The sequence below is a fragment of the Phyllobates terribilis genome, unplaced genomic scaffold (assembly GCF_046119375.1).
Source record: "Phyllobates terribilis strain yellow unplaced genomic scaffold, ASM4611937v1 Scaffold_11__3_contigs__length_659146591, whole genome shotgun sequence".
Classification (NCBI taxonomy): Eukaryota; Metazoa; Chordata; class Amphibia; order Anura; family Dendrobatidae; genus Phyllobates; species Phyllobates terribilis.
The window spans coordinates 327739123-327883301 of NW_027362771.1; the positions used below are offsets into that span (position 1 = coordinate 327739123).

The 144179-nt window shown below is 45.1% G+C and overlaps 1 protein-coding gene across 1 annotated transcript; it reads right to left on the reverse strand.

Moving 5' to 3' along the window:
• Positions 1-631: 631 nt before the first annotated feature.
• CHRNB4 (cholinergic receptor nicotinic beta 4 subunit) lies at positions 632-101043 on the reverse strand. The gene is made up of 6 exons (XM_073652652.1): positions 100192-101043; positions 52916-53061; positions 35059-35103; positions 29819-29928; positions 6437-7385; positions 632-953 (listed from the first exon to the last, which is right to left on the reverse strand). Exons 1-6 carry the CDS (start codon positions 100241-100243, stop codon positions 813-815), a joined length of 1443 nt encoding a protein of 480 aa, XP_073508753.1. The 5' UTR covers positions 100244-101043; the 3' UTR covers positions 632-812.
• Positions 101044-144179: the final 43136 nt, after the last annotated feature.

Genomic DNA, 144179 nt, shown 5'->3' on the forward strand with positions numbered 1-144179 from the left:
CCCTGGGTCACGGACCGGGTCACTGCCATCGTGACATCCCCCAGCACCGACCGGCTCGGCTACCGAGTACCCCACGGCACAGGGCGCACGTCATAAAGACTATCTGTCACTGGCTCAAAGGTGGTCTGTTTTGTTCTTATTTTATTCCCACTGTTCCCCTGAGTATTCAGATTTTTTTTCTTATTTAAAATCGACTATATGGTTCCAAAGATTTGGTCCTTTTGATTTAATGTGCTGAATATGGTATGGCTCGCAGGATTCTCTGGGGCTTGTCTTTAAGGTGCTCTGCATTATTACACTTTGAGCAATGCCCCCTTGGAAAAGACCCTAAAAATGAGGATATTGGATACACTAAATAAAAAAGCCCATATCTCTGAAACCGTATGGCAGATTTAAAAAAAAAAAAGAAAAAGGAATTTGCAAGAGAGCTGCTGGAATAAAATAAGAGCAAAAACTGCCCACTTTTCTCATGGTGACAGAACCTCTTTAAAAGGGAAGACTACTGCCTCCACCGTTACTGAAAGAGGGCTAGGACTCATCTTCATTGACAGAAGAAAATAGAAGAATCAAAAAAAATATTATTTAAAAAAATACTATCTCGTTATTTAAAAAAAAAAAAAGTTCTTTATTGGATATAAATGCAAAGCTGCAAAGCAAGTCTGACATTCCAAAGTGAGTTATATGAGAAATCAGCTTATTATCACCATTAATGTACTCATAGAAAAATCATCAGTTATCCTTTGGATTCCAGCAAGGATATAAATTAGGAAGCATTGTCATTATTGAAGTAATATTGGCCCGTGTTCTGTCCTCTAGTGGCTGCCAGTTGGTGCCTGGTTATGTAGAAGCGGCTGCATGAAAAGTCCAACTGTTCCTACAACGCAAACAATGATGAAAATCCATAGAAAGAGTCTGTCCACAACCATAGCTACGTACTTCCAATCTTCTATGATCTGTAAGCAAAATACACATATGAATTAATATCAGATCTTAGAATTGTACTGAATTCATTAGAGTAATCTGCATATTAATATAAATAGTAACGATAATGCAAAACAGCCTATAGATTGTTTAGCAGATAGCACATCCAGTTTATGGCCTTCATCACGATGACTATGATGTATTAATTAATTTTGCAATGGATTCTAAAAAAAAAGCAAGCTGTCAGGTTTCTGGGGTTTTTTTCTCATGGAAACCTCATTGAAAGGAACCAAAATGGTAGTGTGAACAGGTCCTAAACCAGTGAATATATAAGACTTAAAAGGGATTTCCATTTTTGGAAAACCCATCTTTCTCCGATGCAATTTGTTTTAAGAAAAAAAACTGTTCTATACTCACCCTCCCTGGGTCTAGTGTGGAGTCTACACTGCAGATCCAAGTGTCTGTTATTGTCTGCAGTGCTGATGTCATGTCGACCGCGCTGCAGCAAAACAGTGAGCTCATTGACTCTGAGCCGTCCATGCAGTCAACTACGGCAGAGCCATTGAGCTCAGTTATTGGCTGCAGTGCTGTTGACATGATGTCATCAGAACAGACAATAAGAGACACCAGGAGCAGCAGTGGAGACTCATTGTCGGACCTGGGGAGGGTGAGTATTGCATAGCTTTTTTTTTTTTTTTTTTAAACAAATTGCAGCTGAGAGAAAGTGGTTTTCTGAAAACTGTAAAACCCCTATAATGAGAAGATATCTAAACACATAAAAGCACAAGATAAACGAATATAATCTGTAACTACTTTTTGGATTGTAGCTATTGTAGTAAATCTAATTACAGGGGCTGTCTACGTTGTATTGGCTAGCAGTTCTGTACATCATCTACTAACATCTCTATGAAGCATTATTATTGTGCTGTACGCCATAGCCGTTGCTCAAATAAGAATATGTCCATGCAATGTCCATGTGTCGGTTATACCAGCAATAAAGTAAGTTGATCTCACAGGCACACTGATCAATTTTTATGATCCCACTGAAGAAATAAAAGGTCTTTTTTTTTGCTGATTTATCGCAAAAAAATCAATATATTAGAGTAAACAAATTTTTGGAACATAATTAAAATTCTGCATAAGAAATGAAAGGTAATAAAATTAAATGAACCCTTTTAAGATCTGGCGATTAGTAATTTTTGCACTTTTTATTTTTCCACCAGTATAGATGTATGACTGCTTGTTTTTTGGGGCGGGGTTTTTTGCGGGATAATTTGTAATTTTAATGCAATTCCAAGTAGAGTGAATTGGTGAAGAAAAAAATGCAGTTCTGCTATTGTTTTTACGTTTTGTATGTATTGCATTCATTTCGCTGTAAAAATGACCTGACCATATAATTCTTCAGGTCAGTATGACTACAGAGATACTAAACTTAAATGGTTTGTTTATATTTTAGTAGTTAAAAAAATTCAACACTTCATAAAAAAAATATGTTGATATTTTCTATTTATCCATTGATAGGCATTTACAAGGAATCGTTTTTTGTGCACCAAGCTGACATTTTTATTGATACCATTTTGGGCTAAATACAATGTCTTTATTGCTTTTTATTGCATTTTTTTTGGGGGGAGGGGGATAAAATACAATTGTGGTGCATCAATTTCTTTTTCTTTTTGGCATAGTTTACATTATTAAATATTCTGATACACTGGTCTTTTACAGGCAAGAAAATACCAAATATATTTATTTTTTCTAGATTTTCTTTATTGAGGAAAAGAGGAGTGATTTAAACTCTGTAGATTTAATGATGAGCAGATGATTGTATGGACCAAACTAAAGGAAGATTTTTTTTTCTCATTTGCCAATTATTTAAACAAGGCTAAAGAAAAAGTATGGCCACAAATATATTATTATTACATTATGATAGTCACCATCCATCTGATAATAAAAAAATTCTAATTTTTGAGATTGTGGTGAATTAATTCTATGGGAAATTCCTATTTCAGTCACAGGAGATAATCGTTATTGCTGAAGCCTTTGATATATCTTGATATTAGCAAATAGGAAAATGGATAAGAAGAAGCGGATTCATTTTTCATTTCAGTATAACCTGATGGTAGACTAGATACTAACTGATGATTTGGACCTAAGAGGACTTAGATTCTCCTAGTATTATTTTTCAGATGTTGCAGTAGTAAAGATGTTACTGGTTCTTGGTTAAATAACAGTCTACCCAAGGGCATAGAGTTTATACTGTGCCGTTCACGTTAAATCGTTTATGTGGTGTTCTATAAGCTGTATTACACTAGGAAGATATTATGTCTTCAAAAGATTTAGACATGCAAACAGTCTATTCGCAAAGGAAGAGAATAACGTCCACCATTTGGAAGTAGCAATCCAAAAGTCAATATCGGCCCTTTAGGCCACGTTCATACGTTGAGTATTTCAGCTTATTACTGAGGTAAAAAAAACTCACCAAATTCTCAACATGTGCACGTGGCTTTAAAGTAATGTGCATTTAAATTCCCAGGGGAGCATTGCATGGTCCATAAGTTTCACCATCTTGGCGACCTCGGCAAGGAGAAACTCTATCTGTGTCACCCTGGCCTGGATGCCACAAGTGTAATTAAAGCTGTGTCTGAGAGCAAGGGGGAGGTTCTCTAGTCAGGGGAACATTAGCATGCAATGCCTCCTGTCTCAGGCCAGTAGGGGGAGCTGGCTGCCCCTATAAAAGCTGGTACTGGGGGCAGGGTTAGGGAGAACTTGATGGCCTGTCTCAGCACTGAGACTTGTCCCAGAGCAGAGCAGGGACAGACAGTTGCACTGCACCTAAGAGGATGTGTGGCAGGAGGAGAGCCACAAGCCAGAGACAAGAGGCGAAGAGAGCCTGTCTTGGCAAAAAGAGGACTTAATTTACCAGACTTTGGTGTCTGAGGCTGAGAGGATTCTACATCCTCCAGCAGATAACCAGTCCGCAAGGGACTGTAAAGGACTTGGGGTAGGACAGGCCTCCACCTGGTTAAGGCTCCCCGTTGTATTGGTGATATGGACACCCGGTCACAGGCCACACTGTGACCTTAAGAACTCAATTTGTGCGTCGTCTGTCTATTAATGTTTTATTGTTATGCATATTGTCTTTGTTTATTGTTTAGTCCCGGAGTACTAAATTTCACTAGGGGGGAATGTGTCACCCTGGCGTGGATGCCACAAGTGTAATTAAAGCGGTGTCTGAGAGCAAGGGGGAGGTTCTCTAGTCAGGGGAACATTAGCATGCAATGCCTCCTGTCTCAAGCCAGTAGGGGGAGCTGGCTGCCCCTATAAAAGCTGGTACTGGAGGCAGGGTTAGGGAGAACTTGATGGCCTGTCTCAGCACTGAGACTTGTCTCAGAGCAGAGCAGGGACAGACAGTTGCACTGCACCTAAGAGGAAGTGTGGCAGGAGGAGAGCCACAAGCCAGAGACAAGAGGCGAAGAGAGCCTGTCTTGGCAAAAAGAGGACTTAATTTACCAGACTTTGGTGTCTGAGGCTGAGAGGATTCTACATCCTCCAGCAGATAACCAGTCTGCAAGGGACTGTATATTCCTTGGCCTAAGAAGCCTGGAGGCCCTGCCACAACCGAAGGGACCAGCAAAGCCGTACCAGGCTGGGAGCAGAAAGGAACCCACGTCGCAGGCCATACAGGCAAGAATACACGGAAAGCTCGGAAACGTGGGCTGTTACCCTATAACGAGGAGATAGCCAGAAGGAGCGCAGAAAGTACGGTAGGCCTACACCCTCACCCTGACCAGGGCCAATTTCCCCGTTGCTCTCAGACATCCAGGTCCCCTCCTAGCTGGGACTGTTTATGGGTCCGTTTACCTGTTTCAGTAAAGACCCTGGACTGCAACCTATTGTCTGTGTGCTCCTTCGCGCCTCCAGCACTACCGGTACTGGGTCTCTCATCACCATCACTCCCACCATCCACTACACTGCCCTGGGGCCGCACTCTTCCCGTGGGGAGTCACACCATCCCAGCTGCACACCTCATCAGCCCCAGTGGTCTGCCTTGCAGCGGCGGTACCTAATGACCGCAAATCCACGGGTGGCGTAGTCGGACATAATCAATAGCACATAACGGACTACCACTGGCCTGACCACCCTGAGCCACGGAACCGGGTTGCCACTACTACTCCCATCGTTCCCTATTGCCCGGATCCGAGTGCCCCACGGCCCAGGGGGCGAGTCATATCCATTAGACTCCAAAAAATGTAGCAATACTGTTGCTCAGTAGTAACAGTAAAACAGTAATGTGATGACCTTTGCTGGTCCAAACATTGCAGAACATTGTTACGATACAAAACCCTTTGAATTGTAACGCGTAAGTGCTTTTACATTGAATTATTTGCGGCACTAAACAACCACCTATCGGTAAAGATTTCCTGATCGGTGGTCGTTTAATGGCCTGTTTAGACATGCAGATCAGCTTTATGGTGCGCACTGAACAATTTGTAATAGATCAATCAATGTACACAGGCTGCCATTGTTCTCAGCAGTGTGACTCCTGTTTACACAGGAAGTTGTGCTGCTATGAACAATAATTTTTTGTGCAGCACAAAAGATCATTTCACCCGAGGAACGGGTTTACACGGCAAGATTATCGTGAGACGAATGTTCTTAGGAATGCTTGTTCACAATAATCTTTCAGTGTAAATGCACTTTAATGTGTTAAAAAAATATTTTGTTGCTTGCTTATAACGATTTGTAGTGAATATTGTATTGCCTGGTATTTTGCATTACATTTTTTGAGTGTGTTTTCCTATGTAGTCTTAAAAGAACCTGGCAGCACGATTTTGTAATGTAAAGAAAAGACATGCTGTAATGAAGCTGTAATAGTGATTAAATTGTTACCTTTGGTGAAGAAATCCGCTCTGTGGCTCTTCTGTAATCGGCATTTGAAGTTTTCTGCTTAGATTTTGGTGCACAGGGGTCGGACTGTGCTCTGGGTCTTCTCCTCCCTGTCTGTGATTCCCCAGACCCTATGCCTGCTTTCTGTCTTTGTATGGCCGGCTTTTTCGGCTTGAAATCTCAGCAGTAACCTGTCTTTCACAGACCAGGGCAGGCTGAGGGGCTGGGGAATCACAGATAGAGGGGAAGACCCAGTTCACAGTCCGGCCCCTGAGCACCAAAATCTAATTAGCAGAAAACTTCAAATGCTGATTACAGAAGAACCACAACATGGATTTCTTCATCAAAGGTATCAATTTAATCAGTATTACAGCGCCATTACAGTCATGACTTTACATTACAAAATTGTGCCGACAGGTTCTCTTTAAGAATGCATATCTGAACACAATATAGCCATAGAAGTAATACTCAATACTCAAAATGTACAGTATTTGCAAGGAACTACATGTAATTAGTTCCTTTCTATCCACCTAACTTGTGCTTTTATTTTCAATATATTTGCATTTGCTGACTACGGACTAGAAACAAGAATTGGCTATATGCATTTCACGTATAGTAGGATGGTTCTTACACTTTGGTCTTCATCATCACTTTTCATGTGATCTGCGATGAAGTTCACACCTTCCATTGCGTCGTGAACCTGTGGAGAGAACTTTCTAACGTTTCTGTATCGGAAATCTTGGTTTCTATGATGTTCAACCTGTTCATTAACCCTCTGTCCATGCGATCTTGATGTTGCAGCATTTACAAGACAAGCAGAGTTTTTGCATGAGTCCGTCTGTTTTGCCCAAAGTTGTCCCCGTGGTTTTTGACCAGATGAGTTTTGTTCCGGGCGTCTCATAAAGAGGAAGATTGGAAGTTTTTCCAAAAAACAGTTTTTTACCCAGAGTGGCATGGTGTGTGTGCTAGGAGATCTGTGGTGGACATTGAGGACACAGACACTAGTGACTATGGAAAATGTCACCAGCACCATTGTAAACATTAAGTATTTTCCAATGAGAGGAACATCAAGAGAAGTCGGTGGTACAATTTTAGAAATTAAAAGCAGGAATACAGTCAGTGCTAGGAGAACTGATATACACAGGGTCATCTTCTGCCCACAGTCAGATGGCAAGTAAAATACCAATATGGCTAAAGAGGTTATAAGGATGCAGGGTATAATCAAATTAATGGTATAAAAAAGAGGCTTTCTTTTGATGATAAAATCATACGTAACATCAACATAGGTTGGATCGAGAGGGTTGACAGTTCTCCTTCCAGGAAGTTTAATGATATCCCATTCTCCACTTGGTGTGAAATCATCCATACTAGCCGAATCCGTGCTAAGAACAAGATCAATTTCTGTGTAATCGTATGTCCAAGAACGGAATTTTAAAGTGCAGTTTTGTTGATCAAAGGGGAAGTGCTTGACTTCAATTTTACATGCACTCTTGTAAATGGCTGGAGGTAGCCAAGCAATGCTGCCATTATTCTGCACAATTGCATTGGTGAAGAGGGAGACTTCATATGTCCCGTCAGCACTGGTAAAATAAATAGCACATGTTATAAAATAAGGCAAGACAAAGCACTAAAATCAGGAATAAATTGCATAAAAAGTACATTTCATTACTATAAAGGTAATTCTCACACACCAATGTTACTTGACCAACAGTGGCGACCAAAAGTTTTGCATTTTTTTTAAAAGTGTGATTACTTCTGTCTGGTTGTTGTGATGCCATTTTCCTAGTGATTTTAGTAAACCGTAAGCAAATGGTTGTCAGTAGTGTTGAGCGAGCACTAAACTGCTCGGGTGCTCGAAGCTCGGGCCGAGCTCACCGTGATACTTGGGTGCTCGACCCGAGCAACGAGCCAAATGTTAGTCTATGGAAGACCCGAGCATTTTTGTGGCGGCACCCCCGGCAGTCTGTAGAAAGCCTAAAAAGTGCCCAAAACGATAGTGACAGTGCTCAAAAGACATGGGGACTGCATGAGCATCGCCCCAGGAAGCATTTCTGACCCCCAGGTCACTGCTGTGAACAACGTGGTCAGAGGTATTAAGCCACTTTTACGGGCTCACAATAAAACGTTCAAAAACGAAACTGAAACGGTTTTCCTGTTAAATATGTTAAGGAGCTTCCTTTCCAGGGTAAAGACTTGTGTATAAGGTAAAATAAATAACCAAAAACAAAAATACTCCTCCACACCTTGGGCTATGTTCACAAGTAGCATTTTTTATGCGTTTTTGCACTTTTGTATTGCTTTCAACCGTGACAAATGCATTCACCGGAAAATGTCATTTTAATATTTTACAATCTTATCTGGCCATGTGCTGTGTGACACATGCATACAGTGCTGAAAAGACATGGGAACAGCATGGGGAAGACCCCTGGAAGCATCTCTGACACCCAGGTCAATGCCTAAAAGTGTGCCCATCAGAAGGGATGCTTGCCGCATCAGAAGATGCAGACTTGCAACTATCCCCGTGCAAGTCCTTGTCCCAGGGCAGTGTTCAATTGTACCTCCCCCATTCCTTGCAATGCAAGCGCAAGTATGCAGCCTGCCACCCACCCATGCCCAGGCTGCAATACCATACTGCTAGCTTGCTTGCACTTGAAATTGGGCCTTTTAGGCATGTGGAGGCGGAATCTGGCCACCACGTTATGGCTGCGTCGGTGGCCTGGTATCCATCCTCAGTCCCCAGCCGCCCGGCGGCTGGGTGTCCACGCTCGGTCCCCAGCCGCCAGGGGGCGGCCGGGTGTCCATAAACAGTCCCCAGCCGCCCCTATTTCTCCTGTCAACTTCCCCCCATACACTTTTCTTAGCCCGGCCTGCTTTAGGGCAGCATTGGACGAGCCCACCAGAGAACCAGACTCCTCCGGTGGGCCCCGGCTTCTCCATCAGGGGAGTTGAGAGTGCCAAGGTGAGGAGCATGATGATGATAGAAGATAGCATCTGCTTTGTTTTCTTGGAATGCAAGAGTAAGTGTGCAGCCTGCCACCCACCCACCCCCAGGCTGCAATACCATACAGCTAGCTTGCTTGCACTTCAAATTGGGCCTTTTAGGCATGTGGAGGCGGAATCTGGCCACCACGTCATGGCTGCGTCGGCGGCCAGGTATCCATACTCAGTCACCAGCCGCCCGGCGGCCGGGTGTACACGCTCGGTCCCCAGCCGCCAGGGGGCGGCCGGGTGTCCATAAACGGTCCCCAGCCGCCCTGCGGCCGGGTGTCCACACACGGTCCCCAGCCGCCTGGGGGGCGGCCGGGTGTCCATAAACGGTCCTCAGCCGCCCCTATTTGAAGGACAGCCTAACACAAACACATGGACAAGTGAATGTGGCCAGGAATGGTCCATCTCACGCCTTCACACTGGGTTAATATTGTGGAAGCCGGGACACAGTTGGACACTGGGATGCAACACGTCCTCCAGACATAGAGGATTGCGGGTCCTGAGTCAATCAGGCTTCAACACAAAGTTCAAAAGGTAGACAGCAGCAGTGGTCGGCCTCCTACACAACGAGTAAATTATTCATGATCATGAGGCCATCCATCTCCTCAGCTTTCTGTTCCTTGGAATGCAAGTGCATGTATGTAGTAGCGGCTAGGCCTGAGGTGGTCAGCGTTTTGGCGCATATCCTACCTCCTCCGAGGATTGCTGGATGTTTTCCTGCTACTATCCCAGTTCTATGACTCCTGTTAAAACAAAGCTTCAGGTGATGAATAATGGATGAGGTGGTGGCAAAGGAGAAAGAGCAGGATGAACAGGGACCATTCACATCAATATCAGGCCAGTCAACCACACATGTCTTGTAGGATATGTTTCTGTACCAAAAGGAGCAGTTATAGGGCATACAGTGAGTGCAATGCCTACCAAAAATTTCGAGGCACTCCAATGCCCCTTGGAAGTGACATGGAGGTCAGAGGGCCTTAACTAAACCATTTTCTCCATTTATACAACTGGGTCTTCTGTGCACTGTTGGCCTAAGCAGTGAATGGAAGGCTTTCCAAAAATTATGAGGAACTGCAATGGTCCTTGAAACAGACGTGGATTACAGCGTACTAAAAACCTTCTACCCTTTATTGGGGATTGGGTCTCCCTTAGTGTTCGCCTATGCATTGAAAAGCCAAAGCTGACTAAAATTAGGAGGAAATCCAATGCCCGTTGGAAGAGCTGTGGAGTTCAGAATGGTTTAACAAGACGGTTTTAATGCCCCTTGGAAGAGACGTGGAGGTCACAGTAGCTTAACAAGACGGTTTTAATGCCCCTTGGAAGAGACGTGGAGGTCGCAGTAGCTTAACAAGAAGGTTTTAATGCCCCTTGGAAGAGACGTGGAGGTCGCAGTAGCTTAACAATACGGTTTTAATGCCCCTTGGAAGAGACGTGGAGGTTGCAGTAGCTTAACAAGACGGTTTTAATGCCCCTTGGAAGAGACATGGAGGTCGCAGTAGCTTAACAAGACGGTTTTAATGTCCCTTGGAAGAGACGTGGAGGTCGCAGTAGCTTAATAAGACGGTTTTAATGCCCCTTGGAAAAGAAGTGAAGGTTGCAGTAGCTTAACAAGACGATTTTAATGCCCCTTGGAAGAGACGTGGAGGTCGCAGTAGCTTAACAAGACGGTTTTAATGCCCCTTGGAGAAGTGGTGGAGGTTGCAGTAGCTTAACAAGATGGTTTTAATGCCCCTTGGAAGAATGGTGGAGGTCGCAGTAGCTTAACAAGACGGTTTTAATGCCCCTTGGAGAAGTGGTGGAGGTCGCAGTAGCTTAAAAAGACGGTTTAAATGCCCCTTGGAAGAGACGTGGAGGTCGCAGTAGCTTAAAAAGACGGTTTTAATGCCCCTTGGAAGAGACGTGGAGGTCACAGTGGAATAAAAAGACAATATCAATGCCCCTGGGAAAAGTGGTGGAGGTCGCAGTAGCTTAATAAGACGGTTTTAATGCCCCTTGTAAGAGCGGTGGAGGTCGCAGTAGCTTAAAAAGACGGTTTTAATGCCCCTTTGAAGAGACGTGGAGGTCACAGTGGAATAAAAAGACAATATCAATGCCCCTTGAAAATGTGGTGGAGGCCGCAGTAGCTTAACAAGATGGTTTTAATGCCCCTGGGAAAAGTGGTGGAGGTCGCAGTAGCTTAAAAAGACGGTTTAAATGCCCCTTGGAAGAGACGTGGAGGTCACAGTAGCTTAAAAAGACGGTTTTAATGCCCCTTGGAAGAGACGTGGAGGTTGCAGTAGCTTAACAAGACAGTTTTAATGCCCCTTGGAAGAGACGTGGAGGTCGCAGTAGCTTAACAAGACGGTTTTAATGCCCCTTGGAGAAGTGGTGGAGGTTGCAGTAGCTTAACAAGACAGTTTTAATGCCCCTTGGAAGAATGGTGGAGGTCGCAGTAGGTTAACAAGACGGTTTTAATGCCCCTTGGAGAAGTGGTGGAGGTCGCAGTAGCTTAAAAAGATGGTTTAAATGCCCCTTGGAAGAGACGTGGAGGTCGCAGTAGCTTAAAAAGACGGTTTTAATGCCCCTTGGAAGAGACGTGGAGGTCACAGTGGAATAAAAAGACAATATCAATGCCCCTAGGAAATGTGGTGGAGGCCGCAGTAGCTTAGCAAGACGGTTTTAATGCCCCTGGGAAAAGTGGTGGAGGTCGCAGTAGCTTAACAAGACGGTTTTAATGCCCCTTGGAAAAGTGGTGGAGGTCGCAGTAGCTTAAAAAGACGGTTTAAATGCCCCTTGGAAGAGACGTGGAGGTCACAGTAGCTTAAAAAGACGGTTTTAGTGCCCCTTGGAAGAGACGTGGAGGTTGCAGTAGCTTAACAACACAGTTTTAATGCCCCTTGGAAGAGATGTGGAGGTCGCAGTAGCTTAACAAGACGATTTTAAAGCCCCTTGGAAAAGTGGTGGAGGTCGCAGTAGCTTAACAAGACGGTTTTAATGCCCCTTGGAAGAGAAGTAGAGGTTGCAGTAGCTTAACAAGATGGTTTTAATGCCCCTTGGAAGAGACGTGGAGGTCGCAGTAGTTTTATAAGACGGTTTTAATGCCCCTTGGAAGAGACGTGGAGCAGTAGGGTTGAACGGACGAGTTCCAGTCAAGAAGTCTTTTATTTCTGCAAAGAACCGGAAGATCCGACTTGAGTTTGCCAAATAACACAGCCAATGGAAAGAGACAGATTGGTCTAAGGTGTTGTGGCCGGATGAATCCAAGTTCAATCTGTTTGGTAGTGATAGCAAGCACTATATATATCGTCCAATTGGAAAACGTAATGATGTAAGGTACCAGACACCTACAGTGAAACATGGTGGTGGCAATGTCATGGTTTGGGGCTGCTTTTCTGCATCTGCCATTGGCCCTCCATATAGAATTAATGGAAATATGAATGCTACAATGTACAAGAATATAATGGAGAATGTAATGCTGCCACATGGTAAAACCAAAGTAGGCATGGGATGAAAATTGCAGTAAGACAATGATCCTAAGTACACATCCAATTTAGTCAAAAATTGGTTAGCTGTAGCATCGGCATCTCTGCATCCTGCCGGGGAGAGATGCCGTTCCCCTTACCGCCGCGGTCCTGGCCCGGCGTCTTCCCGCTCCCCTGCTGCTGTGGCGCGCACCGCGATCAGCTTACCGGGCACTGTGCTTAGGGCGCGCTCCCTCCCTCTTAAAGGGGCCAACGGCCGGAGGACTTTCTCTATATTAGACACCTCCTCCAATATGGAGGTGCCTGTGCAAGGTTGTTGTTCAGTGTGCTAACATTTCCTCCAGCCCTCAGGTCCCGCTACCTGTCAGTCCTGCCTGCCAGTCTGTCTGTCAGTCCAGCCCGCCAGCCTGTCTAACAGTTCTGTCCTCCAGTCTGTCTACAGTTTTGCCCGCCAGCCTGCTTACCTGGAGCACCTGTCTGTAACCTGCCGTGCCCGCCAGTCTGCCTACCTGGAGCACCTGCCTGTAACCTGCCGTGCCCGCCAGTCTGCCTACCTGGAGCACCTGCCTGTTAACTGTCCTGTCCACCAGCCAGCCTATCTGGAGAACCTGCCTGTTACCTGTTGTGCCCACCAGCCAGTCTACCCGGAACACCGGCCAGTTACCTGCCATGCCCGCCTGCTCGCCTACCCGGAGCACCCGTCTGGCTATCTGCCGAACCAGCCTGCTTATCTACCCGGTCCACCCGTCAGCCTTCCTGCCATGCTCATCCGCTGTACCGGTCAGTTCCTGCCATCTGACCTGTGGGAGTCACCTCCTCTCACACAAGGTCGGTCCCAGAGTGGCACCTGGTCCACCTGCCTGGTTCCTCCCTGGTTCACGGAGTCGACTAAGCCGCCGTGTGACCTTGGTCGGGCCGAGTAGGCACTTAGTAACGCCACTCTGATCCCTCCTTGCTCCGAAGCATAGAGGTTCCAACAACCGGACTCGTAACATTAGCAAAGAAAAATGTTCGCCTGTTGCAATGGCCAAGACAATCACCTGATTTAAACTCTATAGAGCACCTTTGGGATGAGTTAGGGCGACAATTTGGGGCCCGTACACATAGCAATAAAGATGAATTGTTTGCAGATTTGCACATGGAATGGAGCAAGATCTCTCAAGATGTCCTGAAAACCCTAGTGGCTTCAATGCCCCGTCGGTGTAGTAAAGTAATTAAAGCTAGAGGTTATGCTACAAAATACTAAGTTATGGCACTGTAAACAATGAATTATTCTCTATGTTGTGATCAATAAATGGTATATGCAAAACTTTTGGCAGTCAGTTTTCTTTAATTAAATGACCATACCTATATTCAAAAGCATTGCGGTTAAAATTAAGGTCTAGCATGATGACAACTTCATGCACTTTCAATTCATCACCAGGGCATTGGAATCACAACAACCAGACAGAAGTAATCTTTTTTTTAAAAAATGCTAAACTTTTGGTTGCCACTGTATATTAATTTTAGTTCCCAAAGTAGTTTGTAAAGTAGTTCTGAAAGTCAAAATAATTAATGTATTTTCTAGATATATAATTGGCTCCAATCCTTAGGAGAAGGAAGAGGAATAGGGATGTAGTGCATATATTGACGGGAGATGCAATTAATGGAAATTGGACCCTTTTACATATATCTAGTATGGTGACCATTAGCCTAGACCACTATCCAAAGCCCAGTATAAAATCTTTTACGGTTAGCTGGCTTTTGTAATATTTTTGTCCATAGCAAACACTGCCTAATATCTAAAGAAGAATAGTGAATAAGGAGTGCCTGTGTACAAACCCCTCTGAGCAATATATGGTATATTGACTATGAACATCTTGGAGGAACCTGCAATGTAACCTACAGTCATTCTATTACTAGTTGAATTTCCTACACTGAGTAAAGGTAAAACATTTAGCCTTAAAATATAAATCAAGTGTTTGGAGCAATTTCAAAATATGAATATTCATTTTGGAAACAAAAGTCCGTTGGCTACCCATCATGTGTCAACTACAGACTGCCAACTGTGTATTACGTAAGCCAATACTCGACCAAATAGGCTAAAGAATAGTGATGAGCGAGCATGCTCGCTACTGCTCGGTGCTCGCCTGAGCATTTCACTGCTCGAGATGCTCGGCGCTCGCTGAGTATTTCTGGGGTTGCTCGGCGGGAGCTCGGGTCCCCTCCCTGCATGTTTGGCGCTCTTCAGAGCACCAATCAACATGCAGGGATTGTCTGCCACACACTGTAATGCCGCAGCCATGGTGGTTGTGGCATTACAGTGATTGGATAGCCGCACAGCGTCATCAGGTCTATATATCAGACCTGGCGCCGCCATGCTCGTCACAGTCACTCCGGAATTAGACAGTGTAGGGAGAGCAACTGCTGAGTCAGGGAGAGATTTGCTTGTGTATTAGGTAGTGTAGGGAGAAAAACCGTACATTGCACATATCCATCTTAACAAACAGTCCTTTTGAGGACTAACTAATCCATATGCAGAGATATCAAGCAGGCAGTGTATACAGGCAGGCAGGGTATACAGCAGACTGCAGTGCATATAGCACAAGAGGCTCCATTCCAATTCTGCCTTCTGCTGCTGTTAGATATTTCTATACAAAGGCCCAGGTCTCGGGGGCCAGGAATACTTTTTTTTGGATCTTAATCCTCATTATTTGCTTAAAAAGCAATCCCGAGAACAACGTTTTTCTACGGCATTTGCTTGTTGGCACTGCAGAATACAGCCAGGTCCTTTCCATATTACAGCGCTAGAAATCCAGCTATTTAAAACTGTGTTTTCTCCGTCACATGGATCACAAATATGTTTTTAGAAAATACTGCCATTTTTGGCCTCCATTCCAATTTTTTTTCACTGAGTCAGCGACATTTTTGACACCGGTTTGCTGTTCAAACTAGTTACCTACAGGCAAGGTATTTAAAACTCTGTTTTTTCCGTCACACGGATCACATATACATTGTCAGAAAATACTGCCATTTCTGGCCTCCGTTAAAAATTTCCTTCAGTGTGTCAGTGAAGCAATTCACACCAGTTTGCGGTTCAAACTACTTACCTACAGGCCAAGTACTTAAAACTCTGTTTTCTCCGTCACATGGATCACATATACGTTGTCAGAAAATACTGCCATTTTTGGACTCCATTAAAAATTTCTTTCAGTGGGTCAGTGAAGCAATTCCCACCAGTTTGCTGTTCAAACTACTTACCTACAGGCCAGGTATTTAAAACTCTGTTTTCTCTGTCACACGGATCACATATAAGTTCGTTCCAAACTCAGTAATTTGTAGTGAGCGTGGAAGATACTGTACTCCATTTAAAATGGGCAAGGCACGTGGCAAGGGACGGGGAACTGGACGTGATGGTGATGGTGCATGCAGAGGCCGAGGACAAGGCCGTGGGCAAGCTGAAATTTTGCCACAACAAACACCCACATCTTCTCGCCTGACCTTCCTGTTCCAATTCCATGGGGACCGCAGCACACCACTATTAAACCCAGAGCAGTGTCGAAAGGTTGTTGGTTGGATAGCGGATAATGCTTCCAGTCACTTAGCCACCACCACCACCCTGTCTTCCACACGGTCAAGTCTCAGTAGCCGTGAGTCTGGCCCGCATATTCCTCACCCTGATCCTCCTTACTCCCAACATGCCGAGTGCCCCGAGACAACTGATCCCATACTTGGAGACTGTTCATTTTTCCATTTATAGATTCGGGCCTCTCGCCCAGTCCACTTGAAGCGGGGCAAGAGGAGATCGCGTGTAGCGATGCCCAAATATTTGAGCAGCCACGGTCACACGAAGGCGACGGTTGGAAAGTGTCACAAGAGGTGGACGATGATGTGACACAATTGCCAGAAAGTCAGGAGGAGAACCAGGGTGCGGAAGTGGAAGACGAGGTGGTTAATGATATAGTAACTGACCCAACCTGGCAGGAGGACATGCAGAGCGAGGACAGCACCACACAGGGGGAGGGAGGCAGAGCACCCCAACAGGCCGGAAGAAGCAGTGTGGTGGCAGCAGACAGAAGGCAGGCAGCCGTTCCCCGTAACACCAACACAAAGGAAGTTGCCAGTACAACTGTTAGGTCTTCCCGAGTCTAGTTGTTTTTTAAAAATTCTGCCGATAACCCCAAAAAGGCCATTTGCACCACCTGCCAGGCCAGCATCAGCAGGGGTGGCAAAACGACCAGCCTGACCACGACCAGCATGATCAGGCACATGGCAGCAAAGGACCAGACTTTGTGGGCCGAACCCTAGGGTCCAGGAACAGTGTCTGCAGGTGGCACCATGTCCATGTTGCATGTGAAGATGCCTCCTGCCCTGCGCCTGTCGTTGCGCACTCTCAAGTAGCAGCATCAGGAAGCACATCTATGTCCTTGTCCCAGCGCAGCGTAAAGTTGTCCATACCCCAGTCCTTGGAACGCAAGCGCAAATATGCAGCCAACGCCCCACAGGCCACACTACTAAATTCTCACATTTCACGACTGCTTGCGCTCGAAATGTTGCCTTTTAGGCTCGTGGAGACGGAAGCATTCCGCAACTTGATAGCGGCGGCCGTCCCTCGGTACTCGGTCCCCAGGCGCCACTATTTCTCCTGGTGTGCCGTCCCCACCTTATACAAGTACGTGTCCCAAAACATTAGCCGTGTCCTCAACAACGCAGTTACCGGAAAAGTCCACCTAACCACGGACACGTGGACAAATGCTTGTGGGTAGGGATGGTACATCTCGCTGACGGCACACTGGGTTAACATAGTGGAAGCCGTGACCCAGTCAGACCTTGGGATGGAACACATCCTCCCAATGCCAAGGATTGCGGGCCCTAGGTCAATCTAGGTTGCCCCCACGGTCTCCAGCTCCTGCACCTCATCCTCCTCAGCCTCCTCCTCCTCTTCAGCCTTCATCTCCGAAATAACCACATCAGACACAAGCTGGAAGCACTCCAGCACTGCCTCGGCCAAGCGGCAACAGGCTACGCTGAAGCTAATATGCTGAGGTGACAAACCGCACAATGCTGAAGAGTTGTGGACAGTTCTGAAAGAGCAGGCAGATCTGTGGCTCACACCGCTGAACCTACAGCCAGGCATGGTCGTGTGTGACAATGGCTGGAACCTGGTAGCGGCTCTGAGGCGAGGCGAGCTCACACACGTACGATGCCTGGCCCATGTGCTTAATCTCATGATTCAGCGGTTTCTCAAATCCTACCCGGAGCTGCCGGATCTGCTTGTTAAAGTACGCTGCCTGTGTGCCCATTTTAGAAAGTCAGCTACAGCTTCCGCCGCCCTTGCCATGTTTCAGCAGCGTTTGCAGCTTCCGGCTCACAGACTGGTGTGTGATGTCCCCACGTGTTGGAACTCTACACTGCAGATGTTGGGAAGGATTTGTGAGCAGAAGAGGGCAGTAGTTGAGTACCAGCATCAACAAGTCCATCGGTATTCAGTTCAGACTCCACACATAAGACCTCAGGAGTTGACATGGATGTCAGACATATGTACCATCCTCCAAAACTTTGAGGACTCCACCAAGATGGTGAGGGGCGATGACGCCATAATTAGCATCACCATCCCGCTTCTCTGTCTTCTGAAATGCTCTCTGCTCACAATCAAAGAGGATGCACTGCAGGCGGAGCACGATGAGATGGAGCAAGGAACCATACAGGGTGATTATACACAGCCAAGCCTCATCTCATCCCAACGTGGATTGAGTGACAATGAGGAAGAGGAGGAGGAGGAAGGACAGGAGCTAGTTTCATGCACTATAGACGGTACTACCTGCACAGCTGTCATACCGTCTGTTCAGCATGGATGGTCAGAGGGCAGAGAGGAGGAGGAGGAGGAGAGCATGGTCAGTCATCCTCTTGGTGAGGACACGGAAGTCTTGCCTGTTAGTAGTCTGGCACGCATGGCTGAGTTTATGTTATGCTGCCTTTTCCATGATCCTCGCGTTCTCAAAATTTTGGGTGACAGTCATTACTGGTTGATGACACTTCTAGACCCACGCTACAAGGAGAACTTTATATCTCTTCTTCCTGAGGCGGACAGGTCTACAAAAATGGGGCTGTACCAGAAGGCCCTTGTTGCGGAACTATTACAAAAATTCCCATCTGAAAACGCTGGCGGCAGACGGCACACTTCGCTGGACAACCAAGGAGTACAGGCGAGAGAGACACAACTTCAATCCAGCAGAGGCAGGGGAACACTGTCAAAGTTCTGGGAGAGTTTTCTCAGATCCTCCCATCGCACAGGCCCTGAGGCGCGGGGTACTCTCACAAGGAGTGCAAAGTTTGGGAAGATGCTGAGGGAGTACCTTGCAGACCGTACCAACGTCCTCCATGATTCCTCTATGCCTTATAATTATTGGGTATCCAAGCTGGATACGTGGAATGAACTGGCTCTCTATGCCTTAGAGGTCCTGGCCTGCCGCCAGCGTTTTATCAGAGCGGGTTTTTAGTGCCGCTGGTGGAATTATAACTGATAAGCGCATCCGCCTGTCAACTGAAAATGCTGACAGGCTGACTCTTATAAAAATGAACAAGGGCTGGATTGGGCCAGAATTCTCAACACCACCGAATGATAGCTAAGTAACATAAACTCAAATCCAGTGTCTTTTCTTGGGAGGTGTATTCCCATGCACCTTTTCACACCCACACATGGGTATACGCTTCCTGATGTTGGCTATTTGCTCTTGTCCTCCTCCTTCTCCTTCATGTATACCCCCCATGGGTAAATATTTGTCAGCCCATACACTTAGTGCATGGGCATTACAAGTATAGGAGGCCCGCTCCTTTCTAATGGGAACATTTTTTTATGAGGCCTTCCTCCACGTGTCTTCTAAGGGGCATTGAAGTGCCTCCAAATTTTTGGCAGCCCTTGCATTCACTGCATAGGCCAACACTATGGGAAACTCTCTCCTTTCTAATGGGAATTTGTCATTACTGTGGCCCTGCTCTATGTGTCTTTAATTTCTTAGTGGGGTTTTTCCTAAATTTGGTCAGCCGTTGAACTCACTGCATACCCTATAACTGTATAGCAGACCCTCTCCTTTCTAATTGGAACATGTCATACTTGTTACTGAGGCCCTGCTCTGTGTGTCTTTAAATTCTTAGTGGGGTTTTTCCTAAATTTGGTCAGCCGTTAGACTCACTGCATACCCTATAACTGTATAGCAGACTCTCTCCTTTCTAATGGAAATTTGTCGTTACTGTGGCCCTGCTCTGTGTGTCTTTAATTTCTTAGTGGGGTTTTTCCTAAATTTGGTCAGCCGTTGGACTCACTGCATACCCTATAACTGTATAGCAGACCCTCTCCTTTCTAATAGGAAAATGTCGTACTTGTTACTGTGGCCCTGCTCTATGTGTCTTTAATTTCTTAGTAGGTTTTTTTCTAAATTTGTTCAGCCGTTGGACTCACTGCATACCCTATAACTGTATAGCAGACCCTCTCCTTTCTAATGGGAACATGTCGTACTCGTTACTGTGGTCCTGCTCTATGTGTCTTTCAGAGTCCCTCCATCATCAATGAAATAGGATGTGTCTGATGATGTGTCACACACCACATTGCCAGATAAGGTTGTAAAATGTTAAAATGACATTTCCCGGTGAATGCATTTGCCTTAAAAAAAAACGTAAAAAAAAAACAGTAGGATCTTTCTTTAGTATAAAAACAGAGTCGCCAATGTAACCTCAATGTAATCACATTGTTCAGCTCCTGCACCTCCTTCTCCATCTCCGAAATGACCACATCAGTTACAAGCTGAAAGCACTGCAGCACTGCCTTGGCCAAGCGACAACAGGCTGTGCTGAAGATAACATGCTTAATGCTTAGGTGACAAACCGCCCAGCGCTGCAGAGTTGTTGAAAGCTGTAACACAGCAGTTTGATCTGTGGCTCTCACTGCTGAACATACAGCCAGGCATGGTCGTGTGTGACAATGGCCGGAAACCTGGTGACAGAGAAATGACAGCCGGAGTAGATATGGTTTCCCTCTACGCCAGTCCTTTCACTGAGCTAAAGAATATGGCTGTGGTGAAATACAACTCCCACTGAGAAGCCTTTTCAGATTGTAAAACATTGGGCCCACCAGAGGATTTGATTCTTCGGGCTCACCTTTCTCCCCAGCTCAAGAGCCACATAGCAGCTGCAAAGTTAGCACTATCATGAACTCTCCTGATGTAGAAGCCAGGGCACACCAGAGGATTCTTTGGTGGGACCGTCCAACCCTGCCGAGAAGCAGTCCTGGCTAAGAAAAGTGTGTGGGAAGGCTCCTGGACACTCTATGGCTGCTTTTTTACTGAGGTGGAAACCCACGCAAACACGGGGAGAACATACAAAATCCTTGCAGATGTTGTCCTTGCTGGGATTTGAACCCAGGATTCCAGCGCTGCAAGGCTTCAATGTTAACCACGCTAACCACTGATCCAATGTGCTGCCGTTCACCCTCTGATATCTAACAGGCTCTAGAAACGTGCACCTACCGCCACTCTATCTTCAGCTCCTTTGTGAGAAAATGTATTTGGGCAGCCACTCAGTCTACCAAATAAAATTCCTGAGAAGGAAATTGGGGAAGGCTTTGCTACTGGTACTGGGGGCAGTGCTAATACCATGGCGTCGCACCATAGTTTACTGGAAATATTCCAGGCTGGTAGGAGGCAAGCAGATTCCCACAGAAAAGTACGAGCAGTAATGTTCAGGGACCCGCGCTTGTAGAAGGCGGAGACAACACCGGGAGAAATAGTGGCAGCTGGGGACCGAGTATGGACACGAAGCATGAGGTTGTGAAAAGATTCCCCCTCCACAAGCCTAAAAGGCCACATTTCAAGTGAAAGCAGCTTTAGAGGACTTCCTGGGAGAAATCACAGCTGGAGTAGATATAGTTTCCTAAGTCCTTTCACCAAGCTAAAGAATATGGCTGTAGTGAAATACAACTCAGCAAAAAAAGCTGTGGACTGGCTCCGTACCGTCCCTGGCCACATTCACTTGACCACGTGTTTGTGGGTAGGCGGTCCTTCCCAGTAAGTTCACTGGGGAAGGTTGGTTGCATGGGGTGTCCATCAACCAGCCATCCTCCACTCCATCCATCTGGACCATCGAGATCATTTCATGCATGATAATGCCCAGTCTCATGCTGTACATAACACATCTGCATCTCTGGCTACTATGGGCATAAAAGGGGACAAACTTATGGTGTGGCACCCATGCTCCCCTGACCTCAACCCCATTGAGAACCTCTGGAGCATCATCAAAAGGAGTGTCTATGATGGCGGGAGGCAGTTCACATCTAAGCAACAGCTCTGGGAGAGTATTCTGTCCTCATGCAAAACAATTGAAGCAGAAACCATCCAAAACCTAACAAATTCAATGGACGAGAGAGTTCAGAAGCTCCTTTCGAACAAGGGGTCCTATGTGCAAATGTAACATCACCTAGAATAAAGTTTTGAGTTGAAAACTGTTTGATTTCAGTTTGTAATAACCTGCTAATGCTTATCATTTCAAAAATGACCATTTTTTTGTTCTTTATTAAAATGAAAAGGTTGAAAACTCTGCTGTGCATAATAATTTGGAACATGCATTTTGAGTGCAGTTTGAGTTTTTTATTTTTTTTAAAATATACTGTTATCATAGGCAGTTTGTATCAAAACCTTTCAATTGTACTCTAATAGTTATTTGACTGGAAAATTCCAATGACTGCAATTCATATAGGTAATTTGGGAAAATCTGAGAAAATATTATTTGCATAATAATTTGGAACACAGTGTACATTGGGCTCGTTGCTCGGGTCGAGCACCCGAGTATTCCAATGTGCTCGACCCGAGCAACGAGTACCCGAGCATTTTAGTGCTCGCTCATCACTACTAAGGAACAGACTACATCTAGAAAGTCTACTTGTGTTTTAGGAAATATGTGAAGAATTGCAATCACACAAGAAACCTGTCTTGTGAGAAAAAAATAAATATACTATATATATACTGCTCAAAAAAATAAAGGGAACACTTAAACAACAGAATATAACTTCAAGTAAATCAAACTTCTGTGAAATCAAACTGTCCACTTAAGAAGCAACACTGATTGACAATCAATTTCACATGCTGTTGTGCACATGGAATAGACAATAGATGGAAATTATTGGCAATTATCAAGACACCCTCAATAAAGGAGTGGTTCTGCAGGCGGGGACCAAAGACCACATCTCAGTACCAATGCTTTTGTAACGGGTCTGGGAGGTGGAACCTCTGAGCTACTATACAAAGGGGCAGTCCTTGTAAGGAAGCAGGTGGCTCCCAGGGAAGGCGGGCAGGTAGTCACGGCAAGTGACAGGAACAGTCTCTGGGTAGAAGGGCAGGAGGTCACGGCAAGTGACGGGAACAGTCTCTTGACAGGCGGGTGGTCACGGCAAGTGACAGCAGGGTAAGAGTCTCTAGACAGGCAGGTGGTCACGGCAAGTGACGGCAGAGCCTCCAGGTAGGCTAGCAGGCGGGTAGCAGGTGAGCACTCCCAGGTGAGCGGGTAAGAGTCTCTCGGCTGGCTGGCAGGAGGTCACGGCAAGTGACGGCAGAGCCTCCAGGTAGGCTAGCTGGCGGGTAGCAGGTGAGCGCTCCCAGGTGAGCGGGTAAGAGTCTCTCGGCTGGCTGGCAGGTGGTCACGGCAAGTGACGGCAGGTGGTCTCAGGCAGGTATCAGGCAGGAGCTTCCTGATCCGCCGGCGGACTGGTCCATAGACAGACTGGCGGATGCATGTAGACAGACTGTCGTACCGCAGGAATAAAAGCAGGTAGACAGAGCTGGAAAGCAGACTGGCAACGGAACCTGAGGGCTGAAGCAGAGGTGAAAGGCTTTGCAACAACTTTTCTCGGGCACCTCCATTTTGGGGGAGGTGCCTTATATATGGGAGCTCCACCGGCAATTGGCCGGAGACTCCTTAGGACGGCGCGCGCGGCCCCTTTAAGAGAGAGGGAGCGCGCCCTAAGCACAGTGCCCGGGAAGCGGCGAGCGCTGCCAGCAGCGCGGGAATAGGACGCCGAGGACGGAGCAGGGAGGTGAGAGGAACGGCGTCTCTGCCTAGCAGGAGGCAGGGACGCCGACGCTACAGCTTTCTGGCTGATGTTTTGGTCACTTTTGAATGTTGGTTGTGCTTTGACACTCGTGGTAGCATGAGACGGACTCTACAACCCACAGAAGTTGGAGGAAAGAGAACCACCGAATGATAGGTCCAATCATGCAAAGGATTATATAAATCACTTTTATTATGTAAAGGTAACAAATGGCACTACATGCAAAGAGAGAGCCGCATTGTAGAGTCCAAAACACAGAAAAAAATCACAAAGTATAATTTACATGATAAGCTGCATAATCCAAAACATGATAGTAATCAAACAGGTACAAGTATAGATCGTAATTGCTAGGAATCTAATTAACATATAGAGTGAGTCCCCTGAGAATCCCCTAAGAATCTAGGATAAAGAGCAGGTATATGATCAACCAACATATATAGGAGTACTATGTGTACTATAATACTAGCCATATCTATATCAAATATATATGTACAGGCAGTACCAAAGGGGCAACATACGGTCAATAGGAGAAAAATGTATAGCGTACCTGTGAGTACAGCAGCTGGTGTGAGTGGCACTCCGCGGCAAACCCCGACGCGCGTTTCGGACAACACGTCCTTCGTCAGGGGGTACCGTCTATATGAACCACCGTGTATATAAAGGGTAATGTGACCAATTGTAAGCCATGACATACTTAGTTAGTGTGACCCGTAATCGGAATCACATGGGGACACGTGCGCCCAGCTGTATGCCGGTGGATGGGGGCAGGAGGCGTGAGTGGTGCGCGCATGCGCCGTCAGGAGGAACCGGAAGCCGCGGGCGCCGCGTCATGCATCAGCCGACACCGGGTCAGGAAGGACCCGAGTCACATGACACATAGAGACGCACGCATCACAGCTACCCGGAACACAGACAGGGCATGCGCGCGACGCCAGCCAGATCCCCATGGCAACTGACACGCTATGAGAGGGAGCTGCCGTGTATGCACAGTAACTGGAGATGTACCAGACCAACATAAAATATAATGCAGAAAATCCACCAGAAAAAGAAGAAAGGAAAGTAAGTGTCTCATTTTTTCATTTTTTCACCATTCATCTACCCCCTTCCCCCCCTTTTTTCCGTTTTTCTTTTTTCTTTTTTCTTCTTACACCTTGATATATTTTGACTACTCAGTCAATGATACACTTTTATTCACTTTTTCTCATCATTTCACTTTTCTCTTCACCTTTTTCGTCCATCTCCACGTCTGCTCATTTTATTGCGACTATCTACTCTTCTCCATATTTGCTTGTGAGCATTTTACTCACACTGTGACATATGCATCTCACACTTCTGCTATTTCTCTTCATACATTGTTTCATATATCATATCATCTTTCATTCCTTCTGCTCATTGTCCTATATATCTGTCTCGTCTCATCATTCCCCACTTACTTTCCTTTCTTCTTTTTCTGGTGGATTTTCTGCATTATATTTTATGTTGGTCTGGTACATCTCCAGTTACTGTGCATACACGGCAGCTCCCTCTCATAGCGTGTCAGTTGCCATGGGGATCTGGCTGGCGTCGCGCGCATGCCCTGTCTGTGTTCCGGGTAGCTGTGATGCGTGCGTCTCTATGTGTCATGTGACTCGGGTCCTTCCTGACCCGGTGTCGGCTGATGCATGACGGCGCATGCGCGCACCACTCACGCCTCCTGCCCCCATCCACCGGCATACAGCTGGGCGCACGTGTCCCCATGTGATTCCGATTACAGGTCACACTAACTAAGTATGTCATGGCTTACAATTGGTCACATTACCCTTTATATACACGGTGGTTCATATAGACGGTACCCCCTGACGAAGGACGTGTTGTCCGAAACGCGCGTCGGGGTTTGCCGCGGAGTGCCACTCACACCAGCTGCTGTACTCACAGGTACGCTATACATTTTTCTCCTATTGACCGTATGTTGCCCCTTTGGTACTGCCTGTACATATATATTTGATATAGATATGGCTAGTATTATAGTACACATAGTACTCCTATATATGTTGGTTGATCATATACCTGCTCTTTATCCTAGATTCTTAGGGGATTCTCAGGGGACTCACTCTATATGTTAATTAGATTCCTAGCAATTACGATCTATACTTGTACCTGTTTGATTACTATCATGTTTTGGATTATGCAGCTTATCATGTAAATTATACTTTGTGATTTTTTTCTGTGTTTTGGACTCTACAATGCGGCTCTCTCTTTGCATGTAGTGCCACTTGTTACCTTTACATAATAAAAGTGATTTATATAATCCTTTGCATGATTGGACCTATCATTCGGTGGTTCTCTTTCCTCCATGTGTGTTACCGAATGGTCTGCCATTCCTCATTGGTCCATACACTAAGCACTTGATATAAGTTTGACCGGGCCAGCCTACAGGTGATAGTATGGTCTGTGTCCTGTGCTTTAAGATTCAGTGTTTTCTGTTTCAACCCACAGAAGTTGCTCAGATAGTGCAGCTCATCCAGGATGGCACATCAATGCGAGCTGTGGCAAGAAGGTTTGCTGTGTCTGTCAGCGTAGTGTCCAGAGGCTGGAAGCGCTACCAGGCCAGTACACCAGGAGACGTGGAGGGGGCCGTAGGAGGGCAACAACCCAGCAGCAGGACAGCTACCTCCGCCTTTGTGCAAGGAGGAACAGGAGGAGCACTGCCAGAGCCCTGCAAAATGACCTCCAGCAGGCCACAAATGTGCATGTGTCTGCACAAACGGTTAGAAACCGACTCCATGAGGGTGGTATGAGGGCCTGAAGTCCACAGATGGGGGTTGTGCTCACAGCCCAACACCGTGCAGGACGCTTTGCATTTGCTACAGAACACCAAGATTGGCAAAGTCGCCACTGGCGCCCTTTGCTCTTCACAGATGAAAGCAGGTTCACACTGAGCACATGTGACAGACATGACAGAGTCTGGAGACGCCATGGAGAGTGATCTGCTGCCTGCAACATCTTTCAGCATGACCGGTTTGGCAGTGGGTCAGTAATGGTGTGGGTGGCATTTCTTTGGAGGGCCGCACAGCCCTCCATGTGCTCGCCAGAGGTAGCCTGACTGCCATTAGGTACCGAGATGAGATCCTCAGACCCCTTCTGAGACCATATGCTGGTGCGAGTGGCCCTTGGTTCCTCCTAATGCAGGGCAATGCCAGACCTCATGTGGCTGGAGTGTGTCAACAGTTCCTGCAAGATGAAGTCATTGAAGCTATGGACTGGCCCGCCCTTTCCCCAGACCTGAATCCGATTGAGCACATCTGGGACATCATGTCTCGCTCTATCCACCAACGTTGCACAACAGACTGTCCAGTAGTTGGCGGATGCTTTAGTCCAGGTCTGGGAGGAGATCCCAGAGGAGACCATCCGCAACCTCATCAGGAGCATGCCCAGGCATTGTAGGGAGGTCATACAGGCATGTGGAGGCCACACACAATACTGAGCCTCATTTTGACTTGTTTTAAGGACATTACATCAAAGTTGGATCAGCCTGTAGTGTGTTTTTCCACTTTAATTTTGGGGGTGACTCCAAATCCAGGCCTCCATTGGTTAATAAATTTGATTTCCATTGATGATTTTTGTGTGATTTTGTTGTCAGCACATTCAACTTTGTACAGAACAAAGTATTCAATGAGAATATTTCATTCATTCAGATCTAGGATGTGTTATTTGAGTGTTCCCTTTATTTTTTTGAGCAGTGTATTTATGTTAGTAGTTACCTTAATTTTCATAATTTTATTCAGTTTCAGACTACTTGATATACAATTATTTGAAACCTTATCCAAGTTTTAGGCTTTTCGCATGTGTTGATGTTACTCCCAGTAAAACAAGAATTTAAAACAGGTCAAGTGTTCATCTCTGTCTGTTATGCTGGAACACATATGACACATTTGATGTTCTGACTGATGGACTTAGTTTGGGATTTGGCCCATCTAAAATATATAGGCCAATTAATAGGTTTGCGCTCTTCCTGCAGATTTTGTTGTGGGTTCTTTCCTCTTCCCACAGTGATTCTGCATGTCTGATCCTCTCTTTCCCCACTCTGCAGATTCTGCTCCTGCTGACTGTGATCTCTGTCTCTCACTGCAGACACCCTAATACTTTATAGGCTCCATTTACAATTGTCGTGTGAGATATTCTAGTGCTGAATGTTTTTTTTTCTCAGACAGCACACTGCCTCATAGAGTTTAATTGATCCATACACACAACAGTTTTAAAAAAAACGGATTCATATCTCCAGTCCATGAGACTGGGAGAATGTCTTATTCTCATCCGTTTTGCGGATCAAACTTGATCGCCACTAAAGTTTACAAGGATCCATATAAAATTAATGACACACTGAAGACATCCTTGTTGCTGAAGTGTTCCATCTGTTTTCTATTGGGTTTTCACTGATCAATCAATGGATAAATAAAAGTTCAGATAGTCGATCTCCTTCAGTTTTTTTTTTTTTTTTTTTTCAAAATTCAATTTTTATTGAAAGGTTATATAATTTTCAATTACAAAAATACAAAAAAAAAGAAGATACAGGACAATACTCCTTCAGTTTTTAAAACATAGAAAAAAATGATGCAACACTGCTGCAACACAGAGCCAAAAAGGATGTCACACAAATGGAAAACACTCCTTTTCTCAAGGATGAAATAATTGGCCTGAATATGTCAATATAGTGTTACTTTGATATTTACAACCTCTTCCACTCCCTGCTAGTGATTCAAATAGGCGTATATACAGTGTAAGAAGGTGCCAGATACTGTCAACCACTTTATGTATGTATCACCAAGGTCTCGGTGATGTAAATACCAGAAAGGCTGTACCAGTAACACTAGCTAACTGAGCAATTTGTTTTGAGTGGATTCCGGGTCCGGATTGTAGGAGTGATCAGAGAGTCTGGATGGGAAAGATCACTCCCAAATTCCAACACAGGCCTTACATGTCTAATGAAAGACAACTGACACAGCTCAAAGTGTATTCTGTGCTTTAGATGAACAGTTGTGTTTGAGGTCTATGTCATTAGAGCTACCACAGCAGCTATGTACAGACTCTAAGGCTACTTTCCCATGATGAGTATTTGATGCATTTTTTCCGCTCTCTGTTATCATGCACAATAAATGTAGCATCTTACAATTCCAGTAAAGTGTTTGGGATTTATAGATTACTGAGAAGTTTGTTTTGAGTGGATTCCAGATCTGGGATTTAGGAGTCACCAGAGAGCCTGGGTGGCAAAGGTCGCTTCCATACTCCTACTCAGGCCTTACAGGTCTAATAAAGGGCTACTGAGACAGCTCATAGTGTGTTCTGTGCTGTAGGTCAACAGTTGTGTTTGTTGGGGAAGGCGTTTAAAGCTGCTTGAGGTCCTACTGATGCAACACAGAGATTGGTGACACCATTACATTTACTTTGCTTTGTCTCTGCCAAGGAAAAGACTGTTTTTGTTATATCTTATTGTGCTGAAGAAAGAAATTTCAGTTGAAGTGAGGAAAAACGCAATAAATGTTACTTAGTGTTTGCACAGAGCCCTATGCTTGTGCTGAAATTAGTGCCTACTTGTGAGCTGAACCGCCACAATAGGCATATATAAGGCTTTCAAGTTCAGGTCAAGAGCCCTGCGGCCAGTATGTGCATTGCGGTCTATACTCGGACCATGATAAACTGACGTCTGAAATTGGCCTTATACTGAGAGAAGGGATAAGAGAGCCGATTATTTCAGCCCTGAGCCAACAGCCATTGGCCAGGAACAGTGTTCTGTCAGTTCTATGTCATTAGAAGCACCACAGCAGCTATGTACAGACTCTAAGGCTACTTTCCCATGATGAGTATTTGGTGCATTTTCTCATGATCACTGTGCGTTTTATTTTTGCGCTGCATAAACTGACCTGCGGTGTGACTTTAAAGTCTGCAACATGTCAGTTTGTTTTATTTGTAGATTTTCCTCATAAACTTGAGTGAGATGAGCGAAATCCACAGATAAAAAATACATTTGCGTTTTCATTGTTTTTCCACGGCAGAAGTGCAGTAAATACACTTGTAATTCGCACATGACTTTATCAATATCAAAGCTAAGTAACAGGGAGTTTCTAAAACAAAGCCATTTTACTAAAATATAACGTATAAAAAAAAGACAAAAACTTCAGCAGAAAAAAATGTGATAATAATGCATGTGATAAAACGCACTCAAGAAAGCAACGAAAGATCGCAAGTAGCCCAAATTAGCTAATTGGTGCAGAAATGCTGCAGAAAATCTGCTACATCAAAAGTGCACTAAATACTCATTTGTGGGAACTTCGCCTTAAATGTTAGGACATTTTTAATGAAGACTAGAACGTTTCTGAATTTTGCATGTAGGAAGCAAATGAGCAATTAAAGGGAAGAGTTCAAATGCATATACAGGCTTTAAATGTAATTTAGCTTATGGTTAACTTTAAACAGCAATGGAACTAACAACCTCAAAATATATAAAAAGGATTACTTATTGTAAAGCACAATGTCTGGCAGCCAAATCTGTTTTGATGGAATGCGGAGTTTTCTTATGCCATCATATTCTGCTGGATTCCAGGTCAAGCGATAATCTACCCACTCCTACAAATGACAAAATCAGAAAACCTTATGTTCTACGTCAGCTTGTATATAAATTTATTAGATTCCGTCAGATAAGGCTTTTAGAACTACATCAACATTTCCATTGTCTGCAAAACCAATGTACTAATACCACAAAAACTCTTAGATGAACAACCATTCTTGTACTTGATATGAATTTACACAATGTTATATATAAACACATTAAAATGTCACAGGATGCTTCAATCACATCCTTTTCACTTCTCTACCTTCTAAATGGCTAACGATCTATTATTTCTTTCGATGCAGGCACACTCTGCTCCATGACCTTCAGGTCATGGCGTATTATATTGCCCACTTGTAAGGATGGGTGAGACGAAAGCTTAGTCTATGGGTGATAATGATGTGAAGCTTTCTGTTGCGTCACAAGTCCCCATCACACTGATGCCAATAAGATCAGCAGCATTCATAGATGTTATTTAGGGTTTTCTGGTACTGAAACCCCTTCCCATGCCATGATGTATTATAATTTATTACGTGATGGAGTGTGGAGCGGGCTCAGGCACAGATGCCGGCTATATAAGTGACATGGCCCCTTCACACAGCTGATTGACGGATGTGCTGAGAGTTGGACCTCAATCAATCTAATATTGAGAGCCTAAGAACAGGCTACTAATATTAAAGTCCTGGAAAGCCCTTTAGAGTAACCGTTGTTTAAATTATTAGTTCACAAATCAATAGTACATGTGAAAATATAGGAGATGGCAGCTACTGCTAACATTCTATGTGGAGGGGAGGGTTGAAGAGGAGGGAGGAGTAAAAGGGGTATTCCCATCTCCAAGATCCTATTCCATGTAGTAGGTATAATAATATTTCCAATTAGAAATGTAGTATAGTTTTTCTTATTCGCTATGTCGCTTAACCCATGTGCAGGCACTGCAGGACCTTAGGTATCCATGGTTATGACCACTGATATAGTGACAGTTAGCTAGCTGCTAGTGGTCATAACCATGGATACCTAAGGTCCTGCAATGCCTGCACATGAGGAAAGAGACATAGCAAATCAGAAAAACGATACTACATTTCTAATTGGAGGAATTTGCTAATAATAATAATAATAATATTATTATTACACCTACTACATACTGGGATAGGATCTTGGAGATGGGAATACGCCTTTAAAGTCAAAGCTCCTCCCCCTCCATCTGCATAGAATCGTATCAGCAGTAACTGTCATCTCCTGTCTCAGTAATGTAATAATCTGTCTTCACTAAATACAGATTTTATCTGGAAATTGAGAATTTTGATAATGACTGATCTGTCCTGGCGGAGAAAGCAGATTTCTCTGATAAGATATACTGTATGACAAAGTTACTTATTTTCACCTGTACTATTGATTTGTGAAATAAAAATTAAAATGACGGTTACTGTTTAAGCACCTAACATAACTTACTTCTACTGTATGTGTAAACAGTACAGACATGACCACACATAAAAGGAACATAAAAAATACACCAAAACACAAAGCAAAACTGAGTTTTTGGAACATGATCTTTAAATAAGCTCCGTGTGATAAGCGACATGTGCTCCATATTCACACATAGAATATTTAGGCCACAATTAGAATATTGTGTACTATTTTGGACTTCAGTGTGTAAGAAGGACATAGCTGAACTAGAGCGGATACGGAGAAGAGCGACCAAGGTTATTCAGTTTGGAAAAACAAAGGTTTGGGGGCGATCTTATTACAATGTATAAATATATGAGAGGACAGTACACAGATCTTTCTAATGACCTTTATAAACAACAAGGACAAGGCGGCATCCTCTACATCTAGAGCATACATGTCAAACTCTGGCCCTTGGGCCAAATCTGGCCCACAGGGTGATTATATTTGGCCCTAAACACCAGAACCACCACCACTATGTGGAGCCATTATTCTGCATGGAGGACTTTGTGGGGCCCATTATACTGTATGGAAGACTTTGTGGGGCCCATTATACCGTATGGAGGACTTTGTGGGGCCCATTATACTGTATGGAGGACTTTATGGGGCCCATTATACTGTACGGAGGACTATGTGGGTCCCATTATACTGTATGGAGGACTTTGTGGGGCCCATTATACTGTATGGAGGACTTTATGGGGCCCATTATACTGTATGGAGGACTTTGTGGGGCCCATTATACCGTATGGAAGACTTTGTGGGGCCCATTATACTGTATGGAGGACTTTGTGGGGCCCATTATACTGTATGGAAGACTTTGTGGGGCCCATTATACTGTATGGAGGACTATGTGGGGCCCATTATACTGTATGGAGGACTATGTGGGGCCCATTATACTGTATGGAGGACTATGCGGGGCCCATTATACTGTATGGAGGACTATGTGGGGCCCATTATAATGTATGGAGGACTATGTGGGTCCCATTATTCTTTATGGAGGACTATGTGGGGCCCATTATACTGTATGGAGGACTGTGCGGGGCCATTATACTGTATGGAGGAATTTGTGGGACCATTATACTGTATGGAGGACTATGTGGGGCCCATTATACTGTATGGAAAGCTATGTGGGGCTATTATGCTGTATGGAGGACGATGTGGGACCCATTATAATGTATGGAGGACTATGTGGGACCCATTATTCTGTATGGAGGACAATGTGGGGCCCATTATAATCTATGGAAAGCTATGTGAGGCTATTATGCTGTATGGAGGACTATGTGGGACCATTATACTGTATGGAGAACTTTGTGGGGCCTATTATAATGTATGGAGGAGTATGTGGGGCTCATTATACTGTATGGAAAGCTACAGTGGTGGCCAAAAGTATTGGCACCCCTGCAATTCTGTCAGATAATACTCAGTTTCTTCCTGAAAATGATTGCAATCATAAATTCTTTGGTATTATTATCTTCATTTAATTTGCTTGCAAGGAAAAAACACAAAAGAGAATGAAGCAAAAATCAAATCATTGATCATTTCACACAAAACTCCAAAAATGGGCCAGACAAAAGTATTGGCACCCTCAGCCTAATACTTGGTTGCACAACCTTTAGCCAAAATAACTGCGAACAACCGCTTCCGGTAACCATCAATGAGTTTCTTACAATGCTCTGCTGGAATTGTAGACCATTCTTCTTTGGCAAACTGCTCCAGGTCCCTGATATTTGAAGGGTGCCTTCTCCAAACTGCCATTTTGAGATCTCTCCACAGGTGTTTTATGGGATTCAGGTCTGGACTCATTGCTGGCCACCTGAGAAGTCTCCAGTGCTTTCTCTCAAACCATTTTATAGTGCTTTTGGAAGTGTGTTTTGGGTCATTGTCCTGCTGGAAGACCCATGACCTCTGAGGGAGACCCAGCTTTCTCACACTGGGCCCTACATTTTTTTTCTGTACACTCTATGTTGATGCTTTTTCCCAAAAAGCTCTACTTTTGTCTCATCTGACCAGAGAACATGCTTCCAAAACGTTTTAGGCTTTCTCAGGTAAGTTTTGGCAAACTCCAGCCTGGCTTTTTTATGTCTCGGGGTAAGAAGTAGGGTCTTCCTGGGTATCCTACCATACAGTCCCTTTTCATTCAAACGCCGACGGATAGTACGGGTTGACACTGTTGTACCCTCGGACTGCAGGGCAGCTTGAACTTGTTTGGATGTTAGTTGAGGTTCTTTATCCACCATCCGCACAATCTTGAGTTGAAATCTCTCGTCAATTTTTCTTTTCCGTCCACATCTAGGGAGGTTAGCCACAGTGCCATGGGCTTTAAACTTCTTGATGACACTGCACACGGAAGACACAGGAACATTCAGGTCTTTGGAGATGGACTTGTAGCCTTGAGATTGCTCATGCTTCCTCACAATTTGGTTTCTCAAGTCCTCAGACAGTTTTTTGGTCTTCTTTCTTTTCTCCATGCTCAATGAGGTACACACAAGGACACAGGACAGAGGTTGAGTCAACTTTAATCCATGTTAACTGGCTGCAAGTGTGATTTAGTTATTGCCAACACCTGTTAGGTGCCACAGGTAAGTTACAGGTGCTGTTAATTACACGAATTAGAGAAGCATCACATGATTTTTCAAACAGTGCCAATACTTTTGTCCACCCCCCTTTTTTAGGTTTGGTGTGGAATTATATCCAATTTGGCTTTAGGACAATTCTTTTTGTGTTTTTTCATTGAAGACAAATTAAATGAAGATAATAATACCAAAGAATTTGTGATTGCAATCATTTTCAGGAAGACACTGAGTATTATCTGACAGAATTGCAGGGATGCCAATACTTTTGGCCACCACTGTATGTTGGGCTATTATACTATATGGAGGACTATGTGGGACCCATTATTCTGTATGGAGAACTGTGTGGGGCCCATTATACTATTTACCGGTTGGCCTGCGAGATTGTCCGGGTTTTTCATTTTGGCAGTCTGTGTGTTTGAGTTTGACATCCCTGGACTAGAGTAAGGAAGGTTTAATCATCATCATGGACGCAGATTCCTTAATGTAAGAGCAGTGAGATTATGGGACTCTCTACCACATGTTGTTAATTCATTAAAATGCCTTTCTTCAAAAATATATTACAGGTTATGGGTACTAAGTTCTGTCATAGCATGTTGATCTAGAGAAATAGTCTGACTGCCACATGTGGAGTGGAGAATGAATTTTGCTATGAAAATATGAAACATTTTTAGCAGGAAATGTCTGGGAAATAGGGTTATAATTGGAAGCAAACTTCGGACTTAATAAAACCTGAATATCTCTTTTAATATTTGTCATTCACTAGCAGAAAAACACCAGGACAGCTTGTAACCGCCCATATAGACAGCCTGGAGGGATCCATACACCACAACGCCAGAGTAATCTTGTTGGACCTATAATGGTAGCAATCCACCATTGTTGCCTATGTAACACTAGCTAATACTGCCTTCTTCCCCTTCACTGAGGGATATATTAGTAAAAATATCAAAATGATATGAGACAATACAAACTCTATAAACAGCTGACTCTAAAGGACCTTTATTAGAAAGAAGGGTGTCTGCTGTGATCAGACTGGAAAGTCCACGTTGATCATTTGCATTAGTTTTATATTGTTAGATTTATGATATCATGACTTTTATAGAATCCTTGAAATCAATGTAAATTTTTACTTGCCTGATTGAGCCACACATTAGTTGTCATGATTTGCTCTCGTTCGTTCTAGGACAAAAGGGACAGATTGATAATTAAGAAAAGAATATATAAAGCCATTTTGAGCTTTACGTAGCATCAATAAGTTCAGCAGCACTATTAAATTCTGTGACGGTTTTGTAATCATTCATCTACATTGTATACTGATATTCACAAACAAAAGAAATGGACAATAGAACTAAAAATTCACAAATGAACATCTGTCAGTTACATAAAAATGCTTAATGCTATTTTGACAGACATTTGCTAGTGTCGTAATAATAATAATAATAATTTTTATTTATAGAGCGCCAACATGTTCCACAGCACTTTATAATTAAGCAATGTGAGGCAGTGACCGGGATCGTATACGAGGGACGTTATATATCCCCCAGAATGTGTACAGAGACCTATTAAAACCATTGGAGTGCGTTGCAGTCACAAACTCACCTGCAATGCAGGAATGAAGGTGAGCATTGACCTGGTCAGGCTATCTGGCTAAGGCAGATTAGTAAAACCCGGCAGGGCCTTCATTTCTTGGAGGAGGTCACAGGAGGCAGAGGGGCGACCTCCTCCCTCCAACATGGGTTTTCCAGTGGCTCTTGCCACAGGTCCTTTAAAACCCTGCACTAAGGATTAGTGTTGTTCTATGTTGGAACCTGCTAGGAGCATAGCAGGAAAGCTTAGCAGGGTTGAGTGTGGCTGAACCCACGCCTGGGAAGGCTTTGCACCTGTCCAGTGCTGAGCGGCCCGGCACGGCCGTTGCCCCCGTCAAACATTGTCTATGGACTGATGTTACCCCGGCTGCGAACCGGAGGACTTTTCTGAATGATGGGGCTGGGGGAAAATGTCTGCAAGTGGGTAGCTAACTGGTTAAAGGATAGAAGGCAGAGGGTGGTTATAAATGGAATATACTCAGATTGGGTAAGCGTCACTAGTGGGGTACCACAGGGGTCTGTACTAGGCCCAATGTTATTTAATATCTTTATTAACGACATAGTCAACGGGATAAATAGTAAAATATCAATATTTGCAGATGACACAAAGTTATGTAAAACAATTAATACAAAAGAGGACAGTGCAGACCTACAGAGGGATTTGGATAAGCTGGGTAGGTGGAGCATTAAATGGCAAATGAGGTTTAACGAGGAGAAATGTAAGGTCATACATATGGGAAGGAAAAATGGAAGTCACCAGTACTCACTGAATGGGAAATCATTGGGGAATTCAGAGATGGAGAAGGACTTGGGCATCTTGATTGATAGCAAACTAAATTGGAGTGCCCAAAGTCAGGCGGCTGCTGTAAGGGCAAACAGGGTAATGGGATGTATCAGAAGAGGTATAGCTGCAAAGGATGAGATCATTGTTCTTCAACTGTACAAAGCACTGGTCAGACCACACTTGGAATACTGTGCTCAGTTATGGGCCCCACTATATAGAAAGGATATAATTGAGCTTGAAAAGGTACAAAGGAGGGCAACAAAATTAATAAAGGGAATGGAGGGACTGCAATATCCAGAGAGGTTGGCAAAACTAGGACTATTCAGCCTGGAAAAGAGAAGGTTGAGGGGGGACATAATAAATGTGTACAAATATGTTAGGGGACAGTATAGAGACCTTGCCCGGGATTTGTTCAAAAGGAGGGATATTACGGTAACAAGAGGGCACTCACTAAGACTGGAAGAGAAAAGGTTTCAGCACCAGCATAGGAAGGGGTTCTTTACGGTAAGAGCAGTGAGAATATGGAATTCACTGAGTGAGGAGACGGTAATGTCGGATTCACTAAACCAGTTCAAGCGGGGACTGGATGCATTTCTAGATACCAGGCAGATTTCAGCATATACTTAAAAATAAAATAAAATAGTAGGTTGATACAGGGATTTATTCTGACTGCTGGTTTCAGAGTCGGGAGGGAATTTTTCCTCAGGTGAAGATTGGCTAAGTCATTTGGGGTTTTTGCCCTCCTCTGGATCAACTTTAGCAATTACAAAACTAACAGGTCGAACTTGATGGACGCAAGTCTTTATTCGGCTTTACAAACTATGTTACTATGTTACTATGTTACCCGTGAGTGGCTGAATAAAGCTGTTTATGTTGGACTTGCTGGGGTCACTGCCTCAGTTACTGCACGGTGTGAACACCGCCGCCTTACAGCGGGGACATGTACAGACAATAAATTCAATACGAGGTAAGACAGTTTGAACAGTTACATTAGAAGTGAGGTCCCTGCTCGCAAGCTTACAATCTAAAATCTTTGATAATAGGGTCATCAGCGATTAGATATACATTTTCAAAAGCTAAATCTGTCTTTGCATCCTTATAAAAAAATTATGCGAACATTTACCTGGTCGTGAGCTCAATGTTTTTTGGCTTTACAGTTACACAATAGTGTGTTGTCTGAGTCAGAGAACAGAGCTTGTAGGGTAACTCAATAATAGACATAATGCATATGAAATCTAATAGACTTGGTAATTTCATTTCAAAGCAACTTTCTGTTTGATAAGAGCACATTGCAAGCTGCCCTGAAGAACATCACATTATATTAATTATATGGCTTCCTCTTCATACAGCCACTTTGGAGCACTGGGTAGATATCAGTGTCTCAATTTACGCTATAATGGGGGAGACTTGCTATGGAGTTGACACGTTGGAGAACATTTACCAAAACTTCTTTTACACTGCATAACAATTTCACAGAAAACAATGATATGCAGAGAATAGCCCTTTTGTAGCTTCTCTTTAAAAAGAACCTGTCGGCTTGGAAATGCATTGCAGTTTGCAGGCACCATGTTAGAGCAGGAGCTGAACAGATTGATATATCGTTTTGTAGGAAAACACTCTGAATATCTTTTCATTTATGTAATGAAATCCCTGCTCTTTCCGTGCACACAGGTCCAGTGGGCGGATTGACAGCTTTTCCTGTGTATGTGTGCATGCAGAGATAGCTGTCCATCACTGACAGGTTCACTTGAATGTGTCGCACATGTGGATCGTGGACCCACTGCGCCACAAGCTGGGCTTACCCAGGAGGAGCGTGGCTAAGCGGCTCTCTGGTTTTCGCTAGTGCTCCTGATGGTGGAGTTAGGCTTGCGCTGCAGGTAGCCACCAGGTACAACTCCTAGACAGCCCCCAGTACTGTAGCAGCAGACCCCAAGGGTCATGATTGCAGTCACTGACACAGACTCAGAATCACTGGCAGGATAGGATTCGGATACTGATATAACAGATATCGGAGCCAGTACAGACTGTACGGATTCTAGATCACCAGATAGGATGGGCACTGGTCCTGGGTCAGACAGTGTGGATTCTGGAGCACTAGCCAGGACGGACACTGGTACTAGTTCAGACTACACAGGTTTCGGAACAGGTTCTGGTTCAGACAACATGGGTTTCAAGAACAGGTTCAGATAATACAGGACTCAAGTACAGGGACCTGGCAAGATACTAGTTGCACACACACTAAGTAGGAAAACTACAGGGGTTGCTCAGGCACCTTCAAATTGGGGAGGGTGCCTTATATACCTGATGCCTCCCAGCTATTGGCTGGGGCATTTCCAAAGTGACACCGCCATTGGCGTTACAGAATGTATGGAATTAGAAAGTTACAACCAAAGGGCTCGTGCACACGACCAATTTTCTCAGATGAGTGCTTTCCATGTTTTTCCATTGTACCTAGGATATTCTATGGAGCTGTGCACATGTCTGATTATTTTTTCAGATGGAGTAGTCCACTGAAAAAATTGGAGACATATCCGATTTTGATCCAAGAGGTCAGATCACAATCGGCAATGCAGGTCTATGGGTCTGCGGAAAAAATTTGATCACACTCGGATGACATAAAGGACAAGGACAGAATGAAAGACAGAAAGCACAAATGGTAAAACTTATTTTTTTTCTTACCACGTATGAGAAAAACTGATGCCACTCTCATCAAAGTCTGATCAGAATTAGAGATGAGCGAATGTTTTGATGTTCGGGTTCGGTGAATAAACCTGAACATCAAAAAAAATTTCGTGTTCAGGCACCCAATCACGAACCCAAACACAGCCCCAAACATCCCTGGTTTCCCCTTGCTGTCATCTGCGTGACAGCGCAGGAATCAGGGGCTGTGACCGGCGGTAAGATCGCTACCTCCGGTCACAGAATTGCGGGATCATGCTGTCAGCTGTCAGCATGATCCTCGGAGCTGTGACAGTCACCCGCGGTAAAAAGCTTACCGTGCGTGACAGGCACCGGCTGATGGGACTACTAGCCCCATTATCCAGCGTCTGCTGTCACAGTACACAAGCTGCCCAAGCGCCTCTGATGACGGAAGTGATCCCTCATCAGCTGCGCTTGCGCAATGAAAGTGAAAGCAAAAACAAGGTTTTCTACAATAAAATTCCACACAGTTTTAATAATTTATTTAAAAATAAAAAACACCATATTCTCACCTAACACCTAATCCCCGAATCCCTCATCTCCTGTAAGAAACCAAAAATAAAAAACAACCATATCTCTCACCTGTCCGCCGTCATGACGTAATCCCGGTGTCCCACGGCGATCCGGGTCACTTCTACAGCAGTCACATCAGCAATCACTGATGTCACTGCTGTAGAAGACAGCACTGTATACACTGATAGGAGTGTAATCACTCTTGTCAGTGTATTTTGCTGCGCTGCAGAGGTGAGGTCCCCGGAGTTCAAACAGCTGATGATCAGCTGAGAGCTCCAGTGATCTCACCACAATAGTGCTGCTTGGGAAAATTCCCACACAGCACTAATGCCGTAAGTGAGATCAGCGGAGCGCTCAGCCAGGGCCGGCGTCAGCACCCGGCGCACCCGGGCAAATGCCGGGGCCCTGAGCAGGCAGAGGGGCCCACTGGCGGTCGCGCACCCCGCTGGGCTATGGGTGGAGGAGAGCGGTGTCAGCGCCCGCCGCTTGCTCAGGGCCCCGGCAGCCGGATACTTACCTCTCCCCGTGCCTCCGCAGATCAGCTGTCTTCCTGCTCTGCGCTCCCTGTGACATCTCAGGTCAGAGGGCGCGGTGACGTCTTTCCACCGCGCCCTCCCCTGAGCCGTCGCAGGGAGCGCTGAGCGGGAAGATGCCGACAACGCTGGAGCTCGGACCCGAGCAGCGGGCAGCAGGCAGCAGGTGAGGAGAGGGGAGGTGAGTATTTGATTTTTTTTTTTTTATGTATGGAGGCATGGGGCAGTATAAAGAGAAGAGGGGGGGTGGCATCCTCCATGGAGCATTATAAAGAGGGGGGGCATCCTGCATGGGGCATTATAAAGAGAGGGGGGGCATCCTGCATGGGGCATTATAAAGAGAGGGGGGGCATCCTGCATGGGGCATTATAAAGAGAGGGGGGGGCATCCTGCATGGGGCATTATAAAGAGAGGGGGGGACATCCTGTATGGGGCATTATAAAGAGGAGGGGTGACATCCTGCATGGGGCATTATAAGGTGGGGGAACAGCCTGCATGGGGCATTATAAAGGGGGGGGGCAGCCTGCATAGTGCATTTTGTGGGGGGGAACAGCCTGCATGGAGCATTATAAGGGGGGGGCAGCCTGTATGGGGCATTATGTGGGGGGTAACAGCCTGCATGGAGCATTAAAAGGGGGGGGGCCTGTATGGGGCATTATGTGGGGGGTAACAGCCTGCATGGAGCATTATAAGGGGGGGGACAGCCTGTATGGGCATTATGTGGGGGGTAACAGCCTGCATGCAGCATTATATGGGGGCCAGTATCCTGTATGGAGCATTATAAGGGGACCGGTATCCTGTATGGAGCGTTATAAGGGGACCAGTATCCTGTATGGAGAGTTATATGGGGGCCAGTATCCTGTATGGAGTTTTATAAGGGGACCAGTATCCTGTATGGAGCGTTATATGGGGGCCAGTATCCTGTATGGAGCTTTATAAGGGGACCAGTATCCTGTATGGAGCGTTATATGGGGGCCAGTATTCTGTATGGAGCCTTATATGGGGGCCAGTATTCCATATGGAGCCTTATATGGAGGCCAGTATTCCATATGGAGCCTTATATGGAGGCCAGTATTCCGTATGGAGCCTTATATGGGGGCCAGTATTCCGTATGGAGCCTTATATGGGGGCCAGTATTCCGTATGGAGCCTTATATGGGGGCCAGTATTCCGTATGGAGCCTTATATGGGGGCCAGTATTCCGTATGGAGCCTTATATGGGGGCCAGTATTCCGTATGGAGCCTTATATGGGGGCCAGTATTCCGTATGGAGCCTTATATGGGGGCCAGTATTCCGTATGGAGCCTTATACGGGGGCCAGTATTCCGTATGGAGCCTTATACGGGGGCCAGTATTCCGTATGGAGCCTTATATGGGGGCCAGTATTCCGCATGGAGCCTTATTTGGGGGCCAGTATTCCGTATGGGGCCTTATATGGGGGCCAGTATTCCGTATGAAGCGTTATATAGGGGCCAGTATTCCGTATGGAGCCTTATATGGGGGCCAGTATTCCGTATGGAGCCTTATACGGGGGCCAGTATTCCTTATGGAGCCTTATACGGGGGCCAGTATTCCGTATGGAGCCTTATATGGGGGCCAGTATTCCGCATGGAGCCTTATTTGGGGGCCAGTATTCCTTATGGGGCCTTATATGGGGGCCAGTATTCCGTATGGGGCCTTATATGGGGGCCAGTATTCCGTATGAAGCGTTATATAGGGGCCAGTATTCCGTATGGAGCCTTATATGGGGGCCAGTATTCTGTGTGGAGCAATTCACTGGTTTCTGAGCTATTGTGGAATTTACAATAGATATCACTCATGTAATGTAAGAAGTGAAATCTTTGCATTGTACTATATATATATATATATATATATATATATATATATATATATATATATATATATATTTCTCCGCCGTATCTCTGCATCATGAATCGTGGTATGTGTTAAAGGGGCCCACTGAGACTCTTTCGCCCGGGGCCCATAAAAACCTGGAGCCGGCCCTGCGCTCAGCTGATCTTCAGCTGTTTGAACTCCAGGAACCTCAGCCAGCAGCTTCTCGCGATACACTGCGGGAGCCTCCTGTCAGTGTATCACCGGCTGCCGGATAGGATGGTCACATCTCCGGATGTGGCCATACTATCACTGAGATGGTCGTGGGATACTCGGTATATGGACTACAGCGGACAGGTGAGGATGAGGTTGGTTTATTAATCGGGGATTAGCTGTAAGGTGAGTATATGTTTTATTTTTTACAGGGGAGGAGAACATTGGTGTCAAGGTAAGTGGTAGGTGAGAATGATTATTATTTTTATTTAAATAATTATTAATTTATTTAAACTTTGTTTTTTTTACTTTCACTTTGCGCAAGTGTAGCTGATAAGATTTTACTTCTCCCATCAGCGGTGCCTGTTACCCGCAGTAAGCTTTTTACCGCGGGTGACTTTCACAGCTGCAGGAATCATGCTAACAGCTGGCAGCATGATCCCGCAGCGCAGTGACCAGCGGTAGTGAACTTACCACCAGTCACAGCCCCTGATTCCCACGCTGTCACGTAGATGACAGAGCGGGAAACCAGGGATGTTCATGTTCGGGGCCGACTTTTGCAGATTTTTGCGCAAAAGCTCGGTGGGCCCAAACACAAATCAGAGTGTGCCATATTTGTGCCGAATTTAACATTTGCGATCGTTTCCCGAACAAATTCACTCATCTCTAATCAGGAAAATCGGGTTTGTTTTTCTCGTATTTGGATGAATTGGTCTTGTAAACCTAACCAAAGACTAAGAATACCAATTAAAACTATAAGAAAGTGAAATTTATGGCATCAAATTGTCATCACATCAAGGAAAAAAAGGGGAAAATACCAATAAAACAGTGCAGGGTACAAAAAAAAATCTGCTGATTCAATAAAACCCAAAATGTTACAATAGTGTTTGTCCATCTGGGAAATCCATACAAAGGTTTATACATCATTTGAAACAACTTAAAGCATATCACTAGTAAACATCCAGGAAAACTAGGGGACATTTCACTTTACCCCATTGAGCATTTTACCATAGATTTTTTTCTCCCCTAAAATTTTTAATTGGGTGCCTAATATGTGAGTTTTTTGTGATATTTTGTAAAGTGGCAATGTGGAAGTCAGAAAAGGTGAGAAATAGCTAGTCTTCTCATGGGCTTTCTGACAGCTGAGAATACGACCTATTCCTGCTAGACCTCAGACCATTAATTGGCTTTCATCCACTATCCATAAGTCAAGGGATAACTTACTGATTGGGGGGGGGGGGTCCTACAGCCCCATCTGAATGGAGCGGAGGTGAAGTATACATACCTCCGCTCTATTCATTTTCTATGGGACTGCTGGGAAAAAAACAAGAGTTGTAAAATCAATATTGGCTTAGTGAGAAGACTATTAGCAAATCAGAATGACATAAGCCATCACAAAGTTGTGTTCCCCCTTTAACCCCTTCAGGACCCAGCCTATTTTGACCCTAAAGACCTTGGCATTTTTGTAAATTCTGACCAGTGTCCCTTTACGAAGTAAAAACTCTGGAACACTTCAACGGATCCTAGCGATTCTGAGATTGTTTTTTCGTGACATATTGGGCTTCATGTTAGTATTAAATTTAGGTCGATAATATTTGCGTTTATTTGTGAAAAAATCAAAAATATGGGAAAAAATTTGAAAATTTTGCAATTTTCAAATTTTGAATTTTTTTTCTACTAAACCAGAGAGTGATGTGACATAAAATAGTTAATAAATAACATTTCCCACATGTCTACTTTACAACAGCACAATTTTGGAAAAAAAAAAAAATGTTGGTAGGAAGTTTGAAGGGTTCAAAGTTCATCAGCAATTTATCTTTTTTCCAGCAAAATTTACAAAACCATTTTTTTAGTGACCACATCACATTTGAAGTCCCTTTGAGGGGTCTTTATGACAGAAAACACACAAAAGTGAAACCATTCCAAAAACTGCACCCCTCAAGCTACTCAAAACTACATTCAAGAAGATTATTAACCCTTCAGGTGCATCACAGGAACTAAAGCCACATGGAAGAAAAAAATGAACATTTTTATTTTTCTAACAAAAATTTTCTTTTAGCCTAAATTTTTTAATTTTCACATGGGTAACAGGATAAAATGCATCCTAAAATTTGTTGGTCAATTTCTCCTTAGTACACTGATACCTCATATGTGGTCATAAACCACTGTTTGGGCACACGGCAGGGCTCAGCAGGGAAGGAGCGCCATTTTACTTTTTGAATGGAAAATTAGCTCCAAAAGTCAAATTGCGCTCCTTCTCTTCTGAGCCCTGCCATGTGCCCAAACAGTGGTTTATGACCACATATGAGGTATCAGTGTACTCAGGAGAAATTGACTAATACATTTTAGGATGCATTTTATCCTGTTACCCATGTGAAAATTAAAAAATTTAGGCTAAAAGAAAATTTTTTTGAAAAAAAAAGTACTTTTTTGTTTTCACAGATCATTTTGTGAAGCACCTGGGGGTTCCAAGTGCTCACTGTGCATCTAGATAGGTGCCTTGGGGGGTCTAGTTTCCAAAATGCGGTCACTTGTGGGGGAGCTCCACTGTTTAGGCACATTAGGGGCTCTCCAAACGCAACATGGTGTCCGCTAACAATTTGAGCCGATTTTCCATTCAATTTGTTAGCGGACACCATGTCGCGTTTGGAGAGCCACTGTGTGGCCAAACATTGGAGCTCCCCCACAAGTGACCCCATTTTGGAAACTAGACCCCCCAAGGCACCTATCTAGATGCATAGTGAGCACTTGGAACCCCCAGGTCCTTCAAAAATTAATCCGTAAAAATAAAAAAGTGTTTTTTTTTCCACTTTTTCATTTTTATGAATCAATTTGTGAAGCACCTGGGGGTTCCAAGTGCTCACTATGCATCTAGATAGGTGCCTTGGGGGGTCTAGTTTCCAAAATGGGGTTACTTGTGGGGGAGCTCCAATGTTTGGGCACACAGCGGCTCTCCAAAAGCAACATGGTGTCCGCTAACAAATTGTCGGCTCAAATTGTTAGAAGACACCATGTTGCGTTTGGAGAGCCGCTGTGTGGCCAAACATTGGAGCTCCCCCACAAGTGACCCCATTTTGGAAACTAGACCCCCCAAGGCACCTATCTAGATGCATAGTGAGCACTTGGAACCCCGAGGTCCTTCACAAATTAATCCGTAAAAATAAAAAAGTGTTTTTTTTTCCACTTTTTCATTTTTATGAATCAATTTGTGAAGCACCTGGGGGTTTCAAGTGCTCACTATGCATCTAGATAGGTGCCTTGGGGGGTCTAGTTTCCAAAATGGGGTCACTTGTTGGGGAGCTCCAATGTTTGGGCACACAGGGACTCTCCAAACGCAACATGGTTCCAATTTGTTAGTGGACACCATTGTGTAGTGTATGTCAGGTTGGTGTGCGGTGTGGTATATTGTAGTGTATACACCACACACACACACACACTACAACACACACACCAACCTGACATAGCCTCCTAAGCTGAGTATGCCCTAGACTGGGATGAGTGGGACGGGCGGGACATTTTGTGTGCTATGTGCGTGTGTAAAAAAAAAAAAAAAAATCGAAACTTTATTATAGTGTGAGTGTACGTGTGTGTGTGTGCTTGGTGTAACCTTCTACAGTCACGTGTGGGGGCTGTCAGGCGTAGGGGGCTGTCAGGCGTACGGGGCTGTCAGGTGTACGGGGCTGTCAGGCGTACGGGGCTGTCAGGTGTAGGGGGGGGGCTGAAGAGATGGAGGAGCCAGCAGCTGCAGCAAGGGGGGTGATCACTGGGGCAGGAGCCGGCAGCAGCAAGGGGGGTGATCACTGGGGCAGGAGCCGGCAGCAGCAAGGGGGGTGATCACTGGGGCAGGAGCCGGCAGCAGCAAGGGGGGTGATTACTGGGGCAGAAAGGGGAGCAGGAGCCAGCAGCAGGGGGGTGATCACTGGGTTTGCGGGGGGGGGATGATCACTGGGATGGGGGGTGCACACTGGGGATGGGGAGAGAACACTGGAGACAGGTGGGGGTGAACATTGGGGACAGGGGGGGTGAACACTGGGGACAGGGGGGGGTGAACACTGGGGACAGGGGGGGTGAACACTGGGGGGAGGGGTGATTATTGGGAGGTGGGGGTGATATCACTGGGACTGGGGGATGGTGGGTTTGATCACAGGAGCAGGGCATTTACACTGAGCCTGCTGCTGCTGTGATCACAGTCCACCGGCTGTCAGAAGGAGAGCAGCAGCCGGTGGATGAAGACGTGGGAGAGGGAGCAGAGGGAGCGGAGGTCGGGGTGCAGGTATGAAAGTGGAGGGGGTGGAGGGGGGGGCAGGGTGGAGTGGAGGGGGGGTCGGGGGGGAGCGGGGGCAATACTACCTGATGCAGATCAGCGGCGGCAGCAGGCGATCAGCGGCGGCAGAAGCGATCCACGGGGGGGCAGCTGCAGAGGGTCCACGGGGGGGGGGCAGCAGCAGAGGGTCCACAGGAGGCAGCAGCAGAGGGTCCACAACGGCCGGCACCCGATCCATGGACGGGCAGTTGCGGCCATCATTAAAAACTCCCTCCACATCTGATTGGGGCTAGTATCCATGTGACGCTAGCCCCCCAATCAGATCTGGGGGGAGGGGGGGACAGAGGTGACACTCCCCCCAGCCAATGGCTGATGCTGTAAGCATCAGGCCATGCCCAGATTTAAATATTACACCAATTTTCATTGGTGAAATATTTAATTCATACCGATTGGCAGTTTCATTAAAAGTGAAAATGAAACAGCCAAGCGGAGGGGTCTCAGGCACGGGGGGGTTAATCCACCCCCCGGGGGGTCGACTTCAGGATGTCCAGTTGCAGTAGCAACTGTGACACCTGAGCGACCCCGCTCGCAGGCGCTGCAGGGGCTCTTTCCCTCCATGTCACAGACGCTGTGACATGGGTCGGGAACAAACTGTTTTCCATGTCACAAACGGTGTGACACGGGTCGGGAAGGGGTTAACCTGCCCTACTGAGGTGTCAGATCATTGTAGAAACAAGTGTCATAGGATGTTTCTTGGCAGACGTCCTTCAGGGCTTTGAAACACAGGGAACTCTGAGTTCATGTTGCATGCTGTCACCAATAAGATACTTATCAGTGACTGAGGCAAGAATAAAACAAGCATGGACATCTGGATAGGAAAGAACAGAACACAAAACATGACAGCAAACAGATGCAATCTCTCACTGAGTGGAATATGTACTGGAGGCTAACATAATCAAGGATGCTCGTAATTTGATTATACCCTGTCCAGACAACATTCATTCAGTCATACAACATATCTAGGGTCATATTAACTAAGAACTGGTCAGGGAGTGTATCTGAGGGTGTACAATCGAAATGTCACAATTGTGGTAAAAATCCAATATTTTGTTTTTCTCATAATAATAGATTGCAGGGTATACAGATTTATATTGAAAGGTAAGAAGGAGGGGAAGATAGTCACTTAACTACAATTCTCAAGATTCCTTGTTTAACCTAAAAAATATTTACAGTGGGGAAAATAAGTATTTCATACTTTGCCAATTTTGCAGGTTTTCCCACCTACAAAGAATGGAGAGGGCTGTAATTTTTATCATATGTACACTTCAACTGTGAAAAACAGAATCTTAAAAAAAAAATCCAGAAAATCACATTGTATGATTTTTACATAATTAATTTGCATTTTACTGCGTGAAATAAGTATTTGATACAATAGAAAAACAGAATTTAATATTTGCTATAGAAAACTTTGTTTGCAATTACAGAGGTCAGACGTTTCCTGTAGTTCTTGTCCAGGTTCTCACACACTGCAGCAGGGATTTTGGCCAATTCCTCCATACAGCTCTTCTCCAGATATGTCAGGTTTCAGGGCTGTCACTGTGCAACATTGAATTTCAGTTCCCCCCAAAGATTTTCTATTGGCTTCAGGTCTGGAGACTGGCTAGGCCACGCCATGACCTTGAAATGCTTCTTACGGAGCCACTCCTTAGTTGCCCTGGCTGTGTGTTTCAGGTCATTGTCATGCGGGAAGATCCAGCCATGACCCATCTTCAATGCTCTTACTGAGGGAAAGAGGTTGTTGGTAAAAATCTAGCGATACATGACCCCATCCATCCTCCCTTCAATAGGGTGCAGTCGTCCTATCCCCTTTGCAGAAAAACACCCCCAAAGTATGATGTTTCCCCCACCATGCTTCATGGTTGGGACGGTGCACTTGGGGTTGTACTCATCCTTCTTCCTCCAAACACGGCGAGTGGAGTTGATACCAAAAAGGTCTATTGTAGTCTCATCTGACCACATGAACTTCTCCCATGCCTCCTCTGGATAATCCAAATAGTCATTAGCGACCTTCAAACAGGCCTGGACATGTGTTGGCATGAGCAGGGGGATCTTGCGTGCCCAGCAGGATTTTAATTCATGATGTGTAGTGTGTTTCTAATGGTAATGTTTGAGACTGTGGTCCCAGGTCTCTTCAGGTCATTAACTAGGTCCTCCCATGTAGTTCTGGGCTGATTCATGACCTTTCTCAGAATCATCATTACTCCACGAGGCGAGATCTTGCATGGAGCTGCAGACCGAGGAAGATTGACAGTCATCTTGTGTTTCTTCCATTTTCTAATAATTATGCCAACAGTTGTTGCCTTCTCAACAAGCTGCTTGCCTATTGTCCTGTAGCCCATTCCAGCCTTGTGCAGGTCAACAATTTTGTCCCTGGTGTCCTTAGACAGCTTTTTGGTCTTGGCCATGGTGGAAAGGTTGGCATGTGATTGATTGAGCGTGTGGACAGGTGTCTTTTACACAGGTCACGAGTTCAAACAGGTGCAATTAATACAGGTAATGAGTGCAAAGTAGGAGGGCTTCTTAAAGAAAAACTAACAGGTATATGAGAGTCAGAATTCTTGCTGGTTGGTAGGGGATCAAATACATATTTCATGCAATAAAATGCAATTTATTTATTTAAAAATCATACAACTTGATTTTCTGATTTTATTTTTAGATTCTGTCTCTCACAGTTGAAGTGTATCTACGATAAAAATTACAGACCTCTCCATTCTTTGTAGGTGGGAAACCTTGCAAAATCGTCATTGTATCAAATACTTATTTTCCCCACTGTATATAAAAAATCTATAAATAATGTGAACGTCTGTCTTCCACATTTGTGACATACAAAAAAGAGTTGGTTGCTGATACCAGATCATATTCTCGTTTCTTAAGGAATAGATTTAATCAACCTTGTCTCTCAAAAGTGAAAGGGAATGGGGGAATGGTTAACTGCCTTAGATTAGTCGGCCAACAGTTATCTCTCCTGACTTTCCCATACACATGAAAAGAAAAAAAAGAAAATCTACCCAAATTTTATCTCCTGCATCATAATCTGTCCTTGCAGAGTAAGAGTGGCCCCAGTTTATCATGCAAAAATCCATGGATTCAGCTGTCTTTCATCTATTGTTTATAGAACCTTAAGACGAAAAGGGAATTTGTTATTTTATATTGCTTTTCCAAGTTATGCATACCTGGCTGCTTTAAACTTCTGTAGGTAATAGGAAGCTGGTAGGATTCTGCACGATAATAAAGCATAAATTAAAGTACCACTGTGGAGTGGGGTTTGTTTATTTTCCCCATCTGTTAGCTGGTCATGGTCTTCTGCCATTTCCTGCACCGCACTGGTCCTCTCCTGCATTATCCGACATCAGCTCTTTCTCGCTAGCTCCCATAGACAACCATTACTCCTTTTATTAGGCTGCATTGTATGAGTGTTACTATCTGAGGGAAGCAGAACTATGTCATCCCGGCTGCTTCCTTTTTCTCGCCTCCTAAAGAGGTGTGCTCGCTTCCGAGCCAATAAAAATATCCTTAGAAGGTCATGTTTTTATTCAAATTCATCACTAAGCAACAGATCCATGAGACACAAAAGCAAATCAGAAGTCATCCAATTTGCATCCGTATTTCACGGATCCCCATTGACTTGTATGGCTGAGTCTAATTTGCAAACATAGATTAGAATAGGACATGCTCTGAGTCTCACGGTTATCAGATACGAATTTGTGTATTTCACGGATGTGTTACTAGATCCATTCACCCCTAAGGGTCCGTGTGCAGTCCAATAAAAAAAGTTGGACGGCACATGGATATGTGAATGCAGACTTAATGGAAGCCTGTGAGAGCCTTGTTCTGAATCTCATAGAAACGCTGTGTGAGCTGGCTAGTCACAAATGTGGTCACATGATGTAAGGGAGGACCGGAGCAGTGCTGGAAACGGCACACAATGAACATACCTTACATACTTTAGCGAAAAGGGGAAAAAAGGAGCATTACAAAAGTGATATGCACACCTGTATAAAAATATAAGAATTTTATTTGTACTGATATATACACACAAAATGTTTTAAAACTAATTAAAACCAAGATTAGCCTGGAGCACCGACATATGAAGGCTAAAATAATGCCTGTGATAACAAATATACATGAATCCAGTGACACACCTTGGAAATGAATATGGATAAAACAATACATAGCAGATAATGAATATTAAATAACTGTATCCTGTGAAGCAGTGAGAGGGATCATATGCGAGGGACAGTATGTGTCTCCTAGGATGTGCATAGAGGCATATTGAATCCGCTGTAGTGCATTGCTATCACAGGCACAGCTGTGGTTGCAGTGCGGAATAAAAGTAAAGTTTGAACTTGGTCATGCAATTTGGGTAAGTTGGATTTAAGAAAACCCGACATGGGCTTTTATTCTTGGAGTGGACTACAGGATGGCAGTGGGGCGGTCCACTCCCTCCAGTCCGGTGCTTACAAGTGGCTCATGGCCACAGATTCCTTTTGAAAACCTGCAGCAAAGGTTCGGGTGTGTCAGTGTTGGGATTGCTAGCAGCAGAGCAGGAAGATCTGCAAGCTTGCGTGAAGCGGAACACAGGCCTGTGAAGGCAACATATCTGATGCACCCTAAGTGACACGGCACGACCGTCTCCCACGGCAACAGGTTTACACAGACTGTGTAGATATCCCGGCTGCGATCCGGAGGACAGTTTTTGCATTTGAGTTGTGAGTTTTTGGCAAATAAAGCCGTTTAAGTTAGACTTTCCTTGGGTCACTGCCTCATTACCGCACAGTGTGAACACCGCCGCACTACAATCCACAAAACGACCAAATCCAAAAGAATCTCAAAATAAGCAAACCATATATCAAGAGAATAATAAATAATCAAGAGAAGGCATAAATAAATAAATTATGCACCAAATAAAAAGATACAAACCAATGATGTTCAAAAAAAGGAAATAAAGAATGACCAATAAATTGCAGTGTGCACAAAAAAGACAATATGCAAATGTTATATAGTGCAATGAGTTGCAAATTCTATGGCATTTATAATTATGGAAATACAAATATATGTATACTGTATATAAATGCAAGACACAAATATAAATAGCTTTATATAGCTAACCCATATACCAAGTCAAAAATAGATGAGGTCATAATATAGGATCCATGAGCCAAAATACTTAGGATGTCAGTGGAGGCAGGCCCCACTCGTATCGTTGCTGTAGAGCAGCTTCATCTGGGATTTTTCTAGATATCAAAGATATCTAGAGTTTTTCCACTTTCCCCCTATACCCACTGTAAGGCAGCGCTAGTCATCATACTGGGGGATACTCGCTGCACAGTGTAAATTAAGCACACGTGCAATGTCCTTCCGGTATTTTCTCAACTCAGCAGTTTATTATTGTCATAAACCGCAGTTCACACACACAATGTCCACGAGCCTTTCCAGTGGCAGCTATGCCCACTTGGCTCCAGGTAAACTATAACACTTGGCTTCAGCAAACTATAACAATGTCCATATATCACAATGTCCATATAACGTACCGCTTTTACCTTTTGCAGGGTCTTAACGGTTCCAGGTTTAATTTGCCACCACTTTCACTTTTAGGCTTCCCAGGTGGGGGTCTCCAGCCCTCGTACCTACGAAGGCTACTGGTATGTTTTCACTCACATCCAGCCTGTGCCTTTCAGGAATCTTCAGCAAGCCTCTGCCTTCCAAGGCCACTAGCATCCACTCACAGGATCCAGTCTCAACCTTTCAGGCTGCCAGGCTTCACTAGGCCTCACACGAACGGTGTCCCACACACATGGGGAACAGGCCTCATGCCTCTCTCAGAACACACCTGTCTCCCATCAAGCAGGGTTTATATATCCATCCCGTGCACACACACACACACTGACAGGACCTTGCTGATGTCACAGTCATGTGATCAGACAGACATTCTGTGCGCGCAGGACCTGTGACATGTGACCAGTCACCTGAGGGGGAAGGTACATGGTCAGGTAAAACACATCCTGGACCATTACCGTAATGCCAGCAAGTCGCTGCATTACACCACTAAGAGAATTGCAACTTTTTTTTAAAAAAAGTCATAAATTTGGCCTAAACCTTATTTGCTTAGTCAACAAAACTCACTTTCTCTCGCACTTTTTAAAAGTTTCAAGAGCTGCGTAAAATAGAAAAAAATCACAAGTTTTGGGGTGCAACAAGATTTTGTGACTTTTTTACACTAAAAACAGGTGCAAAAGGCTTGATACATTCTCCCCATGCTGATAAGTGAAATGGTTTCCTATGGAATTCACCCATGTGTCAGTATGTGTTTGCATCACGGAGATTGGGATCGGGGATTTATGTAAAAGATGACAATGTTTGTATAGTGCTGTAGTATAGGTTGGCGAAATATATAACCACATGGAAATAATAATTCAGAAGTAATGAAAAAAAAGAAAGAAATACATAAATACATTTAAAAATGGAAGTATTTTTGATGTATTTGTAGATATGGAATAAATTCTTACCACACTGATGAGTTGAGCCAGTGACAACTGGAGCTGGATAGAGACCAGCTGTGTATTATTGTAAGCTGGACGGATGAGTTTATTATATCTGTCTTTCTTTAATAAAGTGTCCATTAATCTCTCTTCTGAGTCAGCTGCTTTGCTATCTAAATAATGGAAAGACAAAACACAGGTATATATTATATGATCAGATATAATATTAAATCATTTATGCAACAGCAAATAACGTAATGATAATATTCCTTATTGCCCTTAAAAATGTTGTTATATTTTGCATAACGATTATGGTTAAGACACTCATTATCATTAATATATGTGTTTTAATGAATGCAATATTGTTACATTGCATCTGAATTAGCTCCTACTACCTCTGACTCTGTCGCTAGGCAATACAGCACTTAGACCACGGCCCCGCTATCAGTATTTGGTTAGTATTTTTTCTCAGGAGTGGGAGCCAAAACCAGGTGAGGAACAATCAGAGAAAAGGTATAATAGAAACAAGTCACCAATTCGGCATTTATCACCCACTCCTGGTTTTGGCTCCCACTCCTGAGAAAAAATACTGACCAAATACTGACCAAATACTGATAGTGGGGCTATGGCCTTTCATTGCAAATGGAGCTGGAAGACGCAAGTGCAGTCCAAATAATCTGTAATATTGCTGTAACTTGTGGTACTGCCCAGTCAGGGAGCTTTTGGATTGCTACAAGGTAATCATCAGAAATATCTGCCAGTTATAAGTGTATACTTGCCCTGGTTAGCTGCTTTGTGAAGCCCTGCTTCTTGATTCATGTGTTGTTACTAATCTCTAAGCTGTTTTGACTTCCCACCTGACTTACGATTCTGCTCTGTCCTCCTGGTATTGATCTTGATATCTTCCTGACCATGTCAATGACTTCAGTTTCTCTCCTGACTCCCTATTTGGTTTTGACCCACCACATCGACTATTGTCTGCCAGCTGGCTACACTGGCCAGTAGCCTCTCTCTGTGGACGTAACTCAGGGGGCCTTTATAAATCCAGATCCCTGTATAGGAGTTAAAGCAAAGCCTGGTCGTGGAAACCCTATTAAGAACTGCCAGGCTTTCATGTGCAGTGCACTCTTACAAATAAATGTATTAGTGTGAGAAAGCAGAGACCAGACACATTGTTTATCTAAGTAAAGTTGGTGGCATTTGAAGGAACCAGACAGGAGATTCATGTTGATTGAACCATAGGCAGCATGAATCAGACACTGGCTGCACTATGGCATACTTTGAACAGTAGGCCAGGAACAACACGTGTCAGATCACTAGTCGGAGTCAGATACTTTGAGGCTTCTTCCAGCCCTGCTCTTCTAAACCTAAAGGTTTCTCCTTTTAGGCTATGTGCCCACGATGCAGAAATGAAGCAGAAAATTTCTGCAGCATTTCTGCATCTCCCTGGCAGAAAAAAAGCATGCAGATTGTGCATGCATTTTTCCTGCAGAATACATGCGGATTCACATGCGTATCCACATGCGTTAACGCATGTGTTTCCGCATGCGGACTGACAAGCACTTTCCAGGCGATAGCATCACTTGGAAAGTGCTTGACAACTAGGTCACACTGTATAAATCCATGCAAACAGCATGGATTTATACAGTGTGACCGTAAAAATAAAAAAATAAAAGCTATACTTACCTCCGATGCCGCCGCGTGTGCCGTCGCGCTCCTTCCTGGTTCCTTCCTGGCTTGCCGGCATCTCGCGAGACAGCCTGCGGTCACATGACCGCGACGTCATCTCAGGTCCTGGAAGGAGAAGCGCTGCAGGGGCCGCTGGACAGGTGAATATAAACTTTATTATTTTATTCTTTTTTTCACAGGTACAATGGTACCCAGGTCTGGATGAGAGTCTCCTCTCCTCCAGAATTGGGTACCATCCGCACATTGAACCGCATATAATCCGCTTGTACAAATGTACAGACACGGATTCTATGCGTCTCAATGCAAGTCAATGGCGGCGCTTCCGCAAAATTAATGAACATGCTGCGAATTTATGAGCGCTGCAGAAACGCTGCGGAAAAGTCCGCAGCATGTGCATTGACATTGCGGAATGCCATTGGGGACCAAGGGGTGCGGATTACCATGCGTTTTTGATGCGTTTCCGCTGCGGAAATTCCGCAGCATAAACGCATGAAAAACGCATCGTGTGCACGCAGCCTTACACACACATATAAGGATAAACATGTCAGTCTAGGGGAGCGGGGTGGGGGAAAGCCTCCGAGTATCTGCCTCAAAATCATCAGCCAAGATGCATCATCCTTGGCCAACTTTTCAAAGTTATGTTTTCTCTGAAACGTTGAAGCATTTGAGAGGAGAACATACAACCCTTGGCAAAAATTATGGAATCACCGGGCTCGGAGGATGTTCATTCAGTTGTTTAATGTTGTTGAAAAAAAGCAGATCACAGACATGGCACAAAACTAAAGTCATTTCAAATGGCAACTTTAGGGCTTTAAGAAACATTAAAAGAAATCAAGATTAAAAATGTAAGTAAGGGTAATTTTTTTCAGACCAAGCAAAGGAAAAAAATTATGGAATCACTAAATTCAGAGGAAAAAATTATGGAATCACCCAGTAAATTTTCATTTCCAAAACTAACACCTGCATCAAATTAGATCTGCTCGTTAGTCTGCATGTAAAAAGGAGTGATCACACCTTGGAGAGCTGTTGCACTAAGTGGATTGACATGAATCATGGCTCCAACATGAGAGATGTCAATTGAAATAAAGAAGAGGATTATCAAACTCTTAAAAGAAGGTAAATCATCACGCAATGTTGCAAAAGATGTTGGTTGTTCACAGCTGTGTCTAAAATCTGGACCAAATACAAACAACATGGGAAGGTTGTTAAAGGCAAACATACTGGTAGACCAAGGAAGACATCAAAGCGTCAAGACCGGAAACTTAGAGCAATATGTCTCCAAAACAGGAAATGCACAACAAAACAAGTGAGGAACGAGTGGGAGGAAACTGGAGTCAATGTCTGTGACCGAACTGTAAGAAACCTCCTAAAGGAAATGGGATTTACATACAGAAAAGCTAAACATAAGCCATCATTAACACCTAAACAGAAAAAGCAAGGTTACAATGGGCTAAGGAAAAGCAATCATGGACTGTGGATGACTGGATGACAGTCATATTCAGTGATGAATCACGAATCTGCATTGGGCAAGGCGATGATGCTGGAACTTTTGCTTGGTGCCGTTCCAATGAGATTTATAAAGATGACTGCATGAAGAGAACATGCAAATTTCCACAGTCGTTGTTGATATGGGGCTGCATGTCAGGTAAAGGCAATGGGGAGATTACATCTTCAATAAATGCCCAAGTTTACATTGATATTTTGGACAGTTTTCTTATCCCATCAATTGAAAGGATGTTTGAGGACGATGACATCATTTTTCAAGATGATAATGCATCCCGCCATAGAGCAAAAACTGTGAAAACATTCCTTGAAAGAAGACACATAAGGTCAATGTCATGGCCTGCAAATAGTCCGGATCTCAATCCAATTGAAAATATTTGGTGGGAGTTGAGGAAAATGGTCCATGACAAGGCTCCAACCTGCTAAGCTGATCTGGCAACAGCAATCAGAGAAAGTTGGAGCTTGATTGATGAAGAGTACTGTTTGTCACTAGTGTTAAGCATTCCGATACTGTAATATCGGGTATCGGCCGATATTCGCGGTATCGGAATTCCGATACTTAATTCCGATACTTTTACAATATCGGATACCGGAATCGGAAGTTCCCATAATGCCTGCGCTCTGCAGTGTCTGTGAAGGATGACAAGTTGGATGGCAGCGCGATCCAGACTGTCATCAGAATGCCATCCCAGCGGGGGAGAATTCTCCTGATTGTTTAAAAGCCGGCGGGCGGTATAAAGCCGCCGGCTTTTAAACAATCACACAGCCCCATACTGCTTCCCCGCAGCCTCCCACCCCGATCCTCCGCTCCCCTCGCCACCTCCCATCCCGATCGTAAGTTAGGACCGGGCGGGGAGCGCAGCTCCAAGGAGCGGGGAGTGAAGGACCCGGGCGGGGAAGCCGGCAGTGAAAAGACTTCACCGCCGGCTTTCCCGCTCTGTGCTGCGCTTTCCCGCCGGTTATTTCAAATGAACAGCTGAGGTATCAGCTGATGCCGATCAGCTGTTCATTTGAATTAGCCGCGGTGCCCTCAGAGGGTTCATGTGAGTTCATGCTTGACTGCATGAACTCACATGAACTTTCCCACGGCCGCACAGGTCAGCCTCACCTCCCAGACGATCAGACCGTCATGATTAGTGTGTGTGCGGGGTGTGTGTGCGGGGTGTGTGCGCGATGTTTGTGCGGGTGTGCGCGGTGTCTGTGCGATGTGTGCGGGTGTGTGCGGTGTGTGTGCAGGTGTGTGCGTGCAGGCAGACACAGGCCGATGTGACACTACTACTCCCATCGGCCTATGTCTGTCCCCCGTCCACTCCTGCCAGCAGGATCAGCTCGATGGGAGCAGTAGTTCCCATCAGACTGATCCTGCTATTTAAATTGCCCTACTGTGTCCCCAATAAATGTTAAATACATGTCATTGGTGGCCAGTGGTTACCTAAAAGAAATTAGTTCATACATTACCTGTCCCCGCCGATCGCCACCTAAAATAAAGTAAAAAATAAAAAACGACACCTATACTCACCTAGACACCTAATTCCCCGAAGCCATCGATCTCCTGTAATAAAATATAAAATAATAAACCACAACCTTATCCTTACCCCTCCGTAGCAGTCCACGAGTGTCACACGAAGATCTCCAGTTCAGAGCAGCCACATAGAATGTGACCGCTCTGAACCGCTGCCGCCGCTAGAATGACGGGGCCGTAAGGGTTCACCGGAGTTCAGGCAGCGCTGCTCCGGTTAGCTCCTTTACGGCCCTGCTGTATCGTGAGAAATTCCCACGGTACAGCAGTGCCGTAAAGGAGGTCTCCGGAGCTGCGCTGCCTGAATGCACTCCGGTGACCTCAGTCAGTGGCTCCCGCTGCCGGGAGCGGACGTATTCCCGGCAGCGTGAGCTTACAGCAGCCATGCACAGCTGTCACCATCTCCAGATGTGACAGCTGTGCATGGGAGATCAGCGCAGGAACGTGAACAGGTAACTATTATTTTTAGTAAACTAAGAATTAAATAAAATGGTGTGTTTTATTTCAAATAAATTATTTTTTTCTGGGTGCAGTGTGTGTTTTTTCTTTTTAACACTTTGTAGGTTAGTAATGGGGGTGTCTTATAGACGCCCATCATTACTAACCTGGGCTTCATGGCAGCTGGCGCTGACATGAACCCCACCACTATTACCCCCTGCCACCGCACCAGGGCAGCGTGGAAGAGCGAGGCTAAGTGCCAGAGTTGGCGCATCCTATGGATGCGCCATTTCTGGGGCGGCTGACGACTGGTGTTTCTAGCCTGGGAGGGGGCCAATATTCATGGCACCCTTCCTGGGCTATTAATATCAGCCCCCAGCTGTCTGCCTAGCCTTTGCTAGCTATTAAAATAGGGGGGACCCCACGTCATTTTTTTGGGGGGGGTCCCCCATTTTAATAGCTAGTAAAGGCTAGGTATTCAGCTGGGGGCTGATATTAGTAGCCTGGGAAGTTCCGTGGGTTTTACCCCCTTCCCAGGCTTCAAACATCTGCCCCAGCCGTCTGCTTAACCTCCGCTAGAGACTAAAATTATGGGGGATCCCACGCCATTTTTTTTTTTAAATAAATCCATTATTTTAACACTAAATGACATTTGAGGAGTTAATAAAGATGCAGTCCCTAAATTATTATTTATTTTTTAATTAATTTTTCCCAAAACTTTTGACGTGGGCTTCGCCATATTTTTGTATGCCAGCCAGGTACAGCATCCAGCTTCTATGAACGCGCCATTTTCCGGGGCGGCTGCGGACTGCAATTTTCAGCGGGGGGCAGAAAGCTTGGGCCTCCCTGCGCTGCAGATTCCATCCCCCAGCTGCCTAGTTGTACCTGGCTGGACACAAAAATAGGGAGAAGCTCCACGTTTTTTTTTTTTTAATTATTTCATGAAATTCATGGAATAATTAAGAAAAAAAGGGCTTCCCTATATTGTTGTGTCCAACCAGGTACAAATAGGCAGCTGGTGGTTGGGGGCAGCCCGTTCCTGCCTGCTGTACCTGGTTGGACCCAAATATAGTGCAAAGCCCCACGTCAATTTTTTTTTAATTATTTCAGGAAATTCATGAAATAATTAAAAAAAAATTATGTGGGGCTTCGCCCTATATTTGTGTCCAGTCAGGTACAGCAGGCAGGAACGGGCTGCCCCCAACCACCAGCTGCCTATTTGTACCTAGCCGGACACAACAATATAGGGAAGCCCTTTTTTTCTTAATTATTCCATGAATTTCATGAAATAATTAAAAAAAAAAATACCTGGGGCTTCGCCCTATTTTTGTGTCCAGCCAGGTACAACAAGGCAGCTGGGGGCTGGAATCCGCAGCGCAGGGAGGCACAAGCTTTCTGGGCCCCACCCGCTGCAAATTGCAGTCCGCAGCCGCCCCGGAAAATGGCGCGTTCATAGAAGCGCCATCTTCTGGCGCTGTACCCAACTCATCCAGGGCCCTGGTGCGGTGGCTCACTGGGTAATAAAGGGGTTAAGGCCAGCTTGGCATTATCAGCTGGCCCTAAGCCCGAAATTCATGACGTACATGAGGTGAGCTGAGTTCATTGGACATGACCTCGGCTCATCTGGATGCCGTCACAGCCAGACACTGAGGAGTGGAAGTATGCCTGCACTTCTCAGTGTCTGCGGGATGACAGGATGGATGGCAGCGTTCTGCTGCGGTCCAGCCTGTCATCTCGATGTAGCAGAGCTGAAGCTGTCGTGGGAACCATGGAAAGGTAAGGATGAGGTTGCTTTATTATTTTACTTTTATTGCAGGAGATCGTTGGCTTCAGCTGGAATGGGCGTGATGGTAAGTATGGTTTAATTTAGAACAATAAAGAATTGTGTCTTTATTTCAATTAAAGGACTTTATTCTGGGTGTTTGTGTTTTCTTTTAACTTTGACTATGGGGTTAGTAATGGGGGTGTCTTATAGACGCCTCTCCATTACTAACCTGGGCTTGATGTCAGCTGGCATTATAAGCTGACATCAACCCCAACCCTATTACCCCCTGCCACCGCACCAGGGCAGCGTGGAAGAGCGAGGCTAAGTGCCAGAATTGGCGCATCCTATGGATGCGCCATTCCTGGGGCGGCTGACGGCTGGTGTTTCTAGCCTGGGAGGGGGCCAATATTCATGGCACCCTTCCTGGGCTATTAATATCAGCCCCCAGCTGTCTGCCTAGCCTGTGCTAGCTATTAAATTAGGGGGGACCCCACGTAATTTTTTTGGGGGGGGTTCCCCCATTTTAATAGCTAGTAAAGGCTAGGTATTCAGCTGGGGGCTGATATTAGTAGCCTGGGAAGCTCCGTGGGTATTACCCCCTTCCCAGGCTTCAAACATTTGCCCCAGCTGTCTGCTTAACCTCCGCTAGAGCCTAAAATTAAGGGGAACCCCACGCCAATTTTTTTTTAAATAAATCCTTTATTTTAACACTAAATGACAAGTACAGTAATCAACACTGTCACTGTACTTCATATATATGTGACTGACATGTTTCTATCTATCTAATCTATGTGTGATTCTCTATTCTTTCTATTCTAAATTGTCGGGTACAGATGCTGAATTGCCGGACGGCTTTCTTAAAGAGACGGTGCATGAAAACACTATTATTTTTTTAAATAAATCCTTTACACTAAATGACAAGTACAGTAAGCAACACTGTCACTGTACTTCATATATATGTGACTGACATGTTTCTATCTATCTAATCTATGTGTGAAGCTCTATTCTGTCTGTTATAAATTGTCGGGTACCGCTGCTGAATTGCCGGCCGGCTTTTTTAAAGAGACGGTGCACGAAAACACTAATATTTTTTTTAATAAATCCTTTACACTAAATGACAAGTACAGTAAGCAACACTGTCACTGTACTTCATATATATGTGACTGACATGTTTCTATCTATCTAATCTATGTGTGATTCTCTATTCTTTCTATTCTAAATTGTCGGGTACAGATGCTGAATTGCCGGCCGGCTTTCTTAAAGAGACAGTGCATGAAAACACTATTATTTTTTTAAATAAATCCTTTACACTAAATGACAAGTACAGTAAGCAACACTGTCACTGTACTTCTTATATATGTGGCTGACATGTTTCTATCTATCTAATCTATGTGTGAAGCTCTATTCTGTCTGTTATAAATTGTCGGGTACCGCTGCTGAATTGCCGGCCGGCTTTTTTAAAGAGACGGTGCACGAAAACACTAATATTTTTTTTAATAAATCCTTTACACTAAATGACAAGTACAGTAAGCAACACTGTCACTGTACTTATTATATATGTGACTGACATGTTTCTATCTATCTAATCTATGTGTGAAGCTCTATTCTTTCTGTTGTAAATTGTCGGGTACCGGTGTATGCCGCTGATGAATTGCCGGCTTTTCATGTCATTCTACATTATTCTTAGTTGTTTTCCTTCATGTAGAATTAACCTACAAGGAAAGAAAGGGTTTATTTTCATTCCGATATTTGTGTCCCATTGACTTGCATTGGTTTCCGGTATCGGAATCGGCGATATCCGATACTTTTTGGGTATCGGCCCGATCCAATCCGATACGATATTTCCTGATATCGGAAGGTATCGCTCAACACTATTTGTCACTCATTAAGTCCATGCCTCAGAGACTGCAAGCTGTTATTAAAGCCAGAGGTGGTGCAACAAAATACTAGTGATGTATTGGAGTGTTCTTTTGTGTGTTTGTTTTTCATGATTCCATCATTTTTTCCTCAGAATTGAGTGATTCCATAATTTTTTTCCTCTGCTTGGTCTGAAAAAAATTACCCTTACTGAGTACCACATTTTTTATCTTGATTTCTTTTAGTGTTTCTTAAAGCCCTAAAGTTGCCATTTGAAATGACTGTGATCTGCTTTTTTTCAACAACATTAAACAATTGAATGAACATCCTCCAAGCCCGGTGATTCCATAATTTTTGCCAGGGGTTGTATGTAAGGAGACAAGACACTGAGGAACCAGAACAGCATGGAGGCGTGGAAGAGGGGAGAAGTTTGATCAGGCCTCTGGGGACAGCTTTGTCAGGGAAACGAGCTGAGGAAAAAAACAGCAAGTGTGCAAGTTCTGAGGTGATTCTAGCGCCGGAGAGAGAGACGGGAGGAACAACAGCAGCATCCGGAGCTCCTGTCAGGAAGAAAGGTGCCGCATGGTTGGGTGCCCGAAGAGAATTCATTCAGATCAAGGAGCCTGCTTTCAAGGGAAGATAATGGAGGAAGTGCACCATCTCTATGGTATAGACAAATCCCAGACCACGCCATACCATCCACAGGGAAATGGAGCTTGCAAACGCTTCAATAGAACTCTTACAAATGCTACGAACACTGGAAGAAGATCAGAAAATGAGGTGGCCTGAGTTTGTCTCCGAGCTGGTGTGGGTGTATAACAATCGGATTCATGCGACCACTGGATACACACCCTACACATTACTGTTTGGGCGAGATGGTCGAGAAATTACCGAATTAGGACTAGAGTTAGAGGATGAATATCCGGGAAGTCACTCAACTACCTGGGTTCGGGGACATCGTCATCGACTTCAAATGATGAGATGCTTGGTGGAACAGAGACTTAAGGAGATAGAATACCATATCAAAAGTCCAACACAGGAAGAACCCCTTCGGGCTGGAGAGCGGGTGTTAATACGAGCCAAGTGACCCAAGAATAAGTTAGATTACCGTTGGGAAGAAGCCCCCTATCGAATTGTGAGGCGAGTCCAATCAAATTGCCCGGTTTATGAAGTTCGACTGGAAGGTGAAGAGAGTGCCCCGACGTGAGTGTTGCACAGAAATATGCTTCGCCTATGCCTTTCTGAGGTGAAAAAACAAGAAAAGGTGCTCCCCGTGAAGACCCCACTAGAAACAATTACTGTATCGGCGGTCGATGATGATGAAGAGTGGATCAATGTACCGACGGAACTACCGGGGCCGATGCCCAGTGAACCGCATAGAACCTCAGATCTCTCAGAGGAACCTCTATCTGGAGAACCACGCAGGACAGAACGAGCCAATGCAGGCATTCCTCCTAGGCAGTACGCACAAGATGAGTTCATCTGGACGCAAATCCAACAGAAAACTCAGGAATGTGTGCGGCTATTGACAGAAGTTGAACTACCCTTAAAGAAGCAACACACATTTGTAAACTTCCCTCGCCCAGGGACTGGGAAGATAAAAGAAGGGAGGAATGTAAGGAGACAAGACACTGAGGAACCAGAACAACATGGAGGCTTGGCAGAGGGGAGGAGTTTGATTAGGCCTCTGGGGACAGTGTTGTCAGGGAAACAAGCTGAGGAAAAAAACAGCAGTGTGCAGGTTCTGAGGTGAGTCTGACGCTGGTGAGAGAGACGGGAGGAACAACAGCAGTGTCCGGAGCTCCTGTCATGAAGAAAGGTGCTGCATATCCACCCAGCCCAGACGTCGACGGTCAAGCCCCGAAGACCCAAGCGACGCCAGTCAAGTTTCCTCACCCGGGTGACGTCGGTCGACAGAACGGGAACAGGTTGCGGTGGCGGGGTTCTCAGACGTGTGCGCCAGTGACAGGACGTCGCAGAAGCTCTGGAGGTGTCAGACCAGAGATTCACGGTCGGGTCGGCGACCAGGAAGGATGTGCGAGACGGGCCGTTACCTCTGACAGGGACATATAGTACCAGGCACGGATAGAGGGAAAGACAGTAGTCAGACGCGGACCAGCAGACACCTGAGCAGCATCGCAAAAGTGGATAGAGAGTATGGGGGGAACGGGCAGCGAGTTGTGATAGGAACAGAGTATTGCCAAAGCTTTAAAAGACTGCCCCTTGCCCACTAAAGTTCTATAGTTCCCCTTCCCTCCAATAGATCATTTTAAACTACCAGCCCCTGAATTCTAGTGTATTCTGATAATTTATTCTGTTATGTGAATTACTGCTTATTTTACTGTTAAATGTTGTGAAGATATTGTTACCATATAATACATGTTTTACAGTTTAAAAGAAATATACTGTTGTTCCACCTGTGTCTCCGCTGTTGCATACTGTTTACCTGCATTATACATACACAGCTTCAATAATGCAGCCAGTGTCTGATTCATGCTGCCTGTGCTCTGAGCAGCATTAATCTTGTCATGTTCCCTTTAAATCAATAGCACCATGACCACTTGGCTGTCTCTGGCGGTTAACAGAAGGGTGGTGATGCATCTACTTCTAAAGAAGAACTTTCTCAACCATAACGAGTGAAATTTAAGTATATTTGCTGCTGCTGCTGTTGCATCATTACATTTGATGTGAAGAATATGCCATTGAATCGTGAAGTACCGCCTCCTTGCTTCTTTTTTCATTTTTAAGTGTGAGATGTCACACATTTACATATGTTTCCATATAGGATGCTCTATGGCTATGACAGCTTACTGCATTTGTATAGCAGCCCTTTTTCAATTTTAGTCTGTAATACTAGTGCTCAGTTCAAAAATTTTAACAAACTTGGAAAGCTTTGTGTTGTCACATACAAGAATTAAAATGTTAAAATACAAGAGTTTCTTCAAACGATATGTTACATATAGGTATTGTGGTAAAGCGACTTGCTCAGCTCTCCAGAGGCAGACACAGGACACACGGTTTGGGCAAACTTCCTGCGGGTTTATTGTGTGGCATAAACTCCAGCAGCGTTCCATAAAAAATAAACAGACCCTCTTGGGGTTAATGAGAAAATAAAAGATAAAGTATAACAGAGTCCTTTAGGCAGTGAGGCTTTGTCCACAGCAGGTAGCACAGTGAAGTCTCAGCAACACCAGTCCTCCGGTGTTGCTCTCTGGCTTCAGCCCAACACAGCCTGAAGACTTCACTCTGCAGACCACACACTAGGGACAGGAAAAAATAGTGACTGAGCATTTAAACCTTGCTCAGCCACACCCTGAGGGGAGGTAGTGTGAATGGCTTCCCACCCTCTTTGCCATTCACAAAAAACACACCCTTTAAGTGAGATAACCCCCAGCATATAACATGCTGGCTGAAATTTTGTAGGTTTCAGTTCACACAGGCTAGCAACCTGAGTGACACATACCTCCCCTTGTATATCGCACCAGTGACTCTGTCACAGTATATAGAGACTCTGCACCCTGGCATTTCCATTTTTATTATCTTAACAACATTTGTACCACCCGTTTTGCCCTTAGTCAGTGTACCCTAGATGGCCTACTCATTGTCCCAGTCGTGGCATCACTTGCCTGTTTTCTTCTAGCACTCTGTGAAGAACAGTACTTACTGATGTAAAGTAACTTTCCTGTATGAGATGAATCTATTGAAAGCTTATCTGATTTTACTTGGCACTTGAAAAGATTTAAATGTCCATACATTCAATTTATGTAAGTAATATAGTTCACCGTCTTCTAGAGCTAAAATAAGACATATTTTACTATTCCTTTCCATATGTTCTTCATTTATTATAAATCTCTGGAATAAACCTTTAATATTGTATTTATTGTTTTTTCATGTTTTTGTGTTTTACTTCTTGTGGCATATTTATACAGAGCGACTGTACACCTGAAATATACAAAATTGTCTGTAGTAAGTGTTGCTATTTTAATGGTAGAAACCTTCATATATTTTTTTTTCCAGTTGTAAACGAGTAATCAGATGCAGTTACATGTATCCAATGTATTATTATAGATGTCTGCAAGAAATGAAGAAAAGATAAACCAGTGTGTCTTCCTCTTTGAAGAGACAATTTGCATATTTCATTTCCCAGGGGAGCACGCAAGGCATTTAAGTCTCCTCATACTGGTGTGCCAGACCTGGCATGTCACTCTCCACAAGGAGAAACCATACCCCTTAGACTCAAAAAAGTATGAAAGCTTGTGGATACAGCTCACCACATCCAATAGATGTGTGTTGTTCAACCTGGTCGCTGTGCAAGCCACAGTTCGGTTTAGATACAAGAACTGTATCCGAACTCATTCTCTCTATCTCCATCTCAAGTTTGGGTGCGCTTATCTCTACTTGTGAGGTATCAAGTAGCCCTGTTCAAAGAGAAAATAAAGGTTTTTCAATCCAGTACAGCAAATTAAAAACAAAGATTTTAGACTGGACCCGAGCCAAGTCAGATATTTTTCTATGCCTAAGCTACTACTTTGATAAAGTAATAATAAAAATTAATTTGCTGTGCTAGATTGAAAAACCTTTAACATCACTTTACTCCAAAAGGTTATGAGTTGGGAATTTCTCCCCCTTTCATGTACACTTGTCTATCTTTCACCTGGAGTGCAAACCATAATTTTATAAGCACATGCAGTTAGTCAGTAATATTGCATCCATATTACCTAGGATTTGTCTATCCAACCTATACACTACAATGCTTTGGCTATTGGTGTGACAGTATACAGTGGCTTGGGAAAGTATTCACCTCCCTTGGCATTTTTCATGTTTTGCTACCTCATAACCTGGAATTTCACAGGTTTTTTTAGGGTTTCCACCAGTTCATGTAAAGAACATGCGTACACTGGTTACCCATTTGTACAGAATACAATATAAACTCATCACTCTCACCCACAAAGCTCTCCACAGTTCTGCACCGCCTTATATCTCCTCTCTCATCTCTGTCTATCGCCCTACACGTGCCCTCCGTTCTACAAATGACCTAAGACTAACATCCCCCATAATCCGAACCTCGCACCTCCGGCTCCAAGACTCCTCTCGTGCTGTGCCAGTTCTCTGGAATGCTCTATACCTGACGATCAGACTGATGTCTAGTCCCCACGTCTTCAATAGAGATGAGTGAACATTTCAATGTTCGGTTCGGGAAGGTTCAACGAACAAATAGACATTCGCCAAATTTATTTGTCGAATATTCTGCGAACATTTCTGAATCCATAGGAATTGATGGGGGGGACCAAAAAAATGCATATACAACACCTACAAACAGGCCCAAAAGCCGTCAAAACACATCAAATTAGGTGTAGGCACCAGGGAAGTGCCATCTATTGACCCAGAGTACAAGTACTATTATAATTATTACTATGACAGCCACATTTATTCCGTGGCGCTTGTCAAAAGGGGTCACCGACTTGTACAAGAGGAGAGAGGACCCTGCCTTTCAAGGTTTCCACGGTGGGCGACAGTCTGATGTGTTGGGGTACAGAGTTACACAGTAGCAGAGATGAACCGGACAAATCTTGTATGTGATTGTATGGAGGAAACAGGTTTTCAATGGCTTGGTATGCCAAAGTTAGACTTTTCAACTGGAGTGTCTGGGCAACAGGGAGCCCGCACAGGGGTTGACAAAGGGGAGAAGCCTGTGAATAGCGGGGTGACATGTGGATTAATCGGCCAGCACACTTTAGGATAGATTGGAGGGGTGCGAGAGTGGTAGAAGGGAGGCCACAGAGCAGAAGCTTGTAGTAAAAGAGGTGAGAGATGATGAGGGCATGCACTGGTGTTTTTCTAGATGCATGGTTGAGGAATGTGCGGATTCTCGAGATACTTTGGGGTTGGAGTCAGAAGCAAGTGGAAAGGGCTTGGATCTGACGTTTGAAGGACAGATGACAGTCACACTTTCGGGACTGGGGAGAGTGGGCAGCCATTCACTTTGATGGATAGGTCAGTTGGGGGGGGATGAATGAGGAATGAGATGGTGGAAAGACGATGCATTCCGTTTTATCCATGTTAAGTTTTACAAATCTAGCAGAGAAGATGAAATACAGGACACACCTTGTGGGATTCTGGTTAGTAAGGAAGTGATATCAGGTCCAGAGAGGTAGATCTGTGTGTTATCAGCATAGAGGTTATATTGAAAGCCGTGAGACCATGAGCTGTCCCCGGCCGAAGGTGTAGATAGAGAAGAGCCTGTGTCCCAGAACATTACCCGTGCCCTCCCCAGTGCACTTACTGGGAAGGACTGCCTAACCACAAACTCGTAGACAAGTGAATGTGGCCAGGGACAGTACGGAGGCAGTCCACAGTGAAAAATCAGCCACAAAGTGTCGAGGAACCTTCTCAAAGACTTTTCTTAGCCAGAACTGCTTCTAGGCAGGGTTGGACGGGCCCACCAGAGAAACAGAGAATCCCCCGGTGGGCCTAGGCTTCTCCATCAGGAGAGTTCGTAGCGCAAACCTTGCAGGTTGTGATGATGATGAGGCCATCCATCTCCCTAGTTTTCTGTTACTTGGAATGCAAGAGCAAATATGCAGCCAGCCACCCACAGACCGCAATAGTAAACTGCCACATTTCTGGGCAGCTGATTGCGCTTGAAATATTGCCTTTTAGGCTCGTGTAGACAGAAGCTTTTCACAACCTCATGGTGGCTGCGGAGGCCGGGTATCCATACTCGATTCCCATCCACCACTATTTCTCCCGGTGTCGTCCCCGCCTTCCACAAGCATGGGTCCCAGAACATTACCCATGCCCCCCCCCAGTGCACTGACTGGTCAGGACCGCCTGACCACAAACACGTGGACAAGTGAATGTGGCCAGGGACGCTACGGAGCCAGTCCACAGCTTGTCGGTGAGAGTTGTATTTCACCACAGCCATATTCTTTAGCTCGGTAAAAGGACTTGGGAAACTATATCTACTGAAGCTGTCATTTCTCCCAGGAAGTCCTCTAGCGCATCTTCTTGCATAAGCAATGGCAGCCCTTCCAACATCAGCTCACACTTCTCGTTGGTGCTTAGCAACAGACAAAGATCTTTCTTTATGCCTTGAATTTAATCACTACAGAGTTGGACAATGGCCTGATCAGCAATGCATTTTGAGAAATAACGTGCATAAGCAGAGCAATGGTTTAGGCCACTTAAGGTCATTAAGCGAAACTCATACAGCTTTCCCACAGACTGAAAGAGGGGTATAAAGACTTCCAAGACAGGCAAGATTTCCCTGTCCTCCCCAAGAGGACGACTGTCCATGTTCTCCTCCTCATCCTCCCCCTCCTCATTATCACCTAATCGCATTGAGATGAGATGAGGCTGGTCTGCATAGTTCGTTGCTCTGCCTGCAATGCCTCCTCTTTAACTGTGAGCAGCGAGCGGTTCAGTAGACAGAGAAGCGGGATGGTGACGCTAGTTATGGCATCATCGCCACTCACCATCTTGGTGGAGTCCTCAATGTTTTGGAGGATGGCACAGACATCCATGCCCACTCATCAGTTCTTATGTGCGGAGGCTGACCTGAATGCCGATGGGCGTGTTGAAGCTGGTACTCAACAACTGCCCTCTGCTGCTCACAAATCCTTCCCAACATCTGCAACGTTGATTTCCAACATATGGTGACATCACACAACAGTCGGTGAGCTGGAAGCTGCAAACGCTGCTGAAGCACTGCCAGGGGATTGGAAGCTATAACTGACTTTCTCAAATGGGCACACATGCTTTGTACTTTCACAAGCAGCTGTGGTAGATCTGGGTAGGTTTTGAGAAATCGCTGAATCACTAAGTTGAGCACATTTAGTGCTCTCTCATTACTAATGTGTAACCCTGTAAGGAGAACAATATCAGCACCGAAAAATTGAAAGATGAAATATAGCCTGCTTTATATACCATGGTACTAAGAAAACCAATTTTGATTCGATCTTGTGCACCAAAAAATTAATTTCGCTAGAGTAGAGCTAGTATAATGGTGACCGACAACTCTTCCACGACAGCCAAACCCAATGGAGACCCAATCAGGATACTCCACATTTACAAAAATTAGTGGCAGACACCATTAAAGTGGCATCGATTTCAGCAGAGTAGAAGTAGTTTAATGAAGACAGAAACCTCTTCCACTACAGCCAAAGCCAATAGATAGAGACCCAATCAGGATTCTCCACATTTCCAAAAATTAGTGGCAGATACTGGCAATGTGTAATCAATTTCACTACAGTAGAAATAGCGTAAATAAGACCCACACCTCTTCCAGTACAGCCAACCCAGGAGATGGAGACCTAACCAGGAGTGTTCACATTTCCCTAAATGAGGGCCTAACACCACCGAAGTGGCATCAATTTCATTAGAGTGTAACTATTGTAAAGGAGACCAAAACCTCTTCCACTACAGCCAGCCCAATAGATGGAGACCCAATCTGGATTCTCCACATTTACAAAATTTAGTGTCAGACACTAGCAATGTGTTATCAATTTCACTACAGTAGAAATAGTGTAAATAAGACCCACACCTCTTCCAGTAAAGTCAACCCAGGAGATGGAGATCTAACCAGGAGTGTTCACATTTCCCTAAATGAGGGCCTAACACCAAGTAGTTTAACGGAGACCCAAACCTCTCCCACTACAGCCAACCCAATGGATGGAGACCCAATCAGGATTCCCCACATTTCCCAAAATTAGGGCCTAAAACCTGCAGCAGCAAGGCAGGCACAGTAGCCTATATCACAGACTGCAATTCCGCGATATCAATGCAGCATACTAAAAACTACAACATCGCCTACTCTGTACAGTCTGCAATTGGGGTGCAAAAGTCCTTGGAGATCCATGACTTGTTCATCTTGATGAAAGTTAGGCGGTCTACACTTTCATGGGACAGCCGGCTGCGCTTATTCGTCAAGACACCACCAGCAGCGCTGAAGACACGTTCTGAGAGAACGCTGGCTGCCGGGCATGATAAAACCTCCAAAGTGTGACAGGCGAGCTCAGGCCATTCATCCATTTTTGAAGACCAAAATGTAAAGGGGTCCAAATCCTACCTGATGGTATTCATATTAAGCTCTAGATACTCCTCCACCATCCTCTCCAGTCGTTCACCACGTGTCAGACTTCTACTCTTGTGCTGATGCACGAGGTGGTCTAAAAAATGTGTTAAAGGACTCACAGAAATTGCTTCTGCCACTTACTCTGCTGCTGCTGCTAATGTTTTGGCGTTGACTAACTGACGTGCTGGAGGTTGAAAGACTACGGCTGAAATTGTGTGCCTCACTGCTATCTTGGGGAAAAGCTCTATTAAGTTTGCTTAAAAGCTTGCTTCGATACTCCAACATAAGCAGGTCCCTTTCCGGGATGGGAAGAGAGTGGCAACCCAGTAGTCTGCATTATTTCGAATCCTAACTATACGGGGATCATGTTGCAGATAGTGCATCAAGAAGGCACTCATATGTCGGGCTCTTCCAGGAGGTCCAAAGCCAGGCTGTATTGTGGGCTGCGTAACACTGATGCTTGTTTCCTCTGTCTCCTCCTGTCAAAAAGGTTCAACCGAGAGGGGATGATCATCCTCTTCATCCTCAAACAGCTGCTCGCCCATCACCTCTTCCTCCTCCATTACTTCCTCGGCTCTTGCACCTTCACTAACAGTTTGCCCGGTATCACCAAACCACCTTGATCACAGGAATCCACCGTCACTTGGCATCCGCCTGTGTGGCGAGAGTCTGGAACTTTGAGACATTCTCATCCCTTCCGCATCCTCCTCTTCTTCTGGGACCACCACCTCCTGCCGCAGGTTATTCAAAGTCTTTTCCAGCATGTAGATGACCGAAATAGTGATGCAGATGACGGCATCGTCAGCGCTAACCAGTTTAGTAGCCATTTCAAAACTGTGCAGAAGGGTGCAGAGGTCCTTAATCTGTTCCCCCCCCGTAAACGTGATATGCCCCACATCCGTACTGCGTGGGCCCAGGTTATAGAACATGACATACTGCGTTAGAGCTTGTTGCTGCTGCCACACTCACTGCAACATGTGTAGAGTGGAATTCCACCGCATCGGCACATCGCAGATCAACCTGTTAGCTGGCACAGACAAAGACCTCTGTATCGATGCAAGTCGATGACATGAGAGGTGTGAACGGCGGAAGTGAGCACACAGCTTCATACTTTGTGAAGCAGTTCATCCAGGCCAGGATAGTGGTAGAGAAATCGCTGTATCACCACGTTGAGGACGTGAGCCATGCAAGGCACGTGTGTAAGCTTGCCTCGGCCTAGGGCCGCTAACAGGTTCGTACCGTTATCGCACACAGCCTTCCCTGGCTCTAGGTTCAGTGGAAACAACCATTGCTCAAACTGAGCTTGGAGAGCTGCCCACAACTCTTCACCTGTATGACTGCGATTTCCAAGGCATATTACAGTTAGATCCATATATATTTGGATAGAGACAACATTTTTCTAATTATGGTTCTAGACATTACCACAATGAATTTTAAACAAAACAATTCAGATGCAGTTGAAGTTTAGACTTTCAGCTTTCATTTGAGGGTATCCACACTAAAATTGGATGAAGGGTTTAGGAGTTTCAGCTCCTTAACATGTGCCACCCTGTTTTTAAAGGGACCAAAAGTAATTGGACAATTGACTCCAAGGCTATTTCATGGACAGGTGTGGGCAATCCCTTCGTTATGTCATTCTCAATTAAGCAGATAAAAGTCCTGGAGTTGATTTGAGGTGTGGTGCTTGCATTTGGAGGGTTTTGCTGTGAAGTAAACATGCGGTCAAAGGAGATCTCCATGCAGGTGAAACAAGCCATCCTTAAGCTGCAAAAACTGAAAAAACCCATCCGAGAAATTGCTACAATGTTAGGAGTGGCAAAATCTACAGTTTGGTACATCCTGAGAAAGAAAGAAAGCACTGGTGAACTCATCAATGCAAAAAGACCTGGGCACCCACGGAAGACAACAGTGGTGGATGATCACAGAATAATCTCCATGGTGAAGAGAAAACCCTTCACAACAGCCAACCAAGTGAACTACACTCTCCAGGAGGTAGGCGTATCAATATCCAAATCTACCATAAAGAGAAGACTGCATGAGAGTAAATACAGAGGGTTCACTGCATGGTGCAAGCCACTCATAAGCATCAAGAATAAAAAGGCTAGACTGGACTTTGCTAAAAAACATCTAAAAAAGCCAGCACAGTTCTGGAAGAACATTCTTTGGACAGATGAAACCAAGATCAACCTCTACCAGAATGATGGAAAGAGAAAAGTATTGCGAAGTGTAACGGGTCTGGGAGGCGGAACCTCTGAGCTACTATACAAGGGGGCGGTCCTTGTAAGGGAGCGGGTGGCGACCAGGCAGGCAGTCACAGCAGGTGACCGGGACAGTCTCTGGAAGAACGGGCAGGAGATCACGACAAGTGACTGGGGCAGTCTCTGGGTGAACGGGCAGATGGTCACGGCAAGTGACCGGGACAGTCTCTGGAAGAACGGGCAGGAGATCACGGCAAGTGACTGGGGCAGTCTCTGGGTGAACGGGCAGATGGTCACGGCAAGTGACCGGGACAGTCTCTGGAAGAACGGGCAGATGGTCACGGCAAGTGACCGGGGCAGTCTCTGGGTAAAGGGTTGGTACGACCTGTGGCGGCTGATGGTAGACTTGAGCTCCCAGGTGAGCAGGCGAGAGTCTCTGGATAAGCGGGTGGTCACAGCATGTGACGGCAGAGCCTCCAGGTAGGCTAACGGACAGGAAGCAGATGAGCGCTCCCAGGTGAGCGGACAGGAGTCACTGGACAGGCAGGTGGTCACAGCACGTGACGGCGGAGCCTCCAGGTAGGCTAGCAGACAAGTAGCAGATGTGCGCTCCCAGGTGAGCGGGCAAGCTGGTCCATAGACAGACTGACAGGAGTTGGAAGGTAGACCGTCGGACCTCAGGCAAGCAGGCAGGTAGCTGAAGTGCGCTCCCAGGTGAGCGGGCAAGCTGGTCCTTAGACAGACTGACAGGAGTTGTAAGGCAGACCGTCGGACCTCAGGCTAGCAGGCAGGTAGCAGAATATCAGGCAGGAATAAGACAGCAGGCTGGCAGGAATCTGGCAGGTATCTGGCAGGTAACTGGCAACGGGACCTGAGGGCTGAAGCAGAGTAGTGAACAGTGCAACAACATTGCTCGGGCACCTCCATTTTGGAGGAGGTGCCTTATATATGGTGAAGTCCTCCGGCCATTGGCCGGGGACTCCTTAGGACGGCGCGCGCGGCCCCTTTAAGAGGGAGGGAGAGCGCGCGCCCTAAGCACAGTGGCCGGGAAGGAGCGCGCGCTGCCAGCAGAGCGGGAGGAGGACGCCGGGCACAGAGCAGGGAGGTGAGGGGAACAGCGTCCCTGCCTAGCAGAGGGCAGGGACGCCGGCGCTACACGAAGGCGTGGTACAGCTCATGATCCAAAGCATACAACATCATCTGTAAAACACGGCGGAGGCAGTGTGATGGCTTTGGCATGCATGGCTGCCAGTGGCACTGGGTCACCAGTGTTTATTGATGATGTGACACAGGACAGAAGCAGCCGAATGAATTCTGATGTATTCAGAGCCATACTGTGTGCTCAGATCCAGCCAAATGCAGCCAAACTGATTGGTCGTCGTTTCATACTACAGATGGACAATGACCAAAAACATAAAGCCAAAGCAACCCAGGAGTTTATTAAAGCAAAGAAGTGGAATATTCTTGAATGGCCAAGTCAGTCACCTGATCTCAACCCAATTGAGCATGGATTTCACTTGTTAAAGACTAAACTTCAGACAGAAAGGCCCACAAACAAACAGCAACTGAAAGCCACTACAGTGAAGACCTGGCAGAGCATCAGAAAGGAGGAAACACAGTATCTGGTGATGTCCATGAGTTCAAGACTTCAGGCAGTCATTGCCAACAAAGGGTTTTCAACCAAGTACTAGAAATGAACATTTTATTTACAATTATTTAATCTGTCCAATTAATTTTGGTCCCTTTAAAAACAGGGTGGCACATGTTAAGGAGCTGAAACTCCTAAACCCTTCATCCAATTTTAATGTGGATACCCTCAAATGAAAGCTGAAAGTCTGAACTTCAACTGCATCTGAATTGTTTTGTTTAAAATTCATTGTGGTAATGTCTAGAACCAAAATTAGAAAAATGTTGTCTCTGTCCAAATATATATGGACCTAACTGTAATTTTAAGACTGCCTGATTGCGGTGAGCCCTGACTGCCCAGTACAGAGGTGATGTGGATTTGCTCTGCACCATTGGAATGCGTGTCTCGTCAAGGCAGAGGTTGAGTGCGCAGGTGGAGGCCCTAGAGGAGGTGGAGGACACAGAAGCAGTGGAGGAAGTGGGAAATACAGAAGTTTCTTCTGCAAGCCTTGGGGATTCCAAGATTTGTGGAGCAGCCCCTTTCCCACCTGCCCCCACAGCCACCAGAGTCACACAGTGCCCAGTCAGCGAGATGTAACGCCCTTGGCCATGCTTACTCGTCCAGGTGTCTGTGGTGAAATGCACCCTGGCAGACGTAGATTTAGACAAGGAAAGGGTGATGTTGTCTGCGACATGCTGGTGTAGCGCATGCACAGCTTTCTTAGAGAAGTAATGGCGACTGGGCAACTGCTACTGGGAGACAATGACGACCATCAGCTTTTGGAAACCGTCTGTATCTACCAGGCGGAAAGGCAGCTTTTCCGTGGCCAACAGATTGGAGATGGTGGAGTTCAACCTCTTAGCTTTGTCATGCGCCTCTTAGCATTTGTCATGAAAGAATCTTTTACATGGCCACAACTGCAGGACCGAGGGCTGGCTGCGGTGCTGAGAGAGGGCGGAGTATGGTAAACCAGACAAACTGCTGGACCGTGAATGAGATGCAGGCGCAGATGTTACGGTTGATTGAGAAACATGCGGTGTGCTCGGTGAAACAAACACTGCAGGCGTGTCCGCTTCCGTTACAGCTGACGGGCTGTCACTCAGCCTGACTGGAGTGGGTAAAGAACCGGAGTTTCTGTGATGGGAGATCTGCGTGACAATACTTGGCACGGTAACAGAGGAGGAGGAAGAAGCAGCGTGTCACGGTTACACCCCTCACTGTGTCTGGGACGCAGTTACTGACAACTCAGCAGTCCAATCTTGTACAGGGGCATGCTGGAGCTGTCAGTACTGTGATTGACAGCTCGACCATCCACTCTGGTACAGGGGCGTGCAATAGCTGTCAGTGTGGTGATTGACAGCTCAGCTGTCCAATCTGAGACTGGGAGGCTGTTGGAATATGTTTAGTGCAACAACTCCATTCCTATTGCTAGGTTTGTGTATTGTCTATAAAGTTAAAAAAAAAACTCCCAGTGGCTCACACACAGAAAAGACCATGTGACTGTGTTCAGTTTCCTGTGTCTGTGCATGAGAGGAGAAGCAGCCTGCTGATGCTGCACAGAGACACTTAGGCTTTGTGGAATCAGGAATATACATATCTTATCATATCTCAACCTGTTTATAGCTAATTAAAGCTTTGTTCTGTTGTTAACACGCTTTGAGAGTATCCTGAATGATCCACTGCCAACAGGTTATGGGTGCAGCGTGACACAGAACTCCAGCGTGACACAGAACCCCAGGAGTGACACAGAAGAGTAATACAGCAACAGAAGTCCAAAGCAAAAGCAGCACAGAGCAACAGAGAAGATGTCCACAAGCAGGGATCACTGCACGTTCTCAGTGCAAAGTCTCACCAATCAGAATTATCCATCTTGGAAATTTAAAGTGAAAATGCTGCTCATAAGAGAAGGTACGTGGAAATATACGCTGGAACAAGTGCCTCACCCATTACCAGATGATTGGCTAGAGAAGAATCAGAAAGCAGAAAGCACTATCTCCCTCAGTGTAGATGATGATCAGATTGTGCATATATGCAAATGTGCAACTGCAAAAGAGATGTGGGATGAATTACAGAAAGTGCATGAAAGATCATATCTCAGTAATAAGCTTTATCTCATGAGAAAACTGTATCAGTCTAAGCTAAGTGATGGGCAGAATATGCAGAACTATGTAAGAAACACCATAAAGATTGTGGAGCATCTCAGGGGCATTGGAGAAGAAATTAAAGACTTTCATATTGCTGCACTACTATTAAGTGGCCTTCCAGAAAATTATGACACACTTGTCACTGCACTAGATGCACGGACAGATGATGAGCTCACACTAGAATATGTCAAAGGCAAGCTTGTAGATGAATTCAAGCGAAAAACACACAATGTAAGCAGCAGTAATGAATCTAGAGCAGAAACAGCATTAAAGACACAGGACTTTCCTAAAATTAAGAGCAATCTAAGGGAAAATCGTGAATGTTTTGTCTGTAGAAAGCCCGGCCACCTTAAAGCAGACTGCAGAATTTGGAAAGCAAGAATGAGTCAGCTTAAAAAGCAGAACAGTGATCAAAAGGTGAAAACAGCTTTAGAGGAAAAGTCTGTATGTGTTGAAACTACATTTAATACCAGAACAGGCTCATCTGCAAAGCATATGTGGTGTATAGACTCTGGTGCTAGCAGCCATATGACGAATAACAAGGATTTCTTCACTGACCTTGATGAAAGCTAGTCAGAAAAGGTCATCTTAGCTAATGGTCAATATATGACTTCAGAAGGAGTAGGAGACGGCTACCGACACTGTCCAGTTTCCTCAGCACAAAGCAGAAAGATCCCATTAAAGGATGTTCTCTATGTTCCCAGTCTTGAAAGCAATCTTCTGTCAGTAAAGAAGCTTACGCAAAAAGGGAATGTAGTTACTTTTAGGCTATGTGCCCACGATGCGGAAATGCTCCGGATTTTTTCCTGAGCGTTTCTGCATCTCCCTGGCAGAAAAAACACATGCGGATTGTACATGCATTTTTCCTGTCAGGGACAAGCGGAAATGAAGCGTTCTTCACATGTATTTCCGCATGCGGGTTGTCAAGCACTTTCCAAGCGATTTTAGCATAACTTGCAAACGTCATGGATTTATGTAGTGTGACCGAAAGAATGGTAAAAAATAAAAAGTAAATATTATACTTACCTTCTGATGGCCCCCGGTGTCTTTATCCGATGCGTCTCTGCTTGCCTGCAGCTCGCGGTCCACTAAAGAACCTGCCGACGTCATCGGTCGCGTGACCCGTCAAATGACTAAATGACGTCATGTCAGGTCCTTGAGTCCACCGCGATCTGCCGGCAAGCCAAGACAAAGACACCGGGGGCCATCAGAAGGTAAGTATAATGTTTATTTTTTATTTTATTCTTTTTTTTACAGGTACTATGGTACCCGGGTCTGGAGGAGAGTCTCCTCTTCTCCAAACCCAGGTACCATCCACACATTGAAACGTATGGATTCCGCATGTACAGATGCAGTGATGTGGATTCCATGCGTTCCAATGCAAGTCAATGGCGGCGAAAACACAGCGCTTCCGCAAAATAATTGGTAGTGCTGCGTATTTTTCCGCAATGATAATCCACAGCGGAAATTTCCACAGCATGTGCACAGCACATGCGGATTATCATTGGGGAACATGGCAGACCTTCTACCAAGCATTTTTTAAGCGTTTCTGAAGCGGAATTGCCGCTGCGGAAACGCTTAAAAAACGCATCGTGGGCACGCAGCCTTAAAGACAACAGCTGCATTATATCAAAGAAGGGTCACACTCTTGCAGAAGTAAAATTCCAAAATGAACATTATCAGCTAAAATGCAAAGAAAGAGTGTACAGTGCTAGACAAGATCTGCATAAGAACTGTATACATATATGGCACAGACGTCTTGGGCACAGAGACCCAGAAGCAATAAGGAAGCTAGGTCAACTTGCAAATGGTGTGGAAATCAAGCAATGTAGTCAAATGATGAAGTGCACTAGCTGTCTTAAAGGGAAAATGTCCAGAAAATCCTTTCCTAAGTGAGCACCACTAGATCCGCACAGACTTTGGATTAGATACACACAGATGTTTGCGGTCCAATGAGTGTTCAAACTTCAAGAAAGAAGAGATATTTTCTCACATTTATTGATGTCTACTCCAGATATACAGTCGCCTACCTGCTTCACAATAAGGATGAAGTTCCACAGAAACTTGAAGAATATCTTGCCGTAGTATTTAACAAATTTGGAAGAATGCCAAAAGCCCTGTGTGCAGATAATGGGACTGAATATACAAGTGGTAAGGTGCAAACCATTTTGAAAAAGAATGGAATCGTGTTCCAGACTACCATCCTGCTACGCTCGCGCCCGGACTGACTGGCGTGAACGTGATTAGTGATCCCACTGGACCGTGAACAGAGGAGTGCCTGGAGATGCGTAACTAAGTATCAACCCGGTTCGACCACGGTCGCACAGCGGCTCAGTCGACTCCGTGAACCAGGGAGGAACCGAGCAGAGGGACCAGGTGCTACTCCAGGTCAGACCCCGGTCACAGCTGTTGACCCACACCGGGGAATGCAGGAACAGGCAGGTTAGCTGGTATGCAGACAGGTGGGTACTGCCAGGCACGGCTGGTATGTCGGCAGGTGGGTACTTAGCAGGCACGGCTGGTATGAAGGCAGGTGGGTACTGGCAGGCATGACTGGTATGCAGACAGGTGGGTGCTGACAGGCACGGCTGGAATGCAGACAGGCAGATACTGGCAGGTATGAACGCAGGCTGGATAGGGACCAGTACAGACTGGGATACAGGAACAGAGCGACAGGTGCGGTGGACTAGCAGAGCAAAACTGCAGGAGGGGTGAACAAGCAGAGCGGAGCAAAACCGCAGGTGCGGTGAACAAGCAGAGCGGAGCAAAACCGCAGGTGCGGTGAACAAGCAGAGCAGAGCAAAACCGCAGGTGCGGTGAACAAGCAGAGCGGAGCAAAACCGCAGGTGCGGTGAACAAGCAGAGCGGAGCAAAACCGCAGGAGCGGTGAACAAGCAGGGTGGAGCAAAACCGCAGGTGCGATGAGCAAGCAGAGCGGAGCAAAACTGCAGGTGTGGTGAACAAGCAGAGTGGAGCAAAACCGCAGGTGCGGTGAACAAGCAGAGCGGAGCAAAACCGCAGGTGCGGTGAACAAGCAGAGCGGAGCAAAACCACAGGTGCGGTGAACAAGCAGAGCAGAGCAAAACTGCAGGTGCAGTGAACAAGCGGAGCAAAATCGCAGGTGTGGTAAACAAGCGGAGCCGCTGGAGCGGTGAACAAGCAGAGCAGAACAGAACCGCAGGTGCGGTAAACATGCGGAGCAGAGTGGAACTGCCGGAGCGGTGAACAAGCAGAGCGGAACAGAGCAGAAGGTGAAGGCAGACAGGACAGGGCTCTGTTCACATGGAACAGACTGGAAAATACAGGAAGATGGTTAGAACACAGGAGGTGGATACGGAGGCATGGAAAGAGGACAAGCAGAACCAGATACACACAAGGTACTTACAATGAAGTAGCGAGTGGACACAAAACTCACAAACAGAAGTACAGAGACAACGAGTTGGAGTTAGGTGCAGGTTCAGAAACTGCAGGAAAAGGGAAGGCACGGACATAGAGAGAAACACGTAATGGGCTAGGACACTGTTCAGACAGGAACTGAACCGGGAACAAGATACAGGAACGAGCCTGGGAACTCAGCCCCCAGGGTGGCGGAAACAGACTTGAAGTCAGAGATACAGGTAGCGGCCCTGGGTTCTCAGCCCCCAGGGTGGCGGAAACAGACTAGAAGTCAGAGATACAGGTAGCGCCCCTGGGTACTCAGCCCCCAGGGTGGCAGAACAGACTAGATACAGGACAGGACCTGGCAACTCAGTTGCAAAAGACAAACTGAGTGAAAGTGTTGCTCAGGCACTTCCTACTGGGTGGAGGGGGTTTAAGTATCCAGTGACTCACAGCAATAGGCTGGGGACGCATTAGGACTGTGCACACAGTAGCTATAAGAAACAAGCAGAAAGCCGCGCCGACGCCCTAAGCAATCAGACAAGAGACATGGACACAGCAGGTACTGGAGCAAAGAGTGCAGCATGGACTGACAGGTAAGATTGCGGTCTTGCATGGTGGGAGGTGGTGCACCATGCAAGCACGCCGCCAGGAATGTTACAGTACCCCCCCCTTTACGCCCCCTCTTCCTCCAGCCAGCAAGGATTTTCTGCAGAGAATTTGGAGGCCGATCCTTCTCCTCAAGAAGATTCCCTCTTCTGTCCACTAGAGGGAACAGAGCTGGTCTCATCATCTTGGTAACTAGGATGCTTCCTTCCATCAGGCCATCCTCAGCAACAGAAGAAGTGGGCGAGGTACCAGGAACAGGACACAGGAAAGTTTCTCTCCACTTATTAATATTGGGTAGCACCCCAAAGGATTCAGGAGACAACTGGAAGTCCTCCGCCTGGTTGGAGGGGTGCAGAGACTCGGGGGTAACCACCGCCTTGACGTACACTTTGCCAAGCTTACTGGATGAAGTGGGCGAAGTACCAGGTACAGGGTGCAGGAAAGTCTCTTTCCATTTGTTATCAGATAGCACCCCGGATGATTCAGGAGGCATCTGTAGGTCCTCCGCCTGGTTGGAGGGGTGCAGAGACTTGGAGGTAGCCACCGCCTTGATGGACTTATTGCCAGATTTCTTAGAGATGGAGGATTCTTGTTTAGGGACCAACCTCAGTCTGGTTTCTGAGATGACACGTCTGCGAGGCGGGGCGGTGCCTAAAGCCAGATCATTGGTACAATCGTCGAGACTGTGTGGGGACAATGCCTCCGCTTCCCTTCCTGCAGAGACTTCAGCGCACAGCGAGTCAGCGACTAGCAGATCTGGTGAAGAAGAAGAAACTGCTGACTGTCCTGCAGATATGGGGACTGGACACCCCTTGCACCTCAGCAGTCCCCCAGGAAACACCATGCAGGATCTCCAGACCTGAGCGGGCACTAGATCTCTCGGCTCTGGACGACCTGTGGGTAAACCAGACAGCACCAGGAATGTGAACTTCTTCATGTGTAATGCACCAATCTGGAGCTTAATTTGTACAGACATATTTTGACTGTTTCTGAGTAGGGCTCGTCCTTCTGCTGACAATGCCCAAATCGGCTTCTGGAGTTGTCCGACGGGAATCAAACACCGACTCTTCAAGGCTTTAAGCCCAAAACTTCCGGTTAATCCGAGGTCTTCACTTGCCATGGAGACAGTCATGGTCATCTGTGGAGAGGAAACACTAACGCCAAGGGCAGCCTCTCCTACAGGCCTAATGTCTTGGGATTCTCCAACCTTCTCTGGACAAAGACCGTCAGGGGGTCCCAAACAACCGCAGCGGGACCGCAATTCGATTTTGTGACTGAGTTCTGGCCTCTGCTTTGCCTGACAAACATAGTCATCCTTCATGGATTCTGTGCGGAGAGCTGCCTCTACAGGCTGGGAACAGGAAGTCTTTGGGAGGACAGAACCTGGCGTGACGGTTTACCTCTTCGCCTTTCACGTCTGGACTGCCTCTTGAGGTTGGGAAGGAAAGTATTCTGTGGAGCATTGTCATCCTGTGTGGATTCTGTGTGGGCAGCAGTCTCTTCAGGCTGGAGAACTGGTAGGCTACCTACACACATTACCCATCGGGCTGCTCCGGTATACTGGGAAGGGAAGCTTTAGCATAAGCCTCAGGGTTAGGGTCATCGAAGACCATTAGAAAGGCCACCAGGAAGGCCTGCAGGTCAAAGATGATAGGATCCCATGCTTCCCATAGGGGGGTGATCCAATTCAAGGCATCACCCGCTAAATAAGACATCATGAATGCTACTTTCACCCAATCAGTGGGAAAATAGTGAGCATAGAATTTGAAATGCAGCATACATTGCTCCACAAACGCACGGCTTTGTTTTGGATCCCCATAGTACCATGGTGGATCCGCAGGAACGAGTGCTGATAGCTCCATTTGGGCTGGTGCGTAAATCACCTGGACCTCAGCTTGAGAAAAAAAAATTTCTTGGTGCACGTATTCACCAGACAAGGATTCAAATGTCTGAGAGCGAAGGGCCGTGGGGCTCAACGGGAACCATAGCCTGAGTAAACTGTTACGCTCGCGCCCGGACTGATTGGCGTGAGCGTGATTAGTGATCCCACTGGACCGTGAACGTTGGAGTGCCTGGGGGGGCGTAACTAAGTTTCAACCCGGTCCGACCAAGGTCGCACGGCGGCTCAGTCGACTCCGTGAACCAGGGAGCAACCGAGCAGAGGGACCAGGTGCTACTCCAGGTCAGACCCCGGTCACAGCTGTTGACCCACATCGGGGAATGCAGGAACAGGCAGGTTAGCTGGTATGCAGACAGGTGGGTACTGCCAGGCATGGCTGGTATGATGGCAGGTGGGTATTTAGCAGGCACGGCTGGTATGAAGGCAGGTGGGTACTGGCAGGCACGGCTGGTATGCAGACAGGCAGATACCGGCAGGTATGAATGCAGGCTGGATAGGGACCAGTACAGACTGGGATAGAGGAACAGAGCCGCAGGTGCAGTGGACTAGCAGAGCAAAACCGCAGGAGGGGTGAACAAGCAGAGCAGAGCAAAATCGCAGGAGTGGTGAACAAGCAGAGTGGAGCAAAACTGCAGGTGCGGTGAACAAGCAGAGCGGAGCAAAACCGCAGGTGCGGTGAACAAGCGGAGCAAAACCGCAGGTGCGGTAAACAAGCGGAGCAGAGCGGAACCGCCGGAGCGGTGAACAAGCAGAGCAGAACAGAACTGCAGGTGCGGTAAACAAGCGGAACAGAGCGGAACCGCTGGAGCGGTGAACAAGCAGAGCAGAACAGAACCGCAGGTGCGGTAAACAAGCGGAGCAGAGATCTCAGTTTTGCTCAAATTCCATGAAGTTACACCAGTCATTCAGGCCAAGAAACAAGAACAAGAATCTCAATCACCAAACCCAGACTCTGAAGAAGAAAACACTGAAGTCTGGATAAGCTCTGAAGCCAGCAAGAAAGAAACAGAGGAACCAAGTCAACCTCCAGTCAGGAGATCAGAAAGACCAAACAAAGGTATCCCAGCTCGACCGACGCCTTTCTTATACGGTCAGAATACTTCCTGAGCCAGAGCCACAGTCATGGCAAGAGATGCAAAAACTGCCTGTCCACGAGAAGCAGAAGTGGATAAATGTCGCTAATGAAGAGATGTAGTCCCTTCACCAGCTCCAGACATGGGAGCTTACGGAGCTACCACAAGGAAAAAGAGCTATCGGATGTAAGTGGGTCTTCAAAAACAAATATGACTCAGAAGGTAAAGTTCACCTGTTTAAGGCAAGATTGGTCGCAAAAGGGTACTCGCAAAAATATGGTGAAGATTATGATGCTACATTTTCTCCAGTTTCGAAGCAAACCACATTCAGAACTTTAATGTCCGTAGCTACAGTTCAACAGATGACAGTGAGACATTTTGACATCAAAACAGCCTTCCTACATGATGATATTGAAGAAGAGTTGTACATGAGCCAACCAGAGGGATATATTAAAAAGGGTGAAGAGCACCTTGTTTGTAGAATGCAAAAATCTCTCTATGGACTTAAGCAGTCAACAAGAGCATGGAACTCAAAAATGAACAAAGTTTTGATGGATGAAGGATTTAAAGGGTCTCAAGCTGATCCATGTTTGTGTATGAAAATTGTAGCAAAGGAGTGGATGCATGTTCTCCTACATGTAGACGATGTAATCATGTCTCATCGAGATGAAAAGGAAATTACCAAGATAGGTGAGATTCTCAACCAGCACTTTGAGACAAAGGACCTTGGAAATGTGACATATTATTTGGGAATCCAAATCCAGAGAGAGGAAGATGGGAGTTTTCTTCTCAATCAAAGTTCTAAAATTTCCGCAATCCTGAACCAATTTGGACTGTCAGAAGCCAAAGGTGCGTCAACACCAATGGATCCATCCTACTTAAAGTTGGAAGGAGAAGAAGATCTGCTACCCACCAATGAGAGTTAGAGACAAGCAGTGAGGGTGCTTCTGTATATAGCAACCACAACTCGTCCAGATAGTACAGCCGCAGTTGGAATTCTCTGCCGACGTGTAAGCAAGACACGCCAAAGAGACTGGAACGCAACTAAGAGAATTCTACAATATCTTAAGGAAACTCAAGGGCTAAATCTTAAGATATCGGCATCAGGAGATCTCACTCTCAGAGGTTATGTGGATGCAGATTGGGCTGGAGATAAAAGTGATCGGAAATCAATTTGTTCAAGTTAGGAGAAAATTCAATTTCTTGGTCCAGCAGAAAACAAGTGTCAGTCGCATTGTCTTCTACAGAAGCAGAATATGTGTCAGCTGCTTATGCAAGTCAAGAAGTTATTTGGTTGAAACAACTTTTAGAAGATTTCGGAAAGCAACTAGCTCAGCCAACAGTAATCTATGAGGACAACCAAGGAGTGAGAAGTAGTGAAAAGATTAGTGCAAGGACTAAACACATAGGCGGATTATAATGAGGGCAATCCGGGCTACCGCCCGGGGCCTCGGGTCTCCAGGGGGCCCGGGGCTCCGAGGGGGCTATGGCCGGATTGCCCTCATTATATGTGTGGCCGCGCGGCACATACCGGCAGACAGTGGCGGGGGGGGCCCCGGACCGCTTTCCCAGCAGCGGTGCACGGCCGCTGCTTCTTCTTTGGCCGGGCCAGCACTGCAGCAGTTAACTTCCTTGTGTGCTGGCCCAGCCGTGTCACTGCTAGGAGACACGGCCCTGTGCGCGGCCGTGTCTCCTAGCTGTGACGTCACGCAGTGTGCGCCCGGCCGGCACTGCTACTTACCACCGGAGAGAAGCAGGAGCCAGGAGGACTGGAGCCGAGCCGGGGGATGGTGAGTGTGTGTGAGAGAGAGAGTGTGTATGTGTGAGAGTGAGTGTGTATGTGTGAGAGAGAGAGTGTATGTGTATGTATGTATGTGTGTGCAGGCAGATATCATTGTGTGATGTCTGTTTATATGTATTTTTGTGCTTCAAATGTGTTTATGCGTGTATGTATATGTCTGTATATGTTTGTGTGCGTGACTGCGTGCGGCCTCCTGCTGAGTATAGATGGCGCCGTGCGGCCTCCTGCTGTCTCTGGAGGGGGGGCCGTGCGGCCTCCCGCTGTGTATAGATGGCGCCGTGCGGCCTCCCGCTGTGCATAGATGGCTACGTGCGGCCTCCCGCTGTGTATAGATGGCTACGTGCGGCCTCCCGCTGTGTACAGATGGCTACGTGCGGCCTCCCGCTGTGTACAGATGGCTACGTGCGGCCTCCCGCTGTGTATAGATGGCGCCGTGCGGCCTCCCGCTGTGTATAGATGGCTACGTGCGGCCTCCCGCTGTGTATAGATGGCTACGTGCGGCCTCCCGTTGTGTATAGATGGCTCTGTGCGGCCTCCCGCTGTGTATAGATGGCTCCGTACGGCCTCCCGCTGTGTATAGATGGCTCCGTGCGGCCTCCCGCTGTGTACAGATGGCTCCGTGTGGCCTCCCGCTGTGTACAGATGGCTACGTGCGGCCTCCCGCTGTGTATAGATGGCGCTGTGCGGCCTCCCGCTGTGTATAGATGGCTACGTGCGGCCTCCCGCTGTGTATAGATGGCTACGTGCGGCCTCCCGCTGTGTATAGATGGCTACGTGCGGCCTCCCACTGTGTATAGATGGCTCCGTGCGGCCTCCCGCTTTGTATAGATGGCTACGTGCGGCCTCCTGCCGTGTATAGATGGCTCCGTGCGGCCTCCCGCTTTGTATAGATGGCTACGTGCGGCCTCCTGCCTTGTATAGATGGCTCCGTGCGGCCTCCCGCTTTGTATAGATGGCTCCGTGCGGCCTCCTGCCATGTATAGATGGCTCCGTGCGGCCTCCTGCCGTGTATAGATGGCTACGTGCGGCCTCCCGCTGTGTATAGATGGCTCCGTGCGGCCTCCCGCTTTGTATAGATGGCTCCGTGCGGCCTCCTGTCGTGTATAGATGGCTCCGTGCGGCCTCCTGCCGTGTATAGATGGCTCCGTGCGGCCTCCTGCTGTGTATAGATGGCTACGTGTGCTCAATATTGAGTCATACAATTAATGTAAGGCTATGTGCCCACGATGCAGAAATGCTCCGGATTTTTTTTGAGCGTTTCTGCATCTCCCTGGCAGAAAAAACGCATGCGGATTGTACATGCGGATTGTACATGCGTTTTTCCTGCCAGGGACATGCGGATGTGAAGCGTTCTTCACATGCATTTCCGCATGCGGGTTGACAAGTGCTTTCCAAGCGATTTTAGCATCACTTGGAAAGTGCTTGACAACTTGGTCACACTATATAAATCCATGCAACCGGCATGGATTTATATAGTGTGACCGTAAAAGAATGGTAAAAAATAAATATATACTTACCTTCTGATGGCCTGCCGACGTCAGCGGTCGCGTGACCTGTCACATGACTAAATGACGTCACGGCAGGTCCTTTTCAGACCATCACGAGCTGCCGGCAAGCCAGGACGCATCAGATAAAGACACTGGGGGCCATCAGAAGGTAAGTATAATATTTATTTTTTATTTTATTCTTTTTTTTACAGGTTCTATGGTACCCGGGTCCGGAGGAGAATCTCCTCTTCTCCAAACCCGGGTACCATCCGCACATTGAAACGCATGGATTCTGCATGTACAGATGCAGTGATGCGGATTACATGCGTTCCAATGCAAGTCAATGGCGGCGAAAGCGCCGCGCTTCCGCAAAATAATTGTTAGTGCTGCGGATTTTTCCAAAATGATAATCCGCAGCGGAAATTTCCGCAGCATGTGCACAGCACATGCGGATTATCATTGGGGAACATGGCAGACCTTCTACCAAGCGTTTTTTAAGCGTTTCCGCAGCGGAATTGCCGCTGCGGAAAAGCTTAAAAAACGCGTAGTGGGCACACAGCCTAAAAAAAATTATTATAATTAATATTGTGCCAAATTAATTTCACATGAACTATCACATGATCTATCACAGGGGATCATGTGACATGTCACGTGATACATCAGGTGTGTGTGTGGGGTGGGGGGCCCGCGCCTTCTAAACTGCCCGGGGCCCTTGCTACTCTTAATCCACCCCTGACTAAACACATCGACGTTAAACATCACCACTTACGTGACTTAGTAGAATGTGGTGTACTAGAGTTTGTTTATTGCGAGTCTGACAAGATGTTAGCTGATGGTATGACAAAACCATTGCCAAGAGCCAAGTTTGAGGACTTCAGAACCGCAATGGGACTAACAGGATAAGTAGTTGTTGAGTGGGGTGTTGAAATATGTTTAGTGCAACAACTCCATTCCTGTGTATATAAATGTTCTATTGCTAGGTTTGTGTATTGTCTATAAGGTTAAAAAAAAAAAAACTCCCAGAGGCTCACACACAGAAAAGACCATGTGACTGTGTTCAATTTCCTGTGTCTGTGCATGAGAGGAGAAGCAGCCTGCTGATGCTGCACGGAGACACTTAGGCTTTGTGGAATCAGGAATATACATATCTTATCATATCTGTACCTGTTTATAGCTAATTAAAGCTTTGTTCTGTTGTCAACACGCTTTGAGAGTATCCTGAATGATCTGCTGCCAACAGAGGCACTGGCTATCCTCAGGTGTTCATTATCCCAGGTGAATGCCTGGCTACTTAACTGAGTTGTTTGTCCCTGCCAGACATACATTCAGCTAGTGTGAGGTTTGTCTCTGTGCCTTGCGTTCTGTTTATTGATCTTCTGCTGCCTGACCTTGGACCTTGTTCTGACCATCCGTCTGTTTAACCCCTTCTGCTCTGTTCTGCTATTTTCCTGGTATTCTGACCAACGGTACATTACCTGACTATGCCTTTGCCTCTTCCCTCTGTTTATGACGTACCCTCATGGCTTTGACTTCGGACTCCTTGACTATCCCGTCTCACGGCCTGGCCGTGAAAAGTGACTCAGCATCACATTACGTCTGGCCCATACGTTTTTCTTTTTCGCCAGTATGGAGACTGTCCACACTCTATGTGATCAGGTGGCAAATCTGAAGCAGATGACTCAGGATCTGGCTAAGGAATGCCAGAGTCTGAAGTCATCACAATGTCAATTGCAGGGTCAGATAACTAATTTAATGAAGACCTCCCATAGCCCTCCACTGCCGGCAGTGGCTGTGACGTCAGTACCCTCTGATGTACAGTTGGTCTCTCCCGAACCTATAATAGCCCTCCCTGATAAATTTTCTGGAGAGAAAGACCAGTTTAGAATCTTTAGGGAGATCTGTACGTTATTTTTTACCCTGCACCCCTGATAGTCAGGAGAGGAGTTCCAGCGGCTGGGAATAATCATGTCCCTACTATGAGGGGGCCCTCAGACCTGGGCATTTTCCTTGTCCCCACAAGCTCCAGAATGGTTTTCTGTTGACGCCTTCTTTGACAGTTTAGGACTGATATATGACAAACCAGACAGGATCCAGGTCGCTGAGGCTTAAATCATGAACTTGGCACAAGGGGGTCGCACATCTGAGGACTACAGTACTGAGTTCTGGCAGTGGTCCACTGCAGTTCTGTGGAACGATGCAGCTCTCAGGTGGCAGTTCCGAAATCCTTAAGGACACCCTGGTCCTGCATGATGCCCCTTGTTCTCTGGCGGAGGCCATGAGCCAGGCCATATGAATGGACCATAGAATCCGTGAGAGACGGGATGAACAGCAGGCTGCCCATTATACTTCCCCGGAGCAGGTCCATTTACCGGAGGTGAAGCCATCGGAGATTAGAGTCGCCACTCTTCATGTTGTAGAGAAAAAAAGTATACAAGATCTCTGTCTGTACTGTGGTCCCTCTGGACATTTTTTCAAGAATTGCTCAACTCGTCCTCAGGCTGGCAAACCATCAGGAGAACGTCTGAGTCTGGGTGATGGCCAAGGAGGTCACCCAGACTCCCAGGTACCTTTTTCTTCCTCTACTAAAGTACTGATAAATACTGTGTTATCCTTCGAGAACCAGGTGTTATCAACATTGGCATTCATTGACTGTGGGTCTGCTGCTAACTTTATTGATTCGGGACTGGTTCTGAAGTTAGGGTTAGGGACAGTTAGTTTAGAAAGACCCATGCAAATCTTCACCCTTGACAAGACACCATTATCCCGGAATTTGGTCAAGAAGGTAACGGTGGATTTCATGCTTCAAGTAGGAGCTCTCCACTCTGAAGCCATCTCATGTTTTGTATTGGATAATTTGCCTGCTGGGTTGGTATAGGGGCATCCATGGTTGCAGATTCACAATCCTGTGATTGATTGGTGTAAGAGGGAGATTGTTAAATGGAGCTCCAATTGTTGCAAGAAATGTCTGAACACTATACAAATATGCTCCGCTAGTCTGAAGGGTCTGCCGGGGTACCTGAAGTACTTCGGAGATGTGTTCTCAGAGAAAGAGGCAGAGATACTACCTCCCCATCGTCCTTATGATTGTGCTATTGATCTTATTCCTAGTGCCAAATTGCCTAAAGCTCGCCTTTACAATTTGTCTGGGCCTGAATGAGCCGCCATGAAAGAATATGTTAATGAAAGTTTACGGAAGGGTCATATCCATCCTTCCTCCTCTCCGGCAGCTGCCGGATTTTTCTTCGTAAAAAAAAAAAGATGGGGGTCTTCGTCCTTGCCTCGATTTCCGAGAACTAAACAAAATACTTACCCACTTCACTCATCCTCGACCTACTGTATATAATCACCTTCTTGTGGCCAGGGTGTTCTCTAAACTTGATCTTAGAGGGTCTTACAATTTTATACGCATCCGGGAGGGTGATGAGTGGAAAACTGCATTTTTAACGTCTGAGGGTCTGTTTGAAAACCTTGTCATGTCATTTGGGTTATCCAATGCACCGGCTGTGTTTCAAAATTTTATGAATGATATTTTCTCTGATTGCATTGGAAGATATGATGTGATTTACCCAGATGATATTCTAATTTTCTCTCCAGACTTGGAATCTCATCAGGAACATGTCCTGGTTGTGTTACAAAGATTAAGGGAGAACTCCTTGTTTGCTAAACTAGAGAAATGTGTTTTTTCTGTTCAGGAAATTTCATTCTTGGGGTTCATCTTGTCAGCAGAAGGGTTTAAGATGTACCCTGGGAAGGTACAGGCCATAATTGACTGGGTTCAGCCTCGTGATCTTAAGGCTTTGCAACGATTTTTGGGATTCAGCAACTATTACAGGAAATGTATCAAGGGTTTCTCGCAGATTGTTAAACCTCTTACTGACCTGACACATAAGGGGGCTAATCTCAAGGTATGGTCACCGGGTGCTATCAGGGCTTTCGAAAAATTAAAAGAGTGTTTAATGTCTGCCCCCATTCTGATCCAACCTGATCTCCAAGAGCCATTCATTGTAGAGGAGGATGCTTCGGAGGTCGGAGTAGGGGCGGTTTGTCAAAAGGGGCCCAAAACTCTGACTAACTTGCGTCCATGTGATTTTTTGTCTAAAAAAATTTTGCCGGCGGAAAAAAATTATGATGTTGGGAATCGTGAGTTACTTGCTGTAAAATTAGCCTTTGAGGAATGGAGGCATTTTTTGGAGGGGGCGGTTCATCCAGTTACTGTGGTCACTGATCACAAGAATCTAGCCTATATTGAGTCAGCTAAAAGGTTAACTCCCAGACAGGCCAGATGGTCCTTGTTTTTCTCAAGGTTTAATTTTTCGATTACATTCAGACCGGGGTCTAAGAATGTGAAAGCTGACGTATTATCTCGTAGTCTCGATCCAGTTTCTCCTTCAGAACCTCCATCTTCCATTATTCCTCAGGGTATTGTGGCTTCTATAGTAACCTCAAAATTGGAGGAGGAGATCCGTAATGCCCAGTCATTGGCTCCTCCGGCTACTCCAGGGTCTAAATTATTTGTGCCTGTGTACCTAAGATTACGTGTGTTACAGGAATTTCATGATTCCATTTTGAGTGGTGATCCTGGGGTTACTGCTACACGGAAAGCCATTGCCAGACTTTTTTGGTGGCCGTCCATGCATAATGATATCAAAGATTTTGTATCTGCTTGTGAGGTCTGCGCATGCGCTCAAGTCAGTCATAGCCGGCCGGCCGGGGAATTGGCTCCATTGCCAATTCCAGAAAGACCATGGACTCATTTGTCCATGGATTTCATCACATATTTGCCTCTGTCTGGTGGGAAAATTGCTATCTGGGTGGTAGTGGACCGATTCAGCAAACAACCTCATTTTGTTGCCTTGTCAGGATTAATTAATGCAGACACGCTCTCCAGGCTGTTTATTTCCCATATTGTAAGGTTACATGGTATCCCGATTAACATTGTGTCCGATAGGGGAGTACAATTTGTCTCTAAATTCTGGAGAACTTTTTGTAATAAGCTTTGGATTGAATTGTCATTTTCATCTGCTTACCACCCTGAGACCAAAGGTCAGACTGAGAGGACAAATCAATCTTTGGAACAAATTTTAAGGTGTTTTGTGGCGGCTCAGCAGGAGGACTGGTCTTCGTTTTTACCTTTCGCTGAGTTTGCCTTTAACAGTCGAGTTAATCAGTCTACTGGAACCTCTCCGTTTTTCTGTAATTATGGTTATCATCCCCATTTTGGTGAATTTTCTTGAATTAGTTCTGAATGTCCTGGGGTGGAGGTCTTCAACCTCGTCATCATCCAATGTGTTATCCCATTCCTCGCCCTCACGGTGACCCTTCTCCTCTTGTTGCCCTGACAGTACAGTACAGTCCGCATCAGCTTCAGGTATCTGAGTCTCATCGGGATCACCTCCCCTGTGGTTAACGTCTGGTGACGAGGGTCAGGAACCAGCTCGAACCCCATTTCGTCCTGCCCCGAATCCAAAAAAAAAATTTTGGACATCGGTGCAGATGCTTTCCTCCTCTTGACTCTGTGACTGTTTGGAGTACACTTCTGATGCCCATGGTATAGAATAGGTGAACAGTTCTACAGACTTGCCCATCTGTGGCTCGCTACAGTCAGTTGGGCAGTTGAACTGTTGTGACGCGGAGGGAAGCATGGGTAATTGGGGTGCCACCTCTGTGGACTGTACTGCGTGTGATGTTGAGGTGGAGAAAGAAGAGGAGAGGGCACTTGAAGCAGAGCTTGCCATCCACTGGAGCACCTGCTCTATCTGGCCCTTATCAACAAACCGTATCGCTGTGCGGCTGCCAAAGAAAGGGAGTGGAGTAGGCCGTCCAGTAACAAAAGTTGTCAGTTGTCTTTGGATAGGACCTGTTTGTGTTGGTTCGCTAGTGCTTTCATTAACATTACCACGTACCCCACGTGTACCTTGAACACCAAGCCTATTCCCCCTTCCACCACGGCCTCTCTTTTCCCACTCATGTTGCTCAGATACTGTGGTAGGAGCACGCTATTAACTAAACAAAAATTTGTTTTTTTCCTCTGCAACAGCTTTGCACACACCTGAATTTCAGCGACACTAAATGACAAGGTAAGATATGGCCTGCCGTATAACGTTACTAACAGACGAAATATTTTTTTTAGTTTGGATGATTCTGATAAAACAATATCAAACTGAGATGTCCCCTGTTCTATCATGTTAGTAACAGAAGAAGGCCTGTATATCATAAAAGATATGATATGAACAATTTCAAACTGAGATGTCCCCTGCTGTGTAACGTTAGGAACAGAAGAAAGTATTTTTTTTAGTGTGGATGAGGCCTGTATAACATAGGGAATATTATCCAAACTATTTCAAACTGAGATGTCCCCTGCTGTATCACATTAGAACAGAAGAAATTTTTTTTTTTACTGTGGATGAGCCCAGTATGACATAGAATATATGCTCCAAAATATTTAAAACTCAGATCTAGCCTGTTGTATCACATTACTCAGAGCAAAAAATATTTTTTTGTTACTCTGCATAAGCTCTGCGTACAGCTGAATTTGACCGCCACTGACGTAGTAGCTGGCTTATAGCACAGTGTATCACGTTTATCACACGAAAAAATATTTTTTGGACTGTGCCTAGCAAGAGAAAAAATGTATTTTTTTACTCTGAAAACAGCTGAAGTTCAACGCCACTAAAATAGTATCTGGCTTTTAGCAGACTGGATCACCTTTGCCACATTTAAAAAACTTTTGTGGACTGCCAGCCCCAAAAAATATATTTGTTTTACTGTGCCTATATCTGCATTTCACCCAGCCAAAAATGGAAAAACTGGGCTAATACAGCTTGCACTATCACATTAGCAACAGAAAAAAACAATTTTTTTGTGCTCTGCAATCAGAAGCTCTGCAGACTCTGCATAGAGCAGAATTTCAACCCCACAAAATGAAAAGGTGGGCTGCGCTTGCTTGCTTGATCACATTAGCAAGTGCAAGAATAGATTGAAGGTATACTCATGCATGGAGCTCAATACAAGCGGTGCACAGCACTGTTGTATGGCATGGGCCCTCTCTTTCTGTATGGATCTCAGTACTTGCACAAGAAAACAAAAAATGTGCTGCACCATCGATTGCACAGATACACAGGCCAGGAATTATCTACACTATCTGACTTCCACACAAGTGCCCATCTAGCTAGCTAATATCTCTCATTACACAGGAGTACACTGAGCTGCGTCTGTCTCCCCAGCAGTTACATGGATAGAAAGGCGCTGAGGGAACATGGCCGGTTTTTATATGGAGAGGACACGTGATTTCAGCAGCCAATTGCACAAGCCCCTTTTCTGGACAATGTGGAAGCTTCCTGCGCTCTGATTGGCTGGCCGCGCTTTCCTGACTTGAAGTTACAGCCTACCAGAAAAAGAAAAAAAAAGCGCACCGCTGATCTGACCTGTTCTGAGCTCTCCACAGCCCCCCTCCCCCGCTCATCTACCACGTCTCCCCAATTTTAACAAATTTTGGTCTCCTTTCCTATTACGAATCCGAATGTGCCATATTCGTGTCGAATTTGAAACTTTAGAACATTCATCAAGCAAATTCGCTCATCACTAGTCTTCAAGTGCACTTTAAAAACCTATCACCTCAACTAGTTTACTAACTTTCCCCTGTTCCCTCCTTCTAAATATTATTCAGAATCTGCTCACTCTTATTCATCTGTCTCCACAGCCTCCATGCACATGATAACTGCACTCACTACTTGAGTATTGCACTTAAACATACTGGCTGATGACCGGATCATGCAGCCTTATATGAAAATCCCTATTGCTAGACCTCAAATAACAAGCACTTTTCACCTATTGTGTCCACCCATTTCCTTGTAGACTGTAAGCTTGCGAGCAGGGACCTCACTCCTAATGTAACTGTTTAAACTGTCTTACCTTATATTGAATTTATTGTCTGTACATATCCCCGCTTAATTGTAAAATGCTGCGGAATATGTTGGCGCTATATAAATAAAAATTATTATTATAAAATTATTACAACTGTGAACATTTGTTTTTTTTTTATTGTGAAGCAAACAACAAATAGGACAAAATAACGGAAAACTTCAGTGTGCATAACTATTCAGCCCCCTTAATCAGTACTTTGTAGAGCCTCTTTCTGCGGCAATTACAGCTACAAGTCGCTTTGGATAAGTCTCTATGAGCTGTCCACATCTTGCCACTGCCATTTTTGCCCAATCTTCAAGGCAAAACTGCTCCAGCTTCTTCAAGTCAGATGGTTTCCTCAGGTGAACAGCAATCTTCGAGTATGACCATAGATTCTCAATTAGATTAGGGTCTGGGCATTGACTATTCCACTCCAAAACATTTAAACGCTTCCCCTTATACCACTCGAGTGTTGCTTTAGCAATATGCTTTGGGTCATTGTCTTGTTGGAAGGTGAACCTCCATCCCAGTCTCAAATCACTGACAGATTGAAACAGGTTTTGCTCAAGAATGTCCCTGTATTTCGCACCATCTATCTTCCCCTTGACTCGGACCATTTCCCCTGTCCCTGCTACCAAAAAACATGCCAACAGCATGATGCTGCCACCACTATGTTTCACTGTGGGGATGATGTTCTTAGGGTAATGAGCTGTGTTGGTTTGGTGCCAGACAGCGTTTACATTGGTAGTCAAAAAGTTAAATTTTGGTCTCATCTGAGGGCAGCACCTTCCTCTGTACATTTGGGGAGTCTCCCACGTCTTTTGGCAAACTCAAAACGAGCCTTACAATTTTTGTGTGTGAGTAAAGGTTTTTTTCTGCCCACTCTTCCATAAAGGCCACCTCTATGGAGTGTACTTCTTATTGTGGTGATATGGACAGATACTCCAGTCTCTGTTTGGGAACTCTACTCCTCCAGGGTTATCTGTACGGCCTCTCTAATTTATGCCCTCCTTGCCCGGGCTGAGAGTTGGGAGGTTTGTTGTGGTACCATGTTCTTTCCATTTGATGAGAATAGATTTGATGGTGCTTTGGGTGGTCCTCAGAGATTGGGATATTTTTTTATAACCTAACCCTGACTTGTACTTCTCAACAACTTTGTCCCTCACTTGTTTGGAGATCTCCTTGGTCTTCATGGTGATGTTTGGTTACTGGTGCCTCTTGTTTAATGGTGTTGCAGCCTCTGTGGCCCTTCAGAAAAGGTGTTTATATACTGACAGACCATGTGACACTTAGATTGCACACAGGGGGGCTTCCTTTCACTAAGTATATGACTTATGAAGGTAATTGCTTTCACCAGAAATTTTTAGAGGCTTAATCGCAAAAGGGGTGAATATTTATGAACATGCCAATTTTTAGTTATTTAGTCCCATAAATTTAATTTATACCTATATTTTTCTCACTTCACTTCACTAACTTAGACTATTTAGTGCTGATGCATCACACACAAATCGGATTACAAAAATATTTAAACACAGGTTATAATGTAACAAAATAGGCAAAAAGTCAAGGGAGGTGAATACTTTCGCCCCAATTCACCCAACCAACAATAAAGGGCCTAGCTGCATCCTGTAAAAAATGAAAAATGTGCAATAAAAAGATGAAAAATAATGTATAAGATAAATACATTACATGAGGTATTGGCCTTTTATTGTTGGTTGGGTGAATTGGGGCATCTGTCCTGTGGGGTGCACGTATATAGTGCTGGACAGCCCCATCAGTGAGCATTTCTAATACTACACAGCCACTCACATATCTGCCAATTCATGGAGGGGGTGGCTGTCGCATCAGTATTTTGCACCTGTGCTTTCCCCCACCTTTATCATCGGGGTCTGCTGCATCCTGCTTGTGCTTTGGTAATCTGACCTGGTGTTGGTAAGGCCTGTTTCTTTTCTGTGATGTTTTCAGTATAACTAAGAAGAATCCTTCTACATGGAAAGTAAGAAAGGATCATATTGTCAGCTGCCAAAGAGGAAGGAGATTTCAGCAGCATCAAAATTGACACATAAAAGGAAACAATGCGAAAACTTTATTGTATTATGCTAAAATTAATAGCAGCTACTTTTATACAGATATTTAAAGCTTTTTTGGACTTTAAGTATGATCCTGATTCTTTAAATTGATAGCAAACATTTCAGATCTAATCAGGACAGAATCCTTAAATGGTTTTCCTATTTTTAGGATGTTCATTGGGAGTCCAATACGAGGCACTGACCAGCTGCTATAAGCTCCATCTCCATTCAATGCGTAGTAGTGGCTGATGCCCAGTACTGCAGAACTATTCAAGAGACAGGGTAAAACACCCAGCTTATGACAGCTGATAGCTGAGGGTGCTGGGTAACGGATCCCTTTTGATCAGATACCAATATTGATAGGTCATCAATATTCAGTGACCGTACAATACCTTTAACTTAATAGCTTGATTGTGAATGATTTTGAATGATACCATTTAGACCCTGATGTTGCCATTTAGAGAAAGCTTACTGCATAAAGATATATAAAGCTCACATTAAAGGGTTTGTACCAAGAATAGAAGTTATCCTCTATCCATAGGCTAGAGACAACTTTCTGATCACAAGAACAGGGCAGAGCCCGAGCTGAATGGAGCAGAGGTGCACATGCTTCACCTCCACTCTAATCAGATGGAGCTCTGCAGAGGCAATTCTTAGGGTTGGTGGGGATCTCAGGGGAAGGGCCTCGAGTAATCAGGAGTTTACCCCCATCTTATGGATAGAGAATAACACCTATACTTGGTATAAACCATTTAAATTCAATGGGAGCTTTTATATCAGTATGCAGTAAGCTTCCCTAGTATTATCTACAGGTCAATATATCCCCAGAATGGAGGGGCAACTGGATTTATTCTGCACGTGAATGTGACAGAGATGCAGCTCTTGCACAGCACTGGGTAAGAAAGTAGCCCATGGGGCCTGCTGTATATTATGTTGTCTACACCTGCACATTAAATCTAAGCAGGGAGTCTGTGGTTGGCTGTAGGAAAATGGGGGGAAATAAAGTTAAGGTATATGTAAGCACCAGGCAGGTCCACTTATGGTGGCACCTAACCAGACCATGTTTATGATGAATTTTGGAAGATGCCATTTAAGGTGCCCATTAGAGATATTTTTATGAGTGTAAATGGCAGTTACTTGTAGCACAGCATTCTTATAATTGCAAATATAATGGATTACTGTTATTATGTGCTAGCAGAAAAAGGATGTTTCAGTTGCCATAGTGGGTGGGGGATACCCTACAAAAAAGATAAGCCGAAGATGTCCATGCTACAAATTCTGTAGCTGATTAACTTCAGTTGACTGTCGCTGGTCAACTGAAATCAAAATTACCAAAAATCCCAGAGTGACTATGACTATACATTTTATAGTAGATTATTTGGAGCTTTGAATTTAAAAAAAAAATTCCAACCACAACAAGGATATATTAAAAAATGAATTGAATTCAGGATACTGGATAAAAAAACAAAATGATAGTAGATAATTGCGCTTCATTTTAAATCCAAGCATCCTTGATGATGGTCATCTGCATCTGGACACCGGGAGAAGACAAAGCTCACAACTTTTGCTATCACCCCATGGCGCTATGTGCATAATACAATATGATGCCACTGAATAACATGTAAAGTTTTTCCAAACTATGAAGGAAAACATTAAATATAGAGGTAATGAATAAGGAACAATGAAATAGGTGATAATATAATATTTCATTAAACTAGTGTTCCATTTTAAAAGTGTTTTCCCAATAAAAGCTGTGATTGTGTATCAATTGGATACGCCAACAATGTCTAACTGGTCGGAGAATTACAGCTTGGACTGTTAACAATCCAAAGAACGAGGCGCTGAGTAAAATGCATCGGTGTGGTGGGTGAATCGTAACACTTCAGCACCATTCAGTAAATTGGGACTACGTCACAATTCATTCATCGTCTGTTCAAATCAATAAGCTATTAATGTTATTAATGGAGCCATCCCTTTAAGACACTACATCCAGACACTGCAGTTTTGACCATTTTGTCAAAATTGCCTAATGTGACTTTCTTGAGCTTTCCTGAATATATGTGCATATACCTATTTTTTACTGTTACCCTCACAAAGTTCATGACGCGGTAAAGAGCAAGAATTTCCTTTTCATCCCTGAATGCAGATTACAATGGCACATACAATACAAAATTATTTTGGGAACACTTATTGCATAACTTGCATGGAAGAAGCCACTAGATGGAGCATTGTCTACATGTGGTTGATCCTGATCACAGTCATAATCTATTACAGCTATATAGCTATTCATTGACAACAGTAGTGTGCGACGTGGCTAATTCTGTGACATAATAACAAAAAAATAATATATGTTCCTATTGCTTTAAGTATTTCTTATTGTAATTTTGGGTCAAGGGGTATATTATATTTGGCTATCCTCTATACATGCATATGTATGTATGTATATAGATTACATAGGGTAATTCTGAAGACTCGTTATTGGATAAGGGGGCACTTAATTTTAAGTACTTGAATTGCACTCATACTTTACATTTTTAGCTTTGATGTTGCTAAAGACTTTGAGAATATTGTTAATTGCATGAAACACAAGTGGATCCTTGACCAAATCAGACTTAATCATCCGCATGAAGATCACATTGAAACACTGGAGATGTCTTAATTTAGTAATTTTATATTAAGACTCAGCTCGCTGGAATAGACAGGCTTAAAAATAGTGAAGGGGAAAAAGGATAACAAGCACCAAGATGCCACAGAGATGCTTGAAGACCCAAACAGGAGACAGGACATAATGTGGGACTTGGCAGCACTTTATATATTGAATAGCACTAATGATAAATGCTTCCCGAGAGCATATTATTAATAGCTGCTCATGTTATGTCCCCTCAGATGTGTTCGGATTATATTATTATACTCTAGTATGGGTGGAATATCGTTTCATTGGTTAATGTCTATCATATATAAATAATGACATATACTTTAAAATGCTATTTTTGAATTATGATAACTACTAAGTTATTTCTTCCAGATTTTTGGTCCTCCGGTGTATATTGTATATGATGATATTATATCACAAAGATTAGTATTTACTAGACCATTTAGTGTCCTGGCATGTGCCATACCTAGTGGTGTTCTGGATAAGTGTATTTCTTAGAATTGCTAGCACTGTTTCATTCATCTAAGAAGCAATCTCCGATAATGTCAGTGACAGCAATGCTGACGTCCCACACATTCTTCTCAGTAACAATAAAAGAAGGAAGCCTACATTACTTACAGTCTACCAGAAGCACAGCGGCCACGGATAACAGGGCGGTCAGACTTCCCATGGTACATCAGACGCGTCCTTCAGCCTGGCACCAGGGTGGTCGGGCAATGGACTCAGGATAGGCGATGGCAAGCTCCAGGATATAGGGATGATTCGAATGTGGGATTACATAGACTACAGCAGTTAAAGTTTGTGAGCAGCAGAGAGGGGAAGGCACAGAGGAAAATCGTAGCTCCAGCAGCAGGTAAGTGCCTCCAGGGTGGCGGAGCAGCCGCTGTATGGGAGAAGCTCCCTCTGGATGGTTATTGTCCGTGTGGAGCTTCTCGTGCTGTAAGATCTGCAACGTGCACCATAAATATCTCTGCAGCGTGTAACCACTCACTGGAGCACACATGAAACCAGTCATTCCCCTACATCCTTCGTAAGAGGTTAATCTTTCTCTTGGAACAAATTTAGGATTTAGCAGTTAGCTCTTTTACAACATATGAAAACACAGCCTCCGCCTTTCCCAGTTTTTCCTTTCCCCTCCTGGGACAGGTGTATATGCGGCTCAGGACAGTTCCTCTTAAGTAATTCTTTAATAATTATGTTCTCCTTTCAGATGTTGGAAATTTTGGCGGCAGACACATCGTTTTGGATCCTCCCCTCCCGCAGTCGCAAGCAGCCAGAGGCTATGCTCGTTTTTTGCGCATGCGAAGAAGTGACTTCATGCCACCCAGTGCCACACACTGGACCAGGTTTTTCTGCTTGTTCATTCCTTCTGCTATAAAAGGGACAAGAAGCTTTCTCTGGTTCTTTCAAGCATCCAGCTGTTATAAGCAGCATGCATCCTGACCTTTCTGCCTACTATTACGGTTCATCTCTCACAATAAGTGATCTTGGGAGGCCCTCTTGTGGACTGCTGGCGAATTAGTAGCTATTCATACTGTTCTTCGTCCTACATACAGTGTTAAGACTGGTCTCTGGAGTTTCTGGCTGATTAGTTCTGGATACAAGAATGCAAGCAAACACAATTTATCAAAGTTGTCATATTCCCCTTGAACGGGACAGAACAGCAACATTGTGATACTGACATCAACCCTGAGACAAATTCATGTGATTTCTTGGATGAACTCTTTTGTCTAAGCATATATTTTAGAGATAAAGGATTCCAGTGGGGAGCTAATCATGCACAAAGGGCAAAAATCTGTAGATGTTATTTTGATATGAAATATTTATGTTTGGTTCACCCTTAGGTAATTCTTTGAAATTGAAAAGATTCCCAAATTTGCAGAGGGCATCTGAGCTTTAGACTTGTTTCTTGCGAATGTGCATGACCTGATAAACCAAATAAATGTGGATATGGCAATATTTAAACTATCAACAAGGACATGGTCACATTGATGATGGGTCACATTTTGAAGAACCGGTGGAACAGGGGAACTTTAAGAATGATAAGGCTGCCCAACAAGTGAGATCAACTTCTAAAGACCTGCTGTCTCCGATCTATGATCGAACAGCCCAAAAGTTTTTTTGGACAGCATCTAGATGACTTTATAATCTGACGATATGATAAAAAGGGGCTTACTCACAAAGTGGTAAAAGATATGGATTATTAGCACATTGTATTGTACAGTATCTAAGAGATTCAAATTCTGGTGCCAAATAAATAACAGTGAACAGTTATCTACAGCTCTATCTTCCCATCGGCATCACTGGTTTTGGAGAACCTTGGACATAAATGAGCATTACACCATCAATTGCACTCCCTGTCCACTTCACAGAAGCAAACTAAGTCAGCCAGCAATTAGCACTAAAACCAGAAATGTAATATTGCTGAAAATTACTGTTCACAGACGCTCCCCATCTAATCTCACTGAGCTATAGCTGGTTTGCAAAGAAGAATGAGCAACAATTTCAGCCTCTACACGTGCAAAGCTGGTAGAAACAGACCCCAAAAGACTAGAAGCAGTAATTGCAGTGAAAGATGGTCCTATAAAGTATTGACTCATGGGGGCTGAATACAAATACATGTCACAATTTTCAGATTTATATTTTTAAAATAATTAGAAAACCATTTATCATTTCCTTTACACTTCACAAATACTTGCTACTTAGTGTTGGTATATCACAGAAAGTCCAAATAAAATACATTTAAGTTTGTGGGAGCAACGTGAAAAAATATGGAAAAGTTCATGGAGTATGAATACTTTTTCAAAGCATTGTATATATTGACCTTATATCTGAAGGTAAAAAGTATTTCTGGACATTTCTCTTTAATCATATGCTTTACAGCGACTACATGGCCCATAGAAACCTATAGTCCGAGGATCTCTCATTGACTTCTATGAGAGTATTTCAGGCATGCTGAGTAACTGACCTGTGCCAATATTGTGATCCTGTGTTTTCTATATGCTGTCACTTTTCGTTGACGGTAATGAAATGAAAACTAAAAAATGATCTGTACAGAACATTAAATGGCAGTATATTTTTAGGCTCAGTGGCCATAGTGAAAACCAAAAGATTTCAGGATTTTTTAATATAGATAGTAACATGGCAAAAAATATGTTAAAAAATATACTTATCATAAAACCTTGATTTAAACAACAATTAATTTCTTGTACAGCTGGCCACACATGCCAACTGCGGCTGATCAAATGTACATTGGATAATTTCTATGAAAGATTCCACCAGCAACATGCAAGGCCAAACTGGCAGACCACGTTAAAAAAAGTGTAATTCACTTGTGCACAGCGGTGAACCATTGTTCGTAATTAGCAGTTCATGCCAATCAAGGAATCAGCCGAACACTTTGCTGTATCAGACTTTTCCATAGAAGTGAATAGGAGCTATGGAAACAGCACGGTGCAGTGAGCTGCCCGGTTTCTGTAAGTACTGAGTTACAGAAGCAGCATTGTTTGCGGTGTTACACTGTTCTATAACTCCTAGTCACTTACATAGCCGCTGTGCCAGCGGAAGGCACACAGAGACAGATATTCACATCTCAGTCACGAATATCTCAGATGGGATTAACCTTAAATGGAAGCTATAATCAAAAAATGGCCAATTGTGTAAATTAGGTTTTTGTGTTAAATGTATTTTTTTAAAAACATTTTGGCCAATTTTTTTTGGATTTTTTCTTTGGGGTGAGGGGTTTACATATCACAATTTGTATTTTAAAAAATAGAAATCCTGCAATTTTCACAATGGCAACTTGTTTTTTTTTTTTAGATTCAAACTTCCTGTTGTTTCAGGAAATAACACATGTATATAGCTACAATAGTCAGATCTAAGGAAGTGTCTAATGAGCCTGTGCAAAGGTCATTATGAAGGGAAGAGGAGCAGGGTCAGCTGTGACATCACCTACTGTGTTATCAGCTATGTATAGAGGTGTTAGCAGTCATTTTTTTTCAATAAAAATCAAGATATGAAAAACAAAACCAATGCCAGCATTTAAAAAATACATGTAAAACAAAACCTAATGTAAACAATAGTAATCATAACTTCCCTTTGAGAGTGCCTTTACACATACATATCTCTGTCTAATTTCTATGCTCGCTGATTTCCAGAAAGCTTTTCTAATCTGCCCAAAACCACTTTTACTAAGCCCAATAATCAGCAAGATTGTGATGTATAAGCAGCATCTGAAAGAAAACTGCATTACAAGGAATAAAGGATTTTTTTTTTTAAGGAAGATGATAAAAGATAAGAAAGGTGACAATTCACTATAATAATTTTTAGTGTCTCTACGGACAGTGCGAGTAAACTCATATTAGATCACGTTGCAATGTATTGTATTTCAAAATAAACAATGTAATCCTATTATTTCTTATGCGCTTTACATAGGAAACTGCAGGGCTGAGATCTTTCAGGAATGCTGCCAGAAGCCGGCGTCTGGCTGTGCTCTACTAAATTTTAAAGACGCTTGCATTGAAGGGGTGGAATAATTCTGAGACTGCTGTAGTCAGAACAAGTGGCATTTTTTGATGAATTTGGAAAAATCACTTGTTACATTAGTTGCGTTGAGTTATTTAAATTGTTTTTATTGGTTTATTGAACACAGCAGAAAGTTTGTATACTTTGTGGAATTTAATTTGAAGCTTTATGGGGATATTATCTAAATATAAAAAGATCTAATCTTCTGGATAGTGTGACCTATCTCCGCACTTCACTTGGTCTCATAAACACTAATGGAATTCCAAGGAATCACACCCATGATTGAATCAATAGGTTAGAAGCTTCTCTTGTCATTAAACAGATGAATGGGCATTCTAGGGGCACGACCTTTACTAGGCATATTCCTGCAAATTAGTACATTTTGTTCTGTTCATCTTGTATACATTGATATATAATGTCTACTGGCAAATAACATTTTGTAAGATGGATGTGATGATAAATGTTGCTGTTTTTAGTAATTTGTAGGGTTATAGATCCACCCTGTTATTTAATCATTATAGACAATCTTGCCTGCCGTATAATAGAGAGCAAAACTCAACACAAAGGAAATAGGCAAGGTTTTATTGACGTCCTGCTGTGCTGGCTACCTCCTGCCCTTTACAATATGTCCCTTCCTTTCCCACCATAAATGTGTCACTCATTAGAGGGATTAAGGTAAAGGACAAGGCTGGACAGGCGCTGCCAGACTTCATTTATACTGCAAGATAATCCTGAACTAACATTCTTAAAAAAGCTCTTTTTACAATTATTTTTACATATAAACAGGCTGCCGATCACCCAATGATTGAGCAAAACACTCGTTCATTGGATGAAATGATCTTTTGTAACCAAACACAATATTAAATAAAATCAATTATTCAGTTATTTTATTAGATATATTTAAAAACATGAACCATACAAGAATGACATGTGTGAGGACTCGAAAGGAGGACAGTTCAAGTAAAGAACAAGGTGGGTCAGGTCTGACCTGAGATACAATTTCAAACATATACAATGCTTAAAGAAAAATGACTGCCAAGTAATAATATATATATATACACACATGGTCAAAATTGTTGGTACCCTTCGTTTAATGAAAGAAAAACCCACAATGGTCACAGAAATAACTTGGATCTGACAAAAGTAATAATGAATTAAAAATCTATGAAAATGAACAAATAAAAGTCAGACATTGCTTTTCAACCCTGCGTTCACAGATTTTTTTAAAAAATTAAACTCATGAAATAGGCCTGGACAGAAATGACGGTACCCTTGAAAATAATGTGATAAAAGGGACATGTTAAGTCAAGTTGTGTCCACTAATTAGCATCACAGGTGTCTACAATCTTGTAATCAGTCAGTGGGCCCGTATATAGGGCTACAGATACTCACTGTGCTGTTTGGTAACATGGTGTGTACCACACTCAACATGGACCAGAGGAAGGAAAGGAAAGAGTTGACTCAGGAGATTGGAAAGAAAATTATAGACAAGCATGTTAAAGGTAAAGGTTATAAGACCATCTCCAAGAAGCTTGATGTTCCTGTGACTACAGTAGCACATATTATTCATAAATTTAAGATCCATGGGACTGTAGCCAACCTCCCTGGACGTGGCTGCAGGAGGAAAATTGATGACAAATCAAAGAGACGGATAATATCAATGGTAACAAAAGAGCCCAGGATAACTTCTAAAGAGATTAAAGGTGAACTTCAAGCTCAAGGAACATCAGTGTCAGATCGCACCATCCGTCGTTGCTTGGTACAATGAAATCTCAAGACTATCAAGGGATTCTAGAGAAATGTGCAGCCCAGTGTCAGAAAGCTTGGTCTCAGTCACAGGTCGTGGGTCTTGCAACAGGATAATGACCCAAAACACACAGCTAAAAACACCCAAGAATGGCTAAGAGGAAAACATTGGACTATTATGAAGTGGCCTTCTATGAGCCCTGACCTAAATCCTATTGAGCATCCTTGGAAAGAGCTGAAACATGCCGTCTGGAAAAGGCAACCTTCAAACACGAAACAACTGGAGCAGTTTGCTCATGAGGAGTGGGCCAAAATACATGTCGAGAGGTGCAGAAGTCTCATTGACAATTACAGGAATCGTTTGAATGCAGTGATTGCCTCAAAAGGTTGTTCAACAAAATATTAAGTTAACAGTACCATCATTTCTATCCAGGCCTATTTCATGAGTTTAATTTTTTTTAAAACTCTGTGGAAGCAGGGTTGAAAAGCAATGTCTGACTTTCATTTGATCATTTTCATAGATTTTTAATTTATTATTACTTTTGTCAGATTCAAGTTATTTCTGTGACCATTGTGGGTTTTTCTTTCATTAAACAAGGGGTAACAACAATTTTGACCACGTGTGTATATATACAGTGGGTACGAAAAGTATTCAGACCCTTTTAAATTTTTCACTCTTTGTTTCATTGCAGCCATTTGGTAAATTCTAAAAAGTTCATTTTTTTTCGCATTAAAGTACACTCTGCACCCCATCTTGACTGAAAAAAAACAGAAATGTAGAAATTTTTGCAAATTTATTAAAAAAGAAAAACTGAAATATCACATGCTCATAAGTATTCAGACACTCATATTTAAGTCACATGCTGTCCATTTCTTTGTGACCCTCCTTGAGATGGTTCTACTCCTTCATTGGAGTCCAGCTGTGTTTAATTAAACTGATATGACTTGATTTGGAAAGGCACACACCTGTCTATATAAGACCCCACAGCTCACAGTGCATGTCAGACCAAAGGAGAACCATGAGCTCAAAGGAACTGCCCAAGGAGCTCAGAGACAGAATTGTGGCAAGGCACAGTTCTGGCCAAGGTTACAAATGAATTTCTGCATTACTCAAGGTTCCTAAGAGCACAGTGGCCTCCATAATCCTTAAATGGAAGAAGTTTGGGACCACCAGAAGTCTTCCTAGACCTGGCCGTCCAGCCAAACTAAGCAATCGTGGGAGAAGAGCCTTGGTGAGAGAAGTAAAGAAGAACCCCAAGATCACTGTGGCTGAGCTCCAGAGATGCAGTAGGGATATGGGAGAAAGTTTCACAAAGGCAACTATCACTGCTGCCCTCCACCAGTAGGGCCTTTACGGCAGAGTGGCCCAACGGAAGCCTCTCCTCAGTGCAAGACATATGAAAGCCCACATAGAGTTTGCTCAAAAACACATGAAGGACTCCCAGACTATGAGAAATAAGATTCTCTAGTCTGATGAGACGAAGATAGAACTTTTTGGTAATAATTCTAAGAGATATGTGTGGAGAAAACTAGGCACTGCTCATGACCTGCCCAATACAATCCCAACAGTGAAACATGGTGGTGGCAGCATCATGCTATGGGGGTGTTTTTTAGCTGGTTACAATTGAAGGAAACATGAATGCGGCCAAGTACAGAGATATCCTGAGCCAGTTTCTTTGCAGCGCTTGATGGTTTTTGCAACTGCACTTGGGGACACTTTCAAAGTTTTCCCAATTTTTCGGACTGACTGACCTTCATTTCTTAAAATAATGATGGCCACTCGTTTTTCTTTACTTAGCTGCTTTTTTCTTGCCATAATACAAATTCTAACAGTCTATTCAGTAGGACTATCAGCTGTATATTCACCAGACTTCTGCACAACACAACTGATGGTCCCAACCCCATTTATAAGGCAAGAAATCCCACTTATTAAACCTGACAGGGCACACCTGTGAAGTGAAAACCATTTCCAGTGACTACCTCTTGAAGCTCATCAAGAGAATGCCAAGAGTGTGCAAAGCAGTCATCAAAGCAAAAGGTGGCTACTTTGAAGAACCTAGAATATAAGACATATTTTCAGTTGTTTCACACTTTTTTGTTAACTATATAATTCCACATGTGTTAATTCATAGTTTTGATGCCTTCAGTGTGAATGTACAATTTTCATAGTCATTAAAATACAGAAAAATCTTTAAATGAGAAGGTGTGTCAAAACTTTTGGTCTGTACTGTATGTATGGTCTGAAATTGATCCATTCAACCAGGCTAATCCATTTAAGCACAGTTTAGTATTTATTTATTTATTTTACTCACTTATATAGCGCCATTAATTCCACAGCCCTTTCAAGACATTATAGTCACTGTCCTCATTGGGGCTCACAATATAGATTCCCTATCAGTATGTCTTTGGAGTGTGGGAGGAAACCGGAGAACCCGGAGAAAACCCACCAAACACGGGGTGAACAGAATCAATGCTTACCCATGGTATAATCACAAGACCATAAGGACAATCACGAACGCCCCGGGGAATGGGGTGAGCGCCACACTCTCTGCAGAACCCCATCTGATTCAGGTATGAATACAATAATATCCCTGATCGTGGCACATTAATGCATCATATACTAACATTGGTGATGGGTTGTGCAATATTAGATAAGGGCATTTGCAATACACTGTGAACATCTTCTGAGGATTTACTATAGGCTAAGGGCTTGTGCAGTCACCTACTGTATGTTCTGTTACTGGCCTTTACAATACGAGCCATAAATACTTGAATTTTTACTACTTTATTTGCATGCTCGCTCTTACCAAACACGTACTGAGTTGAGGCACTTCTCACACCTTAGGTCCCTTCTGACCAATACACATAGATTAAGGGTGTTACTGACACCTCCAACATTGCTTCAGATTTAACTGTTTTTTTGGTGTCTGTCCTGCAGCAATATCAATTTTATTTAAACCCTTTTGGGTTCTCTGTTATTTATTTATTCTGGGAGAAACAGAATTAGGACTTTGTGATACTGCTTGTAGAACACTGGACAAATATGTCTGCAAGGTTGCCAACATTTTGATACAGGGAAAATATATAACTTTGTACCGTGTTAGCCAGTAGATAAAAAAATATTTACATTTGAGAGTCCTAAGTGGTTGATAACTTTTAATGGCTAACTGAAAAGATGGTAACAAATTGCAAGCTTTCGAGACTACTCATGTCTCTTCATCAGGCATAGTATGCTAATATCCATACTATGCCTGATGAAGAGACCTGAGTAGTCTCGAAAGTTTGCAATTTGTTACCATCTTTTCAGTTAGCCATTAAAAGGTATCAACCACTGAGGACTCTCAAATGTAAATAGGTTGCCAACAGAAATTCTTGGCCGGTCGGTAAAAATAGGATACTTTTTACCTTTCCGTAGAAAAAAATCTATCGTGTCCATGATTTTTTTGAAGCTGGAGAGACTTGAACAGAGTTTTATGACTGTATTGATCATCCATTTACATTTCACAGTGAATGCAGCTAATGTCTTCATATAGAATCTATGGTCTGTAGACATGTGTAAGAGTGTGACCTGAGTGGTCATACGCCTCTTCTCCCTGTGTGAATATAATGTTGTAACCTGTGTTTATGAAAGAGTGTTCTATATTGCATACTGTCTGATGTGTCAGACATAGGGTTTAGTATAGGACAGGTATAAATAGAGCATTAGATTAGGAATGGGAAAGTGCAGCTGTGGGCACTATAGGATAAGGAAGTATTTAGTTACAGGTTATGAAACAGTTAAGGGGTTCAGGAGCTGCTCCAGTGCAGGGCAGTGAAGAACTGGGACACTTTCTGATTGCAGAGAGTTGTAGTTAGAGTCAGAGAGAGAGATGTGATAGAGCAGTAGTTGCAGGTCCAGGGGGCACCAGGAGCATGGTCTGTCTAGCAGCAGAGAAACGTCAGTCAGAAACTCAGAAGCAGATATTTACTTAACGTTCGGGGCCTACAGTCCACAGGAGCCACAGAGAAGCATGTCTCAAAATCTTCCCAGAAGGGTAATTCGGACGGGGAATAGCACAGAGAAGACGGTCGTGACTCTTAGAACTGCAGAGCATCTCAGAGGCCAAAAAGGTCGACTATGGAAGAGATAGCTCAGGACAAACGGACAGTGAACAACAATATGTGCTGTGCAATGGACTCTGAACCTGGAAAAGTATGTATCTGGGCGTGTTTCACTATGTTGAATTTGGACATTTAAGTAAAGTTCTTTTTTATTAAATGGAGTGGAAGTCCCCAAATGTGTGTGCGGAGGTTCCTGAAGTGGAAGAACTGAAGACAGCAGAGATCTGCAACCAAAAAGTGAGTGTTACGCACCATATGCACAGCACAGGAGAATTGGGACATTTGTCTTTGTCAGGGAGCCACAGTGTGGGAACACAGCAGTCCCTCGCCATCACTACCACCCTGAGCCCCTCACACATGTATCACTTATAATCGTAATTATTTATGTACATCTGTGTCTGTAAAAAAGTTGCCTGTCCATGATTGTCTGATTAGCTGTCCAGAAAAAAAAAACAAATTTTTCTGGACAAATTAAACATATATAGAAAAATAGCACAAAGGATAAGACCAAATGATGGAAATTGTACAGACCTTATTATAGTCAATGGGGGCTGTTGGGCACTTTTTCTGTACATCATGATATAGTTCCGGCACTGCCTTCAGTTTTTCTTTTCTGTTCCAATGACAGCAGCATAGAAGAATGGAAATTAGGAACTCAGATGTGAACAGAGCCTTAGACGTAAGTACAGCATGTTTCTCATTAGCATGGTCTTTTAATGAAATCTACAGAGGAATCTGTAGGAAAAGGCCCACTTAATGTAATCTAGATCCAATTTGAGTTTCTGAGTATTAGATTTATAAGAACAGAGGGACCATGCTCTAACTCTGAAAGCCAAGCTATAAAACAGGCCATTTAAAGCTTCCAGAGACAGAACTCATTATGGAGAGTGAAAGATCTCTGATGGACTCAATACAACCTGACGGACGCTGAACCATAAAATATTATTGAGTGTGCGATGCACATACTTAACTACATTAACTCCACTATACTCGCTGGAAAAGACTGGAGAAAAACATACAGTAGTCAATAATATACCAGGGCTAAATGTAGAACGTTATCATTCATGGAGCAGTGATTACTGCAAATAAAACACCATATCAAATATACATTCTGATTTCATATCCAGAGCCGTATGATCCATGGGCAGAAAACTTTTGTTGTTCTTTTACCTGTACCCCAGAGCTCCAAGTGTTAAAGACACTGTTCACCTTGCCCCATTAGAATACATATATATATATATTCATCACAGCGGACCTATAGCGCATTTACATCAGGGTTGTGACATCATTCCGCCTCCTTCCATATTGCAAGAGCAATACAGTCTAGTCGTAACCATAATCACACATGCTCAAATGTTCCCGTGGGTCATTAGGATCAGCCAAAACAGTTATTTATAGGGATGTATTTGTAGGGATCTAGGGCTAAGTAATGTGGTCTTATACCTACTGTACCAGGGCACGGCTGTCAGCTGTAGTGGGGTGAAACATTGGAGTGCCAGAGGGAGACAGAAACACCTCAAACCCTAAGGGCCTGGCCATAGGTTAATACAGATCTGTTCATACCTGCATTAAACACATACACCTTACATTTACAATTATGTATCATTTTAATTTTAGTTACTTTTCAAATTAGCTATTTTAAAAATGTCAGTTACTGTATATATTGAAAAAAATAAATCTGAAAAAGGCATGACAGCCAAGAATATTTGCAAAAGAAAACAGATTTTTTATTTTGGCAGAAATAATGATGCTTGTTGTTAATTGAATTATTTATTTAAATCATAACCTTCACACAGACAACGAGTAGGGACCATGATGTCGGATGATGTCAAATAATCTACTAATTTGCTTTTGGGGTCTTATAGGAAACCAGAGTACCCATAGAAAACCTATGCAAACACTGCTGAACCACAGTATTGCCACAAAATATAAAGGGTAATATAGCGATAAAAAAGAGGTCTGCTTCCCATTCATTTTACCAAAGAAGTCCTAAAATATATCTACCTCTGTCAAACCCTGCTCTTACTACCTCTTGAAGCTCATCAAGAGAATGCCAAGAGTGTGCAAAGCAGTCATCAAAGCAAAAGGTGGCTACTTTGAAGAACCTAGAATATAAGACATATTTTCAGTTGTTTCACACTTTTTTGTTAAGTATATAATTCCACATGTGTTAATTCATAGTTTTGATGCCTTCAGTGTGAATGTACAATTTTCAAAGTCATGAAAATACAGAAAAATCTTTAAATGAGAAGGTGTGTCCAAACTTTTGGTCTGTACTGTATATGGATGGAATAGCATTGTCAGATAGCTCTATGTTCTTGTGGTTTTGCACCTGATCTTTAATCCCTTCACGCCACAAAACTTAATAGTGTTATGTTCTGCTACCAAAGCTAAGGAAAGAGAGGAGATCTGTCCCTACTATAGGACTCAGCTGAATCCCTACGATGTAACAGGGAACCTGATCCTGCGATCAGACCTGCTAAAGTCCTAATCTAGTCTGTACGGAGACCTATAGATGTGGGGAGGGAATCCCTACAAGTACTAAGGACTGGGAGGAATATGGGACACCTCCTAACAGAAATAGTAGCAGACAGACGAACAAACAAAATAGATAGAACATAGAGGTCCGTAGACCAAGCAAACTAACAGAGTTAGATACAGAGCACAGGCTAGCTAGAAAGTAGATATACAATGAAGTCCAGCAAAGCCAGAAGGGCGGAGCAGGATTAAATAGGCCAACAAGGTCATGTGACCAGCAAAGGAAAAAAAACCTAACAGCAAGGTTCTAACAAATAGTATGTCTGATGTTGAGTCCCTGTGTATGGAGCAGGATCAGGAGCTGAGCCTGCACCATACCTGGCAGATGTGGGCTGTAATACACAGCTGATATTTGCCTGTAACTACAGCGGCCGGTGCTTGGTCCGATTTAACCACTTAAATGCTGCTGTCAATCTCTGACAGCGGCAACTGAATGACATCAGTGCCAGTAAGCGCAGTCACCGACTACCAGCGACTCCCTGCGATGCGATCACAGAGAATCTAAGGGATATCATGGCAGCAGGGATCTTGCTGAAGGCCACTGTTGTACCATCTTGGAAGTACTTCATAAGAGAACTTCTTTTTTCACTGTATACTGCAATACTACGGTATTGCATTATATAGTATCAGCGCGAAGGGGTTAAAACTCCATGATAGACTTGTCAGTTCAACATATACATATAAATCACACTACACCAATTAACTAAATGTTTGCTATTTTCATGCGTCTGACCTTTCTGCCCACGTCTATATAGAAATCACAGGCTGTTACATTACAAATTGACTTCTATCAGACGGCTGTAGACAGAAGCCATATGATTTGCATTCCTATTTATTTTGCCATCTGCTTCAGAGTACAGACCGCAAACATCTCCATTACATTGGATAGGCTGGGTGGTTTTATGTGTGGGTAAAATACGATCATTTCTACAGAAGAAGATATAGGAGGTGATATGTGTGATTACTAGAGCATGGACAATGCATCTTTTTGCAGGGTAAGGAAACTAGAGGGCAAGAAAAAAAGGAGCAGGAAATCACAGTACTGACAGAAAGCTGTTCATTCTCTAATTTAATGTGAATGGGCAAGATCTATTAGGAATCACAAGGAATGTTGATCCACTCCAGAAGTTGGTGTAATATATTCATGCTATAGTTCTAGGGTTGATGAACAATTTCCTTCTTATCCGCAGATGAGGATAGTCAAGCAATGTGATGCTGGAGAAGCCTATCCAAACAGTCTGCAGTCTAATATATTACTTGTATATGGTTATGCTGTCAGAGTTTCTATTCCTATAAGCTACAATATAGACACGTGTTTTTTTTTATCAATGAATACCATGATAAAGACACTACTCACATACATGTGCTTCTCTATCCAAATGATAATGTGCTAATTTTTATCAATGGTGAGATGGATAGGAACAATCTACCAGCAATTATCTCATCCGGCAGTGCTACATGGTTATTCTATTGCCTCCATCTTAATCAATTTTTATGTGTGACCCTTTGATTTCAAACACGGGACTCCACACAAGGATGGCACTATAATGGACATAGACATGGCAGTAAATATTATCGGACCGATCGAGTCGTGTTTCCTTAAATTTGCAGTTCCACGTGAATTCGAACATTTGCAGTTCGCAAAAGAAAAGCTAACCGGACACTATTTCCCAAAATACTGAAGCATCAGAGAGCAGACTTCTATCAATACAGTAAGCCATCGCACAGAACATCATGTAGTTTACCCCACTCGGAAACGTCCATAGTTTCTCTCTCCAGGAACAATCCGAAATATGACGCACTAATGCAGGCCACAAGAGAGTGCAGAATCGCTCTCGCAGCAGAATGCTGGGTATGGACCACAGTTGATATAACAAAGCATAGCAACAAAATGTAGTTAGTAATGACCAGTATGTCCAGTTACCCCATTGGTCTTAATTGAAACCTGTCAGAAGGTTTTCCCAATATAAACTAAAGCCAATACCTTTAACTTCTCTTGCAACACAGTCCAAAAACAAGTATAAAAGCCACCTAATTACTCATGTATATCCAGAAAATACCTTTTATAATTCTCCTGCACTGTATGATAATTGGCAAGGTGTGGTCTGATGGGTGTTACTGTCTTTGCTTGGTGCCTCCTCTATCCCTGCAATCGCGTCCTTCAGCCTTGAGGAGCTAAAAAGGGGTTGGATACAGCTGGCGAATTTGATGTTCAAAAGATTCGCTCATCTCTATTGATCTTGCAATAAATGATGTTCCTGTTGAGAGCTTCCTGCAACTGTTGGCATGAATAGTCTTAAAGGTATATAACATAAATACGATAACTGAGATGTGGAAGCTGCAATGTGATGCTGTTTTATAATGAACAGCATCTTGGTGTGGACAATGTTTTCTTGTCTATCTAAATTTATATTTGAAGAATAATTTCTTTCTTAATAGCTTTACCATTCAGTTCAGAGGAACAGTGTTGGGTTATAACACTTATCATGTGCCTATTTATTACTATAAGTGATCATTTGACAGTGGTATATTTACGTTGGCTTTCTACTGAATATGCTGGCAGCATTTAATCCCGTTCCAGGTTTAATAAGTATAACATTACAAATAATTACATTTTGTAACAGAAATTCTTTGAAGAGAATCACCTCAGCATGACTACCGCCTCATCCCATATGGAAAAATGCAATCTTAAAACTGTTTAAAGTAATGTCAGAGTGAGTGCTTCAACATATATGTAACGATTCCACTCCTCAGTGCTGAGCTGTCTATGCAGTAATTGACAGCTTAGTTGTCCAGTCTGGTGAAGGGGCGTGCTAGACTGTCTGTGTTTTGATTGACAGTTTGGTTGTCCAATTTGAGACTGGGAGGTGCTGACTAGTGATGAGCGAGTATGCTCTGTTAACCCTTTCGGCAAGCAAGCTCGGGTGCTCGCGGAGTATCTTCAGCATGCTCGGGTGTTAGGTTTCAGTCACTCCATGCTCATGATTTGCGACTGTTTGACAGCTTTAATACATGTGAGGAATGCCTAAGAAATAGGCATTCCTCACATGTATTAAAGCTGTCAAACAGTCACAAATCATGAGCATGGAGTGACTGAAACATAACACCCGAGCACGCTGAAGATACTTGGAAAATACCCGAGCATGCTCGTAAATCTCAAGTAACAAGCATGCTCGCTCATCACTAGTGCTGACCCATCATCTGTTTAACCCCTTTGCTCTGATCCGCTATCCTCCTGGTATTTTGACCTCGGACCGTTACCTGACTACGCCTTTGTCTCTTCCCTCTGTTTATGGGTTACCCTCATGGCTATTGACCTCGGACTCCTTGACTATCCCAACTCACGGTTTTGTCCGTGAGAAGTGACTCAGTGTCACAATATATGGCTATGGGTAACCAGGCTGGTAACAAACAGCCTGCTTCATAGTACACTTCACTGAAAGGCTTTTTATGGTTTGTAAAATTAAAAAAGGACCAATCCTTGTTTGTGATCAGGCAGAAAGATCTGTAGTTGCAGGAGAATAACTGAAATTTCCTGTACAGGGGCAGAATTCACCTGCCTAGGCCTGTGGACCATGCCAAACCTGGTTGAACTATGAAATTTTATAAACGATGAGCATAGGGCAGGGACCTTGTTAGCAGTAGTCACTGTCTGCACTATGAACTTTATTGCTTTGTTGCTTTCTTTGACTAGTATGATGACCTTCAGAGGCAAAGGAGGACAATTGTGACCTTCATTTGGCAGTTCTACTGCTCAGATTGCTGATTCTACTGGTGGCACTTCTGCTGCTACTTCTGGCTCTCACATTGGTATGTTTTATTTATTGTTTTACATCGGGGGTGGAAAGCCTCAGGACCAGGGGCCTTTTACGGTCCGCGATGTCCTTTTATCCAGCTCCTGGGCAGATTTCCAGGAACTGCAGAGCTTGGGCAAGCAGCTGTATTTTGACGGCCTCCGGCAGATTCATTTTTTCTTTCTCTGTGAGCACACACACGCAGTGTTCATTACTGAACACTGAGACGCGTGCAATGAAGATTATGTCCTGACACCAGTGCCAGCGTCAGGACATACTTTGTGGGCGGAGTTAGCGTGCAATTTGTACGGCCCCCGAAGGTTGGTATAAATATCCAAATGGCCCTTGGCAGAAAAAAGAATCCCCAACCCTGTTTTACATAGACCTCGTCTATTGCCATTGCCACTCTATCTTTTTCCATACATTTTTTTACTACACTAGAATTAACTTTTGTTACTGTTTTGAACCACTATTATGCCATTCACAAAAAGAACTGACCAAGAAATACACACTTAAAAAACAATTGAAAGTATTAGTGTGGTTGAAATCTGACTAATAAAATGGTGTAACATCCCTGGCGGTGTGCTTGCATAGTGCACCACCTCCCACTATGCAAGACCGCAATCTTACCCATCAGTCCAGCCTACTAACCTTGCTCCAGTTCATGCTGTGTGCATGTCTCTTGTCTGATTGCTTAGGGCGGCGGCCCGGTTACTTCCTGATTCTTATAGCTGCTGTGGGCGCGCTCCTAATGCGTCCCCAGCCTATTGCTGTGAGTCACTGGATATTTAAACCCCCTCCACCCAGAAGGAGGTGCCTGAGCAACACCTTCACTCAGTTAGTCTTTGCTACTGAATTGCCAGGTCCTGTCCTGTTTCTAGTCTATTTCTGCCACTCTGGGGACTGCATACCCAGACCTGTTATCTCTGACTTCTAGTCTGTTTCCGCCACTCTGGGGGCTGTATACCCAGGCCTGTTACCTGTAACTTCTAGTCTGTTTCTGCCACTCTGGGGGCTGTATACCCAGGCTCGTTCTTGTTTCTCATTGCAGTAGCAGTTCCTGACTGAACTGTATCCTAGCCTGTTACCTGTTTGTCTCTATGTCTGTACCTTCCCTTTTCCTGCAGTATCTGAACCTGCACCTAACTCCAACTCGTTGTCTCTGTACTTCTGTTTGTGAGTTTTGTGTCCACTCGCTACTTCATAGGAAGTATCTTGTGTGTATCTGGTTCTGCTTGTCCCTTTTCCCTTCCTCCGTATCTTCCTCCTGTGTTCTAGCCATCTTCCTGTATTTTCCAGTCTGTTCCATGTGAACAGAGCCCTGTCCTCTCTGCCTTGTCCACCGCACCTGCGGTTTCGCTCCACTCTGTCTTGCCCACCGCTTTGGCGGTTTCTTTCTGCTCTGACTTGCCCACCGCTCCGGCGGCTTCCCTCTGCTCTGCCTTACCCACCGCTCCGGCGGTTTCTCTCTGCTCTGACTTGCCCACCGCTCCGGCGGCTTCCCTCTGCTCTGCCTTACCCACCGCTCCGGCGGCTACTCTCTGCTCTGACTTACCCACCGCTCCGGCGGCTTCTCTCTGCTCTGACTTGCCCACCGCTCCGGCGGCTTCTCTCTGCTCTGCCTTGCCCACCGCTCCGGCGGCTTCTCTCTGCTCTGCCTTGCCCTCCGCTCCGGCGGTTCCGCTCTGCTCTGCCTTGTCCACCGCACCTGCGGTTTCTCTCTGCTCTGCCTTGTCCACCGCTCCGGCGGTTCCGCTCTGCTCTGCCTTGCCCACCGCACCTGCGGTTTTCGCTCCTCTCTGGTTGCTCACCGCACCAGCAGTTCCTCTCTGCTCTGCCTTGTCCTCCGCTCCGGCGGTTTCGCTTTACTCTGTTTGTCTACCGCATCTGCGGCTCTGTACCTGTCTCCCAGTCTGTGCTGGACCCTATCCAGCCTGCGCTCCAACCTGCTAGTTCCTCCCTGTGTGCATTCCAGCCGTGCTTGCCAGTATCCACCTGTCTGCATACCAGCCGTACTTGCCAATACCTACCTGCCTTTATGCCAGTCTAACCAGCCTGTTCCTGCATTCCCCGGTGTGGGTCAACAACTGTGACCGGGGTCTGACCTGGAGTCGCACCTGGTCCCTCAGGCCATGGTTCCTGTTGAGCCCCACGGCCTTTCACTCTCAGAGACTTTTTGAAACCTTGTCTGGCGAATACGTGCACCTAGAAAAAAAATTTTCTCAAGCTATGGCCCAGGCGATTTACGCACCAGCCCAAATGGATCTATCAGCACTCGTTCTTGCGGATCCACCACGGTACTACGGGGATCCAAAACGAAACCGTGCATTTGTGGAGCAATGCATGCTGCATTTCAAGTTCTATGCTCACTATTTTCCTACTGATCGGGTTAAAGTAGCATTCATGATGTCCTACCTAGCGGGTGATGCCTTGAAATGGATCACCCCCCTATGGGAAGCATGGGATCCTATCATCTTTGACCTGCAGGCCTTCCTGGTGGCCTTTCTAATGGTCTTCGATGACCCTAATCCTGAAGCCTCTGCTAAAGCTTCCCTTCCCAATATCCCGGAGCAGCCCCGATGGGTAATGTGTTTAGGTAGCCTACCAGTTCTCCAGCCCGAAGAGACTGCTGCCCACCCAGAATCCACACAGGATGACTATGCTCCACAGAATACTTCTCTTCCCAACCTCAAGAGGCAGTCCAGACGTGCAAGGCATAGCGGTAAACAATCACGCCAGGTTCTGTCCTCCCAAAGACCTCCTGTTCCCCAGCCTGTAGAGGCAGCTTTCCGCACAGAATCCATAAAGGATGACTATGTTCGTCAGGCAAAGCAGAGTCCAGAACTGCGTCACAAAATTGGATTGCGGTCCCGCTGCGGTGGTTTGGGACCCCCTGAAGGTCTTCATCCAGCGAAGGTTGGAGAATCCCAAGACATTAGGCCTGTAGGAGAGGCTGCCCTTGGCGTCAGTGTTTCCTCTTCACAGATGACCATGACTGTCTCCGTGGCAAGTGAAGGCCTCGGATTAACCGGAAGTTTCGGGCTTAAAGCCTTGAAGAGTCGGTGTCTGATTCCCGTCGGACAACTCCAGAAGCCGGTTTGGGCATTGTCAGCAGAAGGACGAGCCCTACTCAGAAACAGTCAAAATATGTCTGTACAAATTAAGCTCCAGATTGGAGCATTACACATGAAGATGTTCACATTCCAGGTGCTGACTGGCTTACCCACAGGTCGTCCAGAGCCGAGAGATCTAGTGCCCGCTCAGGTCTGGAGATCCTGCATGGTGTATCCTGGGGGACTGCTAAGGTACAAGGGGTGTCCAGTCCCCATATCTTCAGGACAGTCAGCAGTTTCTTCTTCTTCTTCACCAGATCTGCTAGTCGCTGACTCAGTGTGCGCTGAAGTCTCCGAAGGAAGAGAAGCGGAGGCGATGTCCCCACACAGTCTCGACGATTGTACCAATGATCTGGCTTCAGGTACCGTCCCGCCTTACAGACATGTCATATCTGAAACCAGACTGAAGATGGTCCTAAAGCAAGAACCCTCCGTCTCTAATAAATCTGGTCTTACGTCCATCAAGGCGGTGTTTACCCCCGAGTCTCTGCACCCCTCCAACCAGGCGGAGGACCTCCAGTTGTTTCCTGAATCCTCCGGGGTGCTACCTGATAACAAATGGAGAGAGACTTTCCTACACCCTGTACCTGGTACTTCGCCCACTTCATCCAGTAAGCTTGGCAAAGTGTACTTCGAAGCAGTAATTACCCCCGAGTCTCTGCACCCCTCCAACCAGGCAGAGGACCTCCAGTTGTCTCCTGAATCCTCCTCGGTGCAACCTGATAACAAATGGAGACTTTCCTACACCCTGTACCTGGTACGCCGCCCACTTCATCCAGTAAGCTTGGCAAAGTGTACTTCGAAGCAGTAATTACCCCCGAGTCTCTGCACCCCTCCAACCAGGCAGAGGACCTCCAGTTGTCTCCTGAATCCTCCTCGGTGCAACCTGATAACAAATGGAGAGAGACTTTCCTACACCCTGTACCTGGTACGCCGCCCACTTCATCCAGTAAGCTTGGCAAAGTGTACGTCAAGGCGGTGGTTACCCCTGAGTCTCTGCACCCCTCCAACCAGGCGGAGGACCTCCAGTTGTCTCCTGAATTCCCCGGGGTGCTACCTGATAAACGGAGAGAGACTTTCCTACACCCGGTACCTGGTACGCCGCCCACTTCATCCAGTAAGCTTGGCAAAGTGCACGTCAAGGCGGTGGTTACCCCCCAATCTCTGCACCCCTCCAACCAGGCGGAGGACCTCCAGTTGTCTCCTGAATCCACCAGGGTGCTACCTGATAACAAATGGAGAGAGACTTTTCTGTGTGCTGTTCCTGGTACTTCACCCACTTCATCTGTTGCTGAGGATGGCTTGATAGGAGGAAGCATCCTAGTCACCAAGATTATGAGACCAGTTTCGTTTCCTCTAGTGGACAGAAGAGGTAATCCTCTTGAAGAGAAGGATTGGCCTCCAAATTCTCTGCAGAAGACCCTTGCAGGCTTGAAGAAAAGGGGGCGTAAAGGGGGGGGGTACTGTAACATCCCCGGCGGTGTGCTTGCATAGTGCACCACCTCCCACTATGCAAGACCGCAATCTTACCCATCAGTCCAGCCTACTAACCTTGCTCCAGTTCATGCTGTGTGCATGTCTCTTGTCTGATTGCTTAGGGCGGTGGCCCGGTTACTTCCTGATTCTTATAGCTGCTGTGGGCGTGCTCCTAATGCGTCCCCAGCCTATTGCTGTGAGTCACTGGATATTTAAACCCCCTCCACCCAGACGGAGGTGCCTGAGCAACACCTTCACTCAGTTAGTCTTTGCTACTGAATTGCCAGGTCCTGTCCTGTTTCTAGTCCGTTTCCGCCACTCTGGGGGCTGCATACCCAGACCTGTTATCTCTGACTTCTAGTCTGTTTCCACCACTCTGGGGGCTGTATACCCAGGCCTGTTACCTGTAACTTCTAGTCTGTTTCTGCCACTCTGGGGGCTGTGTAACGGGTCTGGGAGGCGGAACCTCTGAGCTACTATACAAGGGGGCGGTCCTTGTAAGGGAGCGGGTGGCGACCAGGGTAGACGGGCAGGCAGTCACAGCAGGTGACTGGGACAGTCTCTGAATGAACGGACAGGAGGTCACGGCAAGTGACCGGGGCAGTCTCTGGATGAACGGGCAGGAGGTCACGGCAAGTGACCGGGGCAGTCTCTGGATGAACGGGCAGGAGGTCACGGCAAGTGACCGGGGCAGTCTCTGGATGAACGGTCAGGAGGTCACGGCAAGTGACCGGGGCAGTCTCTGGATGAACGGGCAGGAGGTCACGGCAAGTGACCGGGGCAGTCTCTGGATGAACGGGCAGGAGGTCACGGCAAGTGACCGGGGCAGTCTCTGGGTGAACGGGCAGATGGTCACGGCAAGTGACCGGGGCAGTCTCTGGGTGAACGGGCAGATGGTCACGGCAAGTGACCGGGGCAGTCTCTGGGTAAAGGGTTGGTACGACCTGTGGCGGCTGATGGTAGACGTGAGCTCCCAGGTGAGCAGGCGAGAGTCTCTGGATAAACGGGTGGTCACAGCATGTGACGGCGGAGCCTCCAGGAAGACCAACAGACAGGCGGCAGATGAGCGCTCCCAGGTGAGCGGGCAGAAGTCTCTGGACAGGCGGGTGGTCACAGCACGTGACGGCAGAGCCTCCAGGTAGGCTAGCAGACAGGCAGCAGATGAGCGCTCCCAGGTGAGCGGGCAGGAGTCACTGGACAGGCAGGTGGTCACAGCACGTGACGGCAGAGCCTCCAGGTAGGCTAGCAGGCAGGTAGCAGAGGTGCACTCCCAGGTGAGCGGGCAAGCTGGTCCATAGACAGACTGACAAGAGTTGGAAGGCAGACCGTCGGACCTCAGGCAATCAGGCAGGTAGTTGATGTGCGCTCCCAGGTGAGCGGGCAAGCTGGTCCTTAGACAGACTGACAGGAGTAGTAAGGCAGACCGTCGGACCTCAGGCTAGCAAGCAGGTAGCAGGAATATCAGGCAGGAAACAGACAACTGGCAGGACTCTGGCAGGAATCGGGCAGGTAACTGGCAACGGGACCTGAGGGCTGAAGCAGAGTAGTGAACAGTGCAACAACATTGCTCGGGCACCTCCATTTTGGAGGAGGTGCCTTATATATGGTGAAGTCCTCCAGCCATTGGCCGGGGACTCCTTAGGACGGCGCGCGCGGCCCCTTTAAGAGGGAGGGAGCGCGCGCGCGCCCTAAGCACAGTGGCCGGGAAGGAGCGCGCGCTGCCAGCAGAGCGGGAGGAGGACGCCGGGCTCGGAGCAGAGAGGTGAGGGGAACAGCGTCCCTGCCTAGCAGAGGGCAGGGACGCCGACGCTACAGGCTGTATACCCAGGCTCGTTCTTGTTTCTCATTGCAGTAGCAGTTCCTGACTGAACTGTATCCTAGCCTGTTAGCTGTTTGTCTCTATATCCGTACCTTCCCTTTTCCTGCAGTATCTGAACCTGCACCTAACTTCAACTCGTTGTCTCTGTACTTCTGTTTGTGAGTTTTGCGTCCACTCGCTACTTCATAGGAAGTATCTTGTGTGTATCTGGTTCTGCTTGTCCCTTTTCCCTTCCTCCGTATCTTGCTCCTGTGTTCTAGCCATCTTCCTGTATTTTCCAGTCTGTTCCATGTGAACAGAGCCCTGGCCTCTCTGCCTTGTCCACCGCACCTGCAGTTTCGCTCTGCTCTGTCTTGCCCACCGCTCCGGTGGCTTCCCTCTGCTCTGCCTTACCCACCGCTCCGGCGGCTTCTCTCTGCCCTGACTTAACCACCGCTCCGGCGGCTTCTCTCTGCTCTGACTTGCCCACCGCTCCAGCGGCTTCTCTCTGCTCTGCCTTGCTCACCGCACCAGCGGTTTCTCTCTGCTCTAACTTGCCCACCGCTCCGGCGGCTTCTCTCTGCTCTGCCTTGCCCACCGCTCCGGCGGCTTCTCTCTGCTCTGCCTTGTCCACCGCTCCGGCGGTTCCGCTCTGCTCTGCCTTGCCCACCGCACCTGCGCTTTTCGCTCCGCTCTGCTTGCTCACCGCACCAGCAGTTCCTCTCTGCTCTGCCTTGTTCTCCGCTCCGGCGGTTTCGCTTTTCTACCGCATCTGCGGCTCTGTACCTGTCTCCCAGTCTGTACTGGACCCTATCCAGCCTGCGCTCCAACCTGCTAGTTCCTCCCTGTGTGCACTCCAGCCGTGCTTGCCAGTATCCACCTGTCTGCATACCAGCCTTACTTGCCAATACCCACCTGCCTGTATGCCAGTCTAACCTGCCTGTTTCTGCATTCCCCGGTGTGGGTCAACAACTGTGCCCGGGGTCTGACCTGGAGTCGCACCTGGTCCCCCTGTCAGTTCCTCCTTGGTCCACGGAGTCGACTAAGCCGCCGTGCGACCTGAGTCGGATCGGGTTGATACTTAGTTACGCCCCTCCAGGCACTCCTCAGTTCATGGTACAATGGGATCACTAATCACGCTCACGCCAGTCAGTCCAGGCGCGAGCGTAACAAATGGGTGTGGAAATGATAGGCAAACAGTCACATAGTTAAATATCTGTATTTTTTCTAGTTATCTTTTGTATTTTTATAACACAATTTCCCCCCTTCCCAAAAAAGTCTGACCAAGAAATGCTAGATGCACGCTCAAAAACAGAAGAGGCAACAGGGTGCAGTATTGATGTGGCGTGTACATACATCAAATTTGACTAATTAAATGAGTGTGTAAAAAATCAGTAGTCTGTGACACGCACAGTTTGTGAGACAACAATCACACAGATAAAAGTATTTGTATTTTTTCTTTCTTTCTTTACTTCCTTTTTTTTCTTTTTATTTTATATACCTTTTGGATAATTTCTTTAAAAAAGTATGAACTTCGTATCCAAGTAAATACTAAGACAAGGTTTTGGCATATATTGCTATAAAATACAGTACTGGACTGGATCTTTTTATTTAGTAAAAGGTTATTTTACACCTAGTGACTCAGAGGAATAATTTTGTACCGTACTTACACTTTGGCTTTATTGATTTAAATGGCATGCATCACAGGATCTTGTACTTTATGATTTTTTTATATAGTGTATGTCAAAACACCTTAACAAACATGCTGAGGTGAACTGTTTCTTTTGCAAAGCTGCAGAATGTGTTTGCTTGCTCAGCTACATGAATTACGTAGATTCCAAGGGAATAACAGGCAACCATGGAGTCCCATAGCAGAAGTTTCCAAAGATCAGTGAACAGCAGCATCAAGTTTAGGACATGTAAAGCCAATAGTCTTCACTTTCTGCAATGTGTCTTTCTCTAATGCACAAGTAGATTGCTGCAAGTGATGTCACAACACAAGAACAATGCTCTCATTTTTAACCATAAAAATATACGGGCAGCTTAATGAAAACGGTATAAAGCAAAAACTATCTTTACCTATAGGAGCAAATTATAGGACAAGTCAGGGAGCAGCGCTGGTCTCTGCACACCGGGTATCTGACAACATGCGCTGACAGTGCGCTCTTTTGCCGCTTGTTATTACTGATCTGAGCGGTGAGGAAATGTGCTGTCATTGTGCACAGCGACAGAACTAGGACTAGCCCAGCCCCTGAAACAGAGGTCACTGATGATGCTTAGTTTCAGGGAGGGGTCAGAGGCTGCAGTAATGACAGCGGCCTCTGCCCCTGTCATGCAAGGTGTGGGAAAGACTAAGTGCAACACAAAGAGAAAAGGGGTAGGAAGCCCAAACTCTAGGCAAAGGGGGAGTGGAGACCCCTAGGCAGATCTAATATCACCTTGCCTACCCTACCATCCCTAAATAGGTTCCACACCTATCACCGAGCAGGACCCTAAAACCCTGGATGACCCTAGAGCTTAAACCTAGATAGGAAGGGGGAGGGGTGAGCACTGGTCAGGCCCCACTACAAACTAAAGACAACAAGGTAGACAAACAAAGGGGATAAACTTAGCTTGAGCAGACACCAGAGGAGTAATGCCAACTGTCATCCAAGGGCACCAGAGAAGACACTAGCCGACTGCTAGTGCTCCAAGCCTGTACATGGAAGTATCCCCCAGCAGAAGAAAATTATTTTTTTGGTCCTATAAATAAAATTAGTAAATTTATGAGCAATTACAAAAATGTGCTTTTTTTTCTGTGAGTCCCTGGTCTTGAGCCCACAACCTTATAACATTACTGACACAGACACTAAACCTGCAGAGCCACCAACTACAGTCATGTCATTGCTAGAATTCTGTCTACTTGATCTGTACTGCAGGATCTACCTAGGCTGATAGAAATACACTGCAGTGTACATTGAATGTATTTTTATACATACATTGTACACAGCAGAATAAGAGATTTCAGCCTATAAAATTGCTAAAAAATAATAAAGAAAACCATTTGATAATGAAAAAAATTGTCATTTTTAATGTGTTTTGTAAAAAATAATGAACATCACAAATCAGCAAATAACATGGACATATTTGGTGTCCCTGTAATCGTAACGAAATGCAGAACACAGCGATCAGATTATTTACAGGGATCGGTAAATGACGTAAAAAAAATGGCGAAATTGATATTTTTCTCTATTAAACCCATAAAAAATATAATAAAACTGTAAGGCTGAGGCTGTGTGCACATGTAGCGTAAATGTTGCATTCTTTCTGCTTCTTTTTTTCTGCAGGTGTCCACACCACACGACGCAATAAAAATCTTCTAGGACTATTGTGTGTTTGCTGCTTTTCTTTTATGCGTTTTCCCGCTTATTTGATGCGATTTTGGGGCAGATGTGAAGCAGAGTTTTTAACGCTTTTTAATAGTACAGAAAAACTTTGATTCTGCATTTAAAAATGCAGCAGCGTTTTTTTTCTTCATGCGTTTTTTTCAGAACAAGCCTATAGAGAGAAATGCTCCAAAACCGCAGAGTAGTGATGAGCGAGCATGTATTGTTAACCCTTTCGCTTGGGGGTTCGCAGAGTATTTTCGGCGTGCTCAGCATCTACGTTTGAGCCGCAGCAGCTGCATGTGTCATGGCTGTTAGACAGCTGTGACACATGCAGCCACGACGGCACTAACATACATGTCGAGCACGCCGAAAATACTCGGCGAGCACCCGAGCGTGCTCGCCGAAAGGGTTAACGATACACTCTTGCTCATCACTACCACAGTGTTCAGCAGCGTCTTCAGACGCTTCTATGTGGAGCCTAAAAAAACGCCGATACTTCATTAAGTGCAAAATCAAAGCTTTTCTGTACTATAAAAAGCACCTTTAAAAATGCGGCTTCACATCTGCACCAAAACACATCAAATAAAGTGGAGAAGATTGTTCTTGTGTAGTTTGGCGCGGACATCTGTGGGACGCACAGATGATGTCGCGCTGCCCTGGAAGATAAGAGATTTGCGGCCTCCCTCCAGCTGCCAGGTAGCACTGACCTGGACGCTGGACCAGAGAACTGGGAATCCATCCACTAATCTCTAGTCCCAACTGTCCCAGATGCAGCGAACAGTCCTGGATTTTGGTCTGCACCCTGCAGTCTGGGGCATCTGCTGAATTTTCCTCACTACCAGCGCCCCTCTGACAACTCCTCCTGCCAGGGGAGAAAGATAATGGTAAATGGGCGTGGATTGGGGTGTGGCCAGGGGCGTGGCCAGAATTTGCCACGGTCCGCTATGCGTGCCGCATAGTTTGTCCCCCTTTCTGTTCTTCAAAAGTTGGGAGGTATGCAGTAAGTGAGGACATATCCTAGCAATAGCTTTTAAGTCCAAAGAAATTTACAATTATGGGTATGGGTATGGAAGCAGCTAAAGAACACAGATGTGAGGAAGTAAAGATATTGGCTACATGTTCTTCAGTGAGTTGAGTTGCAGGGACAAGCCTGTTTCTATAGAAATCAGTATAAGCAGATTTATCCTTTTAGGCTGCGTGCCCACGTAGCGTTTTTCAAGTGTTTATGCTGCGGAATTTCCGCAGCGCAAACGCTTGTGAAACGCTAGGTAATCCGCACCCCATGGTCCCCAAGGGGATTCCGCATGTTCTATGCACATGCTGCGGATTTTTCCGCAGCGTTTATGCTGCGTACAAAAATCCGCAGCATGTCATTTAATTTTGCGGTAGCGCAGCGGAACTCCCGCCATTGACTTGCATTGAAACGCATAGAAACCGCGACTGTACATTTCTACAAGCGGCTTCTATGCGTCTCTATGTGCGGATGGTACCCAGTTCTGGAGGAGAGGAGACTCTCATCCAGACCTGGGTACCATTGTACCTGTAAAAAAAAGAATAAAATAACAAATAAAGTTATATTCACCTGTCCGGCGGCTTCTCTCTGAATGCCGGCATCATTTGAGGACCTGCGGTGACGTCAGTCATGTGACCGCAGGCCCTTCATCGCTCTGTCTCGCGATATGCCGGCAGCCAGGAACCAGACAGGAACGAGCGCTGCAGCCACGCCGGGGCCTCGGGGGTGAGTATAGCTTTATTTGTTTTAATTTTTACGGTTCACACTGTATAAATCCATGCTGTTTACATGGATTTATACAGTGTGACCTAGTTGTCAAGCACTTTCCAAGTGATGCTATCGCCTGGAAAGCGCTTGTCAATCTGCATGCGAAAACGCATGTGAATCCGCATGTGGATCCGCATGTATTCTGCAGGAAAAACGCATGCGCAATCTGCATGCGTTTTTTCTGCCAGGGAGATGCAGAAATGCTGCAGAAATTTTCTGCTTCATTTCTGCATCGTGGGCACATAGCCTAACTCATGTCATCTGCTCTCACATTTTCAAGGCTAAAAAGAATTCTAACTTCTTTATCTTTTAGTTTTTCAAGGTAAGTTACTATTGTTCATTTCTTGCTTTCCCATACCACACTGAGATACTCAGAGACAGACAATTGATATACCGGGCTCACCGTGCAGATCCCCTCAGGATTCCCACTATCCATATTCTCATGGGAAAGATAGTCACTTGGGATGAACATCATGTCATAAGATACTTTAGCAAAGCTGGAGGGTCATCACAGAGTGAGCTGCTAATTTTTATTGACGATTTTGGACAAATAAATCTAAGGGCAAGGAAGAGAGGTCCAAAAACACTAAAGGAGCAGGCTGAAACAAGCTTAAATGGACATTAAATTAAGTCTTTATTTCTACTATAGACAGTAAAATATCTTCATCTGTGCTGTTTTATTGCTGATAGATCCTATTTACTTTGCAGAGTAGATGAGCTACACAAGTGCATCCAAAAATCCACAGAACATTTCACAGAACATCACACGGCCTGCACTGCCTTTCCTTCTTCCAGTGCATTTTGGTGCTCTTCCACAGCTAAGCAACGCAAATACAACTGTCCAAAAGATGTAAAATATTTGCACCAAAAGGTAACAATACAAAATAAGACATTGCATATAAGATTTCTGTACACGTTTCATTTCCCATGATTCTTACTAACTGACCTCATTTTAAAGGTATAGGAAAAAAATTGCAAGGTGTCACAAATGATAGCTACATTAACCTAATGAATGTAGAGCATACATCAAACGCTGGCCCGAGGGCCATCTCTGGCCAGCAGGGTGGTATTATTTGGCCCCTAACACCGGCATCACACTTTCAACTGTATCGACATCCTGAATGCCAAAAGAGTCAAAATCAATGATGGAAGAGGGAAGCCGTTCACTCCTTCCCCATCAATTGTCCTCTGAGCCTGAAGTCTCAGCGCAGTGGGCGCGATAACATCACTATTTCGCGCACGCTGTGCAGAGCAGTAAAGAGCTTTAAAGCGCTCGCTGCCAAGCAGGGCCGGACTGGCCATCTGGCAATTCTGGCAAATGCCAGAAGGGCCTGTCTGGTCATGGGCCGTCTTGTCTGCAACATTGTTATCAGAATCTGCATCCTCAAGATGCCCATACTGTTAACAGTTGTGACAGAGCAGAAAGTCACTGGTTCCGTGACTTACTCCAGCAGGCAGCGGGTGTTCCTTCTGTCTGCGACCTGCTGTAGGCCAGCACCAAGCAGTGGACGTCGGCAGTGCAATGACGTCACTACATCGTGTCACTAGCATCCACTGGGAGAATGGATAGAAGAGGAGACAAACTCTGCGGAGGATGAGGTGTCTGGATTAGGTGAGTATAGGGAATTATTTTTATTTTTGGGTGACTGATGGGGACGATCACACTACATTTGGTGCTGTGAGATGAACCATAATAGTACAGTGGGTACGGAAAATATTTAGACCCCTTTAAATTTTTCACTCTTTGTTTCATTGCAGCCATTTGGTAAATTCTAAAAAGTTCATTTTTTTTCGCATTAAAGTACACTCTGCACCCCATCTTGACTGAAAAAAAAACAGAAATGTAGAAATTTTTGCAAATTTATTAAAAATTAAAAACTGAAATATCACATGGTCATAAGTATTCAGACCCTTTGCTCAGACACTCATATTTACGTCACATGCTATCCATTTCCTTGTGATCCTCCTTGAGTTGGTTCTACTCCTTCATTGGAGTCCAGCTGTGTTTAATTAAACTGATAGGACTTGATTTGGAAAGGCACACACCTGTCTATATAAGACATCACAGCTAACAGTGCATGTCAGACCACATGAGAATCATGAGCTCAAATTAACTGCCCAAGGAGCTCAGAGACAGAATTGCGGCAAGGCACAGATCTGACCAAGGTTACAAAAGAATTTCTGCATTATTCAAGGTTCCTAAAAGCACAGTGGCCTCCATAATCCTTAAATGGAAGAAGTTTGGGACCACCAGAAGTCTTCCTAGATCTGGCTGTCCAGCCTAACTGAGCAAGCGTGGGAGAAGAGCCTTGGTGAGAGAGATAAAGAAAAACCCCAAGATCACTGTGGCTGAGCTCCAGAGATGCAATAGGGAGATGAGATAAAGTTCCACAAAGTCAACTATCACTGCAGCCCTCCATCAGTCGGGCCTTTATGGCTGAGTGGCCCAACGGAAGCCTGTCCTCAGTTCAAGACATATGAAAACCCACATAGAGTTTGCTCAAAATCACATGAAGGACTCCCAGACCATGAGAGATAAAATTCTCTGGTCTGATGAGACGAAGATAGAACTTTTTGGTGATAATTGTAAGCGGTATGTGTGGAGAAAACCAGCCACTGCTCATCACCTGTCCAATACAATCCCAACAGTGAAACATGGTGGTGGCAGCATCATGCTATGGGGGTGTTTTTCAGCTGCAGGGACAGGACGACTGGTTGCAATTGAAAGAAATATGAATGCGGCCAAGTATAGAGATATCCTGGATGAAAACCTCTTCCAGAGTGCTCTGGACCTCAGACTTGGCCGAAGGTTCACCTTCCAACAAGACAATGACCCTAAGCACACAGCTAAAATAACAAAGGAGTGGCTTCAGAACAACTCTGTGACCATTCTTGACTGGCCCAGCCAGAGTCCTGACCTAAACCCAATTGAGCATCTCTGGAGAGACCTGAAAATGGCTGTCCACCATCCAACCTGACAGAACTGGAGAGGATCTGCAAGGAAGAATGGCAGAGGATCCCCAAATCCAGGTGTGAAAAACTTGTTGCATCATTCCCAAGAAGACTCATGGCTGTACTAGCTCAAAAGGGTGCTTCTACTCAATACTGAGCAAAGGGTCTAAATACTTATGACCATGTGATATTTCAGTTTTTCTTTTTTAATAAATTGGCAAAAATTTCTACCTTTCTGTTTTTTTTCAGTCAAGATGGGGTGCAGAGTGTACTTTAATGAGAAAAAAAATGAACTTTTTAGAATTTACCAAGTGGCTGCAATGAAACAAAGAGAGAAAAATTTAAAGGGGTTTGAATACTTTCCGTACCCACTGTATATAAGGGGCTGTGAGGTGGACCATCATACTATATAGTGTATTGTACGGGGGACCATCATACTACATAGGGGGCTGTTGGGGATACCATCATAATATATAAGGAGCTGTGGGGTTTACCATTATACTATATGGAGGGGGTGTTGGGTGGACCATCATACTATATAGGGGACTGTTGGAGGGACCATCATACTATATGGGGGCCTGTGAGGTGGACCATCATACTATAGAGGGGGCTGTGATGTGGACCATCATACTATACAGGGGACTATGAGGTGAAGCATCATAATATATGGGAGCCTGTTGTGGGTTCCATCATACTATATAGGGGCTGTGAGGTGTGCCATCATAATATATAAGGAGCTGTGAGGTGTACCATCATACTATATAGGGGGTGTTGAGGGGACCATCATACTAAAGGGTGGGCCATTTATATGGATACACCTAAATTAAATGGGAATGGTTGGTGATATCAACTTCCTGTTTGTGGCACATTAGTATATGGGAGGGGGAAAACTTTTCCAGATGGGTGGTGACCATGGCGGCCATTTTGAAGTTGGCCATTTTGTATCCAACTTTATTTTTTTCAATGGGAAGAGGGTCATGTGACACATCAAACTTATAGAAAATTTCATAAGAAAAACAATGGTGTGCTTGGTTTTAACGTAACTTTATTCTTTCATGAGTTATATAGTTTAGTCTTTAACAAGTGAAATGCATGCTCAATTGGGTTGAGATCAGGTGACTGACTTGGCCATTCAAGAATATTCCACTTCTTTGCTTTAATAAACTCCTGGGTTGCTTTGGCTTTATGTTTTGGGTCATTGCCCATCTGTAGTATGAAACGACGACCGATCAGTTTGGCTGCATTTGGCTGGATCTGAGCACACAGTATGGCTCTGAATACATCAGAATTCATTCGGCTGCTTCTGTCCTGTGTCACATCATCAATAAACACTAGTGACCCAGTGCCACTGGCAGCCGTGCATGCCCAAGCCATCACACTGCCTCCGCCGTGTTTTACAGATGATGTGGTATGCTTTGGATCATGAGCTGTACCACGCCTTCGCCATACTTTTCTCTTTCCATCATTCTGGTAGAGGTTGATCTTGGTTTCATCTGTCCAAAGAATGTTCTTCCAGAACTGTGCTGGCTTTTTTAGATGTTTTTTAGCAAAGTCCAGTCTAGCCTTTTTATTCTTGATGCTTATGAGAGGCTTGCACCGTGCAGTGAACCCTCTGTATTTACTTTCATGCAGTCTTCTCTTTATGGTAGATTTGGATATTGATACGCCTACCTCCTGGAGAGTGTTGTTCACTTGGTTGGCTGTTGTGAAGGGGTTTCTCTGTACCATGGAGATTATTCTGCGATCATCCCTCACTGTTGTCTTCCGTGGGCGCCCAGGTCTTTTTGCATTGATGAGATCACCAGTGCTTTCTTTCTTTCTCAGGATGTACCAAACTGTACATTTTGCCACTCCTAATATTGTAGCAATTTCTCGGATGTTTTTTTTCTGTTTTTGCAGCTTAAAGATGGCTTGTTTCACCTGTATGGAGAGCTCTTTTGACCGCATGTTTACTTCACAGCAAAACCTTCCAAATGCAGGCACCACACCTCAAATCAACTCCAGGCCTTTTATCTTCTTAATTGAGAATGACATAACGCAGGGATTGCCCACACCTGTCCATGAAATAGCCTTGGACTCAATTGTCCAATTACTTTTGGTCCCTTTAAAAACAGAGTGGCACATGTTAAGGAGCTGAAACTCCTAAATCCTTCATCCAATTTTAATGTGGATACCCTCAAATGAAAGCTGAAAGTCTGAACTTCAACTGCATCTGAATTGTTTTGTCTAAAATTCAATGTGGTAATGTCTAGAACCAAAATTAGAAAAATGTTGTCTCTGTCCAAATATATATGGACCTAACTGTATTAGTCGGAATGTGGCCGGAATTGTGAAAATCACATACTTGCGGTCACATGATGGCTGCTCCCAATGTCGACATTTGAGAATCCTCAAAGTGTGCGCTATGAGAATTCAGAAGTCGGAAGTTACATAGACTTTAACCTCAAACCCTTTAACAATTAGTATGGTGGTATTATCAATACCGTATATGCTGGTAATATTTGTTTCTGGTTTGTTGGTATTTGTCTGTAGTATTGCAATATTATGTGGAGCCCAATATTCTGTATGGAAGACTATGTGGGGGCCATTATTCTGTATGGAGGACTATTTGGGGTCCATTATACTGTATTCAGCACTATGTGGGGCCCATTATTCTGTATAGAGAACTATGTGGGACCCATTATACTATGCGGGGGGCTGTGTGGGGTTCACAGTTGGGACATCATACTGGGTTGGGGGTCACCATACTTTACCGGGGTATTTGGGGGGACTACACTAGGGTCATCATACCATGCGTGTAGAGGGTGCTGTGTAGGAATTCACTGTGGGGATATCATACTGTGTTTGGGGTGCGCTTTTGTTGGCATCATATTTTATGGGTGCAATGAAAGGGCAATCTAGGGTCTTCACTAGAAGGAAATTTACTTTGTAAGGGCTGCAGAGTGGTTATGTGACGCCCAGCTGCGCCTGGCATCACAGATCCTAGAAGTGTGCATTGATGGATTCCTCCACAAGAGGCCCCCATAAACATTCACACATCTCCAACTTCCACCTCAGACCACCAGAGGGAGCCCGTTAGGGATATAAATAGGGAAGGTGGAGCCAGGCAGTTCAGTTCCTCTCGAGAGTTCAGCAAGTACAGGTCTGAATACAGAGTCGAGCTCAGGTTAGTTGTAGCTCAGCTAGAGCTTAAGGTGTGCCGGCGCCATAAGATCGGTGAAGCGCAGAAAGCTGCCCTTAGTGTGTATAGCCTGGTGAGGGCCCGAGTAGGCCGAAGGCGAGTGGAGAGTTAGTACATAGGGGGCAGAGGAGCTTAACTAGCTCACCCCGAAGTAGTTACCGGACACCGGGTCCGAGCTTACCGGGATCTCTACGACCCAGTAAGGCATAACCGGAATCCCTGGAGAACTACAAGTCCCAGGATCGCTAAAGTGCTGATACGTAACAGAGCCAGGAGACACATAGGCCCCGTAAGCCGGGAGCGTGCAATCCAAGAGAAAGCCCAACCACTACGTCAGCCAGCGCAGGACAGAGACAAAGTTAGGCCTAGCTCCAGGCAGGTCAGAAACTTACTACGCAGAGGCAAGAAACAGGAGGCCCTACACCCGCTCATTGGGGAGGATACTGATATGCACCCTTCACCCTACAGTGCTCCGGGACGTGCCTGAATTTCCGTCAGTAAAAGGTACTGAAGTGACTATCGTGTCTGTCCCTGTTCTTGCTCTGACCCGGCTAGGTCTCGCCAGTCCTGCATTCCCCTTTCCGTATGCTGCCCTGAGGCCTAGCTCCACCTGTGGGGAGCTATACCAGCGAGCTGTCATATCACCGGCCTCAGAGGACTGCCGCAGCACTGGTGATTCTCACCAGAAATCACAGGTGGCGTCACGACCTTTTATAGAATTAACAAATATCCACCCTTTCAAAGAGTGACCCCAAGGTACGGGCCCGGGAGCCGACCACCGCGACATCCCCAAGGCAAAGGCCCGGGTACCGAGTCATCCCCATCCTCTGGGCTAGTCAGTTAAATATGCTCTTCTGTGACCCCACCACACGTTAAGGTTTTATTGGGGAGGGGGGGCATTTAGAACTTCTGCTTTGCGAGGAAATACCCAATGCTCCAGTCATGTGATGTGACTCTTAGGATCTATTAATTAAGATGTACAGTACAGACCAAAAGTTTGGACACACCTTCTCATATAAAGATTTTTCTGTATTTTCATGACTATGAAAATTGTACATTCACACTGAAGGCATCAAAACTATGAATTAACACATGTGGAATTATATACTTAAAAAAGTGTGAAACAACTGAAAAATATGTCTTATATTCTAGGTTCTTCAAAGTAGCCACCTTTTGCTTTGATGACTGCTTTGCACACTCTTGGCATTCTCTTGATGAGCTTCAATAGGTAATCACTGGAAATGGTCTTCCAACAATCTTGAAGGAGTTCCCAGAGATGCTTAGCACTTGTTGGCCCTTTTGCCTTCACTCTGAGGTCCAGCACACCCCAAACCATCTAGATTGGGTTCAGGTCTGGTGACTGTGGAGGCCAGATCATCTCGCGTAGCACCCCATCACTCTCCTTCTTGGTCAAATAGCCCTTACACAGCCTGGAGGTGTGTTTGGGGTCATTGTCCTGTTGAAAAATAAATGATGGTCCAACTAAACGCAAACCGGATGGAATAGCATGCCGCTACAAGATGCTGAGGTAGCCATGCTGGTTCAGTATGCCTTCAATTTTGAATAAATCCCCAACAGTGTCACCAGCAAAGCACCCCCACACCATCACACCTCCTCCTCCATGCTTCACGGTGGGAACCAGGCATGTAGAGTCCATCCGTTCACCTTTTCTGCGTCGCACAAAGACACTGCTGTTCGCAAGCGCCCTCCATCCAACCTCACTGAGCTCGAGCTGTTTTGCAAGGAAGAATGAGCAAGAATTTAAGCCTCTCGATGTGCAAAACTGATAGAGACATACCCCAAGAGACTTGCAGCTGTAATCGCAGCAAAAGGTGGCGCTACAAAAAGTATTAACTCAAGGGGGCCGAATAATATTGCACGCCCCACTTTTCAGTTTTTAATTTTTTAAAAAAGTTTAAAATATCCAATAAATTTCGTCCCACTTCACGATTGTGTCCCACTTGTTGTTGATTCTTCCCCAAAAAATTAGAATTTTATATCTTTATGTCTGAAGCCAGAAGTGTGGCAAAAGGTAGAAAAGTTCAAGGGGGCCAAATACTTTCACAAGGCACTGTATCATGGTTTGCCCATGACTTTGTCCAAGTTGTTAACTTTGGCCCTTTGTGTATTTGAGTTTGACATTCCTGATAAAGTAAAGGACACTTTATTGGAGTTACTTTTCTCAGGGTAGGCATAAACCAAATAACATTAATGAGTTATAAATCACAAAGCTTATTTTGTAAAGAATGACCAGTAGACAACAAATCTGTCTGCGGACATAAAATTATTTCCTGACTGCAATAAGATAACAATCATGTTATAGAAGTCATTAGCTAGTTGAGATTTGTGTCTTTTGACTAACCAAAATCATATTCCATCTGGCTTGGCAGACAAACAAGTCAACATAAATTAGTTGAGCAAATATTAATATTCCCAATATTGTGTTTAAAGATGCAGGAGCAGAGACAGATTCACATGAGAATATAAGATGACCACACTTGTCACAACAAGCAAACAAACACATAATAAATCTTTTGTGAGGCAACCAAAATAGCTGAGAAAATGGCCATCTAGAAGAATTGTCCTCTCAAAGGAAAGTGCCACACAACCTGGATTACACATTTAAGACTGCTAGAGTCTTTACTTTGCCTGCGCTTCATTCCATTTTTAGTTCACAGAGACAAGCTACAGCAACATGGACATTATACAGCAGAGCTCAGCTATGTTGTTCTGAATCAACCTCTGCTGTGAGGTAAAACACTTGTTATAGAGCTTGGTGCAATGTTTTTCTGTCTGCCTCTGTCTGTTTCCTTCCCTGACCCTCACTCCTCATCCCCTCTCCATAGATGATAATGGGCTGTGTCACATAAAACCTGCAGTCCTTCCCTGAGCTGAATGAACTTGAGGAGCTTTTTCACAGTGTATGGCAAGTTCAGGAGACAGGGGGAAGGGGAAAAGTGTCTGATAAGTAAGGAAAGAAGCTGGTTACAAAGACACATTACAAAGTTTCTTATAATCACCTGGACTATTGATTTATGCAAAGTTTGTTGAAAATACAGTTTATTTTTCAGCTAGTGACTAGTGATGAGCCAGCGTGCTCCCCACTGCTCGGTACTCGCCCGAGCATCACACTGCTCGACATGCTCGGCGCTCGGCAAGTATTTCCAGGATGCTCGAGCAGGAGCTCGGGTCCCCGCTCTGCATGTTTGGCATTCTTTAGAGAGCCAATGAACATGCAGGGATTGCTTTCCACGCACTGTAATGCTGTAGCCATGTTTGTTGTGGCATTACAGTGATTGGCTGGTCGCATAGCGTCATCGGGTCTCTATAAGACCTAGTGACGCTAGGCTTGTCACAGTCTATCCCGGAAACAGGCAGAGTAGGAAGAAGTGCTGCTGTGTGAGGGACAGAATTGGCGGTCTAATTGTTAGATATAGGTAGTGGTACTCCAGGAGTATATATATATCCATCTGAACTAGCAGTCCTTCTGAGGACTAATCCAGCTGCATATATTCAGTGGTGTTAGAGACAATAAACCCAAAAACATGATTGCTGGGGACATTACCTATGGGTACTATGAGTATGCAGCATAGCTCCAAGATACATGTAACAACAAGAGACAAAAGGAGCTTTTTGATGCAAATAGGAAAATATTTTATTAAATATTATAATACAATATAAAAATTCATAAAGAGTCCATAAAAGGATTTTATAAACGATGTGTTAGAAAAAGAGCAGACACCCCAACAGAGTAATCAGCCTTCGCTAAGCAGTGCGGGATAGAGAGAGATTATGATAAAGCACAACCAAAAGTCAGCACATTAGACACCTGGCCAATTGGAGGCTTAAGGGACAGGGAAGCAGACAATGCTGCTATAGTACCCCACAATGAGTCAAAGCCAAGGGGATGAAAGGCAGCAGGTGGGAGACAAAATAGTGCAATATGCTGAGAAGTGGAGTGTAGGTAAACAACAGTGACAGGGCACTTACCCGAGGGCTGAGAACCCCCCAATGTAGATAAAAGGGTGCAAGAACACCTACCCAACGCGCGTTTCGCGTGGACAATAATTGCTTTCTCAAGGGATGGTATAATGAAGTCCTTCCAGGACCTTTAAGTAACCCTGGCAACCGGTCACTTGTGGTATCACGTGGCCGGAAACCAGCCAATGGCTCTGCATACAACGTCAGCCTTGAGGTCGACCATAGGTCGTCCGTCCAGACTGACGTCTTCAGAAAGACGACAGCAGTCAAAGCTCTTATTCATGCTTCATCTGCCCATGACCCCGCCACCCTGAGGGCCGTCCCAGTCGGACAGTTTCTCCGGGTGAGGCGGATTTGTTCCTCCAACCATTTGTTTCAGGCACAGGCAAAGGACCTTCAGTCTAGGTTTTTACAACGCGGCTATAGCCGACGTTCAATTAAAAGAGGATATGCTAGGGCTAAAACAACTCCAAGATCTAAATTGCTATATCAACCAAAAAGACAGGATACGGGGAACAATAAGATTCGGTTCATTTCCATGTTTAACAGTGAGTGGAGAAATATGGGAGCAATTTTAGCCAAACACTGGTCCATCCTTAGTGCCGAACCCTCATTGGCTAATAGTTTGGGTGAACAACCCGTCCATGACATCGAGGAGGGCCCGCAATTTAAGTGACCTTATTGTTAAAAGTCACTATGTTCCTCCTAATAGTACAATTCTTGTCATCCTTCAAACCCACACTGGGATGTTATCCTTGTGGCTACTGCCTTGCTTGCACGAATGTTCTTAGCTGTAAAACCTTTGACTCTGCGGGAGGTGAACGGCATTTTAAGATTTTACACTGGATTTCATGTGGCAGCAGTAATGTTATTTATTATGACACATGTGGATGTCCCCTTATCTATGTGGGGCTCACCTCCAGAGAGCTCAGAGTCAGGGTTCGGGAACACGTCAGGGACATAATCGCAGCGAGAAATGTGACCGATATTTCGGATCTTAAAACGATCCCTCGCCATTTCAAGGATCATCACAACTGTGACCCTCGATCTCTTATGATTAGAGGCATAGATTTGGTACATTTGGGGTCTAGAGGTGGCAATATTAAAAAACTTCTTGCACAACGCGAAGCACGTTGGATTGTTACACTTGGCACCATGGCCCCATTTGGCCTTAATGAGTCACTTAGTTTTGCCTCATTCCTGTACTTGTTCCTCTTAATGCCCATTGTATTGACCATACTTTGTGATCACTGTTTCCCCTCTTTCCCCATTGTTTTTGTTTTCAGTGCTGCCCCTTTTCTTCATTTCTGTATGTCCCCCCCCTCCCTTTTCTCTTCCTTTTAGTGTCCCTATCGCTTTCCCTTTAAAGGGTTTTTTATTCCACTTCTTATATTTTGTTTTCACTATTTCATGATTGGTGCCTGGTTCTGCTATGGTCGCCCTGTTTTATATATTGTTTTTTATTATTGTTGATACTAATTTAACTGTATTTTATTTAGGATCCTTTTTGCTTTCACCCTTTGGCTCAAATAAACAACCCAGCAGTCATCACTTAATCCTCTCCACCTATGGACGATCGGTTCTGAGGCAATTATAAATCCTTTCTTCCAAATGGATTTCATCTGAATGGAACCAAACTATTACTTGTGATGTTGTTGTACCCTCTATATTTTATACTTATTTTGTTTGTGTTTCACTGTATGCCTTTGAAGGGGCTCTAAACCGGTCTTTCCTTACAATATAGGGGTTTGAATACTTGTATTTACCATTGGTGGCGCTGTGGAGCGCATGCGCCTCCTGGGGTCGTGTCACCTTGCCGCTTCCCGGCGTCTCTATGCCTGTGTGTGCACTACGTCAGCAGGCTCAGCTGACTGACGATGGCGCGTGCACCCCCAGGGCTTGACTGCCGGGCGCGCGGCAGGGGGGCGTGGCTTGCCAGACGCGCATGCGCCGTTGTATGCAGCGCCATTGGCTGGTTTCCGGCCACGTGATACCACAACTGACCGGTTGCCAGGGTTACTTAAAGGTCCTGGAAGGGCTTCATTACACCATCCCTTGAGAAAGCAACGCATTTTCCACGCGAAACGCACGTTGGGTAGGTGTTCTTGCACCCTTTCATCCCCATTTGGGGGTTCTCAGCCCTCGGGTAAGTGCCCTGTCACTGTTGTTTACCTTACCCCCACTTCTCAGCATATTGCATTATTTTGTCACCCACCTGTTGCCTTTCATCCCCTTGGCTTTGACTCATTGTGGGGTACTATAGCAGCATTGTCTGCTTCCCTGTCCCTTAAGCCTCCAATTGGCCAGGTGTCTAATGTGCTGACTTTTGGTTGTGCTTTATCATAATCTCTCTCTATCCCGCACTGCCTACTGAGGGCTGATTACTCTGTTGGGGTGTCTGCTCTTTTTCTAACACATCGTTTATAAAATCCTTTTATGGACTCTTTATGAATTTTTATAGTGTATTATAATATTTAATAAAATATTTTCCTATTTGCATCAAAAAGCTCCTTTCGTCTCTTGTTGTTACATATATTCAGTGGTGATAGCAGGAGTTAGGCAGACAGGATTTGTGGCAGTATATACTGTTAGGCGCCGGGCGGTTGCTGGATCTGAAATGGGTTCAGAATCATCAGTGGATTCAGTGGTCTCACATTCAGGTGCAGCCAGGGATAATGCTGCACAGCATCACCGTCAGTCCCAACGCCTAGCCAATGCACAAGATGTGCAGGCTGTATCTTGGGTGTTTGTGCCTAGCGCTATGAAGCATAGGTCGCGGAGGGAGTCAGGGCTCTGGCAGCCTAAGTCCAAGATGCATCACACTGAGCATGCCCGTGACATGGCGGACTGTGATTGGTGGTTCGGGAACCAGCTGATCCGGTGACCTGGCACCGCCTGATTGGTCACAGGCGACGTCACCAATGGTGCGACAGTGGGGCAGGGCTTAATCTTTAAAAGGCCCATCCACAAACATGGCGGCGCGCTCAGATCATTTTAGCAAGTGTTGCTGGTGTGTGGACGAGTGTATTCCTCGTGCTCCCTAGCTGCTCTCTCCGTGACCTGCCGATGCCAGAGTTCGCTCGGCTGATTAGCACAGGTCACTCAGGCAGGCTTAGATTTGCTTAGGCAGGTAGCTACATCTTGCAGCCTGCAGACGCCCTGTCCACGGCTATCGCCTGTCAGCCACGTGGAGTAGTACCCTTCAGTCCGGTGGCACGCCGGCTGGAGGCACGTGTACCCGCCGCGTAGTCACACACGCATCCTAGCGCCGCCAGAGTAGTCCCTGTGCAGTAACAGGGCTACAGATAGTTTTCCGGTCGCTCATCTCCCATGCTGCTAACAGAGATAGTGCGAACCGCTATACCCATTCCTGTGTGCAGTAACACGGAAGGGCTTATCGTTTAAGTTGGTTGTGTACCTTTTCACCCGGAAAGTGTTCGGCAGCAGCCCACCTGGCTGCATCGCGGACCCCGGGGTCGGTTGCGTTCCTTTTAAATAAAGTTGTCTGCAACCGCCCTCCTAACAGTATCTGAGCGCCAGGGTCTTGCCGAACATGGCCGACAATCAGTAACTGCAGCGCTATATACAGCAACTGGAGACCAGACTCAGGTCTCTGGAACAAGCTGTCCTGGTTGCTGATACCACTGCAGTAGCTACCCAGGCGGCTTCTCTAGCAGACAATATGATTAACTCGGCTGCCACCACTGCAAGTGCTCCATTACCCCGCTTTGCCCTCCCAGAGAAATTTTCTGGGGACAGTAAATTCTGCAGGGGTTTTGTTAATTTATGCTCCATACACTTGGAGATGATGGAGGCACGTTTTCCCTCCGAGAGAGCCAAAGTGGGTTATATCATGTTGTTGCTCTCCTACAGGGCTCTGGAGTGGGCTACTCCACTGTGGGAGCAGAATGATCCGGTCGTGGCTAATGCAGGTCTTTTTCTTAGGACCTTAAAAAGTGTTTTCCTGGGGCCTCAGGTCATGCATGATACGGCTCTTAAGCTGCTTGCGTTGACCCAGGGTTCGGTCACCGCCAGCCACTATGCCATTCAGTTCAGAACCTTTGTGGCTGAATTGGATTGGCCAGAGCGGTCGCTAATCCTGGTGTTTTGGAGGGGACTGGCTGCGCTTATTAAAGATGCCCTAGCTACCAGGGAGATTCCAACCTCTCTGGAAGAGTTAATTACACTTGCTAACCGAATAGATCTGCGTCATGTAGAACGCAAGCTAGAGCTGGAGGGTTCCAGACCTCGGTTTCGGTTGGCACTCGCTTTCTCTAGGCCTATCTCCAAACCCGCGGTTCCCAACCCAGAGCCTGAGGCTATGGACATATCCCGGACTAAGTCTAAGCCCCCTCGTTCCCGACCAGCACATCCCTTGGAGTACCCCGTTAATAAGGTTTCCAAGCAGTCGGGAAACGAGGGTGTCTAACCACCGTTGGAGGAGGTGTGTTAGATTCAGGGGTTTCGTCCTCCAGATTACTGTATGTGGTGCATTGTCCTTTGGAGACACCATGATTACTGCCAAGGCGTGGGTGGATTCTGGAGCCGATGCCAATTTCTTGTCATCTACATTGGCCCAGAGGCATGCCATTCCTCTGGAGTTACTGCCAAAGGCAATGAACATCAGGGTGGTCAACGGATCTCTGCTGGACACACAAATCACTCACCAGTCAGCCCCCCTCACCATGTCGTTTCCTCAGGGTCACCGGGAGGTTATCTCCTTCTTTATTATCCCCGGGGGATTAGATGAGGTGCTATTGGGTCTGCCATGGCTACGTCGTCATTCTCCACATATTAATTGGAATACAGGGATAATTTCTTCCTGGGGTAAGGATTGTGTGCCCCAATGCATGGTCACAGCTGCTCGGGGGGTAGTCTCAGAACCGTCTCCTGACTTGTCCGCTGTACCCGAGCAATATCGAAGTTTCGCGGACGTCTTTTCCAAAAAGGCTGCTGAGACTCTTCCTCCTCACCGACAGTATGACTGCCCTATTGATTTGGTTCCTGGTGCGGAGCCTCCTCGCGGTAGGGTTTACCGCCTGTCTGTACCTGAGACCCAGGCCATGTCTGACTACATCAAAGAGAACTTGGCTAGGGGGTTTATCAGAAAATCAGTCTCTCCTGCGGGAGCGGGGTTTTTCTTCGTTCAGAAGAAAGAGGGTGATTTACGTCCCTGCATAGATTATAGAGGACTAAATGCTATCACCATCAAGAATAAATACCCTCTACCCCTGATTTCTGAACTATTTGACAGGTTGCGAGGGGCTAACATCTTCACTAAATTGGACCTACGAGGGGCGTATAATCTTGTGCGAATCCGTGAAGGTGACGAGTGTAAAACTGCCTTTAATACTCGTGATGGTCATTATGAGTATCTCGTTCTGCCCTTCGGATTATGCAATGCCCCGGCGGTTTTTCAAGATTTTGTCAATGATATCTTTCAGGATTTGCTGCTATCTTCCGTGGTAGTCTATCTCGATGATATTCTTATTTTTTCCCCGGACCTCTCCACACACAGAGAGGATGTTCACAGGGTTTTTGAACGTTTGCAAGCAAATTCTTTATATTGTAAGCTGGAGAAGTGTCAGTTTGAACGAGAGTCGTTACTGTTCCTGGGCTACATCATATCCAGTAAGGGATTGGCTATGGATCCACAAAAATTGTTAGCGGTACGGAACTGGCAGGAGCCTCATTCTCTTAAAGCGGTACAATGCTTCATGGGCTTTATTAATTATTACCGGCAGTTCATACCACATTTTTCCATACTGGTGGCTCCCTTGGCCGCTTTAACCCGGAAGGGTGCCAATCCCAAGATTTGGTCTAAGGAGACATCCGAGGCGTTCCGGGAGATTAAATCCTATTTCTCTAAAGCTCCCATTCTCCATCGCCCGGATGTGAATAAGCCATTCTTTCTGGAGGTCGATGCCTCCTCGGTCGGAGCAGGAGCGGTTCTCTCTCAAAAGAATGAACCGGGTCGGACAAGGCCATGTTTTTTCTTCTCCAAGACCTTCTCTCCAGCAGAGAAAAATTATACGATTGGTGACAAAGAATTACTGGCTATTAAGATGGCTTTTTCAGAATGGAGGTACCTCTTGGAGGGAGCTAAACATGCTTTCGTAGTATATTCCGATCATAAAAACCTTTCGTACCTACAGACGGCGCAGCGTCTTAACCCGAGGCTGGCCAGGTGGTCTCTTTTCTTTTCCCGGTTCAATTTTTCCATTCATTTTGTAAAAGGGGAAAAGAATCCTCGG

Excerpts from the sequence above, each read along its gene's own strand:
- CHRNB4 (XM_073652652.1), bottom strand. The coding sequence starts at position 100,243 with ATGGGAAGTCTGACCGCCCTGTTATCCGTGGCCGCTGTGCTTCTGGTA. Across the intron at positions 53,062-100,191 it reads CGCTGTGCTTCTGGTAGACT|ATAGCAAAGCAGCTGACTCA; the intron begins GTAAGTAATGTA and ends TCCATTATTTAG. Across the intron at positions 954-6,436 it reads GTGATGATGAAGACCAAAGT|ATCATAGAAGATTGGAAGTA; the intron begins GTAAGAACCATC and ends TTTTGCTTACAG.